At 42.1% G+C, this 144,179-nt stretch overlaps 2 protein-coding genes across 2 annotated transcripts; both read right to left on the bottom strand.

The window, feature by feature from the left end:
- Nucleotides 1-76,040: 76,040 nt before the first annotated feature.
- Nucleotides 76,041-109,930, bottom strand: RPAP3 (RNA polymerase II associated protein 3). The gene is made up of 17 exons (XM_052640458.1): nt 109,860-109,930; nt 106,969-107,152; nt 106,068-106,208; nt 102,548-102,670; nt 101,676-101,803; nt 98,588-98,709; nt 97,370-97,440; nt 96,262-96,387; nt 94,603-94,730; nt 89,010-89,131; nt 87,607-87,677; nt 87,386-87,487; nt 81,996-82,234; nt 80,463-80,649; nt 79,285-79,382; nt 78,752-78,852; nt 76,041-76,238 (listed from the first exon to the last, which is right to left on the bottom strand). Exons 2-17 carry the CDS (start codon nt 107,119-107,121, stop codon nt 76,153-76,155), a joined length of 1,998 nt encoding a protein of 665 aa, XP_052496418.1. The 5' UTR covers nt 107,122-107,152; nt 109,860-109,930; the 3' UTR covers nt 76,041-76,152.
- A 10,258-nt stretch (nt 109,931-120,188) lies between these two features.
- On the bottom strand, nt 120,189-136,413 carry ENDOU (endonuclease, poly(U) specific). The gene is made up of 10 exons (XM_052641162.1): nt 136,359-136,413; nt 131,493-131,615; nt 128,655-128,726; nt 127,985-128,119; nt 127,178-127,349; nt 126,382-126,581; nt 122,762-122,875; nt 122,037-122,143; nt 121,161-121,303; nt 120,189-120,309 (listed from the first exon to the last, which is right to left on the bottom strand). Exons 1-10 carry the CDS (start codon nt 136,411-136,413, stop codon nt 120,189-120,191), a joined length of 1,242 nt encoding a protein of 413 aa, XP_052497122.1.
- Between the last annotated feature and the right edge of the window lie 7,766 nt (nt 136,414-144,179).

Below are 144,179 nucleotides of genomic sequence, written 5' to 3'. Positions count from 1 at the left end.
TTCTCCACATTCTCATGAACACTTGTTACTTGTTGTCTTTTTGACAGTAGCTGTCCTGACAGGTTTGAGGAGACATCTCATTATGGTTTTGACTTACATTTCCCTGATGGCTAGAGATGTTCACCATCTTTTCATGGCTCTGTGACCACCTGTATCTCTTCTATAGAAAACTGTGTATTTATATCCTCTATTTTTTAATCATGTTGTTTGCTCATTTTTTCATGTTGACTTGAATGAATTCTTCGACTATTTTGAATATTAGTCAGTTCAGTTCAGTTCAGTCGCTCAGTCGTGTCTGACTCTCTGCGACCCCATGAATCGCAGCACGCCAGGCCTCCCTGTCCATCACCAACTCCCGGAGTTCACTCAGACTCACGTCCATCGAGTCAGTGATGCCATCCAGCCATCTCATCCTCTATCGTCCCCTTCTCCTCCTGCCCTCAATCCCTTCCAGCATCAGAGTCTTTTCCATTGAGTCAACTCTTCGCATGAGGTGGCCAAAGTACTGGAGTTTCAGCTTTAGCATCATTCCTTCCAAAGAAATCCCAGGGCTGATCTCCTTTAGAATGGACTGGTCAGATCTCCTTGCAGTCCAAGGGACTCTCAGGAGTCTTCTCCAACACCACAGTTCAAAAGCATCAATTCTTCGGCACTCAGCCTTCTTCACAGTCCAACTCTCACATCCATACATGATCACTGGAAAAACCATAGCCTTGACTAGACGGACCTTTGTTGGCAAAGTAATGTCTCTGCTTTTCAACATGCTCTCTAGGTTGGTCATAACCTTTCTTTCAAGCAGTAAGCGTCTTTTAATTTCATGGCTGCAGTCACCATCTGCAGTGATTTGGGAGCCCAAAAAAATAAACTCTGGCACTGTTTCCACTGTTTCCCATCTATTTCCCATGAAGTGATGGGACCAGATGCCATGATCTTCGTTTTCTGAATGTTGAGCTTTAAGCCAACTTTTTCGCTCTCCTCTTTCACTTTTATCAAGAGGCTTTTTAGTTCCTCTTCACTTTCTGCCATAAGGGTGGTGTCATCTGCATATCTGAGGTTATTGATATTTCTCCCAGCAATCTTGATTCCAGCTTGTGTTTCTTCCAGTCCAGCGTTTCTCATGATGTACTCTGCATATAAGTTAAATAAGCAGGGTGACAATATACAGCCCTGACATACTCCTTTTCCTATTTGGAACCAGTCTGTTCTTCCATGTCCAGTTCTAACTGATGCTTCCTGACCTGCATATAGGTTTCTCAAGAGGCAGGTCAGGTGGTCTGGTATTCCCATCTCTTTCAGAATTTTCCACAGTTTCTTGTGATCCACACAGTCAAAGGCTTTGGCATAGTCAATAAAGCAGAAATAGATGTTTTTCTGGAACTCTCTTGCTTTTTCCATGATACAGCAGATGTTGGGAATTTGATCTCTGGTTCCTCTGCCTTTTCTAAAACCAGCTGGAACATCTGGAAGTTCATGGTTCACGTATTGCTGAAGCCTGGCTTGGAGAATTTTGAGCATTACTTTACTAGCATGTGAGATCAGAGCAATTGTGTGGTAGTTTGAACATTCTTTGGCATTGCCTTTCTTTGGAACTGGAATGAAAACTGACCTTTTCCAGTCCTGTGGCCACTGCTGAGTTTTCCAAATTTGCTGGCATATTGAGTGCAACACTTTCACAGCATCATCTTTCAGGATTTGAAATAGCTCCACTGGAACTCCATCACCTCCACTAGCTTTGTTCATGGTGATGATTTCTAAGGCCCACTTGACTTCACATTCCAGGATGTCTGGCTCTAGATGAGTGATCATACCATCGTGGTCTTGAAGATCTTTTTTGTACAGTTCTTCTGTGTATTCTTGCCACCTCTTCTTAATATCTTCTGCTTCTGTTAGGGCCATACCATTTCTGTCCTTTATTGAGCCCATCTTTGCATGAAATGTTCCCTTGGTATCTCTAATTTTCTTAAAGATTTCTCTAGTCTTTCCCATTCTGTTGTTTTCCTCTATTTCTTTGCATTGGTCACTGAGGAAGGCTTTCTTATCTCTTCTTGCTATTCTTTGGAACTCTGCATTCAGATGCTTATGTCTTTCCTCCTTTGCTTTTCACCTCTCTTCTTTTCACAGCTATTTGTAAGGCCTCCCCAGACAGCCAATTTGCTTTTTTGCATTTCTTTTCCATGGAGATGATCTTGATTCCTGTCTCCTGTACAATGTCACCAACCTCAGTCCATAGTTCATCAGGCTCTCTATCTATCAGATCTAGGCCCTTAAATCTATTTCTCACTTTCACGTATAATCATAAGGGATTTGATTTAGGTCATACCTGAATGTTCTAGTGGTTTTCCCTACTTTCTTCAATTTAAGTCTGAATTTGGCAATAAGGAGTTCATGATCTGAGCCACAGTCAGCTCCTGGTCATGTTTTTGTTGACTGTATAGAGCTTCTCCATCTTTGGCTGCAAAGAATATAATCAGTCTGATTTCATTGTTGACCATCTGGTGATGTCCATGTGTAGAGTCTTCTCTTGTGTTCTTGGAAGAGGGTATTTGCTATGACCAGTGCATTTTCTTGCCAAAACTTTATTAGTCTTTTCCCTGCTTCGTTCCATATTCCAAGGCCAAATTTGCCTGTTACTCCAGGTGTTTCTTGACGTCCTACTTTTGCATTCCAGTCCCCTATAATGAAAAGGACATCTTTTTTGAGTGTTAGTTCTAAAAGGTCTTGTAGGTCTTCATAGAACCGTTCAACTTCAGCTTCTTCAGTGTTACTGGTTGGGGCATAGACTTGGATTACCGTGATATTGAATGGTTTGCCTTGGAAACGAACAGAGATCGTTCTGTTGTTTTTGAGATTGCATCCAAGTACTGCATTTCAGGCTCTTTAGTTGACCATGATGGCTACTCCATTTCTTCTGAGGGATTCCTGCCCGCAGTAGTAGATATAATGGTCATCTGAGTTAAATTCACCCATTCCAGTCCATTTTAGTTCGCTGATTCCTAGAATGTTGACGTTCACTCTTGCCGTCTCTTGTGTGACCGCTTCCAATTTGCCTTGATTCATGGACCTGACATTCCAGGTTCCTAGGCAACACTGCTCTTTACAGCATTGGACCTTGCTTCTATCACCAGTCACATCCACAACTGGGTATTGTTTTTGCTTTGGTTCCATCCCTTCATTCTTTCTGGAGTTATTTCTCCACTGATCTCCAGTAGCATATTGGGCACCTACTGACCTGGGGAGTTCCTCTTTCAGTATCCTATCATTTTGCCTTTTTACACTGTTCATGGGGTTCTCAAGGCAAGAATACTGAAGTGGTTTGCCATTCCCTTCTCCAGTGGGCCACCTTCTGTCAGACCTTTCCACCATGACCCACCCATCTTGGGTGGCCCCACGGGCATGGCTTAATTTCATTGAGTTAGACAAGGCTGTGGTCCTAGTGTGATTAGTTTGACTAGTTTTCTGTGATTATGGTTGCAGTGTGTCTGCCCTCTGGTGCCCTCTTGCAACACTTCCCGTCTTACTTGGGTTTCTCTTATCTTGGACTTTGCGTATCTCTTCACAGCTGCTGCAGCAAAGCACAGCTGCTGCTCCTTACCTTGGGCAAGGAGTATCTCCTCACTGCCTCCCCTCCTGACCTTGAACGTGGAATAGCTCCTCTAGGCCCTCCTGCACCCACACAGCCACCGCTCCTTGGAGGTGGGGTTGCTCCTCCTGGCTCCCAACCATGGCCTCGGGCATGGGGTAGCTCCTTCTGGCCACTGCCCCTGACCTCGGACATGGGGTAGCCTCTCTCAGCCGTTCCTGCATCGTCGCAGCCTGGCACTCTCAGCTGCTGCCCCTGAGCTCAGACGTGGGGTACCTCCTCTTGGCCGCCGCCCATCAGGCATGGGGTCCTCCCGGCTTCTGCCTGGACCTCAAACGTGGGGTAGCTCCTCTCGGCCACGGTATGTGCACCGGTCACGCTATTTTGAATATTAACCCCTTATGAAATATATCATTCGCAAAAACCTTCTCCCACTCAGGAGAGTGGCCATTTTGTTTTGTTGACAGTTTCATTGTGCAAAATGTTTTGATTAGGTCCCATTTATTTATTTTTGCTTTTGTGTCCCTTGCCTGAGGTAACAAATCCAAAAAAGTATTGCTAAGACTAATGTCATACAGCTTACTGCCTGTTTTCTTCTGTGAAATTTTATGGTTTCAGGTGTACATTTATATCTTTAGTCCATTTCAAATTTATTTTGTGCATAGTGTGCGAGATTTGTCTAGTTTGATTCTTTTGCATGCAGCTGTCCAGTTTTCTCAACACCATTTATTAAAAATGCTGTCTTTTCCCCATTATACATTCTTGTCTCTTTTGTCATAGATTAATTGCTCATATACCTGTAGATTTATTTCTGGGCTTTATTCTGTCCCATTGATTTATGTGTCTGTTTTTATGCCAGTACCACACTGTTTTGATTACTGTAGCCTTATAGTTTAGTTTGAAATCAGAGAGTGGGTTTTAAGATTGTTTGGCTATTTGGGATCTTGTGTTTTCATACAATTTTTAAAATAATTTGTTCTACAAAACTCTGTAAAGCAATTATCCTTCAATTAATAAATAAAAAAATTTTTTTAATGATTTGTTCTAGTTCTGTGGAAAATGCCAATCATATTTTGATAGAGATTGAATTGAATCTGTATATTGTCTTGGGTAGTATGGTTATTTTAACAATATTAATTTCTTTAGTACATGAAAGAGTATATATTTCCATGTATTCATGTTGTCTTCAATTTTTTTCATCAGTGTCTTATAGTTTTCTGAGTACAGGTCTTTTCCTTCTTAGTTAGATTTATTCTTAGGTATTTTATTCTTTTGATGTTGCTGTAAACAAGGTTTTTAAAATTTATTTCTCTTTCTGACAGTTTGTTGTTAGTGTATAGAAATACAACAGACTTCTACGTATTAATTTTGTATCCTGCGACCTTACCAAATTCATAATGAGCTCTAGTAGTTTCCTTCTTTTCAAGTAGCTCAGTGGTAAAGAACCTGCCTGCCAATCAGGAGACATGGGTTTGATTCTTGGGTTGGGAAGATACCCTGGAGAAGGAAATAGCAACCCACTCCAGTAGTCTTGCCTGGGAAATCCCATGCACAGAGACGCCTGGTGGGCTACAGTCCATGGGATCACAGAAGAGTCAGACACAACTTGATGGCTAAACAATAACAACAACAAAAGTTTTCTGGTAGCATCTTCAGGATTTTTAATGTATGATATCATGTCATCAGCAAATAATGACAGTGTCACCTCTTCCTTTCCAACTTGGTTTCTTTTCTTTTTCTTGTTTGATTGCAGTGGCTAGGACTTCCACAACTATGCTGAAAACAGTGTCAAGAATGGGCATCCTTGTCTTGTTCCTGATATTAGAGGAATGTTTTTAGTTTTTCATCATTGAGTATGATGTTAGCTATGAACTTGTCACAGATGACCTTTATTATGCTGAGATATGTTCCTTATATACCCACTTTGTTGAAAAAATTTTAATTATAAATGGATGTTGAATTTTGTCAAAACTTTGCCTGCATCAGTTGAGATGATCATATGGTTTTTATTCTTCAGTTTATCAAGGCAATTTATCACATAGATTAATTTGTGGAAATCAAACATCTTTGTATCCATGGGATAAATTTCACTTAATCATGATGTATGCTTCTCGACTGGAATGCATGATTGAATTCCATTTACTAATATTTTGTTGAGGATTTTTATATCTATTTTTATAAGTGATATTGGCCTTTAATTTTCCCAGGGGCATGGAAAGAAAGATCTTGACTTCCATGGATGGGGCAATCTCTGCCATGTTCTGTGTAGAGAAATGGTATTGCCTCTTCAAAAAATGACTTTTTATATGTGGAGTGTATCTCTATTAGTTAATTATTTAATCATGATAAGTCACTCTAAAATGTAGTGACTCAAAACAGCCATGTTTATTATCCTACAGCTTCTATGAGTCAGGAGTCTAAGAAAAGATTAGCTGGGTCCTTTGCTTCAATATCTCCTATGTGCCTGCAATTAAAATCAGCCTGGGCTACAGTCATCTCAAGGTTTGACTGGGAAAGGATATGGTTCCCAACTCACTCATGTGGCTGTTGGCAGAATTTAGTTCTTTATCAGTTGTTGAACTGAAAACTTCACTTCCTTGCTGCTTGCTGCTGGTTGGAGCTGCTCATAAATTCTTTGTCATGTAGGTCTCTTCATAGGGCAGCTCACAACATAGCAGTTGGCTTTATCAATATAAGAGTGCTAGCCAAACAGAAGTCACAGTCTTGAATGACAGTCTCAGAAGTGACATCCCATTACTTTTGCCATATGCATTAGAAGCAAGTCCCTAGGTCCAGCTCACATGCAAGAGGAAGACATTCCACAAGGGCAAGAGTATCAGGAGACAGTAATCTTTGGGGGCATCTGCTTACCATTGCATTTGAATATTACTCCATCAATACAGGGGTCAGAGAAGCATAGCCCTTCCTCATTTTCCTGTAACAAGTCCTATTCTGAGCTTCTTAAAAGATGAAAAGTTTAATTCTTAAAAGATGAAAGTTTGATCTTTGTGAAGTCAGAACTCTCTGACCCATTTCTCAAGGTTGAAATTTCAGGGAGATTGTAAAGGGGAGTTATAGTCATGCATGGGGAGGGAGGGCTGATGAGTCCTCAGTGTCAACTGTCCTCATGGGTCACTGCTGCCACTCATGCTTTCCCGGTCCTTCTAGGCCCAGCTGACCTCCTGAAACTTCTGTACCCAGCTTTAGAGCATCTTTCTGCTTCTTCCTGGCCAATCAGGAACAAAAGGACTCTATAGGCCTCATTGAACCTATTGCATAGCCATTCAATGAGGCATTCCCTCTTGGAGTTCTGGAACTGTCTTACAATGACTATTATAGAAGGTAACTGCAGAAACTCAGCCCTCTGAATTTCATATCCCTCTCTGTCTTGCCTTCTCTGCTAGATGCTTCCTGGAATCAGCAGCCCGTGTCCTTCTCTCTAAAGTAATACAAGTTTAGCTAGGTTCAGCCTTCTGATGGAAGGAGTGACATTTTAATCCATCACACTCACTAAAGTTCCTTTATTCCCTCCTCCTGAGAATCTAAGTGACATCTTCACATAGCCTTCTTTCCTCACTCTTCTTTACTTGAAACTTCAGGCACTGCATTTTCTTGGGAAGAACCTATCAAGATCATCTGTTCTGGATTTATAAACTTCTACCCAAGGAAAAGAAAGAGGCTAAATACATTTTACTCTTGGAAGATAAGTAGAAATGTCAGATCGGGGCAATGATAAAGTACAACTTATCGTTTGGTATCAGCTCCCATAAACACAATCGCAAAGATTGTAAATAGAATTCCGTTTCTTTTGTTTTTTGTTTGAAGTCTGGTATTTCTCCTAACTAACTGCATTTACATGATCTATTTGTTAATTGTTTAGAAGCAGCTGGTCCAAAATAAATGCAGACAATGATAGTGATTTGCATATGGTTTTTTAAAAATTATAATTAAGGTTCCAGAAACAAGTTTGAACCTTTACAATGTAGAAGAGTTATACAAGACTATGTTTTGCAGAACATGCCCATGGAAAGTAAAGAATGTGAACACACTGGATTTGACCAATTGCCTATCCGAGTTGGGAAAATCCCCTGGAGAAGGGAATGGCAACCCACTCTGGTATTCTTGCCTGAAAAATCCCATGACAGAGGAGTCTGGCAGTAGCAGTCCATGGGGTCATAACGAGTTGGACACAACTAAGCAACCAATATTTTCACTTTCTTTTTTCACTAAAACATTAAACTTAACTGGAGTTTTTGGCACTTCATTGTGGGAAAAAAAGAAGTAAATCATTAGAAAACATTAACAACTGATTCACTGAAGTGAAACAAAAGTTTGTTCTAGAAGCAGTACACATTCAATTTTAATCTCTTGCAATTAGAGAGATGCACTCAGGCCTGTAAAAAAATTAAAAAGTTTCAAATTTAATCAACATAAGGACAGATGAGGCATATTTAAAAGATGTCAGCATCAGAATGGAAACAAAGTGTCCTTTGGTGCTCAATTAACCAGAGATATCAATTGATAGCCTGAACAATCCAATAATGCAAGTGAGCTGGCATCTGTTTTTATTTAGAGTCAATTTTATTGTTATTAATAATAATAACTATGATATATCAAATATTATCACATGCTTTAGTGTATTAAGTAAATTATTTAATTCTCACAATAACTCTATGGATTCCTTGGGCTGCCTTAACAAAATACCACATTTTGAGTGGCTTAAACCAGTGGTCCCCAACAGTTTTTGCACCAGGGACCAGTTTCATGAAAGACAATTTTTCCACAGACTGTGGGGTGTGGGGATGGTTTCCAGATGATTCAAGCACATTACATTTACTAGGCCACCCCACCGCTGATCTGAAGGAAGCAGAGCTCGGGAGGTAATGCAAGCAATGGGGAGCAGCTATAAATACAGCTGAAACTTCTCTCACCTGCCTGCCATTCATCTTCTGCTGTGCAGCCTGGTTCCAGCAGGCCAGGGCCCAGTAGCCGTCTGTGGCCCAGTGGTGGGGGACTGCAGGCTTAAACAACAGAGATTTATTTTCTCACAGTTCTGGAGTCTAGAATTCCAAGATCAAGTATCTGCAGGGTTGCTTTCTTCTGAGGACTGTGAGGGAAGGAGCTGTCCCAGGCCTCTCAGCTTGTAGACAGCCACCTTCTCCCTGTATCTTCATGTCATCTTCTCTCTGTACGTATCTGCGTCCAAATTTCCTCCTCTTCTAATTGCACTAGGGCCCATCCTAATAGTCTTATTTTAACTTAATCATCTCTTTTAAGATCCTGTCTCTAAACATGACCATATTCTGGAGACCCTATTTCCAAATTCAGTACTAGGGGTTAGGATTCAACAGATAGATTTTGGAGGAAGATACGATTCAACCAATAACAGATTTACATTCCCCATTTTATAGCTAAGGAAATAGGCCCAGAATGATTGCTACTTGTTCAAATCTCCAGGTAGTAGCAGCGGAGCCAAAACAAACCCAGATCTGTTGAAGTCCAAAGCCCAGCTCTTAACCATGATACTACAGATGCTTTTAATAATAACCATAGGAATTTGGTGGAAAATAACAAAATTCTGTAAAGCAATTATCCTTCCATTAAAATAAATAAATAAGAGTAAAAATAATAGCCATAGGGATCTTTTCCCATCTTCCACGGGGGTCCCTAAGTGGTTCCTTCCCCCATTCCCAACTTTCACCACCCCTGCTTCCATCACTCCACGTTCCTTCCAAGTGCTCACAAGGGAACACCCCTGGATTTCTTTGAATTATATTCATGCTAAATCTTACAAGGCTCCCTGGGCTTCTCAACCCACATGCCAATAAATCAAGCCAAGACAACGAGCTCAGGTGAGCACATAAAAGGCCTCCAAAGTAATATATATGCTCATTGCACAGCTGTCTCTCTCACAGCTCACCTCCTTCGTGAGTGTCTCCTAATCCCTTACGTACCTTCCCAGTAGAACAACTTGCCCCTCTCTTATGCCCCAGAGAGGCTTTACTCCAACAACTATACTTTATTATGAGTATTAATTTCATATCTGCTTCTCCACCAGATTGCAAGGTAGAAGCTGTGTCTTATTCATCTCTGAGTCTCTGGTATTTAGCATCTTTCAGTACTTATTGGCGAGTACTTACTAAGTTCTTGATCACTGAATGAATGAATGAATTCTCTACCCTACACTTTAAGATACTTCCCCTACTCAGCCAAATGATGCATAAAATTGTAATACCAGGTGTTATAATATGAGCTTTTGGCTTAAGAACTTTTGCCTTACTAGAGGATTAAAGCTCTTTGGTTGCTTAAGCCTCAGTGAGAATGATATCCTTAGGGGGAGGTATATAGGGATGTTAGGAGAGATGATTGCATGGGGTGCCTAATAAGGAGCAAAGGAAGGGAAAGATACAGATAGATCAAAAGACCAGAGGAGCCTTTTGTCTTTAACAGCTTTTCTGAGGAGCAGCACTGGTTGCCATAGCAACAGCAGCAATTTGTGGCAGTTCCTTCCAGTGTCCTACCTGCCTGTGAGGAGGACCTAAAGCTACAACCTCTTAACCCAGCAGGACATTCTCCTGGCATCTCTTGAGAACGGGAGCCAGCATAAGACTCAGGGAGATGGCAGCCTGGGGTGAACTAGCTTGAAGAAAAGAAGCTGAGGGGGGCGGGGCAGGACCATACCGCTGCCAGGAGGTGATGGCTAACGCGTGGGCGCAAGTGACACAGGAATAAAGGAGTAAGCTGCCACAGTCGGCAAATAACCGCAGCTGGGGCAACAGTTTTCAGAGTTGATTACCTAGCGATCCTCTTCCTTAATTGATTTTATACAACCTCCTGACTGAGAAATTAGGACCCTCAAACAATAAAGACAATTTTCAAAGGACAGCTGCTTGCTCAAATGGACACCCCACACGGAGTTGTTTACTGGAATTCTGATGACATTCTTCTCAACTAAGCCAGAAAATATTTTTATAAACAAGAAATGGGAAGAATGCCGATCTATGAAGACAAGATTGTGCATGAGGGTGTTGCTACAGTATGTAATTAGTAGTCTTCCTAATCAAATCAGCAGCTTTGTTGTAAGATCTGCCCATTTCTGCAGCAGAAATATGATTTGGAAATACTAACAAAACAGAATAGTCTTTCTAGGTTCTTTCTTCTCAGTCTAAGCCTTGAGCATAACTCAGATCAACGGTATTTTTTTGCAAATTATGAGGAAAGGGGAGACTTAGAAGTAAACATAAATTCTATTTGGTACATTTATTAAAACAATTTCATTTATTTGTTACTATGTAATAGCCAAAAATGAAGACATAAGAATTGCGAATTCACAAAAAATATTGGGGCTTCTAAAGGTTTTCTTTTACAGAGAATTATCTTTTCTATCAACACCAAGGGGAAATTTTATGCAAACAATTCCTAGAGTTGATCATGGTTCATTGAGGAACAAAAGAGCAGAAACATGCAATTTCATGGCAACTCCCACCAAGCGCAGCCTCTCATTACCAACAACAAGCCGAATAATTTACTTAGCAACCATGCTGGTGGCATTTAGCCTTTGTCTTTCTCACATCTGGTGCTCCAAGTATGATGCACTTAATAAACATGTTTATAAGGGGTAATTTATTTCTGGCACTATTTTTGCTTCTTTTTACACCAAACTTCATTCATGGGGAAGAACATGTTAATTGTCTCATTGTTAAGTGACCTTCCTTACTATATTGTTATGAGATTTTACAAAGCTCGTGAGCAAGAACAGTCTTAGAAATCAAGCCTAGTATAAGCTGCAAGTTGACATTTTGTACAACAGTCAGAAGTGAAGCATCAAGTCAAAGAGTTGGGGGGTGAGGAGAGAAGATCCTTCTCAAAATATTCCCTGGCGGATTCCCAGAGTCAAAACAATGTCAGGAAATCACTCTGATGTGTCTCATGACCTCTAGACAACCGTGCATAGTGTTTCATTTTACTGCCACGTATTAAGAAGGAAAATCAGATAGAACTAATTTGATTTGGTTTATGAAAATTTTAGATAAAAAAGCAGGCATATGGAGATGTTGGATATTTACACAACAACCAAAGCTTATTTAGTATGTCTTCGAAAACAGAGGCTCATTTTACGAAGTCTAAATCAATCTCCTTTGCAGAAGAACATTATCCATGTACCCTTGTGGCCACTGTTGACTCCCTGAAGGTGTAGACTGCGCCAGAGGTTACTTCGCAGAGGACAGAGGATCACCTCATCAAGTCAGGGGCAGGTAGATGGATTCAGTAGTCCTGTATGGTAGAAAATTCCTAGACTGGGAATAAGAAGCAGCTTGATTCCACTCCTAGGTCTGCCACCAATAGCCTCTGTCATATAACCTGAATCTATATGTCTCTATCTCAGTTAGCTAATTGCCACGTGGCAACAAACCACACCTCAAAACTTAGCGCTAAGGAAAGAAGCCACTTCTGAGTTCTTGCAAATCAATGCTGATCTTGGACAGGCTCCACTGAGCTCAGGTGGGCTGTGCTCCTCTCTCTGGGGTCAACTGGTGGATCTCCTGGGGACTTCTGGTTCCAGGATGGCATCTGCTGTGACAGATTGGTGCGCTGTCATGTAGTCTATCTGGCCCTTCAGCAGGCTAGCTCAGACTGTTATGATGGGGGAGTCGGGGGTGGGCAAGGGAGAAATGGAGGAGGAGAGGAGGGGAGGAGCAGGCAAGCGGGACGAGCAGAATAAGAGAAAGAGTGAAGAAGGGAGGGGCTGGGGCAAGGAGAGAGAAAGAAAGAACATGGCATCTTGAGTCTTGAGATCCAGGGTTGGAACTGGCCCTCTGGCTCATCTCCAAAATTCTCTTGGTCTGCACTTTCCACACTTGTCTTGAGAACTACATGAGATGATCTTGTGTGGACTTTATAAGTCATCAAGTGTCGTAAAGCAGATGTAATGTAATGAGACATCACTGACACATCGTGTCTGAGTGCTGTCCTTCATAAGATACACAAACTTATACCCTCATTAGGTATTTCCCTGGTGGCTCAGACGGTAAAGCATCTGCCTACAATGCAGGAGACCCGGGTTTAATCCCTAGGTTGGGAAGATCTCCTGGAGAAGAAAATGGCAACCTACTCCAGTACTCTTGTCTGGAAAATCCCATGGACTGAGGAGCCTGGTGGGCTACAGGCCATGGGGTCACAAAGAGTCGGACACAACTGAGTGACTTCACTTTCACTATACCCTCATTAGAGATAAAGCCAGAGATGATACTGGGGGCAGGGAATGTCATGTGAGATATTTTATGTATTTATGTCCTAGATCCACAAGCTTTGAGGTAGCTTGCTACAGAAATGCATATGCAAAAATATCAGCATACCATAAATAAGAACAAAGAATCAAGACTGTTCTGTTTCTGTTAGTAGAAACTCAATATGCCAGCAAACTTGGAAAACTCAGCAGTGGCCACAGGACTGGAAAAGGTCAGTTTTCGTTCCAATCCCAAAGAAAGGCAATGCCAAAGAATGTTCAAACTACCACACAATTGCACTCATCTCACATGCTAGTAAAGTAATGCTCAAAATCCTCCAAGCCAGGCTTCAGCAATACGTGAACCGTGAACTCTCTGATGTTCAACCTGGTTTTAGAAAAGGCAGAGGAACCAGAGATCAAATTGCCAACATCCGCTGGATCATGGAAAAAGCAAGAGAGTTCCAGAAAAACATCTATTTCTGCTTTATTGACTATGCCAAAGCCTTTGACTGTGTGGATCACAAGAAACTGGGGAACATTCTGAAAGAGATGGGAATACCAGACCACCCAACCTGCCTTTGAGAAATCTGTATGCAGGTCAGGAAGCAACAGTTAGAACTGGACATGGAACAACAGACTGGTTCCAAATAGGAAAAGGAGTACATCAAGGCTGTCACCCTGCTTATTTAACTTATATGCAGAGTACATCATGAGAAATGCTGGGCTGGAAGAAACACAAGCTGGAATCAAGATTGCCAGGAGAAATATCAATCACCTCAGATATGCAGATGACACCACCCTTATGGCAGAAAGTGAAGAGGAACTAAAAAGCCTCTTGATGAAAGTGAAAGAGGAGAGTGAAAAAGTTGGCTTAAAGCTCAACATTCAGAAAACGAAGATCATGGCATCTGGTCCCATCACTTCATGGGAAATAGATGGGGAAACAGTACAAACAGTGTCAGACTTTATTTTGGGGGGCTCCAGAATCACTGCAGATGGTGACTGCAGCCATGAAATTAAAAGCCACTTACTCCTCAGAAGAAACGTTATGACCAACCTAGATAGCATATTCAAAAGCAGAGACATTACTTTGCCAACAAAGGTCCGTCTAGTCAAGGCTATGGTTTTTCCTGTGGTCATGTATGGATGTGAGAGTTGGACTGTGAAGAAGGCTGAGCACCGAAGAATTGATGCTTCTGAACTGTGGTGTTGGAGAAGACTCTTGAGAGTCCCTTGGACTGCAAGGAGATCCAACCAGTCCATTCTGAAGGAGATCAACCCCGGGATTTCTTTGGAACGAATGATGCTAAAGTTGAAGCTCCAGTACTTTGGCCACCTCATGCGAAGAGTTGACTCATTGGAAAAGACTCTGATGCTGGGAGGGATTGGGGGCAGGAGGAGAAGGGGACGACAGAGGATGAGATGGCTGGATGGCATCATGGACTCTATGGACGTGAGTCTGAGTGAACTCCGGGAGATGGTGATGGACAGGGAGGCCTGGCGTGCTGCGATTCATGGGGTCGCAAAGAGTTGGACACGACTGAGTGACTAAACTGAACTGAACTGTACACACAAGGACCCAGGAGAAAGAAGCAGTGACCAACCCCACAAGAGACTGACTCAGACTGGCCCAGGAGTGTCCAGTGGAGGGATGGGTCGGTGGTGGCCTGTTGCAGGGTTGGGGGCACTGAGTGTAGTAGTACATGCATGGGACCTATAGAGGGAGGCTGCCGTTGTCTCATTACCTCCACCATAGTTTGAAGTAAAGTCGCTCAGTCGTGTCCAACTCCTTGCGACCCCACGGACTGTAGCCTACCAGGCTCCTCTGTCCATGGGATTTTCCAGGCAAGAGTACTGGAGTGGATTGCCATTTCCTTTTCCAGGGGATCTTCCCAACCCAGGAATTGAACCTGGGTCTCCCACATTGTAGACAGACGCTTTACCGTCTGAGCCACCAGGGAAGTAGGTTTGGTTCACCACCGTAGTTTGGTCCCAGGTAAATAACAGGCAGGAAACACAGCTCCACCCATCAAAGAAAACTGGATTAAAGATTTACTGAGCATGGCCTCACCCATCAGAACAAGACCCAGTTTCCCCTCAGTCAGTCCCTCCCATCAGGGAGCTTCCATAAGCCTCTAATCGTTCTCCATCACAGGGTAAACAGACTGAAACCTCAATCACAGGAAATTAACCAATCTGATCACATGGACCACAGCCTTGTCTAAATCAATGAAACTATGGGCCAGGCTGTGTGGGGCCACCCAAGACAGACGGGTCATGGTGGAGAGTTTTGACAAAATGCAGTCCACTGAAGAAGGGAATGGCAAAACACTTCAGTATTACCTTGAGAACCCCATGAACAGTATGAAAAGGCAAAAAAACAGGACACTGAAAGAGGAACTCCCCAGGTTGGTAGGTGCCCAATATGCTACTGGACATCAGTGGAGAAATAACTCCAAAAAGAATGAAGAGATGGAACCAAAGCAAAAACAACACCCAGTTGCAGATGAACCTGGTCATGGAAGCAAGGTCTGATGCTGTAAAGAGCAATACTGCATAGGAACCTGGAATATTTGGTCCATGAATCAAGGCAAATTGGACGTGGTGAAACAGGAGATGGCAAGAAAGAACGTCGACATTTTAGGAATCAGTGAACTTAAAAGGACTGGAATGGGTGAATTTAACTCAGATGACCATTATATCTACTACTGTGGGCAAGAATCCCTTAGAAGAAATGGAGTAGCCATCATAGTCAACAAAAGAGTCCGAAATGCAGTACTTGGATGCAATCTCAAAAACTACAGAATGACCTCTGTTCATTTCAAAGGCAAACCATTCAATATCACAGTTATCCAAGTCTATGCCCCAACCAGTAACACTGAAGAAGCTGAAGTTGAACGGTTTTATGAAGACCTACAAGACCCTTTAGAACTAACACCCAAAAAAGATGTCCTTTTCATTATAGGGGACTGGAATGCAAAAGTAGGAAGTCAAGAAACACCTGGAGTAACAGCAAATTTGGCCTTGGAATGCGGAATGAGGCAGGGCAAAGACCAATAGAGTTTTGTGAAGAAAATGCACTGGTCATAGCAAACACCCTCTTCCAACAACGCAAGAGAAGACTCTACACATGAACATCATCAGATGGTCAACAATGAAATCAGATTGATTATATTCTTTGCAGCCAAAGATGGAGAAGCTCTATACAGTCAACAAAAACAAGACAGGGAGCTGACTGTGGCTCAGATCATGAACTTCTTATTGCCAAATTCAGACTTAAATTGAAGAAAGGGAAAACCGCTAGACCATTCAGGTATGACCTAAATCAAATTCCTTATGATTATACAGTGGAAGTGAGAAATAGATTTAATGGCCTAGATCTGATAGATAGAGAGCCTGATGAACTATGGAATGAAGTTCGTGACATTGTACAGGAGACAGGGATCAAGAACATCCCCATGGAAAAGAAATGCAAAAAAGCAAAATGGCTGTCTGGGGAGGCCTTTCAAATAGCTGTGAAGAGAAGAAAGGTGAAAAGCAAAGGAGAAAAGGAAAGATATAGGCATCTAAATGCAGAGTTCCAAAGAATAGCAAGAAGAGATAAGAAAGCCTTCTTCAGCGCTCAATAAAACAACAGATTGGGAAAGACTAGAGATCTCTTCAAGAAAATTAGAGATACCAAGGGAACATTTCATGCAAAGATGGGCTCAATAAAGGACAGAAATGGTATGGCCCTAACAGAAGCAGAAGATATTAAGAAGAGGTGGCAAGAGTACACGGGAGAACTGTACAAAAAAGATCTTCACGACCCAGATAATCATGATGATGTGATCACTAATCTAGAACCAGACATCTTGGAATGTGAAGTCAAGTGGGCCTTAGAAAGCATCACTACGAACAAAGCTAGTGGAGGTGATGGAATTCCAGTTGAGCTATTTCAAATCCTGAAAGATGATGCTGTGAAAGTGTTGCACTCAATATGCCAGCAAATTTGGAACACTCAGCAGTGGCCGCAGGACTGGAAAAGGTCAGTTTTCATTCCAATTCCAAAGAAAGGCAATGCCAAAGAATGTTCAAACTACCACACAATTGCTCTGATCTCACACGCTAGTAAAGTAATGCTCAAAATTCTCCAAGCCAGGCTTCAGCGTGAACCGTGAACTCCCTGACGTTCAAGCTAATTTTAGAAAAGGCAGAGAAACCAGAGATCAAATTGCAAACATCCGCTGGATCATGGAAAAAGCAAGAGAGTTCCAGAAAAACATCTATTTCTGCTTTATTGACTATGCCAAAGCCTTTGACTGTGTGGATCACAAGAAACTGGGGAACATTCTGAAAGAGATGGGAATACCAGACCACCTGACCTGCCTCTTGAGAAATCTGTATGCAGGTCAGGAAGCAACAGTTAGAACTGGACATGGAACAAGAGACTGGTTCCAAATAGGAAAAGGAGTACATCAAGGCTGTCACCCTGCTTATTTAACTTATATGCAGAGTACATCATGAGAAATGCTGGACTGGAAGAAACACAAGCTGGAATCAAGATTGCCAGGAGAAATATCAATAACCTCAGATATGCAGATGACACCACCCTTATGGCAGAAAGTGAAGAGGAACTAAAAAGCCTCTTGATGAAAGTGAAAGAGGAGAGTGAAAAAGTTGGCTTAAAACTCAACATTCAGAAAACGAAGATCATGGCATCTGGTCCCATCACTTCATGGGAAATAGATGGGGAAACAGTACAAACAGTGTCAGACTTTATTTTGGGGGGCTCCAGAATCACTGCAGATGGTGACTGCAGCCATGAAATTAAAAGCCACTTACTCCTCAGAAGAAACGTTATGACCAACCTAGAGAGTATATTCAAAAGCAGAGACATTACTTTGCCAACAAAGGTCCGTCTAGTCAAGGCTATGGTTTTTCCTGTGGTCATGTATGGATGTGAGAGTTGGACTGTGAAGAAGGCTGAGCACCGAAGAATTGATGCTTCTGAACTGTGGTGTTGGAGAAGACTCTTGAGAGTCCCTTGGACTGCAAGGAGATCCAACCAGTCCATTCTGAAGGAGATCAACCCTGGGATTTCTTTGGAACGAATGATGCTAAAGTTGAAGCTCCAGTACTTTGGCCACCTCATGCGAAGAGTTGACTCATTGGAAAAGACTCTGATGCTGGGAGGGATTGGGGACAGGAGGAGAAGGGGATGACCAAGGATGAGATGCCTGGATGGCATCACAGACTCGATGGACGTGAGTCTGAGTGAATTCCGGGAGATGGTGATGGACAGGGAGGCCTGGCGTGCTGCGATTCATGGGGTCGCAAAGAGTCGGACACAACTTAGCAACTGAACTGAACTGAACTGTGGAGTATCCGGGCCTCCCAGGTGGCGCTAGTGGTAAAGAACCTGCCTGCTAATGCAAGAGACATAAGAGATACTGGCTTGATCCCTGGGCCCGGAAGATCCTGTAGAGGAGGGCATAGCAACCCACTCCAGTATTCTTGCCTGGAGAATCCCATGGACAGAGGAGGCTGGCGGGCTATAGTTCCTGAAATCCCAGAGTCGGACGCAACTGAAGTGACTTAGCACACACGTGCACTTGGAGGATCCAGAGCCACGGCGCCATTTGTTGTTGTTGTTTCTCAGTCACTCAGTCATGTCCGACTGTTTGTGACCCCATAGACTGCATCATGCCAGGCTCCTCTGTCCTTCACTATCTCTCGGAGTTTGCTCAAATTCATATCCATTGAGTCAGTGATGCTGTCTAACCATTCTCATCCTCTTTCGCCCTCTTCTCCTTTTGTCTTCAATCTTTCCCAGCCTCAGAGTCTTTTCCAATGAGTCAGCTCTTTGCATCAGGTGGTCAAAATATTGGTGCTTCAGCTTCAGCACCCATTAGGAAAAGGCTAATCTGGTTCCTGTGGGAAAGATGATGATGACTTGGACCAGAGTGAGATCAGTGGTAGAGATGAGAGGTGGTCAGATTCTGCATTTTTTTTTTTTTAAGGAACAAATAATCAGGTTCGTGATGAAAGAATAGTCAAGCATGACCCTAAAGTTTTTAGCCTGACCTGGAAGGATAGAGTTGCCCTTACCTAACAGGGAAGATGGTGGGGAGAGCAGGCTGGAGGCTGGGGCAGGATCAGGAGTTCAGTTCTGGACAGGTTAAGTTTATGATGCCTGCTGGAATCCAAGGGGAGGTGCCAGGTGGGCAGATAATATATGAATCTGCGGGCTGGAGATGTAAATTTAGGAGTGTTGGCAGGTCAGTGATCTCAAAGCCACAAGACAAATGAGATCACAAGTCAGTGTAGATGGAAACGGCAACTGAAGGGCCAAGGCTAAGTCTCAGGGCATCCCACTGCCTAGGGGGCCAGAGATGAAGAAGCCGGCAAAGGAGACTGAAATGAGGAAAGAGCAAAATCGGGAGAGTGTGGTGCCCAGAATCCAAGCTAGAAAGTGGTTCACAGAGGAGGGGAGAGCTGTGTGTGTCACAGCCAGGCGACACTTCTCAGTGGCTACTGCATTGACAGTACAGAGGTCATGGTGGTCTTGGCAGCAAAAGCAGGTTCAGTGAAGCAGGGAGAGCAAAAGCCAGATCCAAGCGAGTTCAGGAAAGAAGTAAAGGTGGAGAATTGAACCGGGACTACAGAGAACACCTTGGGGAGCGCTGCTGCAAATGGGAGAAGGAGGTGGCACCTTTTAATTTATTTCATTTGTATTTTAAGAAGGGAGTAGCAACAACGTGTTTACAAGAGGAAGTGATCATATAGATCTCACACAGGGGAGCTTGCAGCATTTGGAGCAAGAACAGCCCCGTCAGAGAGTCAAGAGCCCCTGTCTTATTCCTCCCGCACCCCAGCCGCCTGGGTTCCCTTAAGCAAGTTAACTTCATCTTTTGGACCAAGAGGATGGAATCAAATTTTCTCGCAACTTCTTCCTAAGCTCAACATTTCTAAAGAGGAAGTAGAGTCCATCTAAGTGTCCATTTGAAAGCCTGATTCAGCTGCAACTTCCCAAATATGATATTTCTTTGGTGAATCAAACAGTTCAAAATTTTGAAGTAAAAGAATTTAGTGAGTATTGAAAAAAAAAATCTATTGGACTGTTACATTCAATATTGATTTTTCAATAAACAACTGTGCTTATTGCCCATGAGACTGCACTTTTCTCAGTTCTCTGATGCTGTTTGTGGTTTGCCCAAAGTTACAAAGAACTGTAAACTGCTTTTCCCCTCAGCCTCCTGCTCCATGCATAACTATAACTTTGGGGAAAAGCATGGAGTTACCAAAGGATTCGCTGTTGGGGAAACCTAAGCAGCCAGTAAGCCAAACAAACTTAATGACAAAGTAAGACTTAGGAAGGAGGACAAAATGATTTATTTTGAACATAATGAAACATTTACATTGGAGAAGGCAATGGCAACCCACTCCAGTACTCTTGCCTGGAAAATCCCATAGATGGAGGAGCCTGGAAGGCTGCAGTCCGTGGGGTCGCTAAGGGTCGGACACAACTGAGCGACTTCCCTTTCACTTTTCACTTTCATTCATTGGAGAAGGAAATGGCAACCCACTCCAGTGTTCTTGCCTGGAGAATCTCAGGGACAGGGGAGCCTGGTGGGCTGCCGTCTATGGGGTCGCACAGAGTGGACACGACTGAAGTGACTTAGCAGCAGCAGCAAACATTTAAATATTTAAGTGGATAATACATCAACACCATGAGACTTCATGTAAACCCAAGAAACCAGAAAATTAAATTTCAGTACTATTTCTGTAATAAATAAATTTTAGACCAAGCCAGCCTGACAGGTTGTTTATCAGTCAGACTGAGCATAAATAATAAACAAACCCCCTTAACCACCTTTAATCAAATGACTTGACTACCACTTTAAGAAATATAGCCTGGAGAAGAGATGTTAAATCTTCAACAGTAGCATTATCACAGGGTCTCCTTGAATCTGCATAAAGACAGTCCATGAAGGAAGCTTGCTGGATCCTGGGACAATCAGGCTGGAACAGCACAACCACTCCAGTCAAGACCACCCTTGCTTCAGGGAAGCCGTTTTGTTGGCCCCACTGGAAAAGTCTAGTTGAGGGTTGTACTCCATGCTCTCTGCCAATTCTATGCTTTGGAGTAAGAGAAAACAAAGATTAAATCGATCTCCATTTCTTACTAGGGCAAGCCACATAAGTAAACCTCAATTCTCTCATCTGTAAAATGGGATAATACATAACAACACAGAAACATAGTCACACACAATGGAAGAATACAGGTAAAGCAACCTACCACTGATGCTTCAGAGAAAACACTCAATAAATATTTATCTCCTTCCTTCCAAGTAAAAATTGTATCTCTAAAACCACTGGATATCAGCATGAACTCAGGAGCTATTTGACATTCCTGGTCTGGTGATTTTACTGAGGCAAAATTGACCATCTTTGTGAGTTTCTTAAGATGCTCTCTAAACCTACTTTATTATTTTTAAAACTGGAATAACATCTCCTTGCCAACCTACTGCATAAGGATGTCATGAAGACAGATTTTTCTATTTCTGCAAGTAATGAAATATTCATACAAGTGTAAACAGTAACATCATTATTACTATACCCTCCAATAAAATGGTAGGTACTACTTAAAACTCTGAGGAGGGCATGGCAAGCCATTCCAGTATTTTTGCCTGCAGAATTCCACGGACAGTGGAGCCTGGAGGGCTCCAGTCCATAGGATCCCAAAGAGTTGGACATGACTGAAGCGACTTAGCACACACACGCACTTAAAATTGTAAAATGAGAAAGAAGCTTATAGAATGTATAACCTCTCTCTTAGGTTTTGCTATTGGAAAATTAAATCCAGAGAGTTGAAGCAACCTATTCAAGATCACACAGCTTGTTAGGGGCAGAGCTAATCTTAGAATTCAGTCTCCTAAAGCTCAGAAAAGTGCAGGAACCTCTGGAGCTCAGCCAGGAAGGTGAATCTGTACCGTAAAATCTCTATATACACCAAACTACAGAGTCTACTTCTAGACAACTCACACTGTAATACTCAGCTACTCAGATGGCTAAAAAATGTAGTATTTTAGCCTATGGCCATACGTATTCCATACTGTCCCCATAGAAGGCTTTGCATATGTCTAATATAAAGGAGGCATTCAAAATGCTTATTGAATGAATGAATGAGAGAGTGGTTGAGTGGATGAATGAATAACAGGAATCCTCAGAGAAAGGACAAAGGGACAAATTAAATGTATTAGTTATACACATATTGGGTCTTATGGGTATATACATAAACTCCTTAGATATCAATAATCGGAAAAGTACAAATATATTTTAAGACACTTATTCTAATTTTACCTGAAGAAAGAGAAGAGAACAATAGTTTCAAAGGGACCTTATCATATTTGCAAGAAAAGGGAAGAAATTTTTGGGTCTCATGTTCAGTGAGAATTGCTAATACATCACACAAGTAGTTGAGAAGAGTTCTTTTTATGTTTATTTGTTTGCTCGCTTGTTTTTGCCAAAGCAAAGAGAGCTTGGGAAAGAAGCCTGCAATATTGTGGAACCTTAATTCCCTGGGAGAGAAGGAGATCAAAAATCTTGTACTTTTCAACAAATTCCATGTGCCACGGGATTTTACAAGGCAAGTGGAAGAAATTAAGAGAAAAACATATGTATTTTTCTCAGAGGACTATAAGGTCAGCAGACTCGACAGTAAAGATCTGTGGAGGAAATATACCTGAGCAGGGAGTGAGGGGGAGGGAGGAGAAATAGGGGTATGTGGTCAAAGGAGAGCACTAAGGCCACAGGGGCGGAGCCTGGGAGCTTGGTAGGGAGGAGCCTGAGGAGCCTGCAGCCAGGGCCACTCTCTCCAAGGAAGGGCACTAAGTCCCTGGAACACAATCAGTTCAGTTCAGTTCAGTTGTTCAGTCATGTCTGACTCTTTGCGACCCCATGAATCGCAGCACGCCAGGCCTCCCTGTCCATCACCATCTCCCGGAGTTCACTCAGGCTCACGTCCATCGAGTCGGTGATGCCATCCAGCCATCTCATCCTCTGTCGTCCCCTTCTCCTCCTGCCCCCAATCCCTCCCAGCATCAGAGTCTTTTCCAATGAGTCAACTCTTCGCATGAGGTGGCCAAAGTACTGGAGTTTCAGCTTTAGCATCATTCCTTCCAAAGAAATCCCAGGGCTGATCTCCTTCAGAATGGACTGGTTGGATCTCCTTGCAGTCCAAAGAACTCTCAAGAGTCTTCTCCAACACCACAGTTCAAAAGCATCAATTCTTCGGCACTCAGCTTTCTTCACAGTCCAACTCTCGCATCCATACATGACCACAGGAAAAACCACAGCCTTGACTAAACAGACCTTTGTTGGCAAAGTAATGTCTCTGCTTTTCAACATGCTCTCTAGGTTGGTCATAACTTTTCTTCCAAGGTGTAAGCGTCTTTTAATTTCACGGCTGCAATCACCATCTGCAGTGATTTGGGAGCCCCCCAAAATAAAGTCTGACACTGTTTCCACTGTTTCCCCATCTATTTCCCATGAAGTGATGGGACCAGATGCCATGATCTTCGTTTTCTGAATGTTGAGCTTTAGGCCAACTTTTTCGCTCTCCTCTTTCACTTTCATCAAGAGGCTTTTTAGTTCCTCTTCACTTTCTGCCATAAGGGTGGTGTCATCTGCATATCTGAGGTTATTGATATTTCTCCTGGCAATCTTGATTCCAGTTTGTGCTTCATCCAGCCCAGCATTTCTTATGATATACTCTGCATATAAGTTAAATAAGCAGGGTGACAATATACAGACTTGAAGTACACCTTTTCCTATTTGGAACCAGTCTGTTGTTCCATGTCCAGTTCTAACTGTTGCTTCCTGACCTGCATACAGATTTCTCAAGAGGCAGGTCAGGTGGTCTGGTATTCCCATCTGTTTCAGAATTTTCCCCAGTTTCTTGTGATCCACACAGTCAAAGGCTTTGGCATAGTCAATAAAGCAGAAATAGATGTTTTTCTGGAACTCTCTTGCTTTTTTGATGATCCAGCAGATGTTGGCAATTTGATCTCAGGTTCCTCTGCCTTTCTAAAACCAGCTTGAACATCTGGAAGTTCACAGTTCACATATTGCTGAAGCCTGGCTTGGAGAATTTTGAGCATTACTTTTCTAGCATGTGAGATCAGAGCAATTGTGTGGTAGTTTGAGCATTCTTTGGTATTGCCTTTCTTTGGAATTGGAATGAAAACTGACCTTTTCCAGTCCTGCGGCCACTGCTGAGTTTTCCAAATTTGCTGGCATATTGAGTGCAGCACTTTCACAGCATCATCTTTCAGGATTTGAAATAGCTCAACTGGAATTCCATCACCTCCACTAGCTTTGTTCGTAGTGATGCTTTCTAAGGCCCACTTGACTTCACATTCCAAGATGTTTGGCTCTAGATGAGTGATCACACCATCGTGATTATCTGGGTCGTAAAGATCTTTTTTGTACAGTTCTTCTGTGTATTCTTGCCACCTCTTCTTAATATCTTCTGCTTCTGTTAGGTCCATACCATTTCTGTCCTTTATTGAGCCCATCTTTGCGTGAAATGTTTCCTTGGTATCTCTAATTTTCTTGAAGAGATCTCTAGTCTTTCCCATTCTGTTCTTTTCCTCTATTTCTTTGCATTGATCGCTGAGGAAGGCTTTCTTATCTCTTACCACCCATGTAATATTACACCAGTGCCCTTCTGGGGATCATGGCTGGTGACAGAACTTCAAGTCAGTGGACAAAGAAGACATGTGGGCTAGAGGAGCATCCTCAGAGCAGCCTGAGCCCCTCTAGTCTTTGGGCACACATCCTGCATTCAAATGAGGGCCTAGAAGAGAAACTAATGAAGGTAGCATTCAACTTGAGGGCAGAGCCAAATAGCTGTTTGATACAACAGGCTGTCAGTGAAAATAATCAGTAAACAGTCTATAGCAGAAATAGAAAAGGGTTTTATCTGGGTCAAACTGAGGACTACAGCCCGGAAGACAGCCTCTCAGATAATGCTGAGGAATTGCTCCAGAGAAGAACAGTTCTCAGCACAGTTTCATATCTTGTCAGATCAAGGAATGTCAAACAAATCAGGGATACTTTCCTTCAAGGTTTCAAAAACTCAGACCAGCACACAAGCTGGATCAATGTGGCCATGGCACCTGGGAAGGGAGTCCCTTCATCGAAGGAGGACCAGCATGGCATCCCAGGAAGATGGGCACTTAGTCTTTATTTTTATTTTTTCTTTTTTTAACTGAAATCTAGTTGATTTACAATGTTGTATTAGTTTCAGGTATACGGCAAAGTGATTCAGTTTTATGTATACATACACATACATACTCTTTTTCAGAGTCTTTTCCCTGCCAGGTTATTACAAAACATTGAATACAGTTCCCTAAGCTGTACAGTAGGTCCTTGCTGGTTATCTATTGTATTCATAGTAGTGTGTGTATATTAATCCCAATGTCCTAATGCATCCCTACCCCCACTCTTCCCTTGATAACCACGTTTGTTTTCTATGTGCATGTTGTCTATGTCTATGGGTCTATTTCCATTTTATATATAACTTCATTTATATCATTCTTTCTTTTTATATTCCACATATAGGTGATACCATACATTTGCCTTGGGGGCTTCTCTGGTGGCTCAGAAGGTAAAGAATCTACCTGCAATGCAGCAGACCCAGGTTTAATCCCCGAGTTGGGAAGATCCCTTGGAGAAGGGAATGGCAATCCACTCCAGTATTCTTGCCTAGAGAATTCCAGGTACAAAGGAGCCTGGCAGGCTATAATGTTCATGGGGTTGCAAAGAGTCAGACACGACTAATTGACTAACACTTTCACTTTCCAATAGAGCTGTCTTTCTCTCTCTGGCTTGTTTCATTTAGCATGATAATCTCTAGATCCATCCATGTTGCTCAAATGCTGCTGCCGCTGCTAAGTCACTTCAGTCGTGTCCAACTCTGTGCGACCCCATAGACGGCAGCCCACCAGGCTCCCCCATCCTTGGGATTCCCCAGGCAAGAACACTGTTGCTCAAATGGATGTCTTTATTTTCAACATGGACATTCTTTACTTCTGGTCAATGTGCCCTTTTCATTAATAATTAAAGCAGATGTACACTATCACAAACAGGCTGGTCTAGTTAGCATCAAATTCAAATTAACTCACATATAAGCCAGAATGACTTCCCCATACCTCAGTATGTGAACATTTCTTTTATCAAGACCCTTGAAAAGACTTCCATAAAGAAACAGCCTATGCCTCTACTGTGAAGAGTTGCACTTCCCAGGGCCTCAGGGACCAGGAAGATCACATCTGAAACCCCACAGCCAAAGCAAAACCCTTTTGCTGACATTCAGTTTCAATTTGACTGTTTTTATTTAATGTCCAGCCCAAGATGGACAAGATAATATACTTTTATTTCTCTTCCAGAGAGTATACAAATATAAGGTTTGACACAAGGAAAAGAAATAAAGCTAAATGTGGCTATTATTTCTCATTAAAAGTTGAAGTGTCAAGCTTTAAACCCTGAGGAAGCTGCTGAGAGGCCATAGCTGGGAGACATTTATGGACTAGAGAAAGGAGATGATAGATAGAAAAATCATACAAATTGTGCTTTCCTCATCTCTCTGCTATTTTCCTATTTTTCAGGCTGAGGGGCACCTGGGCTGTATCAAGAGTTTCCATTGTCAACTAAAACAATGCACAATGTGAGAGGTGTGAGTTAAGTTTTATTTGGGGCAAAATGAGGACTGGGGTCTGGTAGCTCTGAGAGACTGCTCCAAAGAAGCAGTGGGGGAAAGTCAAAAGATAAGATTTTGGTGAAGGAGGAGTTCAGGGCAAACAAGCCTTTTTCCAAAAAGCTTTCTGCTAGTCACAAGGAGTTGATGTCACCATGAAAGGAGTTAGTGCTCTTGTAGATATGAGTAGATGCAGGAGTTGGGATCATGAAATCAGTTCCTAAAAATAACTATCTCAAGACCTGTTCCACCAGTTTCGCTGGGGCACAGGTGCCTCACTCTCCACTTTGAGCTCCCTTCCAGGAGTGCGGGAGGTCAGCAGCTGCAGCAGCGGAGGCAGATGGCAAATGCCCATGTTGCTGCTGTTCAATCACCGGCAAACGCTCTCGGCAGGTGCCAATTTGTAGCTGACACCGTCACAGGCCAAAGGCCACATCTGTCTTCCTCTAGCCCCAGCTGTTCCCCTCAAGAGAAAACCGAGAAGACGTCTTCCCTTTGCTCACATCAGGAGGGCTGTGGTGGGGAGACACTGGGTACCGCAGTGGCCTCCCCGTGGGCAGCTGAGCCTCAGACAAGACCTTCCACAACAGACTTGTCACCTCTAATAAAAACTAAAATGCATCATCTCATTTATCCTCACTACAACCCACTAGAAAGGTACTATTTTAATCCCCAGTTTATATGTGAGAAAATTAAAGTTTAGAGAGATCAAGTAACTCATAAGAGGTTTCAAACTATCAAAGGAGGACCGAGCACGCCTCCCATGGGGGGTGGTGGGATGGAGCTGGTGTGGAAATGGCAAAGTGCCCCCAGTTAAAAAAAAAAAAACAAAAAACTTACGTCTCCTACATTTTCTAGTTGCTCATGAGTAACTGAGGAGGGCAGTATGTTGAGAGGAACACATGAGATAGCAGATGTCAGGACACAGCGGTCCACAGTGAGCACTAGGCCAATGGTGAGCATCACCATTAATCCTCCCAGCATCCCTGGAAGAAAGTGGTATCTCCCCCCATTTACCCATGAAGAGACTAAGGCTTCACCACATGGAGAGAGGCCCAAGGCCATCCAGATAAGAAACAGAGCTGCAGGAAGAAGAGCCTAATTCCCACCCAGTCTGGAATCCTTCCCACCCAACTCAGCTCCTCCCTAACCCTTCCTGCACTCCTGGGGTGTGCCCCAAGCTGCTGCGCATGCTTATTAGGTTATCTAATTCACATAATGTCCTGGTGAAGGTGATACATTCAGTTCAGTTCAGTTCAGTTCAGTCTCTCAGTCATGTCTGACTCTTTGCGACCCCATGAATCGCAGCACACCAGGCCTCCCTGTCCATCACCAACTCCCGGAGTTCACTCAGACTCACGTCCATTGAGTCAGTGATGCCATCCAGCCATCTCATCCTCTGTCGTCCCCTTCTCCTCCTGCCCCCAATCCCTCCCAGCATCAGAGTCTTTTCCATGCATTAAAAACCACCTAGCATTAGAGCTTTGAGACTTCCAAATGAGACACATGTATCTTTACTTTTCAACACCTGCATTGTTACCAAGATTTGAGCCTTCTGAGAACAAGCAAGGAACACATCATCCATTTCAGCTCAGGGTCTGGAAAACCTAAATTAAAAGAGAAAAGAAATCACAGAAAGAGAAGATTAAAGTTCTCTGAGTGTTAAGGGGGAAAAAAAAAAAGGTGAAAACTTATTTCTTATTCTGATTCAACCATCCCAGGTAACAAGCAATGCCTCTGGCCACCTTTTAACATCACTACAACATAATGACTCTGCAGACAGTCCCTGGAGACCTTAACTTTACTCATTCAAAGTTAACTCTGAGGTTATTTTAAGTAATGTTTTAATTTCTTCATCCCACCATGATAGAATTATGTGTTTGCATCTGAAGATCCTTTATGACATTATGTTCTCAGAATTCGCTGTGAATAAGGAATGGGTCTGCCCCAGAGCAGCTCTATTTCCTTGATAATATAAAGTGAAAATTGCATATCTAATAATGCATAACTGAGTTGTACTCTTCTGTAAAACTTTGAGACAAAAAACCTTTAGAACCAAAGGAAAAATGTAAAATCTCACTTTGCCGGGGGCTGGGGGGGGGGGGTGGGGGGGGGTGGGAAGACGGGATTGAGTAATAGAAGAATATCAAGGGCAGGATTCTGAACTTTGTCTTTGATCCTTAATGGCATCCTAAATATACTGGGGGTAGATGCAGAGAGCCGCTTTGTGACCGGGCGGTGGAGGCCAGGGGGAATGGAAGACTCCTGACTCCTGTGGGGGTGGGGGCATGCTGTCTAACAGTTCTTTAAACTGTTCACCTGTTTTATGGGGCTTTCCACGTTTGTGTTATAGTTAATGATTCAACCAGGAGACTCTGGTTGAATCCCTAGGTGGGGAAGGTCCTCTGGAGAAGGAAATGGCAACCCATTCCTGTATTCTTGCCTGGGAAATCCCATGGACAGAAGAGCCTGGTGGTCTACAGTTCATATGGTCACAAAAGAGTCGGACACGACTGAGTGACTAACTAATGATTTTTTAAAAGCTTGCTTGTTTTAAAGAGGCCTATTCTGCACATGAAAAGATGTTCAACATCACTAATTATTAGAAAAATACAAATCAAGACCACAATGAGGTACCACTTCACACAGGTCAGAATGGCCATCATTGAAAAAGTCTACAAATAGGGATTTCTCTGCTTGGTCCAGTGGCTAGGACTCTCCACTCCCAACACAAGGGGCCAGGATTCAATCCCTGATCAGGGAAGTAGATCCCACATGCCACAGTTGAGACCCAGAGCAGTCAAATACATAAACAATTTTTTTTAAGTCTACATATAACAAATATTGGAGAGGGTATGGAGAAAAGGGAGCCCTTCTACTCTGTTGGTAAACTGGTGAAGTCACTGCAGAGGGCATATGGAGGTTCCTCAGAAAACTGAAAATAGAAGTACCATGTGATCCAACAGTCCCACTCCTGGGCACATACTCAGGCCAAGCTACAGTTCAAAAATGTACATGTACCCTTATGGTCATAGCAGCACCATTTACAATAGTCCAAATGTGGAAACAACCTAAATGTCCATGTATGGGCATGAACAGGTAAAGAAGATGTTTGATATATAATGGAATACAACTCAGTCATCAAAAAAGAACAAAACAATGCCATTTGCAGCAACATGGATACAACGAGAGATGATCATACTAAGGGAAGTAAGTTAGAAAGAGAAGGACAAATACCATATGATATCACTTACATGTGGAACCTAAAATAGGGCAAATGAACCTATCTCTAAAACAGAAACAGACTCACAGACATAGAGAACAGACTTGTGCTTGCCAAGGGAAAGGGATAATCTGGGAGTTTGGGATTGGTAGATGCAAACTAATACATCTAGAATGGATAAACAATGTCCTAATGTATAAGATTTGATACCCCATGATAAACCATATGGAAAAAAATATAAAAAAAGAAGGCAGGGATGTCTATAATTGAGTCACTATGCTATACAGCAGAGATTGGCACAACATTGTAAATCAATTATACTTCAATAAAAAAAAAGAAAAAGAAGCCTACTATGGACAGGGTAGGGTGCCAGGCTCAATGGGTTTAAGATCCGTTGTATCCGTTTTGTTCACTGTTGAATCTCAGCACCTAGAAAAGTGCTTGGCTCGCAGTAAGGACCTGATAAATATTTGTTTTTTTAAAAAAAAGATTACACATAGGAAGAAGACATTCATTCATCCATTCCTTCATTGAGATAGGATACTTGAAAAAAATGCAGACACTAACTAGGGTTTAGGCTCATTTAGGGCAAGATTGCCGGGAGAAATATCAATAACCTCAGATATGCAGATGACACCACCCTATGGCAGAAGGTGAAGAGGAACTAAAAAGCCTCTTGATGAAAGTGAAAGAGGAGCATGAAAAAGTTGGCTTAAAGCCCAACATTCAGAAAACTAAGATCATGGCATCTGGTCCCACTACTTCATGGGAAATAGATGGGGAAACAGTGGAAACAGTGTCAGACTTTATTTTGGGGGGCTCCAAAATCACTGCAGATGGTGATTGCAGCCATGAAATTAAAAGACGCTTATTCCTTGGAAGGAAAGTTATGATCAACCTAAGCAGCATATTAAAAAGCAGAGATATTACTTTGCCAACAAAGGTCCATCTAGTCAAGGCTATGGTTTTTCCAGTGGTCATGTATGGATGCGAGGGTTAGACTGTGAAGAAAGCTGAGTGCCGAAGAAATGATGCTTTTGAACTGTGGTGTTGGAGAAGTCTCTTGAGAGTCCCTGGGACTGCAAGGAGATCCAACCAGTCCATCCTAAGGGAGATCAGTTCTGGGTGTTCATTGGAGGGATTGATGCTGAAGCTGAAACTCCAATACTTTGGCCACCTCATGTGAAGAATTAACTCATTGGAAAAGACTCTGATGCTGGGAGGGATTGGGGGCAGGAGGAGAAGGGGACAACAGAGGATGAGATGGCTGGATGGCATCACCGACTCAATGGACGTGAGTTTGAGTGAATTCCGGGAGTTGGTGGTGGACAGGGAGTCCTGGCATGCTGCAATTCATGGGGTCACAAAGAGTCGGACATGACTGAGGGACTGAACTGAACTGAACTGAGGGTTGATTTGGGACCTAGGAATCAACATTGTTTTTAGCTATTTTCTTATAAATATTTTCAAGCATAAAGAAAAAAGAGAATGGTATACATACCACCTATATACCCATTTCCTAGACTAATAGTTGTTAATATTTTTACCATGTTTGCCTCATCAATCTTTTTGTCAAAATATTCTAGATAAGTTGTACTGACACCATGAAAATAAGAACATCTTTCTTCTTAAAGTCAGTATCATTATGTAGCTAACAAAATTAATTAAAATTCTTTGTCATCCTCTAATGCCTGATCCATATTCAAATTTTGTCAAATGTTCCAAAAATATATGTTACTCTCACTTTATCCTACCAGGATCCAGTCCACATTATATTGATATTTGGTTGTTATATCTCATAAGTCACTTGTAACCCAGAACAATGCCCCTCTTCCATTTCTTTGGCCAGGCCAGTTATTCCTCAGAATGGTCTACTGTCTAAATTTGTCCAGCTGTTAAATTTGCAGTGTCATTAATTTATTTCAGTTACCCACACATTTCGTGCAAACTACAGTTTGGAGCTAGAGGCCAGATTACATTCAGGTTAAACATTTTAGGCAAGATATCATTATTGATGCTGTGTAATGTTGCAACACATTGCAAAATACATCATATCTAATTGACTCATAATCAGTAAGCCAGAGACAGCTTCAAGCCTCCATCATAAAGTTCCATTTTTCTTTTCAAATCATCGAATAATCTGCGGAGTAATATTTCAGCAGCATTGGAGCATCCAATTCTAGATTAGTATATATATAATGGCTTTATCATTCACTGATCCTTCTTGCCTCAATCAGTTACTTCATTATAGGTTGCAATATGATGAGTTTTCTATCATTCATTCTACATTTATCACCTGACAATAGGAGAGAGAAAGAAAGAGAGAGAGAAAGGGAGATTTATGCTATCACCTGTTCCTTTTGGAAGGGCAAGGTAAATAATCATTTATTTAAATTATCAGTTTCAGAGTAAGGGGTAGGTGACAAATGGTGTTTTGTTTTGTCTTTAGTTTTCTTTTTTTCTGAGTATCATTTTATAGACTTGCAGATTTGTGTCTATTCAGTATTTTATTCCACTGCAGTCTTTCTTTTTGAAGCTCAAATTGTCCCATCTCTGGTCAGTGAGAGCCCCTTATTGACACAGCAATGTATCTCAGGCTCACTTTTTACTCTGACCCAAAGTCAGCCATTTCTTGAAAGAGCCCTGATTTCTTTCAGTGGGAATAATAGAGTTCAAAATCTGGGGGTTAGGGATACATACTGCTACTGAGCTGCTTCTAGGTCCTTCCAGTGGATAGAGGTAGGGGAAAATATACATGCATATTTCAATGGCACCCCACTCCAGTACTTTTGCCTGGAAAATCCCATGGAGGAGCCTGGTGGGCTGCAGTCCATAGGGTCGCAAAGAGTTGGACATGACTGAGCAACTTCACTTTCACTTTTCACTTTCATGCATTGGAGAAGGAAATGGCAACCCACTCCAGTGTTCTTGCCTGGAGAATCCCAGAGACGGGGGAGCCTGGTGGGCTGCCGTCTCTGGGGTCACACAGAGTCGGACACGACTGAAGTGACTTAGCAGCAGCAGCAGCATATTTTTTAATCACATGTTCATACTGAAATTTCCAATTCACACTTAACAATACAAAAGTCTTTAACTTTTTTGATTTTTATACTCAACATTGCTTTTCTCTTACAATAAAAATTAAGTTGCTAACAATATTAACATATCACTTTTTTGCTTTATCCTACAATATAAATTAGTTTCAAAATTAAAATAGCAGTATTATAACTTGTTTTAAAATCCTGAATTAAATTTGAGATTTTTTTGTTCTGAGAGTATATTCTGCTAAACATGTTAAAATATTGTCTTCCAGACATAAACAGACATTTCTCCAAAGAAGACTGACAAATGACCAACAGGCACAAGTAAGATGTTCAACGTTATTAATTATTAGAGAAATGCAAATTAAGACTACAGGGAGGTGCCACCTCGTACCAGTCAGAATGGCCATCACTAAAATGTCTACAAACAACAAATGCTGAAGAGGGCGTGGAGAAAGGGAATCCTCCTACACTGTTGGTGGAAACGTAAGTTGGTACAGCCAATGTGAAAACTAGTGTGGAGGTTCCTCAAAAAATTAAAAGTAGAGTTGCCATATGATCCTACAGTCCCACTCCTGGGTATATATCTGGAGAAAACTATAATTCTTAAAGATATATGCACCCCAATATTCACTGCAGCACTATTTACAATAGCCAAGACATCGAACAACATTTAGGTTGATCTAAATGTTGATTTACACTCACCAACGGATGAATGGATAAAGAAGATGTGGTTCGGTTCAGTTCAGTTCAGTTCAGTCACTCAGTCGTGTCCGACTCTTTGCGACCCCATGAATCGCAGCACGCCAGGCCTCATACAAAGGAATACTGCTCAGCCACAGAAAAGAATGAAATAATGTCATTTGTAGCAACATAGATGGTCCTTGAGATTATTATACAAAGTGAAGCAGGTCAGAAAGAGAAAGACAAATACCATATGATATCACTTACATGTGGAATCTAAAATATGGCACAAATGAACTTACCCATGAAACAGAAGCAGAGTCACAGACATAGAGAACAGACTTATGGTTGCCAAGGGAGGGTGGAGATGGGAGAAGGATGTGCTGGGAGTTTGGGATTAGCAGACACTAACTAGTACATACAGAATGAATAAACAATGTTTTAATGTATAGCACATGGAACTATATTCATAACTTTTCCATAATGGAAAAGGACATGAAAAAGAATACATATATATGCATAACTGAATCATTTGGCTGTATAGTAGAGATTAACACAACATTGTAAATCAACTATACTTCAATAACATAAATTTTAAAATATTATCTTCAAAAGCATTTAAAATAATTTTATTTTCTTGGTATGTTACCTATTTGATATACAATTATATTTATTTTCTATTTTAAGAATTCTTTTTGTCTATTAAAAGATTTACTTGATCAAAACACCAGAACTAAATTGAAATGTACATGAGACAATTCCATCTCTGTCTCTTCCTTCTTGTCATTTTTTTAAAAAATCGTTTACATTCTTGCTCTTTCTTTCTTCCTCCACTTCTTCCTCCCAAGCTTGCCTTTCTGAACTATTCAGGCCTAAAACTATTAAACAGGTCAGAGTAAAGCAGGTGGCTATGAAGGAAGGAAGGCGCAGCTGTGATGGCCCGTAAGAGGGGCCCACAGCTCACGTTGGATAAGAAGGGCATCTGCAAACGGCAGGGCCTGGGCAGGGGTCCTCAGAGCCTGAGCAGGCAAGGAAGGAGTTCACCTGGGAGGGCTGCTTGGTTCAGGGTGCCAGAACCCCAGCAAGGTGAGGGCTTCTGTGCAGTGGTTCCAACTGACACAAATATCAGAGCACAGGCCAAGTGAGAGGAACATCTTCACAGAGACGAGGGCAGAGATGGGCTACACCAGGTGGAATGATCAAATACATGACTGTATTAAGGAAAATGAGAGGTAAGTTTCTCAGTGTCAGAGAAGGGAGTCATAAATAATTAAACTAGAATAAAAAATAGAAAACTAGAATGAATCCTGTGATATTAGACAGAAATTGGAGATATCAAGGTGAACTCAGTTTTGAAATTTAGGCATAGACATATGCCGGGAGCCACCACGGGAGATCCCACCCATGACAAGGTCATGTGGAAGAGAACTGTTAAGCAAGGCTTCAGGACTCAACGGGCTCCCTAGGCTTTCTCGAGCATCTGCCCCCCAAACCAGAATCTGTCCGTTTTACTACTTCATGACTTTCACTAACTCCTCTGACATTAACAGGGGGCTAACCCTGATCACCTTTCTCTGGAGAAAATCAACTTAGGACTATAACTAATAAGTCTCCTGGACATGAGAAAAATATTTGCAATCAAAACCCCTCTGGTAGCATTTTAGTTTGCTTGGCAGATATATCCAGACTCCTGCAGCTACGCATATGATTATTTACATCCTCCCAACTGTGAGAGGCATGGAAAGCTTAAAACAGAGCCTTTCAAAGAGTTAAAAGTTATTAGAGTAGTGTTAATGTGGGATTTCATTATTTGGCCAATGCTTGTTGCTAAGTTCCCATATCTCTTATCCACTGTGCACCTGGGAGTGCATTAGTTAACATAGTTGGAAAGTAAAAAAAACAAGTGTAGCCTTGAAATTAACCATATCAGACTTTTGAGCTAATTGGTTCTTTCTTGTAACTTACTGCACCTTTACTCCGTGAGAAATGTAACTTGTTTAATACTTTCTGAGGCTGACACAGATTAGAAATATAAGAAAAAAAAATTTCAAGGAAAAATAAGTTTTCTGGTTGAGAAGCCTTTATCAAAAGAGGGTCATAAAATGTTCACAGGCCTCCAAGGCCAGAAGATAATGTACACAATATTGTTTGTGGGAAAGGTTTGCAGAAAAATCCTGGTTTCGATAAAGACAAAACAGATGTAATGTTTGGGCTGACTCTGTATAACTTTGCATCTTTCATTTCCCTCTATGTACAAGTAAAGGTATAAAAGACCCTTTTGAAAATAAAAACAATGGGCCTCGCTTGAAGAAGCTTGGTCACCCCGTGTTTTTCTTTTTTCTCTTTTTTCTCTCTTACTTTCTTTTTTCAGGCTGATCTCTTGGAGCATAGAGGCTCCCTGCGTTCACTTATCTGCCCGGGTTTCTAAGACCTGAACGGGAAGACGTTCTGCGTCTTCACTCCCTTGGGAGACCGGGAAGGCACCTGTGGCCTCCGTGAACAGGGCAAACTTCTTGTCTCGAAGTTTTATTGGCTTTCTATGTAAACCAAGGAATATCAGCCTCTTTCTCTTCTCTATTTTCTCATCTATAATATTCTTTCCTTATCTCTCTCTCTAAATCATCCGCCGACGCCGTTTTTCCTTCAGGTTCCCCTGGATCCTGCGGGGGCTGGACCCTGGCAGACATAGAAATAAATATACATGTAAACATATAAACACAAACACACACATATATATATCCATTCTTTCACCGAGAGAGCCTGAGACCAGGGCCGCCGCAACAGGAATGGGCACAACTAGCACATAAATCTGTTTCTAAATGCCATTCACCACAAAAAAGAACCAGAGATCCTTGGAGAAGTGATCAATTCCAGGGCTGGGGCAGGGCAAGTCCAGCATTAGAATATCTTGTGCCAGAAAGCATGGAAGTACTCCAAGAGCAATGACACCATCTCAAAAGGACAAAGAAGCCAGCTTAAAGAGGACCCTACTGACTCTGAAGCCCACATCTAAACCATTACATTTCCTTCCTAAATTTTCATAGATACTATGCTATTTAATATCTAATCTTACCCTAATATGTGATAAATAGTAAGCATCTAGGAATATGTTAGATACTGTATAGTAGTGCCAGCATTAGTAAGCAGTAAATAAAAGTTAATATTATTTTGCAATATGTTCATTGCCTTTGAAGACCATCTTGTGGAAGAGACAGGCTCAATATGGATAAAAGCTTTCCATAAGGGTAGAATTAAATGATAAAATTAACTGTTCAACTACAAGTTTTATATGAATAGAGAAAGGAACCATAATTAAAATAAAACATAATTTATTGTTGTAAAGAAAGAGTCTCCTACTAGTCCAATCTGGGACAATTTGGGCCTCCAAGTAAGTAATGATAGAAAAAGTATAATCCATGAATAAAATAGAAAATTATGATATTAATTACTTAATCGAAAGTTTGTTGAGAAACAGAATATTCACACAGTTTCAAAGAATATTCCCACAGATACTCAAAAATTGCAAAAGAAGGGATGGAGGAAAGGAGAAAGAAAAGAAAATCAAAAAGAACTGTGCATGTCACTCTGCATTTATGCATGTCAATGCACAGAATACATTTCTAGGAGTAGAATTGCTGAGTCAAAGAATAAGTGCTTCCTGAATTTACTATCCCCTAATGTATTGCTACCTTCCCCTCCATAGTGTCAGTGCATTCCCACCACCAGTATACAAAAGGACCTGCTTCTCTGACAGCCTCACAAAGAGAATGGGTCTTGGATTTTCAACAATGTGACAAGTAATCCTCATTTTTTGTGGGTGTGAGTGTGGTTGAGAGTCTTTTCATACGTTTCAAGGTCACAGAAATTCTGTTAAGCCCCACAAGCAAATCTGATGAGTACCAGGTTTGGAAATGGCTCCATTGTCCTCTGTGGTTTGTGTAGTTAATAAGAAGCACTGAACTGGTAAATATTGTTTATGTTTATTGGTTTTCATTGGAGTTTAGACAGACAAGAGAAGATAAGTTTAATCTATTCAATTATCATCTCTGCTATGAAGCATCACTTGCCCAACTTCACTGAGCTGATCTTAGCACAGTTCCTTCCGGCGTTTTGTACATATTAATACATCTATTAGCACTTATCTTACTGGATTAAATTTATCTGTTTAAATGACTGTTTCCACTGGGGTTTTGAGTTTGGAAGATAAAACCTTATGCCTTATTCATCTTCAGATCCTTAGAATTAAGCCTAGTTGGTGGCACATGGATAGATACTCAAGAAGTATGAGCGTGAATAAATTAATACACAAAATGAAGAAGATAAATAAACACTAGGGATGTAACGTACAACATGATTAATATAATCAACACTGCTGTATGTTTCACATGAAAGTTATTAAGAGAGTAAACGCTGAGTTCTCATTGCAAGGAAAAACCCTTTTTTCCTTTTATTTTGCTTAATGGTGGATGTTCACTAAACTTATTGTGGTAATAACTACAACATGCATGTAAGTCAAGCCATTACACTGTATACCTTAACTTTACACAATGTTGTGTGTCAATTACATGTTTCCCTGGTGGCTCAGTTGTAAAGAATCCACTTGCAATGCAAGAGACATGCGTTCAATACCTGGGTGGGGAAGATCCCCTGAAGAAGAGCACGGCAACCCACTCCAGTGTTCTTGCCTGGAGAATACTATGGACAGAGGAGCCTGGCGGGCTATTCCTGGTGTCACAAAGAGTCAGACATGACTGAAGCACTGGAGCACACACCCACGCGTGTATGTCAGTTACCTCAATAAAACTGGAAAAAAGAATACAACAAAAATCGACTGAAAACATAAGCAATTGATTAATAACATGCATTAAATTCACACTCATATCTAGCATGGCACTTCTGTATAAACACACACAGCATAAATGGAAAAGATCTTTCTTTCTTGGACACTTTGAACTTTAAAAGAATGTTTATTTCTGGCTTCTGATCTCTGCCTCCTTTTGCTCAGCTTCATTAAGTAAACAAGTAAGTCTCCAGAGTACCTGATCACTTCACTTCCCCAGGGCTAGGGTGGGAGCTCAGCTCCTTCCACAGGAACATCTGGGGCTGCTCAGGGGGAGGGGAGGGCCCCGGGGAGGGGAGGGCCCCACCCTCTGCACCCTGTCTCAGCAGCACATCTGTCTCATTTCCAGGATATCCGGAGTGAGTAGAGTGGTCATGGATTCTCTCTGATGCCTCTCCTTCCTCCTTCGACATCTAAGGAGATGCGCTTCTGGCAACTCACGTCTTTGAAATTTTCATTACATTCAGGTTAGAGCCCAATCATTTGAATCCAGAAGGTGATAAGCATGATGTTCTGCCTTGACTACTGTCATTCCATTTTTCTCCCTAAGGGAGTTCCTACGCATTAAACAGTTGCCACTAATGATACGCCTTAGGAAACTAAACTCTCCTTTTAACAATCCCCTTCCCTGTTGATGATCATATTTATTCTGAGAAATATTTTAAGCCTTAGAAGACAGCCATGTTTCTACTGCAAAGAGTTGCTATAAAATTGTATGCCAAAAACGCCAGGAGCCACAGCCACAAAGTAGATATGTTTGGTCACATCCTTTGCAAGTTAACTTAAAAATATTTGAAGATTGCAGCTCTGGTCTTCAGGAAAGCTGTTCTGTGTAAAAATTGCATATGTCACCTCAATATTCTTTCCTTTCCTATTCCCCCCAATATATTTATTCACTTCTAACGGAATAGTGAATCAGTTCTAAAATACCCATTTTTTTTTTTTAAGTTTAGTTCCAAATCAAAGATGCTAGCTAGAATTCTAAGTGATATTTTCAAACTGTGGTGCTGGAGAAGATTCTTGAGAGTCCCTTGTACAGCAAAGAGATCAAACCAGTCAATCCCAAAGGAAATCAACCCTGAATATCCATTGGAAAGACTGACGCTGAAACTGAAGCTCCAATACTTTGGCCATCTGATGTCAAAAGCAGACTCATTGGAAAAGATTCTGATGCTGAAAAATATTGAAGGCAAAAGGAGAAGGGATGGCAGAGGATAAGATGTTAGATAGCATCACTGACTCAATGTACATGTATCTGAGCAAACTCTGAGAGATAGTAGAGGAAAGAGGAGCCTGGCATGCTGCAGTCCATGGGGTGGCAAAGAGTTGGACACGACTTAGGGACTGAACAACAACAACTTGAATGTTTTGTCATCTTGAGAGATGAAAGAAAATGAAATGTGATGACTTGGAAAGAAAAGGGTGGGTGGTATGGTTCTGGCTCCAGCCTGACTCAGACAGGTGAGTCCACAAAAGGCTGTCAGGCATTTTCCTGTGCTGTCCTGGGCCAGTGTCCTGGGCCAGTATCCTGGTCAGGCAACTTAAAGAGCCACTAGCAACCAGCACAGATGCAGGATGGCAATCTGCACTTTCAGCAAAGGGCATGAGCTCTGCTATCTGGCAGCTTTTAGTTCTATCAGTTTCTAGGTTTACAGTCTCAGGCAAGTAACTTGATCTCTTTGACCTCAGTTTTGCCACTTTAATACAGAGATAATAACACCTACTGTGCAAGCAAATCAGTCTATGTGCTCAGAATATGTGGGTACTGTTATCTAACAGCATGCAACAACAGCTATAAGAATAAGCATGGTTTGAGCTCTTAATATGGAATCGACATTATACAAAGTGCTTTCCATCCATCATTTCATTTAGCACTCTCGATATGGCTACAGGTAAATAGCATTGAACTGAATCACCATTTTACAGGTGAGAAAATGAAGCTGGGAAATGTTACATTTTTCCCCCCAAAGTCATGTAGCTAGTAAGTAGCAGCTGACTTCCAGGGGCATGCTGGGAAACCAGCTCAGTGGGCAAAAATAAACAATCAAATTCATAGAGTCAGAAAGTACACTGATGGATGCTAGGGGCTGGGGAGTAGGAAGGTAGGGAGGGGGAATGGGCAGCTGGTGTTTAATGGGGACAAAGTCTCAGTTTGGAAGGGCAAGAAATTCGGGAAATGGACGATGGTGAGAGTTGTGCAAGAATGTGAATGCACTTGGTGCCACTCAACTGTACAGTTGTGCACGGTTAAAATACTATGTTTAATGTTATGTGGCTTTAACCGCAATAAAAAATATTTTTAACTTAATAAACAAATGAACAAATAAGTAGAAGCCTGATTTGTAACACTTGTTGAGTTCCAAGGTGTAAATACTCCCACACTGTGGCTGATTTCAAGCTACCAGTGGTTTAACATGCACCTTGCAAAATTCATGAATATTCAACTGTTAGTTCTGGGGAGGCTTTCCAAGCTGAAACCCAAGTCTGATCCAAACTTTGCTCTGCTGAACCTTAATCTACTGCCTTTCCAGTCACACAACACTGTGACATATTAGAGTGTAGTAAGTATCTGTCAGGCTGTAAGATGCGGGAGGTTTCTATTATAAAGAGCTCATACAAGCCAGCCTTTTCTCAGTGATTTCTCTTCTCTCTCTGTATCACTGTGGACCAGCCTGCATGGTGCGCAACTGACCTCTACCAACCTGTGAGAGCCCACAAATACAATATGTGACTATAAAATTCTGTGACCTAGTGCAGGGGTCCCCAACTCCTGGGCCACAGACCGGCACCAGTCCATAACCTGTTAGGAACCCAAGCACACAGCAGGAGGTGAGCAGTGGGTGAGTGAAGCTGCATCTGAATTTATAGCCACTCCCCATCACTCACATTACTGCCTGAGCTCTGCCTCCTGTCAGATCAGCGGTAGCATTAAATTCTCATAGGAGCAGGAACCCTACTGTGAACTGCACATGCGAGGGATCTAGGTTGTGGACTCCTTGAAAGTGAAAGTGAAAGTCGCTTAGTCATGTCCGACTCTTTGTGACCCCATGGATTTAGTCCATGGAATTCTCAAGGCCAAAATACTGCAGTGGGTAGCCTATCCCTTTTCCAGTGGATCTTCCTGACCCAGGAATCGAACTGGGGTCTCCTGCATCGCAGACAGATTCTTTACCAACTGAGTGCACTCCTTATGAGAAGCTAATGCCTGATGATATGAGGTGGAGCTGAGGTGGTGATGCTAGCTAGCGCTGGGGAGCAGCTGCAAATGCAAATTATCATTAGCAGAGAGGTTTGACCGCACAGAGACCATAATAAATCAATTACTTGCAGACTCATATCAAAACCCTATCAGTGAGTGGCAAGTGACAATTAAGCTGCATCTGCTGGCAGGCTTTAGGCATCTGGTGGCAGGCTTTAAGTCAGATTCTGACAATTATTCTACTCCATGAGTGGCCCGCCCATTATTTTATCTACCGCTTCCATCCATGTCTCTTTCCTACAGTGCACACTTGTCTCTGTCACAGTTTAGGTAAGCCCACGGTTCAGTTTAGTTCAGTTCATCTCAGTTGCTCAGTCGTGTCTGACTCTTTGTGACCCCATGAATTGCAGCACGCAAGGCCTCCCTGTCCATCACCAACTCCCGGAGTTCACTCAGACTCATGTCCATCGAGTCGGTGATGCCATCCAGCCATCTCATCCTCTGTCGTCCCCTTCTCCTCCTGCCCCCAATCCCTCCCAGCATCAGAGTCTTTTCCAATGAGTCAACTCTTCGCATGAGGTGGCCAAAGTACTGGAGTTTCAGCTTTAGCATCAGTCCTTCCAAAGAACACCCAGGACTGATCTCCTTTAGAATGGACTAAGCTCACAAGTTAACCTAGCCAAAATGATAAAAAAACAAACATCACTGGAGAGCTTCTTTGAAAAGGGGGATGACCCAATGATGAGATAGATAGCAGAAGACTCTAAGACTGCTAACAAAGTTCTACTTAAATTACAGGTTAACTGCAACAGGTGATTCACATTCTCCAAGTATGCTTTGTATAATATGTGGCAGCTAGCTATCCAATGAAACCTTCAAAACTACTTTACCACATGGAGACCTAGCACCCTGCATTAAAAGATAAGCCTTTAGAGATTTTTGAAAGAAAAAAAAAAATGAAGAAAAGAAGCAATTATTGAAGGCCACCACTTCATCAAACATGTCTGCACTGAGAGCATCATTCTTAGTGGCTGACCACATTGCCAAAATGAAGAAGTCCTTTACTATTGGTGAAGAGTTGACCCTGCCTGCTGCTAAGAACATTTGTTGTGGAATTTTAGGAAAGGGTGCAGTTCAAAAGGACGCCTGTGCTCCTCTTTTGGATGGCATCATAATTAGCTGAATTGAAGGGCTAGCAGAAGCTCCTGAGGGACAATTGTTAGAGAGGATTAATGAGTCATCATGGTACGCAACCCAGGTTGACAAGTCTACCAATGTCGACAACAAGGCAATAATACTTGTTTTATGCAATATATTTTTCAGGAGAATGTGCACGAGTATATGTTATGTGCACTTTTGATGTCAGCCAACACCATGGCTGCAGAACTATTCATCTCTGAATGACTGTTGTTGCTGTTCCAACAGTCAGTCATGTCCGACTCTTTGTGACCCCATGGACTGCTGCAGGTCAGGCTTTCCTATCCTTCATCATCTCCCAGAGTCTGCTCAAACTCATGTCCACTGAGTCTGTGATGCCATCCAACCATTTCATCCTCTGTTGCCCCCTTCACCTCCTGCCCTCAATCTCTCCCAGCATCAGGCTCTTTTCCAATGAGTCGGCTCTTTGAATCAGGTGGCCAAAGCTTCAGCTTCAGCTTCAGAGCTTGGAGCTGAAGCTTGGAGCTTCAGCTTCAGCATCTGTCCTTCCAACAAATATTCAGGGTTTATTTCCTTCAGGATTGACTGGTTTGATCTCCTCGCGGTCCAAAGGACTCTCAAGAGTCTTCTCTGGCACCACAGTTTGAAAGTATCAATTCTTCAGCACTCTGCCTTCTTTATGGTTCAACTCTCACATCCGTACATGACTATGGAAAAACCATAGCTTTAACTATACAAACCTTACATATCAGGAAAACTGAATTGATCGTTTTGTGTCAGAGCAGACCAAGTGTCTGCTTGACTAGACAGACTTCTGGTTTCACTACTCAGGTCAAAGAGATTGCTTTTGAATCTGAGTCTATGCACTGTGTCATCCATTGAGACATTCCTGAACTTAACAATTTGCAAGATGTAATTAAAATTATCAACTACATTGAAGTGCATACCCTTAACTCAACCTATTCCTGCAGCTCTGTGAGGAGATGGACGCAGAGCACACAAATCTTCTCTTATACACAGAAGTGAGATGATTTCTAAAGGTATACCACTGGCCAGGGTTTTTGAGTTATGAGAGCTGCTCCAGAGATTTCTTTTAGAAAATGGAAAAACAGTCACCTTTGGCAGCACATTTCAGTGACACAGAATGGGTCACAAAACCTCCCTACTTGTGTGACATATGCAACCTACTCAGTGAATTCAAGCTGTCACTTTAGGGGAGAAGGACAGCTATGTTCAAATTGGCAGATTAAGTGGCTGCATTCGAAGCCAAACTGGAATTATGGAGGGGATGCATGAACACTGGGATTTTGACATGTTTCAAATATTAGCAGAGATTTTGAAAGAGACTGAGCCAGGGCTTTCTTTCTCGTAACTGGCACATGATCACCTATCTTAGCTTTCAAAAGAGTTTAAGCATCACTTCCCAACCACAGAAGACCACTGAACTGCAAAGGAATGGATCCACAACCCATTTGTGAATAAGCCAGGCAAATCAACTTTGTCCATGCTAGAAGAGGATCAACTGCTTGAGATCGAAAATGACAATGGCGTTAAAAGTATGTTTGAGACAACTTGAAACCTCCAAATGTTCTGAATTCAAGTCAAAACGGAATATCCTGAGATTGCCACAAAAGCACTGAAAAGCCTGCTTCCCTTTCCAACATCCTACCTTTGTGAAGCAGGGTTGTCTACAATGACAGCCTCCATCCCCACCTTCACCCTCCACCCTTTGCCCCAACCCTACTTAAATAGCTGCGGCTCCCTGACACGACATGCTGATGTTTTGAGTTGTGTACTTACTGGCTTGTTTATTTATGGTTTGTTGCTCTTCATTAAAATATAGGGTCATGAGAGTAGGAAACTTGTCTGTCTTTTGTATAGTGCCATTTCCAGCGTTTGGAATAATCCTTGGCACCTTAAGACAATTTCACAGAGATTTGTTGCATAGATGGATAAATGTATGCCACAGTGATTTTGTACATGCTGTTTCTTCTACTTAAACTGTTTCTCCCCACTATTCTTTATCATATAGATCCTAATGATCTTCCAAAACTTGGTTTAAATATTAATCTTCTGAGAGGCTTTTACTATCATTTCCCTTCCCTCCTTCCACACCCCCTACCACACACACACTTGCATTTCTCTTGCTTCTAAGCCCCCACTACACTCCTCCTCACTGTGTAAGTCCAGAAACACTTGGCTGTTGACCAAAGGCTAATGTTCCTCTTCCATAGTGTAGAATTATTGCCAGAAAGTGGCTGCCTGGCCACAGCGTCACATGAGCCAGTGAGACTAAGCTATGACAAACAGCTTGTGGACACCATTTCCAACCTTGGCTCAAAAAACCTTCCTGCACAACATTTCAGCGTCCTCTTTCTTCCGTCTGATGAAGGGAGGCAGAGGATCCAGAAGAGAACCTGAAGGTCGTGGAGATCACTGGAGCCATGAGGACTGCTTTCCCAACACCTCACTACTCTGAAACAAGAAGGAAACATACGTGTATGTGGTGAGTTGCTGGAGGGTTTCAGGCTGTTTGCTGCAGCAGGGCATCCATCCTAACCACCCAGCACACTTGTACCACAGGACAGAGGACTGCCATTGTTCATGTCTCTCCTCTGTGGTCTGTGCTCTTTGAGGCAGGGGTCAGGAGTCACATCCCCACTTTACTGGGTTTGCATTTAACGGTGTGTAGTTAACATGCTTGACAGCTGGTTCATGACTCTAGGAAAGACAGATAGGGCCAACCCTTGGTTTTCTCCCTAGCAAATTTTTCCATAAATTCCCCTGTCATTTTCTGCCGGGGTCCAGCCCCAGTGGATCCAGAGTGATTCGAAGGTGGGGGGACGGCGTCGGCGTCTCTGGAAAAATACATATTTAATCACAGATATAGAGAGAGATTAGAAACAGATAGTGTAGTAGGAGATAGTGTAGCAGAGAAAAAGAGGCTGAATAACTTGGTCTACGTGGAATAGCATCCATGCTCCAGATGGGAATTCAGCCAGAAAAACAGGGAGCAAGAAAGAAACGACATGGGGGTATCAGTCTTTCCGGAAACTGATCCGATTTCTTTATTTTTGTGTTTGCTTATATACCTTTTGTTACATATAGGGATGAATACAGAGTCACGCCGGGGTCAGCAGTCCTGACCTTTATCAAAATCAGGTGCTTCACATAAAAAGGTCTTAGGGATTTTATGATCCTTTCTTTCTGATAACCAAAAACTTATTTTTTCCAAGGGTGTTTTTTCTTAAACCAGGCACCACCCTCCAAATAAAGTTATATTCCTATAGGGTGAGGGTGTAGTGAGTTACAGTCAAGAAAGGAATTTATTTAACCCAAGGTTAACATGATTAATCTTAAAGGTTAATACTTAGTTCTCCTATATGCTTAAAGGTTAATACTTCTTTCTCCTATGTGTTATATTCATTATAAGGGCAGGGAACATGGAGATTTAGCAGCAAACATCAGCCCAACAAATAAAAATCCTTTCACCAATGCTCCCCTTAAGATCTATTTAGTCTTAAGATAGTGATAAAGTTACATTTTTACATAGCAAGGACACAGTGATTTATAACAAAGTACAGTGATCTATTACAAAAGAGAAAATCCATTAACTCAAAAGGCTAGTATTGCTAACCTTAAAACTATTATATTTCCTTTTCTGTATTCCAAATACATTGATTAATATATTCCCAGGTGCCTAAGGATATGGAGGCCTGGCAGCAATCATTGACTCAACAAGAAGAAAAAACTCTGTGCTGTTAATGGTTGAGAGGTAGTACACAATCATGTGGCAGGAGTATGGATAATCCTGTTACATAAGCTAGTCTGTCAGCAGAGAGGTTTGACCTGAGACATCCTTGTCCCACCCAGAGCAGGGAATTAGCAGCAATTATTGGCACAACAAATGAAAAACCCTTAACCAATATAATTCCTAACCAATCCACTATACTAATAATTTCCAACTCCCCAAAAGAATTTGCCTTTAGTAAGTCTAAAACATCTCGTGCCTCTCAGGTTGGGAGACTGTAAACAATCACATGTGGCCGGATGAACCTATACAGGTGGGCTAGATAACCTTCAGAGGAGTCCGTAAGCTGAAACACTCTTGTCACGCCCAGGAATTTCTATTGCCTTGGAGCTGCACGTTTACTCCTTCTCCGAGAGAAACAGTTATGGGGGAGAGCATAAAACAGACTCTGGTTTTGGGGCTAGATGCTCGGGAACAGGGGGTTTCCTGAGGCTTGATCACACCTTTGCGTATGCCAAGCCTCCTTCCTCATGACCTTTGCCATGGGCGGAGTTCCTCACGCTGGCCCCCGGCAATTTTCACTGTAGAGAACTTCTCAAATGTTGTTTTACCTTGAGTATCACTTGGACACCCTCTCCCTGCTAAGATCCCCACCCATCTTTCCAAGGACATCTGCCCTCTGGATTTTGTTACCAGAGGCTGTTCATCCTTCAGCCTCTACGCATAGAGCTCATTACTTTTGAAAAAGCAATCTATTCCTATGATTAATTCCACCCTTCCCTGAAATGTTTTTTTTGTTTTGTTTTGTTCTTTGTTTTAAAAAGCGCGCTTTTTTTGTATATATTGTGCCTCATTTCTCCTCTTTTTCAACTTTTCCAACTCATCGTTACTGCTTCTGAAACTGGTAAGTTTATTTGGTGAGCCCTACCTTTAATTGAGAGCCTAAAAACCCTATGTGGGAGTTAATTCCATTTCTAAAATAAAGCATAAAACCCAATGATTCAAGAATATAAAATGGAAACGAACTTTTCAGTTCTAAGCTCCTGTCCAGACTCACCACACCAAGTAAACCGCTGAGGTCAGGTGGAGCACACTTTCAAACAATTACTACTAATAATGAAAAGTACCATCTCAAGGACCTATGTGCCAGACACTACAGAAGACACTTGAAATGTCATTCTCAATACAACAATGGGAGATAACAGTTATCTTCATTTTTAGGGTCATCATATAATCTCTCAGGGCACTTGAGACAGTGAAAGGAGGTATTATTAATAAGGATGACAAGACACAAAGCATAAACCAAAATTCGCCAGGCAAGGTGGGGCAGATGGTCATCCAGCTCATGTCCCAGCTAACAAAACCCTGACTGACAGAACCAAGCACCTGACCAGCCACACAGCTTAAGAAGCAGCAGAACTCAAAGACAGGACTGGACTCCCTGATGCCAGACTCCCTCATGCTTGCTCTACTGCCTCGGTTTAAAGTATCGGGAGTAGTCGGAGGAGGTGTGGGGACAGAGCGAGAAAGCAGAGAGAGAGGGTGATACAAGTGATTGACGTGGTTACATCAGCCTGCTAGACCAGGTCAGCCTCATTCATTCCACAGGCTGCCTCTCCCACCGCTTATTTCACATCTCTCCAATTTCCAAACCACAAAGAGCCTATAATGGCAAGAAGTCAACACATATTGACTAACGATAACTTTTCTAAATGATTTTTTCCAGGAGAAGAAAGAGAAAATGAGACAAGAACAAACTGGAAGAGGCTTGAGAACAAGTTAATCTAAAGAGTGTCACAAGAGAAATCAATCCAGTGTAGGCAGGAGACTTCGCACACAACCCTGGAGTTTGAACTACAGGAACCATCAGCAAGAAAGGAGAAAATTATATATTTTTACAGAAAGCATAATTTCTTTTTCAACCTGTAATTCTATTTCATAACCAGACTGATGGTATTAAGGAACTATTTACTGCTGCATATGCAGATGGGCTTACATAATAAGGCCACTACATTAGCAAATGTTTCTCATAGGGTAAGAAAAATGCATCTCACTTCTACAGGCTATATTATGTCAAAACAGTTGCTTTTTAAAGAAATGTTTGACTTGTGCATTTTATATTCACTAACATGCCTTGATTGCCTCCGAAGAAATATGAAATGAAAAGAAATGACAAGTACTTCAAGTAAAAAAAAAAAAAGAAAGCAAAAAATCAGTCACTCCCCAGGGGCATCTTATGTGTCCGTTCAGACTATGCAGCTTGATTGATGTAAATCTGTTTATCACCCTTCAAGTGTCATAAACAGACATTCACTTCTTCATTCCACTCCACACCGCAGCACATCAGTTCAGGGAACAGCATCATTATCTTAGCAATTAAGCCTACCAAATTCTGAAAATGACTTTACAAGGGAGCAACATAGACATTGGGTTGTGAAAGCTTTAGGATAGAAAAACCTGGTAAAGAAAACACCAGAGAGAAAGACTGAAAGAAGAAAAGAGACAAAGAACATCATAAAGAAATCTGCGCCTCAAGTCAAGGTGGGCGTGGGGGCCATAGCGAACGGGCTGAGGGGAAAGCTGGGTTTTCCATTTATCTGATGGCTACAGGGTCTGACGGTTTAATCACGTGCTTATCAGTTCACTTTTCCATTAAATCTCTGAGGTCCCTGACAAGTTCAAAAAATTATTTGAAATGGATGCCGCTGTCATTAATATCTAGCTTTTATTTCTACCTTTCTGTGTGGTTACATCTTAATGTTTTCCTATATTAAAAGGGACCAGAGCCCCTCCTGAAACTCCCCTGACAAGTTCTGTTTGCTTAATTCTTTTTTTCTCTCCCTCTGTGCTCAGGAATCTGAAGAAATCGGGCAGGGCCAGCTCACTGTTCACTGATGCTATGACCCAAATTGGGTCTGTTTCTTTCAAGCAGGAAGAGTTTTCACCTCAGGCTACCGATACATCTAAGGCTACAGTAAATCCACAGTTTGTGTAGGAGGGATGTTTTTACCTGGGGTAAAATGTAGGCATCAGCTGTTGATTTCTTCTGAGCTAATAAAATGGGCTGAGATTCAGGAAAACTTTTTAATCATCAAAAATGATCACAGAGATATTATCTCTGTCTCTTAACACACTCAGAAAGTTTTGTAAATTTCTTCTCCTTCTAAACTTGGCAATTTCTGTCCCGCTTCCAATAACTGACAGCAAGCAAAAGAAACTGCCCCTCAGCCCTGAGAACAGAGAAAGCACTAAGTCATCCTTGGTTCAGTGACTCACTAACAAGTCTCCTTGACTCCCTTTGATGATCTTACATCATATTTGCACAACTGCAGTGGGAACTAAGTATCATTACTGTGCACTTATCATGTAGCAGGCTCAGGGCTAAGCACCTTCCACCCATTAGTTCGATGAAGCCTCATAAGTACACTATGGGGTAATGTTGCCGAAACTCAGCCCCTCTTCACTGGTACCAAATAGAAACACAGAGTTTTGGCTGAAGCAGAAAAGAGTAGCTTTTATTGCTTTGCCAGGTTAAAGGGGCTGCAGCAGGCTAATGTCCTGAAGGCCATGTGACCCACCCAGGAGGGGGTAGTGAGTAGTTTTATAGTGTCCAAGGAGAAGGGCATGATCAACTCATGGACAATTCTGGGATTGGTTGGCATCAAGGTGAAGTTTCAAGCATCATCAAATTTCTAGTTTCAACCAGTCTAGTGTCTATGCTCTATCTGGAGGGGGGTCTGCTTCCTGTAAAACTTTAGGAATGTGTGTTGAGCCTTTATATCTTTCAGGGAACTGGGGGGTTCAGTGATTCTATTATATGACAGAATTATAGTCTAAATTGTTACCAGTTCCTTAGTCCAACAGCTATTCTTTGGAATATTTCTGTATCTTCACATTTCCCAGTCATTAACTCTTGAGTCAACATTTTACTTCAAAAGACAAGGACACAGGGGCATGTACACAGTTTCAATAGGTACCATAAATATCCCATTTTATGGATATCTAAGAATACATGTTTATTAAGTAGAAGAATTAAAACTTGGGTTCCTCTGACTCCACACAGACTTAACTATTATAGAACTATCTAGCAGTGCTTAGACTACAGATTCTAAATCATCTCAACCATTTGTAATGATGGGGTTCAGGACACACTACCCCCAAAATGGCACCCTTGTATACTGAGTGTTTTAAGCTGGAGAAATATGTAAAAACCAAAGAAGCAAGAAGGCCATTTTGGCCTTCTCCCCATCTTTTCCCGTTGAAACAGGTCATGCTGCTGCTGCTAAGTCGCTTCAGTCATGTCTGACTCTGTGTGACCCCATAGACGGCAGCCCACCAGGCTCCCCCGTCCCTGGGATTCTCCAGGCAAGAACACTGGAGTGGGTTGCCATTTCCTTCTCCAATGCATGAAAGTGAAAAGTGAAAGTGAATTCCCTCAGTCGTGTCCGACTCTTAGCGACCCCATGGACTGCAGCCCACCAGGCCCTCCGTCCATGGGATTGTCCAGGCAAGAGTGCTGGAGTGGGGTGCCATTGCCTTCTCCGAAACAGGTCATAAAACCCTTTATATAATGGAATTTAGAAAGATGGCAATGACGACCCTGTATGCAAGACAGCAAAAAAGACACAGATGTGTATAACGGACTTTTGGACTCAGAGGGAGAGGGAGAGGGTGGGATGATTTGGGAGAATGGCATTGTAACTGTAAGAAACGCCACGGGAAGAAAGAGCCACCCCTATGGACCGTTGATTAGGCCCTTTATTGGGCGGTCGCTCTCGGGCAGAACTCCCGGGGGCGGGTAAGCAAGGAAGCGAAGGAGGTCTGCGAAGCAAAGGGAGTCTGCCCGAGAGCGACCGCCCAATAAAGGCCCTGATCAACGGTCCATAGGGGTGGCTCTTTCTTCCCGCGGCGTTTCTTACATCTGGTGCCCAACGATGAAAGGTTGGGCAAGGTCGGGCGTGTTGAGGCATGCCTGGGCATGCCCAGGCATGTCGGGACATGTCCCGGCAGAGTGCCGCAGACAAGCCCCAGAGGCGGGCCGACAACCAAAGCCGTCCAATCAGGTGCCGACACGGAGCCCTTGGACACCAATCACCGCTGAGCCCGCGCTTTCTTCCTTATATGGGAGCCCGGCCAGGGCTATAAAACCCTTCCCCACCCCTCATACCTCGCAGACTCCCTTTGCTTCGCAGACTCCCCTCGCTTCCTCGCTTACCCGCCCCCGGGAGTTCTGCCCGAGAGCGACCGCCCAATAAAGGCCCTGATCAACAGTCCACAGGGGTGGCTCTTTCTTCCTGCGGCATTTCTTACAGTAACATGTATACTATCATGTAAGAATCGAATCGCCAGTCTATATCCGACGCAGGATACAGCATGCTTGGGGCTGGTGCACGGTGATGACCCAGAGAGATGTTATGGGGAGGGAGGTGGGAGGGGGGTTCATGTTTGGGAACGCATGTACACCCGTGGTGGATTCATGTCAATGTATGGCAAAACTAATATAGTATTGTAAAGTAAAATAAAGTAAAAATAAAAATTTAAAAAAAAAAAAAAAACCCTTTATATAAAGGAAAGAAGCATCCTGGTCTCTGAAGACAAAGGAATCCTAAGAAGAATCCTAAGAGTAGGTCTTACCAAGTTGCCCCTGTTTACTGTGCCTGCCTCATGCTCTTTAACTTATCCTGTTTCTCCATGGCTATCCACTCTTTATCAAACCCAGTACTAAAATATTCAGTCTAACAGTTTCATTATGTAGCATTCTTCGTTTCCTTATAAAGCCTCCTGTGCCAGGAAAAATTTACATTAAATAAATTTATATAATTTTTTCTTGCTGATCTGTATTTTCCAGTTTTCAGACCTAAGACAGACTGGGCCCTGGGACCCTTTTCCTGCAATGCTTGCAGCTGGACAAATGTCTCCTTGAGCAACAAAATTCAAAGAAACTCTAAGGGACTAAAAATAACTGCCTGCATGCACAGTTGGAGCCAAGTATGGAAAGCAAGATACAAAAAGACCAAAACAAACCCAACTGCAACTTCTAAAGAATCGGGACAGGGTGTTGGGAACAAAAGCAGAGGGCTGCACAGGCCCCCCTGCACTCACCACCACCAAAGGGGTGGGTAAACCCCCTAAACCACTGACCCCTGGACCCACCCCTGTGCACAACCCTTGGAACTCCCAAAGTGATAGTAGTATCTTCTGTTCTAATGAAGCAACTCTGGGTGGGCTCCTGGAAGGGGAGAAAGACCAAGCCATGATTAGAAGCTTGGAATTTTCAGTCCCACCTCTTCATTCTCCAGAGAGGAGAGAGGGACTGGCAATGGAGTGAAGAATTGATCGCGCCTGTTTCCCAAAGCATGGAATTTGAAGCACTTCCAGACTGTGAATACACTCACGTCACATACTGGAAGTGTTGTAGGAAAGAAGGTGGGGCGTGAAAGAAAGGTCGCACCCAGATCTCAGGGGAGTCCCTGGGACAGCCGCCAAGCGTGAGTTCTTAGCTTCACACAGGAAAGAATTCAAGAGCGAGCCATAGTGAAGTGAAAGAAGATTCATTCAGGGAGATACACACTCCACAGACAGCATGTGGGCATCTCAGAAGGTGAGGGGCCCCCAAATAGGGGGTGTTTAGCTTTTATGGGCTGGGTAATTTAATAGGCTAATCTGTGGGAGAATTATTCCCTCAGGGAAGGGGTGGAGGTTTCCAGGTGGGCCTCTTCTGGTCTCTTGTGGTCGGCCTCAGAACTGTTGTGGTGCCTGTGGGTGTGTCATTTAGCTTGCTGATGAGTCACAATGAGCTTATAATAAGGCTCCAGGTCTAGGGAAAGTCAGTCGTCCTCCATCATAGACCTACTTGGTTCTTACCAGTTCATCTCATATCCTCAATGGATGTCATTCTTTTAAATGTTGTGCCCTGTCCCCTCCCTGTCTCGTATTACCCTCTCACTTCAGCTTCACAGAGAAGGAAAATCCTGTGCTTTGGACCATCCAAGACCTCATTCTGTGGATCCTTCCATCTGGCTGTTCATCTATATACTTTATCTTATCCTAAGTGTTAGTCATTCAGTTGTGCCCAACTCTTTGCGACCCCATGGACTGTAGCCCGCCAGGCTACTCTGTTCATGGGAATTCTCCAGGCAAGAATACTGGAATAGGTAACCATTCCCTTCTCCAGTGGATCTTCCCAACCCAGGGATTGAATCTGGGTCTCCTGTATTGCAGGCAGATTCTTTCCTGGGGCCTGGGCCACCAGGCAAGCCCAGCAAGTAAGTAAATGAAATCAGCACTGAATGTTCATGGGAAGGACTGCTGCTGAAACTGAAGCTCCAATACTCTGGCCACCTGATGGGAAGAGTCAACTCACTGGGAAAGACCTTGATACCGGGAGGCACTTCCCTGGTGACTTAGATGGTAAAGATTCTGCCTGCAATGCAGGAGACCCAAGTTCAATCCCCGGGTCGGGAAGATCCCCTGGAAAAGGAAATAGCAATCCACTCCAGTATTCTTGTCTGGAGAATTCCATGGACTGAGAAGCCTGGTGGGCTGTTGTCCATGGACTCACAAAAAGTCAGATACAACTGAGCAATTAACACTTTCACACTTTGATGCTGGAAAAGACTAAAGGCAAAAGGAGACAGAAGCAGCAGAGGAGATGGTTAGTTAGCGCCACTGACTTAATGGACATGAATTTGAGCAAACTCCTGGAGAGAGCGGAGGACAGAGGGGCCTGGCGTGCTGCAGTCCATGGGCTCTCAAAGAGTTAGACGTGACTTATCAATTGAACAACAACAAAGTGAGTAAGTGTTTCCCTGAATTCTATGAGCCACTCCAGCAAATATCATATCCAAGGAGGAAGAGGTCATGGAAACCCCTGACATGTAGCAAGTCAGACAGAAGTTGTGGGTAACCTGGGGACCACCCACTTGGATTGGCATCTGAAGTGGATGGAGGGCAATCTTATGGGAAAAGGGAAAGTGTTAGTTGCTCAGTTGTGTCTAACACTTTGCCACCCCATGGACTGTAGCCCCTCAGGCTCCTCTGCCCATGGGAGCAAACCCTTAATCTGCAGGATCTGAATTCAGTTAACTTGTAGGACACCCTGCTGGTATCAGAAAATTGCTTGGTGTGGGGAACAACACACCCACCTCTGGCGTCAGCAGTTTGTGAGGGAGGCCATAGTGTGAGAGTAAAGTAGACACAAGGGCAAGCGTCAGCTCCCTATCAGCCCTCTCCCAGAATGTGACCCAGCATGAAGTTGCTGCATGGGCAGAGCTCCCTCTGGCGACCCGGTCATCTGTTCACATTGAGTGTTGCTGAGGTCCCAGGCCCTGGTGCTGCAGTGACACTAAGTCCCAGGCCTTTGAGGAGCTGCCGGAGGCCACATCCTCCTTTTGCTGAGCCTGGAAGCCTGGTGCCTCTGCACGCTCTGACTGTGTGCTCTCACTGGGAAGCAGGGTGCAGCTTCTCTATGCTCTCACCACCTCTCACCCTCTCTGCCCACCCTGGGGACAAGGCAGAAATTTATTTTTTTCTAATCTTTGAGAAATCACACCTCCCTTCAGTGTCTGGCCAGGAACTTTCATCTGCTCTTCAGAATCACTTCCCTGTTCCTTAGGGTTTAGACTTTAGAAAACACAAATTAAGAAGATTCCACACTTGTATATCTCTATTTTATTCTCATCCTTGTGCAAGAAGCACAGGACCAACTAATTTTTTAAATGCAAAAAAAAGACAGAAGGAAATTCAGGAGGGAAAAAAATCTGTTGTTACCGTAAAATATTCTTCTGTCACAACATAATGTAAGAGTTATGGTTTTGTAGTAAAATGTTTATATGTCATGATTTTTCATTCAATACACTGCTGTCTACAACTCTGCAACTAGAATTAATATAATCATCTCATACACTGCAGCCAGACCAATTTCCTAAAGGCAGATTCATCAGATTACTTCTGAACTCAAATCCCTCCAAAGGCTCCCCTTTGTCTCCAGAATATAATCCATGCTCAATCTTCTCAGCAGCAACAATGGATGCTGGAAGACAATAGAGTAGTATCTCCAAAGCACTAAAAGAAACCGTAATAAAAATTATGAAGAGAAGTGGAGTGTTAGTCACTCACTCATGCCCGACTCTGTGACCCCATGGACTGCAGCCCATCAGGCTCCTCTGTCCATGGAATTTTCCAGGCAAGTGTACTGGAGTGGGTTGCGATTTCCTTCTCCAAGGGATCTTCCTGACCCAGGGATCAAACCCGGGTCTCCTGAACTGCAGGCAGAATCTTTACCAACTGAGCCACGAGCAAAGCCTGTAAACACTGAAGAGCAACCACCCAACGTGGGGCTCAAACCCACAACCCTGGGATTAAGAGTCCCGTGCTCTACCGACTGAACTCTGCTAAATGATCATTAAAGCGCAAAACAGATTTTAAATATACGAAAATGAATCATTTTTTGCTTTTTGTTTTTACCACCCACTCTCTGTCTCTGTATAAACTACTAGAGGGTGTTCCTCAGCAGAAAGAAAATTCAACTAGGGGCCATTGTGGAAGCGGGTTACCACAATGATCTAGACCAGAAAAACAAATCTTTATCAGGTCCTGGGTTAACTATTAATAGCTTGCCTATTCATTCATTCAGCCAACATTTATGGAAACCCAAAATCTCCAGGCACTGTTCTTGGTGTGAGGATCTACTGGAGGAAAAAAGCTGTTCCTGCCACCAAGGACACTAGAATAAATTAGATGAAGGTGGAAAATGCTATGATAGGCAACTACAAAAAGAAAAGTCAAACTAAAGGTACAATGTTGGCAACCCAGTGAACCTAGAAATTGTAAAACACATTGACAATTTCCATTAGCCAGTAACTATAGTCAGAGCCTCTTGATGAGGGTGAAAGTTGGACACTGAAAAAGCTGGCTTAAAACTCAACATTCGAAAAACTAAGATTGTGGCATCCAGTGGCACCACTTCTTGGCAAATAGAAGGAGAAAACATGGAAGCTGTGACAGATTTTCTTTTCTTGGGCTGCAAAAGCACTGTGGAGAGTGACTGCAGCCATGAAATTAAAAGACGCTTGCTCCTTGGAAGGAAAGCTATGAAAAACCTAGACAGCGTCTGAGCCACCATATTAAACACGCAGCATATTAAACAGCAGAATTTTCACTTTGCCAACAAAGGTCCAGTAGTCATGTACGGATGTGAGAATTGGACTGTAAAGAAAACTGAGTGCCAAAGAATTGGTGCTTTTGAACTATGGTGTTGGAGAAGACTCTTGAGAGTCCCTTGGACAGAAAGGAGATCAAACCAGTTAATCATAAAGGAAATCAACCCTGAATATTCATTGGAAGAACTGATACTGAAACTGAAGCTCCAATACTTGGCCACCTGATGTGAAGAACTGATTCATTGGAAAAGACCCTGATGCTGGGAAAGATTGAGGGCAGGAGCAGAAGGGGGAAACAGAGGATGAGATGGTTGGATGGCATCACCGACTCAGTGGGTATGAATTTAAGCAAACTCCAGGAGAGAGTGGAGGACAGAGGAGCCTGGAGTGCAACAATCCATGGGGACACAAAGAGTCGGACATGACTTAGCAACTGGACAACAACAGTCAGTCATAAAGCACCATCAGTTACCCCTATCTCCACCCCAGCTCTACCCACGTGTTACTGAAAATAGCAACAGGGTCTAGGACTGTTCATAGCTGACCTTTGGCAATATTCTCAATCCAGCATATTAATCTGAGCTTCCATATCCATTACTGCCCCTGCAGATCTCTAGCTTGCTGTTTCTTATCATTCTTTGTGGGAGTCTATTTACCCATCCAAAAAAATCCAGACAAGCACGAAAGGCAAAATGCTGTCCTTGCACCCCTGGCTTCAGAGCCCGGCGGGGGGAGGTCCTAGAACTGCTGGTGGATGAAGGCTTAACTTTGAGACACCACTGGTGGCACTCATTGAACAATTTCCCGGTGGCAGAAAAAGAAAAACAAACTCAGAGCCACTGTGGCCTGGCTGAGCACGCAGAGCAGGCAGAGCCTGGGGAAGTCCAGGCCACAGCAGGAGCCAGGGGGCCCCTTTTTGGGAGATCCAAGTCTCCACTACTATTCCAAAAATAGGATCTAAAAAGCCAGCGGGCTCCCCAGTGGAGTGAGATTTAATTTAGATAGAGTGCAAAAGGAAGCCTGAAATCTGAACTGACAGCAGATAAAGTGCTAGTATGCTTCCTCCAGGATGTGACCCAGACTCCAAATGAGAGAAAGTGATCTCAACATCACCACATTTTTAAAGTCACTCACCACATTCCTAGCCAAAGCGCACTAGCTGCTTTGGGGCTGCTGCCTCGCTGTAGGGCTTCCCTGGTGGTGCAGACGCTTTAATGAAGAGCCTGACTCGGGCTGTAGGTAAGTGGACGGGAGCTCGGGTATGATCCGTCTGGTACTGTGATGCCAGCGAGGATCCTCGTCTCTGTGGTCTCTCCCTCAGAGTGGTTTGTTGATTTCAGTCATGGGCATAACTAGATGGATGAGGCTCATTAGCAATATCTGTTTGAACAGGTCTCACCTTAGATGTCCTTGAGGCAGCCTGCCCTCTACCTCCTCTTTCATCTCACTTATTAATTGTATTGCAGTCTTTACATTTATAGATTTGTTCCCCGTAATAATAGAACCTGACTGGCCACCTGGTGTGAAAAGCCAACTCATTGGAAAAAAGGCTGATACTGAGAAAGACTGAGGGCAGGAGTAGAAGAGGGCAACAGAGAATAAGATGGTTGGATAGCATCACCAAGTCAATGGACATGAGTTTGAGCAAATTCCAGGAGATGGTGAAGGACAGGGAAGCCTAGTGTGCTATGGTCCGCAAAGAGTCAGACACAACTTAGCAACTGAACAACAACAACAGAACACAACATTTATTATCACTTTGTTGCAAACCCAATGCCAAGCACTTTAGAGGAATTATCTCATTTAAGCCTCACTTCAACTCCACAAAGTAAGGGCTAACATTATCTCCCTTTTAAAGATGAAAAACCTAAAGTTCTGAGACTTCAGGTCATTGGTGCCAGAGCTGGAATTCAAACTCCTGGCTGTCTGACTCTTGAGCCCAAGTTCTGATGCTACACCACCTCTCCAGTCTGTAAGCATGAAGGTGGCGACCACATCATTCATTCATTCACAAATATTTATTGAACAACTACCACAGAGTATTCTAAGCTATGTGCTGGGAGTAAAACTGGCAAAGTCCCATTTGCAAGAAGCTAACATTCAAGAGGTTAGAAAATAGACAAGAAACAAATAACTAACAAATGGGAAAGAGAAACCGAAAAGTGATAAAAGCTAAGATTGCAATAAACAAAGTGAATATGCTAGCTGTGTTGAGTCACGTCCGACTCGTGACCCTATGGATTTCTCTGCAAGAATACTGGAGTGAGTTGCCATTTCCCCTCCAGGGGACCTTCCCAACCCAGAGGTGGAACCCCTGTCTCCTGCATCTCCTGCATTGCAGGCAGATTATTTAGCCCAAGCCACCGAGGAAGCCCTGTATGCTGGCTACAGATTGACTAAAGCAGGTGTGCTGCCAGGAGGGAGAGAGGGACTTCAGTCTCAGTGGGGAAGACCTCACTGGAAGCTAACCTTTGGGCTGAGACCTGCAAGATGAGGGGTGAGGACAGCACCAGGCAAAGGCTTAAGGTGTGTTCAAACAACAGAAAGGAGGCTCGTGTGGCTAAAGTGAAATGAACAAGCAGATTACACCTGATGTGGGAAGTGAGGTGTTATTGCCAGTGTAATAAAGAGCCAACTTCTCCTTTACCACTGGTTCTACAGCACTTAGTGATGTGTTCAAGGTACACATAACAGTCACTGAAGGAGAAAATAATACCCACCCCTGGGCTCTGAGGAAGGAGGGACAGGATGGTGGCTCCTGTATCCACTCAGGATGCAGCGCAGTGCTCTCCCTCCCACCTCCGCCGCCTGCCTGTGGCTGGAAATCCCAGAAACACAGAGGAAGGGAGACCTACAAATCAAAGGTCTTTCGCATTTTGTTGTGCACCTGTAATACAAGGAGTAGGAGATGGGTGTGTCATTGCTGGGTGTGTGTGTGTGCAATGCCCCTATCCACAGCCAGCACAACAGCTTCCTTTGTAGGCTACATTCCCGATCCTCTTCGATCTCTGGAGGATAAAAAGCATGGAACATATGGGAGGATGCCACTTCCCTGTGGAGGGCAGGTCTCATTTCTGGGTGGCCAATTCTACAGAGCCATGCTTGCTGCTTCCAGGAACCCCAAGTATGTGCAGCAAGGGAAGCTGGCAAAGCATGGCATCAGCCTTCCCAATGATGGGGACCATGGGCTTCAGGCAGTCCACACCTGACACTGTTTGCCTGACTTGCTTCCTTCACACTGCTTCTCTCATCTGTGATATGCTGTCTGATGAAAAAGGTTTTCTGATTATCTCCAAGGCACAGATTCACCGTGGGAAGCAAGCATGCGGGCCACTTGAAACAGTCACCTGGCACATTCTTACTTTGCTGAGAATTTTATCAGCCTATCCAGACAATGCTTCTCGTCTTCCAAGTGCTACGGGCAGATCACACATAGATACGGTCAAAGAGACACCTGACCGAGAGAGGCAGTACTCTTCTCAGGGTCAACCCAAAGTGTGACTGTGACCTAAGCAAACTTTGAGATCCACGCTCTACATCTTTGCCATTTTTTCCTACCTTTCTCACCCCCACCCCACCCCTTTGTGTTGCCATGCTGTGTGGAAAGACAGCGTATCTGTAGGAGCAGCACTGATTTCGAAATCCAGCCTTACTAACAGAGTGACCTCAGGCAAGTACCTAACCTCTGTGCGCCCCAGTGCGCCAGTCTCTAAAATTAAGAGAACAGTGTTGAAAAAAATTGAAATGCAAAAAGGCCCAGAACCCCTAGCTCTGTATCTGGCACATACCCAGTACTAAACCTTTCCCTAAAACCAAACACCCATCCCCTTGGCTCCCTAAGGACACTGGCTATCCCAGATGGAAGATGCTCACAAGTACATTCTCATGAAGATGCTAATATGCAATAAATTTTTTAAAGTTTTTTTAATATTTAGTTTGGCTGCACTGGGTCTTAGTTGCAGCACTGAGGACCTTTGATCTTTAGTTGCAGGGCATGTGGGATCCAGTTCCCTGACCAGGGACCGAACCTAGCCCCCTAGTGCAGAGTCTTAGCCACTGGACCACCAGGGAAGTCCCCAGTAACAATCTTATGTGTTTCTTTTCCCCAGGATTTCTGTGTTCCAGCCAGCAAATCTGAATCCAAAGCAAAGAATTTCTAGGTCAGAGCTTTCAGGCCATGTGATCGTATTGGCAGAGGGTAAGAGAGCCTTCTCCGTACTATAGCGTATCACCCAATACCAAGCCTGCAGGACAAGCTAACCAGGGCTGTAGTTTGTGAGTTTACCATCCCCCCTCCCCATGCCCTCTTCTTCATGGTGCTGCTGTAGTTCATCCAAACAGAAGGGGCTGATGGAGGAAAACCACATAAATCTTCGCCAGTCAAATTTTAGACAAAGCAAACTTTACTGACTCTTGAAGAGAGACCAAAAATAGATTAACTCAGAAAAAAAAAAAAAAGAAAGTCTGCTCGTGCAGTTCTACGGCTGGATGCACGTCAACATCGACTCTCGTAAGCGCTGTGAAAGTCTAGCCTGCTCTCACACAGCTAACCAGCCAGGATGTGCCCTCTTTCAAGTCCCTCTCCCTTCACATCGCCTCTTCTCTCTCTCTCTGGAAAGCTCTTATCACCCTTTCTGCACCTGGCAAAAGCCTATTCATCTTTGCAGGGCTTGCTCAAAAGCCATCTACTCTGTAAAGCTTTTCAAAAAAGAAAGACCTTCATCCAACCATCCAGCAAAATTAGTCACACAGTTCTTTATCTCCTAATGTTTTGTTCCTGCCTTTGGCGTAAGGCTTGCCCCAGTTTATTCGCACGCCATGTTGCAGTGGAGTTAGTGGTTTGTGCTTTGTCTCCCCACCAGGCTGTGAGCAATTAGATGGCGAGAGCCCTGCCTTATTCGTGCTTGTATTCCTGGTATCAGGCACTGTGCCTGGCATGTAAATGTGCCCTCAGTAAACTTTGGTGGAATCAAATTTATTAACTTTGGGGAAGGACTGGATCTCCTCAAGGTTCCGTCTCCTCCTTTATAGGAGATGACAAAGATGTCTATAGCAAAATGTCAGTATTCAGATTCAGTGATATGTCTGATGTGAAATATTGTCTTGCACAGAACACAAACCCTTGTACATAATTAGCTCACCAGGAGCTGACTAAATTCATCCATTCAATAAAAATTATTTAGATAATGTCTCCCCAGTGAATCTCAGTAAATACAAGAAGCAATGACCCTGATCTCATGGAGTTTATATCTCAGAGGGAGAAGACAGCTGATGACCAGTACAAAAATAAATATACAAGAAAATACCACTGATAAAACACTTTGAAGAAAATTAAACAGAGTGTTAATACAGAAAGTGATTTGGACAAGGGAGGTGGTGGAAAAGGCTTCCTCTAGGAGGTGATGTTTAAGCTGGACTCCACATGACAAAAAAAAAAAAAAACTGGAATAAGAGCGCTCTGGGCTCTCCAATGGCAAGTTCATACCCTGAAACAGATATGAGATACAAGTACAGAAGGAGGAAAATGAGCTAAGTATGATGAGAGAATTTTCACTTACAAGAGGAGCAGAGGCATGAGGTTGAAGAGTGAGGTTGGAGAGACAGGTACAGGGTAGATTATTTGAGGACTTAACACACTAGGAAAAGGAATTCATATTTTATCCAAAGTGCAATGAAAAATGTTTTAGAATTTCTTTTTTTCAAATTTTAAACTTTTTATTTTGTGTTGGGGTATAGATGATTAACGATGCTGTGGTTGTTTCAGGTGAATGGTGAAGGGACTCAGCCATACATATATACATATCCTTCTCCTCCCAAACCCCTTTCCCATCCAGGCTGGCACATAACATTGAGTAGAGTTTCACGTGCTATACAATAGGTCTTTGTTGGTTATCATTCTGAATATAGCAGCGTGTATATGACCATCCCAAACTCCCTAACTGTCCCGTGCCCCTCTGGCAACCATAAGTTATTTTCTAAGTCTGTGTGTCTCTTTCCGTTTTGTAAGTAAGTTCATGTGTATCATTTCTTTAATCAGAGTAGTGATGTGCAGTGATTGATGTTTTGAAAAGTTCACTCTAACAAATGCTTGCTCCTGACTGTAGTAGTCTAGGAAAGAGATGCTGGCTTGACCTTGGCTGATGGAAGTGAAGACGGAGAGGAAAGGATTTGAATCTGTTTCAGAGGTACAGCTGAGGATGACTGAAGAAGATTAGGGACGGTAAGGAACCAAGCCTGATGTGGAGATTTTGACTTGCTTCTGAGGTTAAGCTTGAAAATGCAGAAAATGTTTTAAAACAATTAGCAGTAAATATACTTTCCCCTAGTCCTCCTGGGAAGTACAATTAAAAATCCTGGGCATTACTTATAAACCAAACATAAGAAGACTCTAAAAAGCAGAGAGAAGGCAAATCAACTTGGGACTTTAGGACCCAAAAAAATAAAGTGGTAAATACCCTGGCCTTGAGGATAGCAATACAGGGGTTGCAGACTGAAAAAAAGCCCCCCAAAAGTCTGCTCTTTCTAACCAAATGACTAGGAAAGGAACAGCCAAGCAAGACAGAAACTTTTAGATAATAACTGTTCTACTCCAGGCAAATGCTGCAGAAAAATTTGTGGCTCCACTCGTCCACACCAGCAAAACCCAAGCAGGCAGTCTAGGCTCCCACCCTCTTAAGGCTCTCATGAGGAGCTCCAATACCCAAGGAGCTGGCATAAGAAAAGTCCAAGTAAGAAGCCAGGAATTTTACCCCCACTGGCCAGTAACAAACACCCCAACCCTCATGGTATTAATAGAGATCCCATGGAATAAACAGAAATCTACACTTAGCTAATGATAAGAGGTACGCATCCCCCTCCCCACTAGAATGGTGTCAGAGGAGGAGGAGGAGGCCTGATGGAAAATCAGAACTTTCATCAACACCCAGCAATAAAAATTCTGCCCTCACCACAGCGTCAGTGTACCTCACCACAGCGTCAGTGTAGACCATAAGGGGAAACAACACTGTCATCTCCACCCATCAGTAAGGAGAAACCCTCACCCTCACCCCGCCAGTTAGGAGATTGAGTGGAGAACACAGATTCCTACCTCCACCTGACAGCAGCCAGGTGGTGACGTCCCTCCCCATCCCCACCCCCACCCCCACCCACTCCTGCTGCCAGAGAAGGGTCAGATTAAATCAGTTTTTAAAATAAGGATTAAATAAGGTCTAGAATCTCACACTTCATATGAAAATATCCAGGTTTCAATAAAATAATTCACCATACAAAAAAATTGGAAGCACTCAAATTGAATGAAAGAAAAAAAATAGATGCTAAACCCAAAATGACAAAGATATTAATATGACCTGACAAAGATTTTAAAGCAGCTACAAATATACTTCAAACAAATAAAAATGGGAAATAAAAGATACAAAGAAAAACCAAATGGAAATTTTGGAGCTGAAAAATACAATAACTGATATAAAAATCTCAGTGGATGAGCTTAACAACAAAAAGAGAAAACATAGGACAGAAAGAGTGAAGTGAAAGACAGAACATTAGAAATTACCCAACTTGAAAAACAGACAATAGAGACCAAAAAAAGTATCAAAGTTCTATAGGATTTTTTTTTAATATCTAACATTTATGTAATTTGAGTCTCACAAGGCAAGTAGGAAAATCGCAGGGCTGAAAATGTACTCAAGAGAAATCATGGATAAAAACTTCCTAAACTTTCCAGGAGAAAAAGACCTACAGGTTTAAGAATAAAGTCCAAACAGTATAAACCTGAAGAAATCCATACCAAGACACATCATAATTAAACTTCCGAAAACTAAAAAACAGAGAAACTCGTGAAAACAGCCAGGAAAAAATGACATCTCACCTACAGGAAAACGACAATGACAGCAGGTTTCTTATCATAAATCATGGAGGCTAGAGGACATGGCATTACATTTTCCAGTGACAAAAGAACTGTCAACCAAGAATCACGCATCCAGTTAAAATATTCTTCATCAATGACATAGATATCTAAAGTTTCTGAGATGAAGGAAAGCTAAAGTCTCACCAGGGACCTACACAAAAAGAATAGCTAAAGAAATTTTCTCTAAACAGAAAGAAAACAATACAAGGAAGACTCTTGGAATTTTAGGGAACTAAGTAAATATAACAGGCTTTCCTCCACTTGAGTTTTCTAAATAATGTTTGAAGGTTGAAGCAGAATTTATAACATTGTCTGAGGACAACGTATATAGAGAGGAAATACTATATGTAAAGGAAATACGAATAGGGAAAGATACAGGGACAAAAAGAGAGGTAAGTTTTCTATACTTCACTTGAACTGGTAAAATGACAACACCAGTAGACTGCAATAAGTTAGGTGTATACATAATATAATACTTAGAGCAACCAATAAAAAGCTATATTTAAAGATATATTTTTAAAAGATAAAATAGAATTTAAAAATATTTTCCAGAAGCACACAGGAAGGTGAGGGGGAAAAAGAAATGAGAAACAATATAACAAAAAGAAAACAAACAAAAATAAAATAAAATGCTAGACTTATGTCCTAACATATTGATAATTACATTAAATATAAATGGCCTACATATACAAATTAAAAACAGAGGTTAGCAGGTTCGATTATAAACCATGACCTAGCTATATGCTGTCTACAAGAAACTCACTTCAAGTATAACGATATAAGGTTGAAAGTAAAAAGATGAAAAAATACACATCATGCAAACATGAATCAAAGAAATGCAGGAGTGGCTACATTATTATCAAGCAAAGTGAATCTCAGCACAAAGAAAATTACTAGAAACAAGAAGGGACATTACATAATGACAAAGGGATCAATCCACCAAGAAGACATACCAATCCTGAATGGATACACACCAACAGCAGAGCTACAAACTGCATGAAGCAAAAGCTGATAGAACTGAAATGAGAAATTCACACATCCACAATTATAGTTAAGAGACTTCAACATTCCTCTCAAAAACTGAGAAAACATCTAGGCAAAAAAGCAGCAAAGACATAGAAACACTCAATGCCATCAAACAACAGACTGACATCTGTAAAATCCACCACCACCCAACAACAGCAGAATTCATAGTTTTTTCTCAAGTTCTCACAAATCATTTACCATTTTCTGGGCCATAAAACAAACCTCAACACATTTAAAATAATAAGGATAATAAAAGAATACTACAAACAACTCTATGCACACAAATTTGATAACTTAGAAACTGATCAATACCGCAAAAAACAATACTTAGTCAGACACGACTGAAGTGACTTAGCAGCAACAGCAGCAGCAATATTATCATCACTAAGTACATCACTAAATATTAAATAGATCATTCGAATAGCTCTATAATATTAAGGAAATTTAAACTCCCCAAAAATACATCTCCAGGCCTAGATTGTTTCACTGGAGAATTTGATCCAAAATTTGAAGAACTAGTACCACTTGTACACAATCTCTTCCAGAAAATAGAAGAAAGAACATTTTCCAATTCATTTTCTGTTTAGTATTACCCTAGTACAAAACCAAAGACGGAGAATGAAAAAGAAAGAAAGAAAAGGAAGGAAGGAAAGAAAGGAGAGAGGGAGGGAGAAAAGGAAACTACAGGTCAACATTCCTTATGAATATAGATGTAAAAAAATTAACAAAATATTAGGGAGTAGAATTCAGCATTATCTAAAAAGAATTCTATACTATGACCTCTATACTATGACCCAGTGGGATTTATCCCAGGGATGGAAGTCTAGTTTAGCATTTGAAAGTGAATCAATATGATCCACCATATTAAAAAGCTAATAGAAAAAAAAATTACATGATCTTATCAATAGTGCACCAAAAAAAGTACTTGAAAAAATTTAACTATCCTTGATTAAAAATTTAAAAAAACAGAAAAATAGAAATAAAATGCACTTTCTTTAACTTGATAAAGACCTTACTTAGTAAGGTATTTCCATGCTCCTTCATGGAAATCCTTTTTATAATTCTCTCCATCTTCATCTTTCAAAAATTTGCTGATATCTTATTTCCTAATGTTGCCTTTCTTTTTTTTGCTGTTCTGATTTATCTATTTATAATCCTATACTATCATTTTAGTAGGATTTGAAGAGAGAGGGAAAAATTATGGTGCTTAATCCATCCTCTTTATCCAAAAGTTCCTACTCATCCTTTTAATTACCACCTCCCTCTGAGCAGTCCTCTTGCTGACCACAGTAATCTCTTACTCCTAATTAACATATAACTGTCTTCAGTTTCATTCTTACTAACTTTGTGGGTCCATATCTAGGTTTTAAGCTTTTTAAAGCAAATAATGGCTTTTAACATTTCTATTTCCCCATAGAACATCTGGTACAGTATTAAGTGTTCACTATTTGATTAATAAAAATAAGTAGATTCATTTTATGAACTTATAACCCAGTTTCTATAATTCAGATTTTATTTTTTATTAATGTTTCAGTATGGTGGATCAATGAACATATTACATCATGGACTTCACAATGTACCACCCTATTACACATGACAACTTACAGAAGAAGGTGTAAGAGGTCACATTCAAGTCCCAAAATGAAAAGCACACTGCCATCTCCTGGATCAAATCTAATAAGGCAGCCCTTGAAAAAACGAATACAGCTCGGAGTAAAAACCAGATCTACGGGAAGTAACTACACATGAAAATGAGACTCTGCTTTCCTTGTAACAAATGTTAAGGATAATTAAAATCAATATTGGTCCCTATAATAATGAAAATCTTAGTCCTGAATTCAGGTAGTGTACAGCTAGTTAAGGTGACCTGTTAAAACTGCCTTCCAAGTTCCTCTAAGGAGCCTCACTCCCTTGTATGATTTTCTCTTTTCAAAAATGTCCTGGATTCAAAATTCTTCGGTGGCCACTGTTGTCACGTGGTCGGTCAGAGAAAAGTTTGTTCTTCTTTTCTCTGTCAGAAGCAATGGCAGATTAAACGTAATGAAAAATGAGATGGTAAACATGCAGTGCAACCTGACTGTAGCATTTCAGACTGCAGGCTGGAGATTTTTCCAGACACTATACAGCCACATTTTGACTGACGGACTCTGATTACCCAACAGGCTTCCTTGGACGAGAGAAGCGATAGGGTGAGTCAAAGCGCAAAGTCCAGTCCCAGGTACGCAGTGTAACAGACAAAATCAAAGTAAAAATAAAGCCAAAATTTGAGGACACGCAAGCATTTCTGCATTCTTGTGTGTTTCCTGGATTTTCTTTTCCCTTCGGGAAGATTCTCCCATTTTTCTGGGAAACACAACTGGGGTTTTGGCCAAGCAGATGTAAGGTAAGTTCTTACCCACTCTTTCGGGGAAGTCCAGAAAGTAGGAATGCTACAAGTGCAAGGGCAGAGGCTGCCGGCTGAGACACTGAGCCTTTAACTGTGAAGCTCATCTTCACAGAAAACTGTAACCTCTGCAGAGACTGTGAGGTTTGCTCACAAACTGTGAGGTTTACAAATCTCTTTCACCTGACTCAGAAGGGGCCCCCGTGCAAAGCAGCAGTGGACTTCACAGGCAGGGTTACCTGTTCCCTTTTCTGTCCCCTGATGCCCCGATGACATCCTCAAGTGTGGCAACATTTCGTTAAACTCTACATTCCAGTGTCACCTGAGTTTGGGAAACTAACGGAGAAGCGCGTGCCCACACACTGGGTAAGCTGGCCTGGGGAGGAGCAGAAGCTGGAGGGAGACTGGGAGATGGCCAGAGAAACCTGCTGCAGTCATACAGAAACGAGCTGACCAGCAGTCAGGGGGCACTTGTGCATGTGTGAGCACTCCCTGGGTTGGGTGTTACTGGAACCCAACAAAAGGCTTCCACTGACATAGGGAGGCAGCTCAGGCTATGTTTGGGAGCATCAGAGTGATGAATGACCCCCTAGAGCTGGATCCCTGGTGATAACACATAAGTCAATTTGAGCGTGGTACCCTCTCTGGATTCTGCATCTTGGGGGGCTTCAGATGGCCCTGCTGTTTGATCTGCACAAGGGCTAAAAGCATATGGAGGCTACTTTATAGCATCCTCACCCTCCACTAACCTCAGCCTAATCGTTACTGAGGTTACAATAACCAGAGCTGTCAGGAGTGCCTTGCACTGAACCAACTCAGGAGACTGCTCACCCTGGAGACCCATGGATACTCTTATCAAGTTGTGATCCCGGGACCTCAGCTTCTCCAGGCCCCACTCAAAGCTCTGAGCCTGTGGGAGGTGGCAGGCTCCTTACCTTCCTCTTCTCCTCCATTTCCCCAGTTAGATCACCTTTTTCACTTCCAGATAACTAAACTCCACATTGACTTTGGTCTCCCAAGGCCTGCCTTTGGATTTTTTTCAGAATCCTCTTCTCCAAGGCATGAGGATGGCATGAGTTTTAATCACATAAAATTATCCCTGCTAATGGACCAATTAGCTCAAATTCAAATTATTATCATGCCTGGGCCAAGTAAAACTGTCTCCAAGACGTCTAGAAAAGATTATCCAGGCATTACAGGGAGGCAGTGGGGAGATGTAACCAGCAAGGGGCCCTCTGTCACCAATACAGGGCCAGAGCCAAGGACATGATCAAGTTTATAACCAAGCAGAGCTTCCACTCCTGCCAGACTCTCTAGATAACAGTGTTTGGTCTTGAATTGTAGGTTCCTGGCACTAAAATCAGACCAGTAGCTGGAGAAACAGATTGGCACATCAGTGGTCTCTATTTATTGCTGGCTAATAAATGGATCTGAGTACTTTCCTTTGGTTTTCCTGCCATCCTAATAAAGTACCACCTGCCCCATGAGCAGTAACTAATCACAAAGAATTCCAGGATGTTTAGCACTCACAGAAGGCTTGGTTCAAAGAGTAGAAAAGAGGATGAAACATGCTATAACCTTTGGGGTATTAGACCAACGACCACAGAACAATGACAACTTCTTGGTCTCAGTCTGGCCTTTTGCCACTGCAAATGCACTCCTTTACCGTAATTCAGAATCTGCCTTGAATTCATCATTATTACGGTTTTTGCTCTGATGTTACAGAACATATATATTCAAGGATTCCAGTGAGACTAAACCGCAAAATCACTACATCTTATTACTTTAATGGACTCTGTAAATACCAAAAGGATTGGTGATGGAAACAGAGAGGCAGGGGAAAAAAAGAGAAACAGGTATCCCTGTATGCCACAACTTAAAGCAGACTTGAGTACCACATACAGTCACTGCCATTTCCCACCCATCACACGTGCGTGTAAACACACATACGAACATGCACCACCACCCAACCCTGTCCCAAGGAAAGAGACATTTCTGTACACTTCTTTCTGACCGCATTTTCACGACATCTCCTCTTCAAAGTCCAGTCTGATATTTATTTTAGATACAGGTCCCATGCACTAAAGTATTGAAGGAAGGATACCTTTCCACACACCCTACCAATTTTATGAAACTGGAAAAGGGGACTCGGCTTGGTGTAAGAAGGTGGGCTTTCCGATGTGGTCAGTATACGACACTGTGGTGTGTGAAAAATAGGTAAAGGGGGTCAACTGAATGATGACAGATGGAAACTAAAATTTTGGTGGTGAGCACACATTATAGTGTATATAGAAGTAGAAATATAACGTTATACACATAAAACATATAATGTTACATATAAACCAAAGTTACCTCAATAAAAAATAAACTTTCATTTTGATTCCATCAGAATGCTTTCTGCCACATACATGCTATTTTCTGAACATCCTGTGGGCAACAGTAATACCAAAGAAATCCGCCTGCCAGCCTGTCCCTTCCCTGGTCCTGCTTTTGCATTATCATGAAGATTGTTCGGCCGTGACTGCAGTGTAGAAGGAAGAGCATGAGTGTCTAAGTCAGTCTAACTTCTGCTGGATTCCCCGCTTCACAGGACCGCCTACCTCTGTGGGCATGCTTTTAGGGTGAAGTGAGATGATATATCCAAAGCCCTAGTACAGTACACAGCACATAATAGACTGCATACAAACAGCAGCTTAATATTATCACTAAACTTTTTTGAACTGTTAGGACCAAAAAGAGAGTTCCACGTGAGACAAAATTCCTATTCTCTTTCCACACTTGTTAAGTATTCAAAAAATGTTTGCAGGTAGATTTTTAAACACAATTCTATAAAAGAGAATTGAAATAATCCCCATCGATGATAAAAAGGTCTTTAACATTCAACAAATGCTTTGAGCCAAACTTAAAAGGCTCTTCATCTGGATTCTTCAGCTCAATTCTATAGTGTTTGAATTCATTCATTCACTTATTTGACAAATATTTATTAACTTCCTGTTATGAGACAAGTAATGTGCTGTGCAAACCATCTCTTGAAAATACATTGCAGGTTTATACCCCACTGGTATGGATACCTTCTAGTTCCCACTGAGCCCATGCTCAAAGGTTTGTGATGTAAAAGTTTACTCAGTGAAGTCCCTGTCATTACTGGATCCCACGTGAAGAGACCTACTAGAGGTTTCCGGAACCAGCATTGAGTTCTGAGTTCTATCATTACTCACAGGACTTTGAGCAAATAATTTAACCTAAGTGCTGCCCTAAATATCTCAAAGGACAGTTTCAAGGGTCACATAGGACCAACCAAGTGTCAAGAAAACTATACATCACACTGTCGTGATAAATTCTTTATTATCTTCTCTCTTGCCCTGGTTCTTTAAGACAAAATTTCAGATGTATTCTAAACAGTGCTACAAATTCCATTCTGCTACATGATTAATGAAAAGATTGAGTCATTACCCCTGTGTGTTTTCACCATTCTGGCTATAGAATGGTTGTTTCTTTTTTAAACTCTTTTGTATATCAAATTAATTCAGAATCACTTTTGCGTGGTGTTTGTGAACAATACACAGCGACTCTCGCCAGCTCTGCTGGCCTTTCAGTCAGTGAGCTGTTTATCCAGCACTGTGCTCTGCTCTGTGCAAACAGGCCTCCACATGGAGACAGCAAGCAACTCAGGAGACTCGTTAGTGAAAGACAACAAGACAACCAGACAGGGCTTGGAAGAGTGATGTATTTCAGTAGTGTATTAGCAGCTGAGAATCTTTTATTACTGATGACATTTTTACATACTTTTCAGTATTTGTTATTTCTAAACTCAACCTTTATTAAGCTGCTCATTTTATCCTGATTTCATCTGCCCCACACTACCCAAGGGATGTCCTTGGTTTCATGAAACATTTTCTTCCCATTATCAGCCTCAAGGTCATCATCAATTATGTTCATTTTGATGGTCTTAAATGTCATCAGTAAAGCAAGTGGTAAGTAAATTAAACTAGACAGCAAGAACTCAGACTTTTATCTTCCTCATTTACACTATTCCCCAAAGAGATAATAAACAAAAGAAGGATTATAATGAGGCCTAAATTTAGTTTTATCCATGTTGACTGCATGACCACCTATCTGTTCCCTTTGATTTTTTTCCTCTGATCCCTCAAGCTGATTATTTCAAAACATCTAGTTTAAATGCTGCAAGGTCATTACATAAAATGATCTACTAGAGTGTTCTCCCTGCAACCTCACCTGTGTGAGCGGGTCTGGGTTTGCTGTGCCATTAGAAAACTGCTGGCCATTAGAAAATTGCTGAATCACAGCCATTTCTGTTCTGTCATTTCACTATCCATCACCTACTCAAGGCAGGTAGTGTGTCGTCACCCCTCCCCTACCTAGCCAGAGCCCACCAGTTCCTCAAGACCCACTCAGACCCCACCTCCTCCCTGCAGCTTTCCCTGCTGCCGACATCTGCAGCTCCAGAACCATCCGTCATATTCCTCTACTGGCTTTTCATCACCCTCGGTCCTACTGTTTTTGCAGCTGTCAGCACGGTGCCAGTCACCAACTGCCAAAGCAGTCGATCCCATGAGCCACGAGGGGACTGCCTATCTCCCAGAAAAGTCAACCCAAACTGAAGGGGCCTCATCTTCTTAAATAAGCTGCCCCCAACTCTGGATCCTGGGATAGGAAGAGCCAGGGCGAACAAGGAGGCCAAACCCTATGCAGGCCCTCTGCACTGTTAACCACAGACCCCACAAGAGTCACATCTAGTGGGGCATACATAGATTATTAATATTTAGGAAATACAATTACCCAGGGTAATAGTTACCCAGAGGCCTTTTTTGCTTCAACTCCACAATAAGCATCAGTTACTGAAGGTTTCCAGAGTACCGAAGTGCTCAAGCAGGAACAGCCATTTTCAAAAGAGAGATTAAGGAGTTCTGCCTCCTCACCACTGCCAGGTTGGGATTAGAAGGTCACAAAGACTGCTATGAAAAATAAAAGATGTCACTCATCATGTTAAATGTCTTATGGCAAGATGGGCTGATGCTGGGGCTGAGTTAAAGTGAAGCTATCCATCTTCACATTTCAAGGGCAAATAATTGAATTGTTAAACCTATATAAGCGCAATAAAACAATTAAATTAACACGGATTTTTTAATCAAGTGCTTCTGTTGGTCCAAATTATTATTGATTTTGATCCATCTAATTTGGGGTTAACCTGTATCTGTATAGCTCATTTTTCTTCTACTTTCCAAGTGATTTCTGTGAAAGAGATGTGAATAGTGTGCTTCTCCAGTGAATTAGAAGTTTTTCTTTCTTTTTTAATGCCATCTGCTTTATAACTCACTGCAGGAAAACAACTGACTCTCTCATCTCTTTTTCAAAAGCAAAAGCTCCTGAAAGTCTATCTCCCACCTTTTCAGATTTGTAAAAGCATGAAAACATGATTTCTTTAAGAACATCTGTGAAGATTAGTGGTAGCAAATTGTCTGCTATCATAATCAGTCAGTAGCAAACCCCCCCTCAAAAAAAAACAGGAGATAGTATGTAGTAAACTAAATGGACAGCTTCTTTGTGGAGTTTGTGTCAACATCACGGAAGCTTACTAAGGAAAAACCCAGTATTTAGCAGATATGATATATCTGTAGCTTCGAAGAGCCAGGACTAAATGACAGTCTTGCATTAAATAACCACAGTGAGAAAAGAAATGCACTAACTCAAACCTAATCTGGCAGAAAGGTGGTAATAATCTAGGCTGATCCATCCATAAATGTTAACCGAGCATCTGCCATGGACAAAGCCAATGTTAGCACTAAGGACGTACAAGACAGTGTCATGACCTTCAAAGCAGCTTCAAAATCTAGTATGGGGTCAGGATGTACATACATGAAAAATTAACAAATAAGAAACAAGTAAAAGAAGGATGTACCCAATCAAATTCTAACTCTATGCCATACATCAGCCCTGATGGTATATAGAATTGCTTATGATCCCCAGGGCAAGTCAAGGGGCTCTAATATGTTACATGACCTTCACCTCTGTTGATCCCTCTGCCAGGACCCTCTCCCTCCCATCATGCACCTGGACCATCGTTCCCATAGCTCAAGTCTCATATAAAACGCTGCCTCCTCCTACCCTGTTTCACCCAATCTGATTCAGAGCTGCACCCTCCATGCTCCCCAGTGCCCTCTCCAAACTGTATCAGAGCACTCATGACACTATACCATAAATGCTAATTTATCTAACTCCCCAGCTACACTGAGTTACCGGAGGGCAGAAATTGTGCCTGTGTTTCACCCAGCACTTAGTCACCTTCCAGCGCAATGGATTCTCAAGGAATGTTTGAATGGAAGTGAATGAATACCACCAATCCCTGTGGATCCCCCCTCCTTAATAAACCTTAAACTCATCCTGTCTTCCATTCCTGTGCACCAGCCAGTATAGAATGACAGCTGAGCAAGAAACCTCTGGGTAAAGACCACCTATTACCAAGTAACCATGGGCAAGTCACACAACCTATATATGCCTCAATTTACTCAATCTGTAAATTAGAGATAACAGAACCTATCTCCTAAGGTTGCTGAGGATTTAAATGAAAAAAAAAAAAAAAAAAGACATAAACCCCTAATGTCAGGCAAATAAGTACTTCATGTTATCCACTATTATTAGTTCAAACGTTATTCATCTCCTATATTCCTCTAATTGGTCTGTTTCCAGCCACACCATCACTGCAATCCACCCCTCATCACTGCTACCAGAATGATCTTAAAAATCAAAACACATGTCACTCCCTTGCTTAAAACCCTTCACTAGTTCCTCATCACTTTCAGAAAACTGGCTTATTTTGTCACTTCATGAAAGGCCCTTCATAATCTGACTCCCACTCCCTCAACCATCTCCCCACAGCCAAGCCTCGCAAGCACCCTCCTGCATGCAAATCTCAGCAAAATCATTTTCTTACTAATGACTTAAGAAAAACTCAAGTCATTTAAAATTCATTACATAGCTTATGTATAAACTTATGTATAAGCAATACTTTATGGCTAAACTTCATTACCTATTTATATATCACAGCAAGACTATACATTTAGCAACATATATAAACTCCAAGTATGTTGTAAAACATTGAGCTATATAAACTATGATCATCTTAGTAAGTTATACCATGAACTGGGGAAATTATCTCTTTTAAACAGATTGATTATTCCTCAAGTAATTACAAGCATAATAATATGTATGCTACAACAAAAATAAAGTCTTAAATTTGACTGTCTTGTTGATGCTAACAGCAGCTATAGGATGGTGCCCAGAGGTCTCTAATTTGATTTTAGCAATATTTACAGGATGCCCAAAATTTGCTAGGTTGCTAGTTTGAATATTTACTAAAATTGATTCTTGCCATCAGTTCCATTAAATTTTATAAATATCAAGTGAGCACCTAGCTTTATGCAAAGGACTGGGCCAGGTACCATGCAGAACAAGGATAAGTAGAACATTAGCCCAGATTTCAAAAGTTCACAGTCACCACACTCGCATGAACCATTTACACACAAGCTATACGCTAACTACTACCTGAAAATTCCAAGTGTTCAAACGTTTCCACCTTGCTTTAGACTATCTGTCTTATATTTGACATATAACATGGATATCATGTGGGAAAAAAACTGTAGCATTAAAATTTAAGGATGCTGTGACTCTCCAAGTAATCTTTTATTAAAAAGTCTAAATAATAAAGTCATCCTTCAAAATAAACACTAAAAATACACATCCTGCAACTAAGCAATTTTATGTTAGTGAACTGGCACAATGATATGAAACCATTTTATAATGAAACAACATGATTATCTACCTAATTCTCTATATATAAACATAATTTTATTATATGCTTATGAAGCAACCTTAACATGTGGTTACAAAAACTCATAAAAATATAAAAATAATGTAACATGAGGCACTGAAGAATACATCTAAACATTTCAAGTGACTTACAAAATAGAATACTGATCTTTACAAGTATACCTCATTATTTATATTTTTATTTTCAGAAAAAACTTATAAATAGTTCACTTAAGTATATTTATCACTAGTTAAGCACAATTCACTTTACAGTTAATTAGCTTATGTCCAAAAACAGTTCTTTTTCTGTATGATTTAATTTTCTTAAAAAGCAAAACACTTAATTTCAGTAGAAAATTTACATATGAAATTTAAAGAGGCAATAATTTCAGCAAAAATGGAAATCAACCACCATATCTTTTCTTGAGTTCTTCAACAGAGTTATCATTCAATCCTGATTTGTCTATGTGATTGAATAATACACGTGTAACTGAAAAAGAAAAAAATTTCATTTGAATCTCCATTTTCTCCAAAGTAAAGCAAAAATTAAAAGGAATAATCAAGTCTGTTAAATACTTTTTACATTTTAAAGCAATCATTAGGGTTATTTGTAAATTCTAATTCAGATATTTAAAGAGCCAACCTGAGAACAGAAAATTATACAGCAACCCAATGATGCTTCCTGCCACCATATTTTGCTTTAGCAATAAACAATTTTCCCTATATCCTTAATGACATGAACTTTGCAGATTAAACATAATTCATTCTGTAGTACCTTAAAGACTTTTGCCCTGTATAACAAGTATACTTTTATTTACTTAATATTCCAATTAACTGTTTTTCAAACCTGAAATCATTTTATTTTAAAATAAAATTTTTTATCACTACTATAAATAGAAAATTAGCAGCAATATCCACAAAAATCATGTTTGATGGGCAAGCTATGTATTTTTAAAATATATAATAAAATATATAACAATTAAAAGTTAAAAATAAGATTTCCTTATGAGTCATATAAAATCTTTATTTTTCATACCAGTGAACTGTCCACAGTTAACATTTTGGAAAACACTGCTAGGAGTTCATACTATATCCCTCAACATTAAAACTAGCTAACAGTTGTTACTAATAACAATGATAATAAAAGACAATAGCTACTATTTATTGAATATTTAGTTACATGCTAGGAACTATTCTAAATGCTTCCATGTTTAACCTAGCAGAGAGTGGTGATCCAACCAAGACAGTAGTATTGGTAGGCCAGTTTGGAGAACCAACTCACATTCTTTGACTACACTTCAAGTAACCACATCATAGTGACAAGAAATCCATTCAGTCAAGCACTCATACTAAGGCTTTCATGTACTAAGCACTATTCTAATACCCTGAGACCTAGAGAACAAGGTAGATAAAGTTCCTGCTGTCATGGAGCTTCTATTAGGGATAGAGAAATACATACTTAAAATACTGTCCTCTATTGCAGTTCTGTCTTATGAAGAAAATAAACCCAGGTAAGATGACAGACAGTGATGAGGAAGGGGAGGCGGGCAGTTATTTTGAGTAGGCCTGTGAGGAAAGGTGACTCTGAGGTAGTGACTATTAGGTGGAAACTGAATGAAATGAAGAAGAGGCAGGGAAGGACAGTCTCAGCTGAAGGAAACAGTCAAACAGAAAGACCCTGAGGCTACAAGAAGCCTGGCAATTTGGTACATTAAAAAACACAGTCAGTGAGGTAGGCAGAATGACTTTAAACAGTGATAGAAGAGAAGTCAGAATAGTAATAACAAACTAATACCTTCAGGGAATTTCAGGGACTGTTTCTGATTAACTAAAGATTAAGCTGAGAATTCTTTTGGTTTAAGTTTATTAAGAATCTCTCTAAACTAGATCCACTTCCTTAAATACAACATAAAGAGTATTTTCTTTAGTGATTAAGACTCAACGTCACTGCTACAAACATAAAGAAGAGACAGAAAAGGAGCTCAAAGTGTGTTTCCAGGAGGTGCATTCTAATGATTTTCCTTTCTAAAACTAGACTGTAGCTTAAAACTCTTGAGTACCACTGACTCTTGAACAACATGAGTTTGAACTGCACAGATCCACTAACAGACGGATATTTTTCAGTAGTAAATACTATAGTACTACATGATCCAGAGTTGACTGAATCTGGATGAAGAACCTCAGATGCTGTGGAATGACTGTAAAATTGTATGTGGATTTTCAACTGTGTAGAGGGCTCGTTCCCCTAACTCCCACACTGTTCAAGGGACAACTGTAATTGAAGTGCCTCCATAGTTTGATTTTACTTATATTAGCGTTCCCCAAAACTGATACTTTATGCCAAAGACTGAAATGTAGAAATAAATAAGGGATATAATTCTTCAAGTTCCTCACCTGCCTCTCTTTACCCTCTAACTCTACAATTCAGCCACACTGCACTCCTTTTAATTTTCTGAGTTCAGTTTGCCCTCTCCTGCCTCAAAACCTCTACACATCCTCACTCCCTTCATCTGACTCCTGTAGTTTTTTGAGAATTCAGCTTAAATCAAACAAACTCAAAGATATTAGCCGAAAAAAATGAATGTGACCACCTATGCACCCACACCCCGCTACATGCTCCTGTGGCAGGGACCCTGTACATGTTCCACCATGCCAGTAGCTCAACCATTACACTGATACTATATTTTCAAGTAGAAGAGTTCAGACCACCTTGGTTTAAATCCTGGGTCTGGCTTCCTAGCTGTGGAACCTCAGGCAAGTTCCTTACCTGTGTATGCCTCAGTTTCCCCTTTTGTAAGAGAAAAATGATAATCATACCTACACCTCACAATGTTGTTTTCAGACTGAAAATTTTTACTTAATTCAACTGTAACTCAATTTAATTAAACTGCAATTAAATTGCATGCACCTTGTACATAACTGACATTCAATAAATATTTTCTATCATTTGTTGAATAAAGGAACACATAAGAATAAAGGAAAAGCTTTTTTTATAGAACTCACCTTTCTTCTCAGATTCTGACATAAACATCACTGCCATATCAAACCTTCTTAGTTCAGAAAGTCTTTGTAAGATTTCAAAGATGAGTGATGGCTTTTCTTTCCTGAAGTCCAAATAAAAAGCAAATGATCAATTAAAAGCAGCTCATTTAGTTCTGCTTACTAAAATAATATTTCTAATTATACATAAAGTCTTCTTTATCTTTTGTTCCTGCACACTGTCTATATTTTAAGTGCCCAAATCAAGTCAACTGAAGAAACTAATATTCTTAAATGTGAGGCATAGAAGAGACATTATTAATCTGTTATAATACTTGTTACTTCTATACTCCACCTTTCTCTAAAAAAATCTGTAAGTCCTTTTTTCTCCTAATCATTTTCCTTTTCATTGTTTATACTTGTATTTCTTTATACTACTGCAACAGTAAAATTTACAATATAGCTAATTCTGCAATATAAAAGGTAGCAGTATGATACCAAAAAGGATGAATTTTCCAAATAACTAAAAGTAGGAAAGTATAACTAAATTTACTTACTCAATGTAAAAGTCATGCAGAATTTTAATGATTTGGTTGAATACATCTGGATCTAGATTTTTCTGAAACAACTTGGGATACAAGGATGGTTCAATTTGCTTGGGAAAAATATAAGGAGTTAGAAAATTATGGCAATATTCCCAATCACAAATTATTTATATAATAATTGCTTAGATCAACATAGTTAAGAATAACTACTATGCATAAGTATTTAATGAATAATAATGGGGAATCACACTGAAATGTAACTACAACAGAAAGTTAGAGGGACTGTAAGATAATCACTCTGCTCAATTCACAGAAAAATCTCATGGAGAGACGTATATCACCCAAGAGAAATAGAAAACAACAGAGCTCAAAGAGCAATAAAAAGAGAGTTTAAAAAATAGAACTACATGAGATAATATATTTTGAAATGTTATATACTGCACAATTATAAGAAATTATTACAGTAATTACACTTGAAAAAGTGCTAAAAAATCCATTATTTGGTGAATTTCATATGATTTGACTCTTTTCCTTGAGCAAATAAAAGTTAATTTTCAGGAGAATGATTACCTAAATATTGTAAGCATAGTTTGGCACACAGAAGGCACTCACTGTATTTTAACTTCTTTCCTCATCTTAAAGAATGGAGAATTAAGTTTAAGTCATGATGTATGAAATTAGATTGTTTCTGTTACAGAACAGAATTTAACACAGAACCTATTTCCAAAGGTTCCCTGGTTGCAAATACTTAAAATAGCTTAATCAGGATGATATATGTATTAGGCAAGGGATAAGAGCATTTTCTACATTCACACTGTGAAAGAAACGTGAAAGTGAAAGTCACTCAGAGTACTGGAGTGGGTAGCCTCTCCCTTCTCCAGGGGATCTTCCCAACCCAGGGATCGAACCCAGGTCTCCTGCATTGCAGGAAGATTCTTTACCAGCGCTGCCACCAGGGAAGCCCAAGAATACTGGAGTGGGTAGCCTATCCCTTCTCCAATGCATCTTCCCGACCCAGGAATCAAACCGGGATTTCCTGCATTGCAGGCAGATTCCTTACCAACTGAGCTATCAGGGAAGCACAGAATCATACTGTTCACAAAGCAAATACAACCCTATTATTATATAGTGACAAAAGAAGTTCTTTGACTTCTAACTTACAAGAGAACTACTAGCTTCCTACCTCTTACCTTCAAGTACTGATACAACATATCCGGAGAACTTTTCAGTTGTCTGAAATCAGATTCAAGCTGAAATGAGTTTGCAGGAACTGGAGGAAGAACAGTCCTGATAAACTGAGCAGGTGTTTTGTCTACCTCTATAGGAATCTTCTCACTGAAAGACTGACATGCATCCTTTTTCAAACTGACATGAGAGCTGAAATATTTCAGAGGCATCAAATAAGCAGAAAAGAAACAACAAATACTCAAAGTTTATATACAGAAACATCAATAGAGAGTCTAAAGTTTCTGACTTTACTGATAGTGTGTTATCTATTTATAGTCTGCCAGTAGTAAATTCTTTCAGCTGATAATATATGTATAATTTTGGCAAGACATTATACTTCTACAAATCTTTGTGTGCTGACTATGTACAGCCTATTCTCATTAGCTGGGCTAACAGCCTTGCCACCTTTTGACAAACTATTTCCATACACTGCATTTGTAGTAACAGTGTCAGTGCTCGGTCGTGTCTGACTCTTTGCAAACCCACGGACTGTATCCCACCAGGCTCCTCTGTCCACGGAATTCTCCAGACCAGAAGACTGGAGTGGGTTGCCATTCCCTTCTCCAGGGGATCTTCCCAACCCAGGGATTGTCCACGGAATTCTCCAGACAAGACTGGAGTGGGTTGCCATTCCCTTCTCCAGGGGATCTTCCCAACCCAGGGATTGAACCTGGGTCTCCCGCATTGCAGGCAGATTCTTTTCCGTCTGAGCCACCAGGGAAACCCATACTGCATTATTATATCACATATACTCACAACTCAACCTTTCACTCTGTACTATCTGAATTATCACAGTTTCAAGAAAGATTTCAAAAAGAAAGAAATGCTTCCTCCTTTAAAAAAAAGTCTGCCTACTTAAAAGTTTTCCCACAATCTATACTATCTCTCTAAATAGAACTACTAGAATTCAAAGTTTAAAAAAAAAAGTTTTTAATAGGACTGTTGAGTAGCAATGCAAGAATATATAATAAAATTTCAATACCCCAAAGTAAACTATTAGTCTATGTCTTTCATATTCTCATGATTAAGAAAATGCATGACTTTTTAAAAAATTCTGAACAAAATTTAAAGAGCCTACAAATAATCATAAATACCAATGGCTAGAATAATGACAATTCCTAAATTCTACACTGTTTATGAAGCTTCCCTTCAAAAAATTAAAAATTCTTGCTGAATTACAAAGTGAAACATATTTACTTCAGTTCTAGAAAAGAAAATAGATGAAATCAATTTGTTCAAGGTACTGTTATCATTTCTAAATTCCTCACTATGGTAAAGGAATAATGATAATTCGTTCAGCAAAACCTCTCTTACATTTAAGTAAAAAGAATAAAAAGAACAGAATCTAAAGTTGGATAGTTCAAAAGGTTATGGGGAAGAATACAACCAGAAGTCTTATCAGTACTATCAATTTTCAGTACTTATCAGTCTTATCAGTAATATCAATGGAATTATTACCACTCAGATGATTATCAAATAAGAGTATTTCTACTCACTGAAGAGCTGAAGTATCACTGATTTCTTCTATTTTCAATACTTTGGCTTTCGGGACATCACTTGTGGGCAAAAGGTCATCTTGGCTCGAGTTCTTATTTGTCATGCCTGTGGTTGCTGTTACACTTGCCAGGGTAACAGGATTACACTCTGGAGTAGCCACAGCAGCAGTGCTATCCAGCACATCAACAGTCTGTATCAAATTACCAGTTTCTTCAATAATAAGCTTCTTGAGTGGCTTCTAAAACAATAAAATCAATTCTTTACATCAATATACAAAAGTCTCTTATTTTAAAGTCACAAATTAAAAGGTTACAATGTTCTTTCAGCCAATATTCCAGCTGCAAGTAAATTCAATCTGAAGTCATACCTTCTGAGAATGCAAAGAACAAAAAGAATCATGGCACCTACCATATGCATGTCTAAATGGGGGAAAGACGGTGCATGTAGAAATAATTAGAAGGCACTATACAAGGTGAAGGTACAGGGTGCCCAAAGAAAAGAGGAAGGAAGATTAAAATTGACATCAGGGAGCTTCGCAGAAAAAGCACACAGGAATGGCAGTGTGATACGGTACAGCCTGGCCAGTGGGAAGGTGAGACGTCCACCACGGCTGGTGCAAGAGGAGGAGAGGTGAGACAAAGCCGGAAAGGCTGCTTAAAGAGAGCTTACAAAGGGATTTGTGTACCATCTCAAGGAGTCTTGAGTTTATCCCAGAGGCAACAAAATCAAGAAAAAATATGGCCAAATGACATCAGTACTGTAGGCTAGCTAAGCAGAACAGGTCAGGCAATAAACAGCATTCTGTATGAGAGAGACTAATATTTAAACCTAACTGCATCTTCTTCCAGAGAAGGCAATGGCACCCACTCCAGTACTCTTGCCTGGAAAATCCCATGGATGGAGGAGCCTGGAAGGCTGCAGTCCATGGGGTCGCTGAGGGTCGGACACGACTGAGCAACTTCACTTTCACTTTTCACTTTCATGCATTGGAGAAGGCAATGGAAACCCACTCCAGTGTTCTTGCCTGGAGAATCCCAGGGACGGGGGAGCCTGGTGGGCTGCTGTCTATGGGGTTGCATAGAGTCGGACATGACTGAAGCAACTCAGCAGCAGCAGCAGCATCTTCTTCATATGTAGCAGCTGGGTAAAACCAGCCCAGGATTAAAGATTTGTCAAATAATATTCACAAAGCTGCTAAGTACTTGACCATAATAATGGTTTTTAATTTATTAAAATAAATAGCATTCACTATTTATTTTAATCATAACAGATGTTAAACATTTTCAATTTCTTCCTCAGCTTACATGTAATACTTTAATTAAAAAAAAAAGACTTTCTTCAGTATATTGTTTTCATTCCAACTATATGACTGAATTTTAAATTAAAAAGTTGAAATATAAAAACCTTTTATACTAAACTCAGTGTTAAAACCAGACATTACACTAGCATAACTAAGAAAAGACCTAATGGTAACAACTGAGTGTTACTGGATGAACACACATACATAAAGAAGCTATTATAAATTTGTTAACAGAATCCTGTTAGCAGTTCTAGCAGTTCTAAAGGATAGTCATGTTAATCTAAGGCCTCTGCTTTGCTGAGAACTATCAAAACCAGTAAGCTTTCTATCAAAATATTGACCAAGAATGGACATGTTAATGTTAAAAAACAGTGTTAAAGAACAGACTATAAAAAAAATAGACTACAACTACTAAATTATATTGACGCAGTCCCATTTAAAACCAAATCCTGGGGCCTTCCCTGGCAGTCCAGTGGTTAAGACTGTGCACTTCCACTGCAGGGGACACAGGTTCAGTCCCTGGTCAGGGAACGAGCATCCTGCATGGCACACCATGAGGCAAAAAACGAAAACAAAACCTAAATCTCGTCAATGACAACATGTAAACTGATCCAGGCTAATGAATCTCCTAGCAGATGATCTCTTCAAGGGTAGACCACTGGCTCCTGAGAGCGGCTCAATGTTACTGATGATGGCTGGGAGGGATGAGGGGATGACAGTACACTGGTAAAAGGAGAAAAACATAAAAGACGACACTATAGCCGAAAGACATAAGAAAACATAAGAACATGAATTCATTTTTTTTTCTGGCCACACCTCACAGCTTGTGGGATCTCAGTGCCCCAACCAGGGACTGAACCCCAGTGGCTGACAGTGAAAACAGTGTCCTAACCACTGGACCACCAGGGAATTCCCGAATTCATCCCTTTTTAAATTAAGATTTAGAAACATAAAATTTTCTTTAGCTTTATGACCATTCTTTAGCTTTATGACCATTTCAAGAAAAAAACAGAAATGAAAATAAACAGAAAGAGACCAAGTAGAAAGGTGAAATTTTCATATGGGAAAACAGGAAAATGAAAATAAAATAACAGAAAATAAATTAGTGGAAACTAACTCATTTCCTATCTAGGAACTCCAGGTCCAGCAGGTCTAGATTACTGCTCATCTACAGTCTCTCGAGAGAAGACATGCCAAAAGTATGTAGTCAGACCTGCAGCCCTTAAGCACAGAACTCCGTGGTTGAGCCTCTCGCTTGAATAAAGTAACCCCTTTCCTGACCACCTTCCTCAGTGTTCAGGTGGCCTCACACAAAGACCATACAAAGGACCGAAAAGGAAATTAACATCTGTTTCACCTGAAACTGCCTTAGCATTCCTGGACATCATTTTCTTTGATTTCAACTAACCTATGAGTAATTTTCAGCTTAAGCAGAAAAAGTCACATAGGGATCATACCTGCCTATGATTTTAAAGCTTATGAAATGGTCTGCCTACCTGCTAAGTTGCTTCAGTCTTATTCGACTCTTTGCAACCCTATAAACTATAGCCTGCCAGGCTCCTCTGTCCATAGGATTCTCCAGGCAAGAATACTGGAGCGGGTTGCCATTTCCTTCTCCAAGGGATCTTCCTGATCCAGGAATCGAACCTGTGTCTCCTGAACTGGCAAGAGGGTTTTTGTGTGTGTGTGTGTTTTTTTACCACTAGTGCCACCTGGGAAGCCTTTATCAGGTGGGACTCAAATCAAACCTAAAGCATCATTCCAAACTGCCATACTATTTTTCAAATAATGCCCAGATTTTAAAACGGAGACCTATTACAAAAATAAAGAGCAAATTTTCCCCTTCCTACTAAGATAATGATTTTGCTTGTGTTGGATCAGTTACAAATTGATTACCCCAGATCTCTCAGTTCATGGAGGTGTTCTGTTTTGAGATCCAGCCACAAAAGATTAAAATTCATGTTGCATTTTCACAATTACTAACATAATTGATTTATAACCTGAGGGAGGACAGAACTCAACAGATTTATAAAAGCTGTTTAGGATACACTGGCCACAGAACATTCTTCCATACAGATACTTGACTTACCATGTGGCAGTGTTTTTATAATTATGGACAAGCAAAGTGTGACAAAGACTTATTTTTTTAAAACTTTGGAATTAATTTTTGTGACAAAATTTTACAGAGATGTAAAAGTATAAATCACATTGAATTAAACATTTAATCACCTTTACTGTAAAAAATAGAATAGGTAATAAATATGATGTGTGACAATGAACATAACGTATAAAAGCAACTAGATTTATGCCTGGCATATGAAATAATATCTCAGAAAATGCAAGAATAAAGTCAAAATAAGAACCCAGGAAATGTATTAAAGAATTCCTCTGTTCGTTACTTGAAATAAGAACTTGGCAAAACACTTTCTTCTCCTCCCCTTCTTCCTTAGTAAAAGGAGGATGAAAATATCTGCTGTGACTTCACTGTAAAACCAGCATTTCTTTCAAAGCATCATCCATGCATTAACAGTTACTTCCAAGGGGCACGGAGGGAATCATGATCAGTGAAGAGCACACAGGGAGGTTTCTGGAGGCTGATACGTTTCAACTTTTTGACACAGTTGGTGGTTTCATAGGTGTTCACTTTATCCTTTAAATTTTAATTTGTCCTGGGTACTTTTTTATATGTATTTTATCTTTCATAATTTCCATATATGATACTAAGAAAATATCAGAAATTATCAGATAGTCAAATTTATATGTATATATATAAATTCATATACACATATATATGAATTCCCAGGTGGCGCTAGTGGCAAAGAACCTGCCTGCCAATGCAGGAGACATAAGAGATGCATGTTCAATCCCTGGGTCAGGAAGATCCCCTGGAGAAGGAAATGGCAACCCACTCCAGTATTCTTGCCTGGAAAATCCCATGGACAGAGAAGCCTGGTGGGCTACAGTCCATAGGGTCACAAAGAGTTAGACACAACTGAGAGACTAACACATACATATATAATAATACATGCCTTAAATGATTCAATTTTGAAAGTCCAACACAAGACAAATCGCTGAATTTTACCATCTACTCTTTCCGTTCCAATACTGCAGGAAAAACTGGCTTTGTCAGACTTAATAAAAAACAGTATAGTATACTAAAAACAATATGCAGCATATATTCTTAAGAATAATTTTGCCTGCAGGTATACCTTAGAGATACTGCAGGTTCAGTTACAAACTATCACATAAAGTGAATATTGCAATAAAGCAAGTCACCTAAAGCTTTTGGTTTCTCAATGCATAATTAAAGTTATGTTTACACTATACCATACTCTTTTAAGTGTGAAATAGCAGCATGTCTTTAAAAAAACAATGTATATAACTTAAAATTCTTTTATTGCAAAAAAATGCTAACCATCATCTTAGCCTTCATCCTCATAATCTTTTCATAATAGTAACAAAGATCACTGATCACAGAGCACCATAACAAATATGATATTAACAAAAAAGTTTGAAATATTGAGAGAATTACCAAAATGTGACACAAAGACAGAAAGTAAAGAAAATACTATTGGGAAAATTGTGCCAACAGACTTGCACAGCAGAGGGTTGCCACAAATCTTCAATCTGTAAAAAATGCAGTATCTGCAAAGTGCAATAAAATGAGGTATGCCTGTACTAGATTTTTGCCAAAGTGTTCATTTTAGATCTAACCCCACAGAAGTTGCCAGACTATACTGTAATAAAATCCCCATCTCAAATAAGAACAGTAAAAGAAATAAAAGACGTTTAATTACAAAATGCACAACTGCTTCAAATTCCTTTTTAATCAGAAAATATGAAGAAATATTTAGTGTTAAAGTTAAGGACACTTTAAAAAGTTATGCCAGAACTTAAAACAGTTCCATTTTCTCCAATTTTCTTATGCCAATATTCCTAAGAAGTATTTTTTTAAGATTCTAAAACTGGTTCTAGGAAGAGATCTCAACATATCTCTTAAGAGACCTACTAATTCAACAGCTTGTTTCAACTCAATTTATCATACCAGTGATATTTAAATAGCAAGGAGAAAACTTCAGGTTTACTTACAGTTGATCCAAGATGAGGCGGATTATCAATGGGTTTTATCACATTTTGCCTTTGAGTAGAATCAAGAAAGACATCATCCCAGTGTCCTTTCTCAATTAATTCCTTAAAAATAAATTTGTAATTATAACTATCAAAATATTCCCAAGTTAATCACACAGCAAATAAAGGTATTTATGCTTCAGAAGATAGGACCATATTTTGGTGGAAAGAAGAACGCTTACCTTTTTAATTTTAGAAAGTTCAGTTACTGCCTGTTTATTTCCAGGCTCCAAAAGTAAAACAGTTTCAAAATCTAAAACGAATTTTTAAGAAACATAATAAATTAATGCAAATACCTTATGGAGTTCAAGAAATCATATATTTAGTTAATAACCCCATACCTATATCTCAAGAAGCTTTATTCGGGATGCTAGGAAACTGGTGAGCAATAATAAGAACTAATGCTTATTCAGTGCTTTTCTCTTTGCTTTATATCAATTCTCAGATAACCTTCACTACAATTTAACTTCACAGTGACACAACTGAGGACTGAGGGCTAGAGGTCATCTACTTATCAAAGCTCACACTGATAACAAATGACGGGGTAACTCACCAAATGTAAGAGAGAATCTAAGAGAATTCCAGATCATGGAATATTATTCAGCCTTAAAAAGGAATCCAATTCTGATATATGCTACAATATGGATGAGTCTTGGAGACACACTAAGTGAAGTAAGCCAGAAAATAAAAGGATAACTATTGTATGATTCTTTACTCATATGAGGTACCTAGAATAGTCAAATTCAGAGACAGAAAATAGAATGCTGGTTACCAGGAGCTAGAGGGAAGGGGCAAACGACAGAGTATTCAAAATGGAATGGTGAAAAAGGTCTGGAGATGTAGATGTACGATGGTGATGGTTGCACAAAAGGTCAATGTACTCAGTGCACTGAATTGTACACTTAAAAATGGTTTAAACAGTAAATTCTACGTTATGCATATTTTACCATAATTTAAAAAATGCACGGGCTACAGCTGAAGCCAGACTTTAAACTGCCAGATTTAAATGAACATGTCACAAAACAAAGGCTGAAAATCAACTAGTTAACTACTGATGCATCAAGAAGTTAGAAAACTGCCAAATTAAGCCAAAAGACAGCTGAAGGAAGGAAATAAAGAGCAGAAACAAATAAAACAGAAAATATACACAAGAGAAATAAGCTTGTTCTTCAAAATGACCAAGAATAAATACTAAAAAGACAGATTGTGAAAAAAAATAATAATCAGCAATCAAGGGAAAAAGGAAGACATCATTACAGATCTCACATTATCCTGTATCTCCTGACTGTTGATTCCCTTTCTTTTCATTCTTGCTTTTTTCCTGCTTTTTTCCTTCTCACCTATAATTCAAATTTTTCATTAATTTTGAATGACAATTGGCCAGACTGTACTGCTATTAGAAGATAACCAGGCCCACTATGGAAACTGAATTTCTCCAAATTTGCAAACCTAAACTGTGAAAGAAAATGTACTTCTCTAAGTTCTGTATCCTCAAACCGTGGAAAGGCTACGAAAATGTCTGCTACTATAACTTGGGAGTGTCAACAGGGAGAGTGAGTACCAGTTGTTACAAAAATAGTCTTACCTTGTTTGGCCTCACTTAACTTTCCCAAAAATGTTCTTGCAGTGCCTCTTCTGGCAAAAGCTTTAGAATATGAGCCATCTAACAAGACAGCTTGTGTGCAGTCTTTTTCAGCCTCTTCATACCTATTAAACATGATATAAATACTAAGGAGGAAAATGTAGCTTATAGAAAATTTCATGTCAACTGAGTTTCTAATATAAAATATATATATCTCCCAAATCTCTCTTTAAGGGAAAAGACTAACTTCTAAATTTTTTCTTCTCACCAAATTTTGGAATCCTCTGGTTGAGGAGGGAGAAGGTAACAGATTAAGTGAAGTCAGAAATTAGTCTGGTGAAAGGATGGAATTAATGATGGTAAAATATGAATAAAGCAGACAAAATACAGCATACCTCCCCTCCAACTCTCAACATGTACAGTTACTACATTAACAATAACTGGCATCAATTCTCCAAACTTAATTAAGACTTACCCATACTACATATCACCTAAGGAAAACAACACACTCATACTTCGAATTCATTGTGTATGTGAAAGAATATCATCTAATACTTTTCATGAATTCTACTCAGTCATGCAATCAGCAATCGATTCAGTTTGACTGGGTACTGCTTCATAACAAAAAAGAAAAGTTAAAAAAAATAAAATAAAAATCTTGATATCCTCATATATTAAAATGACATTTAATGAATTGTTATGGATTTACTTGGCATAATAATGGTATTGTGATTATGTGTGAAGCATCCTTAAAGGATGAAATATCACGTCCATGATTTGTTTTATAATAACTCAGGTGGGAAAAAAGTGGAACTAAATACGACAAAAAAGGTATGGCTTGTGAAAACTAGATGATTTGGTACACAGAGTTTACTATGAAAAGTTTCATAATAAAATTTTTTTAAAAAAAAGAATCTTCTGTGATCACATTCTTCCCAAGACCTAAATGAATGCCATCTTACCTTCAAAATAAGACCTAATATGAACAAGATTAAACACCCCTGAATTCTTTTCTTTTTTTCTGAATTCTTTAATTCACTTCTGAGCAAAAGAAAGATTATGTTTGTGTGTGTTCATGTCCATGCCCCAACCAGTTTATTCTCTACATGACTGATTACATCATTTTCCCATTCAAGATACTGCATGGTCTCCACACTTCTTAGGATGAAGTTGAGTTCCTCTGCAGAGCACGAAGTTGGGGGCTTGCTTGACTCTCCAGCCTTATCTCTGCCAGTGCCCCTGCGTATCAGTCATCATATGATCCTCCTGCCCTTTCCAGAAGGCACCATGGAATTTTTGCTTCTTGTGTCTTTGAACCTGCACTGGGACACTAGAGCTGTCTATTCACCTCACTAATCATACCATCCCTTGACATCTTGGTTCCATTCAAACTCCTGTTTGAAAAGTTGCTCTTTTCCCTCTTCCTCATCTAGTCTATGACAGACAGTGCCTGACAGCACTCACTATTTAGTAGAGAAAACTTCAGACGTCAACTGTACATCCAGAAGACACATTAAAGGCAATTTCCTGGCGGTCCAATGGCTAGGACTCAGCGTTTTCATTGCTGAGGGTACAGGTTTGAACCCTGGTCAGGGAACTAAGACTCTGCAATCTGGGCAATGCGGCCAAAAAAAATTAAGACATACTAGAAAGACATGCAAGTAAGACTCACATAGGTCTTTTAAATTAAAAATAAAAACTTGCTATGATATACTTCTGTGGTTATCAACTAAACCAACAGAACACAATAAATTAGAGGCCTCATAAATATAGATATAATCTCTCATCTATTAGACGGTATTATTCTTGGCATTAATCAAACCTAAAAATGTAGGCCTTACAATTTTTTAATCATGTGCAATTCCTGAATAGCGAAATTCAAAATTTTCCCAAGTTAGTAAGAAATGCAATGACTTTTACTCAGTCTAATCAAAACAATACATCTCTAGTGAGTCTGTTAGTTTCAATGAAGTTAAATACAAATTAAAATTTTCTTCTATGATAGCCTGTGATCCTTTGAGAGATCTAAAAATCTGGATGGGAAAAATACTACATCCTTACTACCATAAACTTTTAAATGACATGTAGCTTCCCTTTCAATTACAACTGCAGATAATAAACAACATTAGTAAAAGCAGTACCTATGACTTTGTCACCAATAAAAATCACAGATATTTTCATACCACACCACATCTGTCACAGATATCTTTGAGGTATCACTATTTCAGAAATAATGAGGCAATTTAATCTCATGTTTGTTTGCATGTGATCATAGTAACTGTTTGTAAATGCTCCTATGACACAGCTGGCCAACCAGCAGGCAACTCTGTCCCTAGCAGTCACTTAGACGCCAAAGAGTGAAGCTATATGTTATGGAGTGTGTTGCCATTTCTTCCTCCAGGGGATCTTGCTGACCCAGGGATCAAAGCCACGTCTTCTGCGTCTCCTCAAACTGGCAAATTCTTTACCATGAGCCACTGTTATTACACTGGTAATGTAATCATCTGTGCTGCTTTCTGGGCATTCCCTAGACACACTTACTGGTTGATCAATATGTAGAAGACGTGTCGGTGAACATCCCCAAATTCTAGTGGCATTTTGTACTGCTGCTACTGCTGCTGCTAAGTCGCTTCAGTCGTGTCCGACTCTGTGTGACCCCATAGACGGCAGCCCACCAGGCTCCCCCATCCCTGGGATTCTCCAGGCAAGAACACTGGAGTGGGTTGCCATTTCCTTCTCCAATGCAGCAAAGTGAAAAGTGAAAGTGAAGTTCGCTCAGTCATGTCCGACTCTTAGCGACCCCATGGACTGCGGCCCACCAAGCTCCTCCGTCCATGGGATTTTCCAGGCAAGAGTGCTGGAGTGGGGTGCCATTGCCTTCTCCGATTTTGTACTGGGGTATAGCCAATTAACAATGTTATAGTAGTTTCAGGTGAACAGCAAAGGGACTCAGTCATACATACACATGTATCCGTTCTCCCCCAAACACCCCTCCCATCCAGGCTGGCACATACCACTGAGGAGAGTTCCATGTGATGTACAGTAGGTCTTCGTTGGTTACCCATTTTAAATATGGTAGTGTGTACATGACCTTCCCCAAATCCCTAACTATCCCCTCCCCCTGGCAACAATAGATTTGTTTTCTAAATCTGTAAGTCTCTTTCTGTTTTGTAAGTAAGTACATTTGTATCATTTCTTTTTAGATTCCACGTATAAGGGATGTTATTATTATATTTTTCCTTCTCTGACTTACTTCACTCAGTATGACACTCTCTATAACTTGCCTATATTTTAAATGCAGTTTCTCATTTTGTAGTGTGTTTAATTTCTTTTTAATATTTTTATTTTTTTATTTATATCTGTGCTGAGTCTCCATTGCTATGTGGCTTTTCTCTAGTTGCAGTGAAAGGGGGTTACTCTTTAGTTGCAGTGAGCTGGCTTCTCATTGTGGTGGCTTCTCTTGTTGTGGAGCACAGGTTCTAGCAAGCAAATGGGCTTCAGTAGTTGTGGCTCCCAGGTTCGAGAGCACAGGCTCAATAGTTGTGGCACACAGGCTTAGTTGCTCTGCAGCATGCGGCATCTTTTCAGATCAAGGAGTAAACCTGTGTCTCCTGCATTGGCAGGCGGATTCTTTACTACTGAGCCACCAGGGAAGCCTCTGCAGCGTGTTAATCTTTAAAACCATTATATCACAAATTTTGATGAAGCACAAGCTGGAATCAAGATTGCAGGGAGAAGTATCAGTAACCTCAGATATGCAGATGACACTACTCTTACTTACGGCAGAAAGCGATGAGGAACTAAAGAGCCTCTTGATGAAGGTGAAATAGGAGAGTGAAAAGTTGGCTTAAAACTCAACATTCAAAAAACAAAGATCATGGCATCCAGTCCCATCACTTCATGGCAAACAGATGGGAAAACAATGGAAACAGTGACAGACTTATTTTCTTGGGCTCCAAAATCACTACAGATGGTGACTGCAGCCATGAAATCAAAAGACGCCTGCTCCTTGGAAGAATAGCTATGACCAACCTAGACAGCATAATAAAAACCTGAGACATTACTTTGCCAACAAAGGTCCTTCTAGTCAAAGCTATCTTTTTTCCCATAGTCATGTATGGATGTAAGAGTTGGACCATAAACTGGGCTGAACCGTGAAGAATTGACATTTTTGAACTGTGGTATTGGAGAAGACTCTTGAGAGTCCCTTGGACTGCAAGGAGATCAAACCAGTCAATCTTAAAAGAAATTGGTGGTGGTTTAGTCGCTAAGTTGTGTCCAACTCTTGCGACCCCAGGGACTGTTGCCTGCCAGGCTCCTCTATCCATGGGATTCTCCAGGCCAAGAATTCTGGAGTGGATTGCCATTTCCTTTTCCAGGGAATCCTCTCGACCCAGGAATCGAACCCAGCTCTCCTGCATTGCAGGTAGATTCTTTACTGACTGAGCTATGAGGGAAGCTCTTAAAGGAAATTAGTCCTGAATATTCATTGGAAAGACTGATGCTGAAGCTGAAGCTCTAATACTCTGGCCACCTGATGCAAAAAACTGACTCACTGGAAAAGACCCTGTTGCTGGGAAAGACTGAAGGCAGGAAAAGGGGACGACAGAGGATAAGATGGTTAAATGGCATCACCAACTCAATTGACATGAGCTCCGGGAGTTGATGATCAGGGAAGCCTGGCGTGCTGCAGTCCATGGGGTGGCAAAGAGTAGGACACGACTGAGTGACTGAAGTGAACTGTCACAAATCTTAATATTTTTAAAACTCTATTTCAATATAATTGGTTTCCTTTGTAATCCTAAATGTATAACTACACACTTAAATATTATCTTGAGAAAGGTGCACCATGCAACCAAAACGGTCTGTGGCACCAAAAAGTTTAGAGTCTCTACTTATAATATTTATAGGAATCTTTAATTCTATAACTAGTGTGTAGTATTACAACAAAGACATAGTTTCTATCATCAGATATATTACTCTGCTGATTGTCCAACATGGAGCCCTTGAGTGCATCCAGAAATATGTGGTTAGTATCACAGGACCAAGTTTTAGTTCTGTATGTAATCAGTCAGCAGTTTCAACGACAGCACTTCTCTTTTGTCATATATGCATATGCTTCCAGATAAGATTCTGCCCAAAGGGTTCTGAGATTAAAAATAATTTTAAATCACTAATTCAGAATAGCATAAAGCAATTAAAGAAGTGTTAAACTGTGTAATGCCAGACCAAAACTGAGTAAGTACTTTTGAGCTAGTGGCACAGTGGTAAAGAATCTATCTGCTAAATACAAGAGAATGCAGGTTCAATCCCTGGGTCAGAAAGTTCCCTGGAGAAGAAATGGCAACTCACTCTAAGATTCTTGCCTAGAAAATCCTGTGGACAGAGGAGCCTGACGAGCTACAGTCCACGGTGTCACAAAGAGTCAGATATGACCAAGCAACTAAACAACATTTACTGAATATGCACTATGACACACACACCCTCTCTCATTTAATGCTTAAGAGTGAGTTAAATTTAACTATTTAGATAACATACCATTTTACGGTAAATTTCATTTTCATCCTGCAAAGAATTAAAGGTAACCAATACTTACTTCTGAATCTTCAGATAGGCCATTGCTCTGTTAGCTGGAAGAAGGGCATTAGCGCCATCTGCTGCTATCCCTCGAGTATAGCATTCGATTGCTCTTTCATATTTCCCCTCTTTGAAAAATGCATTTCCCTATCATTTCAGAAAGAAGTATGGAGAAGACTTTTTAAAAAAAAGTAGTTGAATTCAAATTTTTAGCAACACTGCTAGTATACCAATCATTATTATATCAGTAATTAAACTATTTTTTAATTGCTAAAAATCCATGAGATGTTTTAGAATCTTGTTTGGGTTGTTTTTTAAAATGGTGTTCTTCTCTTTTCGGTACCAAAAAAAAGTGTGCTACTATATTATCTTGCAGTACTAACCATTATTTTACCAATTAAAGATTAGATGAAGTTTAAATGAAAAACACATTTTAATAAATACAGGCCCAAATACTCTACTCTTTAATTATATCAGAATCTGTGCAGGGAATTCCTTGTGGTCCAGTTGTTAGGACTCCACACTCTCACTGCTGAGGGCACTGGTTGATCCCTGGTTGGGGAATTAAGATCCCCCAAGTTGCGAGGCACAATCAAAAAAAAATAGAATCTGTACAAAAGAATTTCATAATCCAAATAATTTGTGTGAAAGAACAGAGTATCAGACTGTACAGCTCACTATTCAGTAACATTAATATGCCTAAACAGAGAATAAATCAAATTGTATTGGAAGGTATACTAGATTTCATTTTAACATTTATTTATAATCAGAGTCAGACATATCACAATCAATAATCATTCCATAAATTTTTATTAGGAATCCTCTGTAGGTCCATGAAAGCCTATAGTATGTTAAATTAAGTCTAAAGAAATTTTTATCAGAAATACTTCATTGTGTGACATCCCTGGCAGTCCAGCGGTTAAGACGCCATACTTTCATTGTTGGGAGCGTGGGTTCAATCCCTGGTCAGGGAATTAAAATTTTATGTGCCCCGTGGTGAGGCCAAAAAGGGGGAAAAAAAAATAGTTCAGTGTGATTTAATGAAAAATAAATAAGAATCAGTTTTATTTCTTTTTTTTTTTCTTTTTTTAATACATTTATTTATTTCTGGCTGTGCTGGGTCTTCATTGCTGCTCGTGGACTTTCTCTAGTTGCAGTGAGTGGTGGCTACTCTTCATTGCAATGGTTGGGCTTCTCTTCTTGAGGAGCATGGGCTCTAGAACACACAGACTTCAGTAGTTGAGGTTCCCGGGCTCTAGACCACAGGCTCAGTCGCTGTGGTACTGGGCTCAGTTGCCCCACGGCATGTGGGCTCTTCCCAGACTAGGGACCAAATGCGTGTCTTCTATACTGGCAGGTGGATTCTTTACCACTGAGCCACCAAGGAAGCACTGTAATTTATTTCTATGTTAATTTTATAACCATTTATATGTAAACAGATGTCAAAATGCTCAAAATTTGTTTCCTAAACTTATATATAACATTTTTTATAATTATGTATTAAGTCATCAATTACTCAGTTTTAATTGGTAGGCTCCAGAAGTTTTAGTATATTTAATTTTCAGTTTCTATTGAAGGAGAATTTTAATATAATATTAAGAAAGACAAAAACTTGACTGATACACAAAATCTAAGAGTAAACTCAGCAAAACATATACATGTTAGAATCCTGGATTACCCGATCTTTCTCCGAAATAGCCTGTTGTTTATTCTGTTGCTCTTCAATCTGTTTTTTCTCTCCTTCATCTGACTTAACCATTGTATCAGTTTCCTCTGGATATGAGTCTTCTTTGGAAGTTAAAGCCTAGAAGACATAGCAGTCAGCTAAATAAAACAAGTAATGGAAGATGCATACATGTTTGACTTTAAAATAACAAACTATTCATATTAGAATTCCTGCCACATTTCAAATAATTAAAATATTTACTCCAATTCAAAATCTACTAACAAAATTAAAAAGCAAATTTAATGTATATCTTATTCCAATTACAGTAATATTCACTAAAGAGCTATTCATTTATTTATTCAACGAAGATTCTTTTGAATTTCTACACTGTTCTAGGAACAATTTTTAAAAATAAAGAAGGTAATTGAGACCACATCACCAAATCTCTCAAATTTACTATTCATAGTCATTATCTGACCATCCAGGATAAAACACAAAAATACACAACACAGTTCACAATTAGAGTCAAGTTGATGGTATTTACCAAGAGATTTTATATGCATTATGTAATGGTGATATTTAAAGGCAGACTTTCCTCAATCACTGCTACTTTCAACAGATGGCAAAATAATTATAAGTGATGCAAAAGGAAAGTAAAAGGAATACACACTATTAAGTATAATTTGACAGCAAATTTTACAGTTAATATCTATTTTCTTACTTTTAAAAATTTAGTATTATTTTCCCTGTATAAACCATAAAGATGGAGCAACTTTAAAACTACAAAAATCAAAGAAATATGTGATAGTACAAAAACAAAGCACAAGACAATTTAGAAAAATTAGTGGGATAAAGAAAAATAATTCTGTCATCTGGATAAAATAAAGCAGCAGTAGTTCTAAATATCTTAGACAACTTTTTAAGGTAACAATTAAGAATCTTTAAATACCATTATACCACCTCTAGCTTACAATGTGTTTAGTTTAAAAAAAACTCTCTAGTGCAAAGAATTAAAATTAGAAATATGTCTACATTACATAGTACAAGTCTATACAGAAACATTTACTTTGTCAAATAAAGGTAGTAAGTAACACACTTAATTTAAATAACTACAGTTTACCTGATTAATTTTCCTGAGTTCATTTGAAGCTTCAAAGTTATTTGGTTCCAGTTCTAATACTTTTTCATAATCTGAGTAAAACAGAAGATAACAGAATATTTAAAAGATATATGGTACCTATAGCTGCTTCACGTTGAGGTTTGACAGAAAACAACAGAATTCTGTAAAGCAATTATCCTTCAATTAAAAATATAATTTAAAAAAAGATATATGGGACTTTCCTGGTGGTACAGTGGATAAGAATCTGCCTGCAATGCAGGGGACACGCGTTCAATCCCTGGTCCGGGAAGATTCCACATGTCTCAGAGCAACTAAGCCTGTGCACCACAACTATTGTACTTGAGCTCTAGAGCCCACAAGTTGCAAGGACGGAGCCCGTGAGCCACAGCGACTGAAACCCACACACCCTAGAGCCTGGGCTCCACAACAAGAAAAGTCACAATAAGAAGCGCATGTGCCACAGCGACGAGTCGCCCCTACTAGCCACAACTACAGAAAGCCTGCACACAGCAACAAAGACTCAGGGTAACCAACAACAAATAAATAATCAAAAAAAGATATATGGTATTCAAAAACCTGTATAAAACAGCAGTCATCTGCTTACAGGGGACAGTTTAAATTAAGAGGACTAAGAAATACTGACATTATTCCACTGGATTTCCTCCATTCTCCCAGGACAGATAAAACCCTTAATCCTTGTGTCAGATCACCTCCTTCTTCGAGGGAAGAACACTTGCTATCATAAGTTATATCTCATAAAACCAAGAAGGAGCACAATCTTTCAGACATAAACTTCATTCCGATTTTCTGATTTATACTACACAAGCCTATTTTATGAAATAATAAAAGGATTAAAATTTAAAAATAAATAAAAATGTGTTAGGTTCATGCATTACCTCTAGCCTCACAAAAGCCAACAAGATGTTTTAATCTGTCTCACATATAAGAAACTGAAAATTAGAGAAGATACATAACTTTCCCCTGGTAACAGAGTGAACACATGGTTGAATGAGAATATGAACCAAAGTTTAATCAGTGGCAAATAACAAGGTCTTTTCCCAAAATATCAAAATACATTTTAAATTGCAAAAATCAGTTTTATTCAATATAGAAAGATCTCTAAAGATAGCAACTGTGATTATCTAGTATTCTCTGTAAAGAATCAGTTAAACTATTAAATAACTTTTTGGATAATGATGACCTGGAAAACATTAATACCTTTTTTGGCATCCTCTAATTTTTGCAAAGCAAATCGAGCAGCACCTCGTCTTGCATAAGCCTTTGTATAACTTCTATTCAAGGCAATTGCTAAATTACAATCAGACTCAGCAACAGCAAATCTGCAATTTAAAAAAAAATAACAAAGTGAAGTTAATAAAAATCAGCTGTTAAAAACTTCAAAAAATTTGTTTCTGAAACCCCTGAAAAGGGGATTTACTTCCCATTTGAAGGCATGTTTCTCTTTTTTTTTTTTCTATTTTCTTTTTAATTTTTATTGTAGTAGATTTATAGTATTGTGTTAGTTGTCGGCATACAACAAAGTGAATCAGCTATAAATATATGTATACGTGTGTGTGTGTGTGTGTGTGTGTGTGTATACGTATTTATCTCCACTCTTTTTTAGATTCTTTCCCCAGAGGCCATTACAGAGTACTATGCAGAGTTCCCTGTGCTACCATCTCCTTTTAGTTAAGCCCATTAAAATCAGTAATTTCTGATGTAAGCAGTTTTCTTTAAAGCAAAGAAGAGAATGCCCACTATCACTGCTTTTCCTCAGTACTCTACTAGAGGCCCTAACCCAGGAAGCTCCATAAGAAAGAAAGAGAACTAAAAAGACTGGAAAGGAAGGAACAAAACTGACATTCTCAGATGATGTAATGGTCTACCAAGAAAATTCAAAACAATCTAGACAGACTGTTAAAAATAAAGTTAGTTAAGCAAAGTGGCTACTCTACTAGATATCAACAACAACAAAAATAAAATAAATCTAACAAAAGATGTACAAGATCCAGATGCAGAAAATTACGAGGCTGTCTTCAAAGACCTGAAAGAAAACTACAGCAATTTCACATTCATCTATAAGACACAAAAAATAGAGCAATATAATTCTCTCCAAACTGATCTGTAAGTCCAATGCAATTGTAATCAAAATTTTTCAAGGAATTGGACAGGATGATTCTAAAATTTATACCGATTGGTAAAAGTCCAAGAATACCCAACATTCCTAAAGAATAATAAGGCCCTATACCAAATACCAAGATTTACTATAATGCTATAAAAATTAAAGATAGTATGCAATGGCTATAGTAAAGGGCAACAGATCAATGAAGAGAAGAAAGAAATGAGAAACAGATCGATGCAAACTTGACATATGACAACGGTAGAATTTCAGATCCACGGGGAAAGCAAGGATATTCAATAAATAGGCTGAAACAATTGGGATATGGAACTGGAATTATGCCTTCAGCACACATAAGGAGACAAGCATGAAAAGCAAAACATAACTTTCAGGAGAAAATAGAGGAGATTGTTACGAACTCAAAGAAGGGGGCTATTTTCACAAATCACACTTTTCAAAGTGCCAACATTTTATGAAAATTAATCAATGAAACTCGTTAAAATAAAAATTTCTGTTCACTAAGACACCATTTAAAAAAAGATCAGCTACAAACTGAGAGAAGATAAATATTATAAACACTAATTAGTATCCCCCAGAAAAGAATGCTTAAAAATCAACAGAAAAACAGCCTAACAGAAAAAAGGACTAAAGATAAAACAAACATAACACAGGAAAATAAAACAGATAAGTGGTGAATAAACACATATGAAGATTTTCAACCACATGAGAAATTGGGGAAATGCAAATTTAAGCCACAATGAATTACCACTTTACACCCCCTAGACTGAAAACAATTCAGAAGCCCCATTGTACCAGCGTTGGTAAGGATATGTAACATGTATTCTTACACACTGCTAATGGGAATGTAAGCATGTACAACTATCATTGTAACAACTGGTCACCATCATTAAAAGTTGAACATGTGCACATCCTAAGATCTAGCACCAAGAAACACGTACAGAAGTGCTCACAGTATCACTGTTGTTAAATAATTAAGGGAAGGAGGGTGGGAGGCAGGAAAAGAGAAGACAAGGAAGGTGAAGAATAAAGGAACCAACCAGCAATCCAGCAATTAGAGAATGGATACACGATGGTGTATTTCTAAAAAGGAACTGCATATGCATTCAACAGTGAACATGAGAGATCTACAGCTATTGATATACACAAAGCATGAACAAATCTTATGAGATGAACTGAAATATGAAATATAGTATTCAAATAAATAGGCAAGCCACAGAAAACTATATCCAATGATATATTTTTTATATACTTTTAAAGCTCAAAAATAAAGCAATGTTATACAATGTATTAGAGATATACACATATACAATAAATTTTTTTAATCAAAAGAATGATACACAACTCAACATAGTGGTTAACTGGGAGGGACAAGAGTCAGGATATGGAAGAGAATATCAAAAGTAGCTTTAAAAAATAATGTCCTGATTCTTAAGCTGGGAAGCATGTTCATGCAGATTTATTTTAAATTATTCATCATTTATACATACTGTAGATATCAAATATTTTAAAAGGTAAATATCCCCTAATTTGTCAGGATATTAACAACATAAGCTTCAAAAGATTTTAAAATATGCTATTAAAAGTAGTAGAAACTCAGACACCAATATAATTCATATTTCCAAATAGTAATTAAAACAGTAAGAACATCCGCCTTGACTGTATTTGGTTTTTAAAAAATTTTTATGCTAGGTCATTTCTCTGCTTAGGATTAAGATCGTATACATTTATGTTCTTCAACACTAAGTATGTATTTTAAGGATCAGTATGACTTAAATGTTGGAACATATTTTAAGCTTACCATAATAAAAGTTCTCTGTATTAAACAGTAAACACATAATTTTTCAAAATAATGAAGGGAAAATTAATTTATAAAGAATTTTTACCCACCTAACTTTTTTTCTTCTGTAAATTAGGAAAAGGGCATCTTATTCAATTTTTATAGGAGGAACACCTCAATAAAGTGAGCTACAAGGAGCACAGTTTGAGCACCTGAATGTTTAAAATGGCTTAAGTTAAAGAATTCAGTAAAAGGGAGCGAATAAGAATTTATAGTTGAAAAGAACTGGAAAATGTTCTCAAGCATTCCCACACATTTCATTAAGAAAGATTAAAAAACAGTCTCCATATGCACATAAAATATTCACACACATTATGGAAACGCCTTACTTTTTCAGTCTGAAGTAAGCCGATGCTCTGTTTGTTGGCAACACTGGATTATATGGATCAGCATCCATGCCTTTGGTGTAGCACTCAATTGCTTCATCATATTTTCCTTGTTTAAAGTATTTATTGCCCTGTAAAAGCATACAAGTCAGATGCACACTGACATAGAATTCCAGAGCTACTTTCTTTCATTATTCATCTCTTCCTATCTCATTAGCCATGTCATCAAGGCTAATGGTCATAGTTTGGATCCAATCCAAGAACCCTGGCAGAAAAATGAGTAAAATACCTAGCATTTAATACTTTTTATTCACAATAACCCATAGAAATGCAACAAAAGAAAGGCATCAAGACAAATTTTAATCTGAAGAGTGCCACCTCTTTAAAAAGCAATATAGCAATATATAACAATAAAGAGACATTTCTCAGGGAGATGTCATATGTTCCAAAATGCAACCAAAGATGGTCTGTGATATGGAGTAGTGGGATACAATATCCATGTCAAGAATCACACGCTGATCTGCTACTTAAAGCCCTGGAACAACTCTCTGTACACTCCAAGTACTTTACATATAATAATTCATTTAGTAACACAACCACTCATTGAGGTACAGTAATAATACTAATCTTAATTTACAGCTAAGAAGACTGAATACATACAGGCAATTTAAAAGACCTTGTCACAGGACTTGAACCTAGATAATCTGGTTTCAGAGCATACACCCCTAACCACTATGCTATACTGCCTCCTGATAGGGATATGGCCAAAAACAACTTGAACACCCACTAAATTACACTGTAGAAATCTTGGGGGCCACATGATTTTCTACAAATCCTGCCTACCTGAAGGAACCAACAGCTAACCCAAAGAATACCTTTTCTTTAAGAGCAAGAGCCTTTTGTGAATCTACATGAATCCCATCTTCTTCTGACTCGGATTCTTGAGACACAGAATCATGGGTACTCTCTTCTTTGTCAAGTTCATCAAGAATACTATCCTGAAATCAAAAGTAGGGGAACAGTGTCATAATTAAATGACCATTAAAAAAAAGATATACTGCCCCCCCAAAAAAAAGAACATTCAATAGAACTTAAGTTTTACAACCTAAGGACTTAAAGGCCTATAAAAATAATCCAAATAACCTCTCATTATTAGGAGTTAATTCAGAGAAAAGAATATTCTTATTTAGAAAACCAAGATCCAAACCACTTACATAATCTGACTTTGAACTCATATAAAGTAAACTAAGTCTACAAACCAACCCTAAATCACAAACTATTAGCAGTGAACTATTATTGTTTTACATAAGAGAAGTTTGCAATTAACCCAAATCTATGCAACTGCATCCAAAAGCAGGGAAAGGGTTTCATCTAAAAACCTTTTTTTCTTTCTGATTTTTAAAACAACAAAAACTGCTTGCAGAGTACAATTAACTCCAGATTCTCATAGCAACCTATGAAGGCAGATATAATTATCCATGTTTTTCACTTGAAGAAATTGAGCAATAAAAGTTAGCAAACTCACTCAAGGTCACTCAGCTAGAACTGGCCAAATGAGGATCTGAACCCAAGCCTCCTCCAAGGAGCTCTCAATAACTATGTTATACCGTTTATCAATGTATTCTGAAATATAGCTGACTATCAAAGAAAATACACAACATGCTCGTCCAGCAATTTCCAATCTCTTTTGACTGAGACATTCCTTTCATGGTAATAAATCATTTCATGGATTACATCAGTATTTTTTTAACTATTTTTTAGTATACATGCATGCAGGCTCAGTTGCTTCAGCCGTGTCCAACTCTTTGCAACCTCATAGATTGTAGCCCACCTGGCCTCTCTGTTGATGGAGATTCTCCAGGCAAGAATACTGGAGTGTGTTGCCATGCCCTCCTCCAGGGGATCTTCCCGACCCAGAGATAGAACCCATGTCTCATGTTTCCTGCACTGGCAGACAGGTTCTTTACCACTAGCATCACCATATATAATAAAAGAATGATTTTTAGTAAGATTTTTTTTTTTTTTTTTGCCATGCCATGTGGCTTGGAGAAACTCAGTTCCCCACCCAGGAATTGAACCTGGGCCACAGCAGTGGAAGCTCAGAATCCCAGGCCACTAAGGAATGCCTGAGTAAGAAATTTTAAACCAGTGAGAATTAAAGAGTTCATTAAAGCTCATAAAAACAAAAACTTTATTATATAAATAAAATCCTTTCTGTCTTTTACAAGTTATTACTATTCTAAGTAATTTATGTAAGAAAAAAATTGTTGGCAAATTTTAAAATGAAATAAGATCTATGCTTAGTTTCACTAAATAAATGAATATTAAAAGATGGGACTGAGTGACTTTCCTGGCAGTCCAGTGACTCCATGCTTCCACTGCTGGGCTCAGGGAACTGAGATCCTGCCTGTTGCACAGCACAGCCAAAAGAATTTAAAAAACAACAAAACAACCAAAACAAAACAAAAAGATAGACTGAAATGCAGCTATGGGTTTTAGCATAAAGATTCCAGAAATAGCACCAAAAAAATAAAAAAATTAGAATAGAAATACCACCAGCCTATCAATATGAAAGCCAAGACTGTCCAACCTTCCTACAACTGACACGTGTAGAAAACTAACGGCAGCAGAACGCCAAGGCCACTGCTCACATCTGAACTAGCATGGAGTGGTAAGTAAACAGCTGTATCTTTTACAGATACAATAAAATGACAATGTCAAACAGTGCAGTTCAATCATGAGTGCACTGGCCACACAGAGCATGAGTTCAATCAATAACTGTTGAATGAGTAAATGACTAGAAAACCACCTCTCTAAGAAATCATCTGACACTGTGCCTTTCAGGAAAGGGCACTATAAGCACATACCAATTTATGAAAAGGATAAGGCTACATAAGAAGGGGTAAAGTTACAAAAAATGAATGGTTCCATATTTGGAAACCCTTTGGCAGTATCTTCTGATGCTAATGCATATATAAACTATGACAGAGGCATAGTACTGATGGTAAACACTTCTCCAACTACACTGTGCCTCATGTGCACGAGACCTGAAGCATGCAGAACGCCAGTCTAGCAAGGTGAAGCCTACCTCCTTGAGATTAAGATGGCCCTGCGTTTATCGTCACACAGCCCTAACCTAAGACCACACACAAAGGCACTCTCTTAACCATTATTCAACAGATCCTTCAGCCTATTAAAAAAAAAAAAAAGATACTGGTAGTCTTTCTTTTGTTATATTGTTACTGTCTCAGAATGCTAGCTGTTTAGGGGTTAGACAAGGTGAGGAGGAAGGTGGGTGCAACTATGAATGGACAGCCCTAGCCTAAGACCACACACAAAGGCATTCTCTTAACCATTATTCAACAGGTCCTTCAGCCTATTAAAAAAAAAAAAAAAAAGATACTGGTAGAGTCTTTCTTTTGTTATATTGTTACTGTCTCAGAATTCTAGCTGTTTAGGGGTTAGACAAGGTGAGGAGGAAGGTGGGTGCAACTATGAATGGACAGCACAAAAGAGATCTTTCTGGTGATGCAATGGTGGTTACCCAAATCCACTGGTCATAAAATGCCACAGAACTATACACACATTGTACCAATGTCAATTTCCTGGTTTTGATACTGGACTATAGGTAAACAAACCTTTCCTGGTGGCTCAGACGGTAAAGAATCTGCCAGCAATGCAGGAGACCCAGGTTCAATCCCTAGGATGGGAAGATCCCCTAGAGAAGGAAATGGCAACCCATTCTAGTATTCTTGCGTGGAGAATTCCATGGACAGAGGAGCTCGATGGGCTATAATCCATGGGGGTGGCAAAGAGTTGGACAAAACTGAGCCACTAAAATACATAGTTAAATAAGATGTAACCATTAGAGGAAACTGGGTGAAAAGTTCACTAGACCTCTATGTACTATTGTTGTTTTTTAGTTGCTAAATTGTATCCAACTCTTTTGAAACCCCATGAATGGTAGCCCACCAGGCTCCTCTGTCCATGGAATTTCCCAGGCAAGAATAATGGAGTGGGCTGCATTTCCTTCTCCAGGGGCTCTTCCTGACCCAGGGATCAAACTCAGCATCCCCTGAACTGTAGGCAGACTCTTTACCACTAAGCCACCAGGGAAGCCCTTTCCATGTACTATCCATGCAAAAAAAAAAAAAAACAAAACATAGGAAGAAAAGAATCCAGCTGTTTCAGCCATTATTCACTGAAAGAGGGCCATAGGAGAAAAGTTAATTGAAGAGCTATGTATTTAAGTTTTTATTCCACACAAAATAGTTTATATGAGAAAGACACAAGTCCTAAGGACTTTACATTGTTTTTCATTTAATCCATGACTCTCAACTAACTCCAAGAAAATTTTACTCAAAGACTAAGAAGCATATAATCAGATTAACTTACCACATCAAGTTTTGCCCATGCCTCATAATCATAAGATTTTATCCTGTTTTTTGTGTTTTCATCTTTGGTTTTCTTAGATGACTCTTTAACTTTGCCTTTCTTCTTTTTCCTAAAATTCCCATTTCGAATAGGAGGTAAACTCTAGGAAGGGAAAACAACACGTTTTGAGACAGCTCTGTTACTTTCCTGTGTAACTAGTGATATTTAAAACTCTCACTGAAGGATATTTTCAAATAAAAGTAATTTTAGTTTAGTTTTCAAGTGGTTAGAAATACCAATTCATTTCTAATGATAAGCTCATGCCTGAAAATTTTAAATCATCCTTTGACAAATACTGAACATTGTTCAGCCATAAGAAAAATATTACCCAGAAATTTTAATTATACACTTAATTTGCAAACCTAAATTCAAAATTCAAAAACTGCTTGACCTTCAGCCTTAATACAATGATTTAGCAACGGTACAATGGCAAACTAAACTGCCTCCACATTACCAACAGTATGAAAAAGCTGTCCATATCTGAATGCACTGTCTTAAGAAAACTGTTTGGTTGAGTCTAGGCACTCTCTGCATTTAGGGCAATACTGTATGTTAATATATCATTAAGTATATAATTATATATGCTATATATACAAGCCTATTTTATGATGCTATTCATTTACCTTAAGAATTATCACATGGTCTTCCTATGGATTAAGCCTTTAAAATGTCCTAATATATTGATAGTTAATACAATTATTACAAAGACTTTTAAAAGTAGAATTTTTCAAAATGTTGGCAGAAAGTAAATCTCTTTAATTAGCATTTCCACAAAACATTTTAAAGGTTGTGCTTTACTTTAAAATAAATAGATGAAGAGTTTCCCTGGATGCTAAAGTAGGAATTTAATTAAGAAATTTACCTCTTCAGGAACACCATTCTGTCTTCTAAGTTCCATATCCTTTTGTTTAATATCTTTCTCCCAGTTTTCTAAATCCCTCATAAAGTCTTGTAACTCTTCTGCATTTTGTTTCACTTGCAGTTGTAATTCAATTGATTTACTTGTTGAAGCCATTATGGCCTGCAGAGTTTTGACCGACCAATCCCTGATAAGAATTAAATAGAATCATTTAGTTTATTTTTTTTGAAACCTAGCTCATTAATGATTTTTACCTCATCATAAATGGCCAAGATACCTGTAAAGAAAGGAACTTAAAATGATGCAGAAGAAAATATCAATATATTATATTTTAAATGAGTCAATCAATGTTTGCTGAATAATCAAATGTAAAACAGAAAACTTTGGGCATCCATGCGATGTGAATGAAAGGCAATATGGAGGAAATTACTGAAATTAGCAAACAGCCTATGGTAGCAGAATGGCTGCACATCTCTACAGTTTATAAATTTGGCCAATTACCTCCTTTACTCCTTTTCCTTTCAACATTTACTGAACTTTGGCTATGTAATAAGCCCTATATTAAGATTTAGGGATGCAAAAACAAGACAAGGTCCCTTCTCTAGTGGAGAAGAAAATAATCAAAGTACTGAGTAACAAAATATTATGCTTGGCAGGACTTCTCAACCTTGGGACCACTGATGTTTTGGGCCAGATAATTCTTTGTTGTAGGTCAACTGTCCTGTGCAATTGTAGGATGACTGGCAGCATCCCCAGCCTCTACTAGCTAGATGCCAGTATTACTCCTTTCCCTCTGGACTATGACAACCAAAAATGTCTTCAGACATTGTCAAATGTCCCCTGGGAAGCATAAAAACCACTGGCTGAGAACCGCTGTGCTAGAGGCATGTACAGATGCTACAGAACTGACCACAGAGGACAGATACAAATCAGATGGTAGGTTTAAGAAGAGAGTCACCAGAGCTGCTGCAATTTAGCCATGTTTCAAAAGGGGCCAGTCAAGTGCTTAATGTGGAGGAGTGGGCAGGCAGAATGAGGGACTAGGCGGGAGAAGGATGGAAGAGAAGGCTAAGAAGGAGGATGGGACAGATCGTGAAATGCCAGGCCATGAGATGTGACCAATGATCCGAAAGCCATGGGACACATTAAGGTGGTAAAATAAAAGGGACATGATAATTCATTAGACTGAGAAGTTGGGGAGCAGCTGCCGCTGCTGCTAAGTCACTTCAGTCGTGTCCGACTCTGTGTGACCCCACAGACGGCAGCTCATCAGGCTCCTCTGTCCCTGGGATTCTCCAGGCAAGAACACTGGAGTGGGTTGCCATTTCCTTCTTCAATGCATGCATGCATGCTAAGTCGCTTCAGTCCTGTTCGACTCTGAGCGACCCTATGGACAGCAGCCCCCAGGCTCCTCTGTCCACAGGATTCTCTAGGCAAGAATACTGAAGTGGGTTGCCATTTCCTTCTCCAGCTGGAGAGCAGAGAAGGACGCAAAGTCTTAGATTTCTGGTTTGGGAGCCTGGTAAGATTAGTAGTACCATTTTGAGTCAGGAATCATAATTTTAAAAGGAAAAGAGGTTTCAGGATGGCAGAACAAGTGTAAAAATAGATTTTTTCAGTTTGGCATAAATTGATTTTGAGTTCTTATGAGATGTCAGGACACAGTAAGTAGTTACAGAGGCCTAGAAATGTAAATTCGGGTGTCACTAGCATAACGGCAGAAGCTACAATCATGAGATCTGGACATGTTTAATTACTGTGACAGTGGAAGGGGAGAGAAGAGAAGAGATCTGCAGAACATTAACATCTAGGGAACAAATAGAGGAAGAAATGCCAACACTAAAAATCAGGCAGTGGCATCCAGAGAGCTGGAAGGAAAACCTGGAGTTACTGTCACAGAAGAGAATTTCCATGAGTTCAAGAAGGCCAAGGAGGTCATATGTGGGAAATAAAGTACATTGTATTTAGTCATTTAAAGATTGTTTAGAGTTCAAATAGGCCATTTTTTCAAGGACAGAAGTAAAATGAGCTGAATAAATGAGATTATATGGCGATTAGTATTTCATCTTTGATAACCTAAAATTGTTCACGAGTATGGAGGGCAGAGGAACTGAAAAACAAAGTTAAAAAGGATACAGGAAAGTAGATGAGTGATGGGGCAAGGTCCCCAGATATGGGGAGGTGAGGGAGAGTTAGGCTGGGAGAGATAGAAGAGATTAGAAAAGGGATTCTCCTAAAAGATGTTTGCAACCGCAAATAGGTCTACTGACCCCTTAGCCTTGCCTCAGGAACTAAATTTAAGCTTTTTTCAGGCAGTGCACACGTTTGATCACATATGTATATCTCATTAAAAAGCAAAGCTAGTACAATGCTTTGCCGAGGGGCTCAAAGACGTAAATAAAACCGCAGCAAGCCACTGAGATAACGTGGGAGGTAGAAACCTGTTCCATTTTACCCATCATCTTTCCGCTCCCACGGAACCTGCGTCCAGGCTGGCAATCAGAAACTTCCAGCGCCTGAGGGTAGCACTTTCATACCCAATATGCGGCCGAGCACTGCATACCCACGACTAAGTGGGGCGGACTCCACACAGGTCTTCTCGGGAGAATGGATCCGCGATCCTGGACGACCGCAAATCGCCGAACGCCCAGAGCAGCAGGGATCGAGGGACCGACAGTAAAGCTGACCGTCCAGGCCCAGATTGCTCCGGGCCAGCCTCTCCCGAAACGCGCTCCCCGGTGCGCCGCTACCTGGACACCGCCGCGCCGCGCCCCCGCGCACGCCCTCGCCCTCACCACCTCACGCGGGATCATGGCAGCACCCCCTCCTCCCGCCGGGCGACCCCAAAAGCCTCCTCGCTACTGCAGCCCGGGATAACCGCAGGGCCGGCTCACCTCACCAGGCCGTTACCAACCCCGCTTCCACGGCGTCCTACCCGCAGCACCTCACGCCCGGCCCCGCCTTCCTAGACTTTCCCACAAGTCCTCGCGCGCTCTCGCCCCGCCCCCTGGAGCCGGGACAGAGCATGCGCAGAAGGTCACATGCGCTGACCTAGTCTAAAGCATCGACAGCTGTGTTAAGGCAGGGTCTGTGGCTTTGCCTGCTTCCAGTGTGACCGTATTTCACAGTAGGTAATACAAAAAATGCAGGATCATCCTGACTTGCTTTGATTCCCCAAATAATAACGCCTTGAAATATTTCCTTGGATTTTCCTCAATTTTTTCTCTAATATTTGCCTTGCTGTATGTAATGGTATTTTACAATCTTTGTGAGTATGATAATCATATGAGAAAGTTACCCCTTGTCTACCATGAACAGGCTATGGAAACTGGAAACTCTAGCAATTTTTTTTTTAAGTTCTTATATGTGGCAAACGAGTTTTTCACTCTGTCTACCTTGCACCTTTCAAGTAAACTCTTTCTAAACGAGTCTGGGTCTTAGATGTGTGTCAGTATTAAGATCAGTCATTAGATTTGCCCTAGCCACAAAGAAAAAAAGAATACGAAACTTTTAATATTTCATGCTCCTATTTCCTGAATGAGTGAGCTTTCACTTTTCATAGCAACTCAAATTATAAAACAAAAATAATTTTAAAAGATGCGAAACAACCTTTCTGTTGAAAGAAGCAAAACTTTCCATTTGAAATAGCCCTCACCAAGGGATGGAACCCATGCCCCCTTCAGTGGAAGCTTGCAGTCCTAACCACTAGACCACCAGGGAAGTCCCAAAGCAACTATGTTTTTAAAAATTAATTCTGGCAGAGTCAATTGAGAGAGAAGGGGGACAGCTGGCTGCTCTAGTAAAACATCATAGATTCTCTCACATCTCTCTCTCTCTCTCTCAAGTAACATGATAATCAGTTGCTGGGCAAGTATAGAATCAAAGCAAGAGGACTTAGTCAAATAGTCTTGATGGCCCCCACCATCACCTAACCCTGAGGCTTCCACTGTCCTGCAAGAAGCTATGCCTAAATGGCAGCCTTCCTTCTGCAAGGGAGATTGAAGGATTTTCTTAGCAGTCATGTGCTCATCTAAAAACTAAGAATTCGATAAATAAGGAAGAAGAAACAGAGCATTACTGAGAGCAAGCAGTACCCTTTATTAAAGGCCTTATTAAGTATTCATCGAAAGAATAGTGAATAAATAAATTAGTCCATACTGAGAGAAATCCAGGCTCACTGTAACCTTAGGAAAAGGGCTGAATTCTGAAATACTGATTCTGCCACTTACTGAAAATGTGATCTGAATGTATCTGTACATTGAGGCTTAATCTAAATTGAAATGAAGATAAAAATACTACTAGAGTGAGAAAGGGTATGTAATCAGCCTACTTGGCACAATTTGGGACATGGTAAGAGCTTAACAAATGTTTCCTGTCCCTCCCTCCTACAAAGGTAAAATCCAGACCCTGGGATTGAATAACTTTCCCCTGCATCTCTCCCTGTCTCCCACTTGACTATCTGGAAGACCTCTGAAGAGGTCTCTAAGGAGCACAAGTTCTAGGTATCAGGAGATAAAGGTTAAGGTTGATAGCAAGGAAGGTAAACTGCTTATCCAAGAGCAAAATGATATCTGTATAATAAGGGTTTATTCATTGGAAGGACTGATGCTGAAGGTGAAGCTCCGATACTTTGGCCACCTAATGCAAAGAGCCAACTCATTAGAAAAGACTCTGATGCTGGGAAAGATTGAAGGTAGCAGGAGAAGGGGATGACAGAGGATGAGATGGTTCGATGGTATCACCAACTCAATGGACATGAGTTTGGGCAAGTTCCAGGAGATGGTGAAAGACAGGGAGGCCTAGAGTGCTGCAGTTCATGGGATCACACAGAGTCAGACACAACTGAGCGACCGAACAGCAACAATGATAAGGGAGACAAGAATTATTAGAAGGAATAAGCATGCTGTTTTATTTTGCTTGTCTCACAACAATGGTCATATTATCCCCATTCTGATAAGGACACTGACCTGAATAATTAAGGAATTTTCCCAAATAATTAGCAAATGATGGAGGCTGGTGAGTCAGATCTGGGCAGTCTGACATCAGAGCTGGCCTCTGTGACCCCCTGTTCTGCTGTTCCTAGTCTTGCTCATTTGACTGTGAGCGCCCCTGAGGAAGGGTAAGAGGAGGCTGTGTTACCCACCTGTACTCTGTAACTTACCTGAGGCACTCAATTGAGGAGTCTCAATACCTGGCATTTTCCTAGCATCTGTGGCCTAAATAACATGTTCACAGGTGAGAAGTCTCCTTGTGTCTCTCTGGCACTTCCTCCTCCCTCAGCTTGGTCAGCCTCTGCAACCACAAAAGCTGCATCCAGAGGCACCCTTATGTTCATGGTCAAGGGGCTGGCTGTCAGGGCCAGGAACCACCAGTCTCCATTTACCCCCTCATAGGCTATGTGCAATGCTCCTTACACTTTTTTTCTTAAGATTTTATTTTCTGAGAGCAGTTTTGGGCTTACAATAAAATTGAGATAAATATACAAAAAGTCTCATGTCTACTCGAAGAAGGTGGTCTTTGCCCCTTCCCCTTTCCTTGGCTATAAAATTGTAGTCTACTTAGTCCTTGGAGCAGAGCTCCCTTGCCTTCATGCTTGCATCTCCTACAAGAATACTATATTAATAAATCTACTTCTTGCCAAAAAAAAGATAAATGTACAGAGATTTGCATATACTCCTTGTCCCCCAAATATGTGTAGCCCTCCCTTTTATCAACATCACTTGCCAGAATGGAAAAAAAAATCTTTTTTTTTACCAAGTATGAACCTACACTGACCCATCATAGTCACCCAGAATCCATAATTTAGCTAAGGGTTCACTCTTGGTGTTTGTTACACAGTGGGTTTGCACAAATGACTAATAACTATATATCTATGGTTATAATACCATACAGAGTGTTTTCACTGTCCTAAAAATCCTCTGGGCTGCACATATTCATCTCTCCCCCTCAGCTGCCACCCGCAATGACTATTGATCATTTTTACTGTCTCCACAGTTTTGTCCTTTTCAGAATGTCAAAGAATTGAAATCATATAATATGGAGTCTTCTCAGTTTGGCTTCTTTCCCTCAGTAATATGAGTTTCAGATTCCTTACAGAGCTTCGTAGCTCATTTCTTTCTAGCTCTGAGTTATATTCTTTTGTTGGATGCACCACAATTTATTCACCTGCTGAAGGACATCTTGTTTGCTTCCAACTTTGGGCCATGATGAATGGAGCTGTTAAAAACTTCCATGTGCAGGGTTTTGTGTGGGTGAAAGTTTTCAGTTCCTTTCATAATACAATTGCCAAGGAGTGCAATTGCTGGATCATATGGTAAGAATATGCTTAGTTTTGTTACAGAATCATTAAGCTATCTTCTAAAATGGCTATACCATTTGGCGTTTCCACCAACAATGTCTGAGAGTTCCTGTTCCTCCACATCTTCACCAGCATTTGATGTTGTTAGTGTTCTAAATTTTGACCATTATAACAGATGTGTAGTGGAAAATGGTGTGTTTTAATTTCCACTTCCAAAGAATAGCAAGGAGATAAGAAAGCCTTCCTCAGCAATCAATGCAAAGAAATAGAGGAAAACAACAGAATGGGAAAGACTGGAGATCTCTTCAAGAAAATTAGAGATACCAAGGGAACATTTCATGCAAAGATGGGCTCGATAAAGGACAGAAATGGTATGGACCTAACAGAAGCAGAAGATGATAAGAACAGGTGGCAAGAATACACAGAAGAACTGTACAAAAAAGATCTTCATGACACAGATAATCACAATGGTGTGATCACTCACCTAGAGCCAGACATCCTTGAATGTGAAGTCAAGTTGGCTTTAGGAAGCATCACTACAAACAAAGCTAGTGGAGGTGATGGAATTCCAGTTGAGCTATTTCAAATCCTGGAAGATGATGCTGTGAAAGTGCTGCACTCAATATGTCAGCAAATTTGGAAAACTCAGCAGTGGCCACATGACTGGAAAAGGTCAGTTTTCATTCCAATCCCAAAGAAAGGCAATGCCAAAGAATGTTCAAACTACCACACTCAATTGTACTCATCTCACACCCTAGTAAACTAATGCTCAAAATTCTCCAAGCCAGGCTTCAGCAATACTTGAACCATGAACTTCCAGATGTGCAAGCTAGTTTTAGAAGAGGCAGAGGAACCTGAGATCAAATTGCCAACATCCGCTGGATCATGGAAAAAGCAAGAGAGTTCCAGAAAAAACATCTATTTCTGCTTTATTGACTATCCCAAAGCCTTTGACTGTGTGGATCACAAGAAACTGTGGAAAATTCTGAAAGAGACGGGAGTACCAGACCACCTGACCTGCCTCTTGAGAAACCTATATGCAGGTCAGGAAGAAACAGTTAGAACAGGACATGGAACAACAGACTGGTTCCAAATAGGAAAAGAAGTACATCAAGGCTGTTTATTGTCACCCTGCTGATTTAACTTATATGCAGAGTACATCATGAGAAACGCTGGGCTGGAAGAAGCACAAGCTGGAATCAAGATTGCTGGGAGAAATATCAATAACCTCAGATATGCAGATGACACCACCCTTATGGTAGAAAGTGAAGAGAAGCTAAAGAGCCTCTTGATGAAAGTGAAAGAAGAGAGTGAAAAAGTTGGCTTAAAGCTCAACATTCAGAAAACTAAGATCATGGCATCTGGTCCCATCACTTCATGGGAAGTAGATGGGGAAACAGTGGAAACAGTGTCAGACTTTATTTTTGATGGCTCCAAAATCACTGCAGATGGTGATTGCAGCCATGAAATTAAAAGATGCTTATTCCTTGGAAGGAAAGTTATGACCAACCTGGATAACATATTAAAAAGCAGAGACATTACTTTGCCAACAAAGGTCCGTCTAGTCAAAGCTGTGGTTTTTCCAGTGATCATGTATGAATGTGAGAGTTGGACTGTGAAGAAAGCTGGGTGCCAAAGAATTGATGCTTTTGAACTGTGGTGTTGGAGAAGACTCTTGAGAGTCCCTTGGACTGCAAGGAGATCCAACCAGTCCATTCTAAATGAGATCAGTCCTGGGTGTTCATTGGAAGGACTGATGTTGAAGCTGAAACTCCAGTACTTTGGCCACCTCATGCAAAGAGTTGACAAATTGGAAAAGACCCTGATGCTGGGAGGGATTGGGGGCAGGAGAAGAAGTGGGTGACAGAGAATGAGATGGCTGGATGGCAACACTGACTTGATGGACATGAGTTTGAGTAAACTCCGGGAGTTGGTGATGGACAGGGAGGCCTGGTGTTCTGCAATTCATGGGGTGGCAAAGAGTTGGACACGACTGAGCGACTGAACTGAACTGACTAACATTTGAGGTGGAGTATCTTCTTATATGCTTATTTGCCATCTATATATCTTTTTTAGCCTGTTGATGGTTGATGTCTGTTAATGTCCCATTCTTTAATTGGTTGTTGACTTTTTGTGGAGTTTCAAGAGTTCTTTTCATGTTTTAGATAACAGTCTTTATCAAATGTGTCTTTTGCAAATATTTTCTCCCCATCTGTGACTTGTCTGCTGATTCCCTTGATATTGTCTTTCCCAAAGCAGAAGTTTTTATTTTTAATGGAAGTATAGTTGATTTACAATGTTTCAAATGTACAGCAAAGTGATTCAGTTTATATATATACATAGACACACATATATGTTCTTTTTCAGATTCTTTTCCTTTATAGGTTAATACAAGATACTGAATACAGGCCTCTGTGCTACATAATAGAGTCTAAATTCTCAATTTATCCCTCCTCCCTCACTTCCCCCCTTGGTAACCATGTTTGTTTTCTATGTCAGACTAGAAACAGACAAAAAGACTGTGAGTCTGCTTCTGTTTTGTAAGTTAGTTCATTTGCATCTGTTTTTAGATTCCAGACATAAGTGATAATATGATTTTTGTCACTGACTTACTTTACTTAGATTGATAGTTTTTAGGTCCCTCTATGTTGCTATAAATGTCATTATTTCATTCTTCTTTATGAGTGAGTAATATTCCTGTGTGTGTGTGTGTGTGTATCACACCTTCTTTATCCATTTATCTGTTGATGGACATATAGGTTGATTCCATGTCTTGGCTATTGTAAATAGTGCTAACATTGAGGTTCATCTTTTCAAATTAGAATGTTTATCTTTTCCAGGTATATGCCCAGAAGTAGGATTGCTGGATCATATGGTAGCTCTATTTTTAGTTTCTTAACAAACCTCCATACTCTTCTCCATAGTGGCTGCACCAGTTAACATTTCTACCATCAGTGTAAAGGGTTTCCTTTTCTCCACACCCTTTCCAGCATTTATTATTTATTGACTTTTTGACAATGGTCTGACTGGTGTGAAGTGATACCTCATTGTGGCTTTAATTTGCATTTGTCTAATAATCAGTGATGTTGAGCATCTTTTCATGTGCCTCCTGGCCATCCAGTATGTCTTCTTTGAAGAAATGTTTATTTAGGTCTTCTACCCATCTTCTGGATTGGATTGGGGTTTGGGGTTGGTTTTTTTTATGTTGAGCTGGTTTTGGTTTTGGTTTTTGGTTTTTCTATTGGGCTACTTATATGTTCTGGAAATTAATCTCATGTCAGTAGCATCATCTGCAAGTATTTTTCGCCCATTCTGTGGGTTGTCTTTTTGTTTTGTTTATGGTTTACTTTGCTGTGCAAAAGCATTTAAGTTTAATTAGGTCCCATTTGTTTATTGTTGCTTTTGTTTCCATTACTCTAGGAAGTGGATCTGAAAAAATATTTCTGCAGTTTATGTCAAAGAGTATTCTTCCTATGTTTTCCTTTAAGCATTTTATAGTAGCAAGTCTTCCATTTAATCCATGTTGAGTTTATCTTTTATATGGCATTAAAAAATGTTTAATTCCATTCTTTTATGTGTAGCTATCCAGTTTTTCCCCAACAACACTTATTGAAGAGATTGTCTTTTCTCCATTTTATATTCTTGCCTCCTTTATCATAGATTAATTGCACATAAGTGCGTGGGTTGTTTCTGGGCTTTCTATCCTGTCCCATTGATCTATGTTTTTGTAATCTATTTTTGTGCCAGTACCATACTGTTCTGACTACTGTACCCTTAGAGTATCATCTGAAGTCAAGAAGCATGTTTCCTCCAGTTCAATTCTTTTTTCTCAAGATTTTTTTTTTGCTATTTGGGGTCTTTTGTATTTCCATACAAATTTTAAAACATTTTATTCCAGTTCTGTGAAAAAATACCATTGGTAATTTGATAGGGATTGCCATGAATCTGTACATTGTCTTGAGTAGTATGGTCATTTTAACAATACTAATTCTTCCGATCTAAGAACATGATATATGTTTCCACTCACGTTGTCTTAAATTTCTTTCATCTTACAGTTTTCAGAGTACAGGTCTTTTGTCTCCTTGTTGCTGCTGCTGCTGCTAAGTCACTTCAGTTGTGTCCGACTCGGTGCGACCCCATAGACGGCAGCCCACCAGGCTCCCCCGTCCCTGGGATTCTCCAGGCAAGAACACTGGAGTGGGTTGCCATTTCCTCTCCAATGCATGAAAGTGAGAAGTGAAAGTGAAGTCGCTCAGCCATGTTCGACTCTTAGCGACCCCATGGACTGCAGCCCACCAGGCTCCTCCATCCATGGGATTTTCCAGACATGAGTACTGGAGTGGGTTGCCGTTGCCTTCTCCGTTTGTCTCCTTAGGTTGGTTTATTACTAGGTATTTTATTCTTTTTGATGTGATAGTAAATGGGATTGTTTCCCTGATTTCTCTTTCTAATTGTTTGTTGTTAGTTTATAGAAATGCAACAGATTTCTGCGTATTAAATTCTAACCTGAAGCTTTACCAAGTTCATTGATGAGCTCTAATAGTTTTCTAGTGGCATCTGTAGGATTTTCTATGTTATCATATCATCTCATCTGCAAATGGTGAACAGTTTTACTTCTTGCTTCCAATTTCAATTCCTTTTATTTCCTTTTCTTCTCTGACTGCTATAACTAGGACTTCCAAAACTATGTTAAATAAAAGTGGCAAGAATGGACATCCTTGTATTATTCCTGATCTTAGAGGGAATGTTTTCAGCTGTTTACCACTGAGTATGATATTAGCTATGGGTTTGTAATAGATGGACTTTTTTATGCTGAGGTATGTTCACTGAGTGCCCACTTTCTGGAGAGTTTTTGTCATAAATGGATATTGAATTTTATCAAAAGATTTTTCTGCATCTATAGAGATGATCATACCATTTTGTTTTTTATTTATTTAACTGTGCCAGATCTTAGTTGCAGCACACGGGATCTTTAGTTGTGGTATCCACACTCTTAGTTGCAGCATGTGGGATCTGGTTGCCAGGCCAGGGATTAAACCCAGGGCCCTGCACTGGGAGCGAGGAGTCTTAGCCAGTGGACCACTAGAGAAGTCCTGATCATGCAGGTTTTATTTTAAGTGTTTATTGTTAATGAAGTATAGGTTATCAGTTTTTCCTTTCATGGATTGTGCCTTTGCTGTTATATCTAAAAAAGCATTACAGTGACTTCCCTGGCAGTCCAGTGGTTAAATTGGTGCACTTCCAATTGAGGGTGTACAGGTTTGATCTTTCTTTTGATTAGTATTATCATGGTATATTTTTCTTTATCCATTTTAAACTGGATTTCCTGTAGATGACATAGTTAGGTCTCAGTTTTTGATTCACCCAGACAATCTCTGTTTTTTAATTAGTACATGTAGAACATTGACATTCAAAGTGATTACTGACATAGCTGCGTTAATATCTACCATATTCATTACAGTCTTCTGTTTGTTGCCCTTGCTCTTCCAAGTTATGTCTTCTGCTCTTCCTGCCTTTTATGCTTTTGAGTATTTTATATGATTTTATTTTCTCTCCTTTCTTAGCATGTCAGTTATACATATTTTTAACTTCTATAGTGGTTGCCATAGTTTGCAATACACATTTACAACTAATCCATGCCCACTTTCAAATAACACTATGCCACTACATGGATAGTGTGAGTACTTTATAATGACAAAATAGTTCCTTCCTCTGTCCCTTTTACCCACATTGTAGACAGATACTTTACCGTCTGAGCTACCAGGGAAGTCCCCTTTTACCTGTCACAGATAAGTTTATATAATCGAATACATTGTTGCCATTATTATCTTGAATAAACTGTTATCTGTTAGATCATTTAAGAATCATAAAATAAAAGTTTTATATTCACTTATTTCTTCTTTGACACTCTTTCCCCAAGCAGTTCAAGGGGGCCATATACAAAGACGAGAAAGATTTCAAGTTTTCTTAAATGACTTTAATTGCAGACTCAAGACTCTAAAGCCTCACTCTGTGGGACAGCATTTGGTCCCCAGTGTGGGTAGGGAGAAATGCATGATTGAGGTTGAAATAGGGAGCCCCAGTCTCCCTGTCTTCCATTTTGGAGCTTATGCAAATTTTGGCTGCTGAATGAGACTTATAATTATGTTAGCGATACCAAACTATAGGTTCCTTTCTTCTTCTGATGTAGAATCTTCCTATGAGGGAAACTCTTCTAAAAACTCTTCGGGATCAAAGTTCAATTCTGTAACTGCACTTAATGTCTATAAATAGGAAGTTTCTTGATGTAGTTACCTAGCTGCAAAAAAAAAAAAAAAATCAGGCCTGGAGGAGTCTACTCCCTCTCCAGCCTGCTCACTGCATCAGCCCTTACCCTCTCGCAGACCCTGTTCTGCGAGTGTTACAACCCTCGAAAGACCGAACACCTGCCCTTGATCTCCATGACCTGATTTCTTTGAAAGCCCAGTACAGGGGGTGATTACAGTTTGCAGCGCTGTGTACACAGCCATTATGGTAATCTGGGATTTCTATCAGCCGTTCTTCCTAAGAACAATTGAAAACATCTTCACAGTAAAAATAGCATCAGGTTTGCCTTCTTACCAACCCGCAGAAGAGGAAGTGGAGCAAACCCCTTCACTTTGCACTGAAAGGAAACATGAGGCCTGGAGAGCCTTCTTCATGGTTCCATCTCCCTTCAGGGCAAAGAGCTATGGAGGGTCCCATCCTTCTATTTCTAAAGTGCTGGAGGACAAAGATTTGACTGTTTTTCTAACTTGTATAGTTTCCTTCTTTCCCATAGGAACGTTTCTGGATTGGGGAATTCCTTCCAGTCTCCTCTAATCCCATACCCTCCAGTGAGGAGAAAATAGCATCTCAGTCCTACAAGACCTCTCACTGCCCTCATATGCCTTTCTGGCTTGAAACTCTAATGGATGGAGGACACCACATAGGCTGTTGCGATGTACTTCTTGCCATTTCCATAGGTTGACTTGTTCCAGGTATAGGTCTGGATGGCCAAGGGATGTCCACCCAGGCTCAGCTGGCACCTGTGGGGAGAGATCACCAAATAATAGGGACTTGCTTCACTCCACCTCCATCTCCAGGCTGGAAGGACTGAGTTTAGCCCATGCAGAAGGGCTCTACCTTGTCTTACCCTTTAGGGGAGCTGCCACAGCTTGCTTCAGCCACTGCCTCCAGCTCCCCACATGTAGAGCGCCCTTTCAAAATCTGTCTTATTTTCTATCTTCTTAAAGAATACTGCTTCTCATCTTTCCTAGAGGAATATTTCAAATCCAACCCTAGAGCTGAAACCCCCAGAAATGAAATGTTTGCTTAGGGTTTCAGAAGTGGTTAGACCCAGAGTCTTCAGATGTTAGGGAAGACGAGACCCTTGGTTTCCAGCTGTGCTCTCTGGGGCTCCAGAGTCCCCCAGGCAGCCTCAGGAGCCAAGTAGGGAGGCTTCCCTGTGTGTTCCGTCACTTCAGTCATGTCTGACTCTTTGCAGTCCTATGGACGGTAGCCAACCAGGCTCCTCTGTCCATGGGATTCTCCAGGCAGGAATACTGGAATGGGCTGTCATGAGCTCCTCCAGGGGATCTTCCCAACCCAGACATCGAACCCAGGTCACCGACATTGGCAGGTGGGTTCTTTACCACTAGTGCTACCTGTGAAGAGTCTAGAGAGGCTTGCAGCCCCAGGGCAGTCCCATGTCTAGCTGTGTGACACATTAAGCTCCTGCATAAGATTGCGCTTGGTGAAGGAGGGGACATAGGTCTGTTGCTGGGATGAAGCTTGGCAGCCATGTGACTGATCTCATCAACAGCTTCACAATCCAAGAGAGAAAACTGAGCCCCAGAGCAGCGATTTGCCCACACCCTCCTGGGCCGCCAGGACTTACACTTTGCCTGGCCTGGCAATGAAGCACAGAGAGTAGAGCGCCATCTCAAACTCAGGGCTGCTGCCAATGAAAGCTGAGCCCACTTCCTTGTAGTACCCATCCCAGTTGAACTGCATGGCCAGCACGTCGGGGTAAGAATCCCACTGCAGAGAGAAGGATGGCAAAGAGGGTCTGGTGAGTGCCCCAACACAGTCAGAGACAGGGGTGGCCAGGATGTGTCGGGGGCCCGTGGGGGCCCATGTGAGCTTTCTGGGGAGAGTGAATTCTCTAAGTCAACAGAAGAAGCAGCCTGCCTGCTAAGGTGTCTGAGTTCCGCTCAGACCCTCTGTTTGGAACCACCATCTCACTTCCCCCAGGAAGGCCAGAGTCAGAATCCATGTGCCCAATGCCAGGGGAGCAGGGACATAACTGTTCTCAGTAACCTTCACACGTGGAAGAGGAAGACAGTTTAGTGTCCCCAAATTGTTTCCAGACTTAGGGCAGCAAAGGTTTATAAAAATATAAGAAATTTAACTCAGACTAGCCAGACTGAAACTTCAGCTGACTCCACATTCTAAGGAAATTCAGGCAGCTGGTATTTGCATATCTTTGATTTTCCTCTCTGAGAATCCTCCCCTCCTACACTTTTCCATCCACAGAGGATGCCCTCTGTCCCCTCCTGCCCCCTGCACCTCGGGAGCCCTCACTGTTTGGAAGCATGCTGGCTGGATAAACCTACTTTCCAGCAAATAGGAAAGTCATATACACAATCCCGGATGGGCTGCCAAGAGGGTCAGGGTGAGAGACAAGCCTGCCTGTTCAGAATGCAGAATGAGGACAAAAAGTCTGGGTGCTAACAAGGCTTTTCCAGCCTATGAGGTCAGCATCAGTACTCACAGGCCCATCATAGATGTGACTGTAATAGTCCACCAGGCCCTCCTTCTCTTGCATGTAGAAACGGATCCAGTTATGGAAGCCAGTGACCTTGCCTTTTTTGACTTCACCTATGATAAAGAGATCAGGGTGGGTGATCTGGGCCTCCCCTCCACCCTCTTTCCCTACTCCCATGCCAAGGCTGTCCCCCTTCTCTAGTCTCTGACTCCTAGGATGTCCACCCCAACTTCCTGGAGGCCCTCACATCCCTAATTCTCAGCTCTGGAAGCTTCCCCCACCCCAACCATCATTTCAGCTCAAGCCCTCGGGAGAGTTTCTTCCCCTGGCTGACCCTGGACCAATCTAAGATCCTCTAGCCATTTCCCTAGGAACAGGCCAGTTTTGGTGGGAGCTTGGCGGGGTGTGGCAGTGCAGGAAAAGAACGTGGTCTTCTTGGGAAGCAGCCGGCCAAGCGCTGGAAGCAAAGGACCACTGACAGGTAGACAACCATGGCCTCAAAGGCATCTCCCTTCCTATGTGTGCTCGTTGGGAGCCCCAGTATCTGGGCTTCTTTCTCCCTCAGATACTCCAGAGGAGACCGGTCCTCAAGAATGGCTCCTCAGTCCCCTCCCTCTTGGCCTGCGAGCTGGTATGGCTGCTGATTCATCAGTGTGGACGCTGCCCCATGCCTGAGGGAAGCGTCCCTCTTCATCCCTCCACCTCTTTCTTCCCAAGCAGAGTAATCCCACCTGAGAAGACGTGCTCAAAGCCACTTGAGTCCCTCTCTTCTTTGCTTCTGGAATACAGCCCAAACCACATGTTTTTTAGGTCGCTGACGAACTCCTGTTCCGAGCTGTAGCGGTCTGGGGAGAGGAGCACAGAAGACTTAGGAGAGGGGAAGGCAGGGCCAGGTCTTGGGAAGCAAGGAAGGGCCATCTTTCCCAACTCGACAAGAGGCAGGTGTTTGTTTAGCAGTTATCTTTGGGGCACCTGTCCTGTGCCAGGCCCAGACCTGAAGGCTGAGGATTCAGCAGGGAATCACAAGGACCAGATCCCTGACTTTATAGTTTACATTCCAGTGGAGGACACAAATGATAAACAAATAAACAGGATGATTTCAGATAAGTGCTATGAAGAAAATAAAGGAGATTATCCCATGATGACTGGAGGTGGGGATGGGGTGCTCTTCTAGAAAGCCAGAAACACCTCTCTGAGGAGGCGCTAGTCAGAGATCCGAAGGATAAGGAGTCAGCTGTACAAAGACCTGGGAGAGACATGCTTACATGTAGAAGAAACAGCAGGTGCCAAGGCTCCAGGATGCCTTGAACTTGGTGTTCAAAGAGCTAAGAGTCTACACGGGGAAGCACAGTAAGCAAGAGGGGAGAGTAGTGGAAGAGGGGGTCTGAGAGGCAGTCAGAAGTCAGCATACAAGGGTTGGAGCTTGATCAAACAGTAATAATAACGAAAGTATTTTAGAGTTACTATGTTCTATGTGCCTGGCACTGCTTTGCTGCTGCTGCTAAGTTGCTTCAATCGTGTCCGACTCTGTGCAACCCCAAAGACAGCAGCCCACCAGGCTCCTCCGTCCCTGGGATTCTCCGAGCAAGAACACTGGAGTGGGTTGCCATTTCTTTCTCCAGTGCATGAAAGTAAAAAATAAAAGTGAAGTCGCTCAGTCGTGTCCAACTCTTAGCGACCCCATGGACTGCAGCCCACCAGGCTCCTCTGTCCCCGGGATTCTCCAGGCAAGAGTACTGGAGTGGGGTGCCATTGCCTTCTCCTGGCACTGTTTTAACTGCTTTCAATTCTCACATTGATTCTTCATGTCAGAGTGGTATCAGGCTTGGACTCCAAAATCACTGCTGACAGTGACTGCAGCCATGAAATTAAAAGACGCTTACTCCTTGAAAGAAAAGTTATGAGACATCTAGACAACACATTAAAAAGCAGAGACATCACTTTGCCAACAAAGTCCGTATAGTCAAAGCTGTGGCTTTTCCAGTAGTCATGTACGGATGTGAGAGGTGGACCATAAAGAAGGTCAATTCTGAGCACCAGAGAATTGATGCCTTTGAATTGTGGTGCTGGAGAAGACTTTTGAGAGTCCCTTGGACTACAAGGAGATCAAACCAGTCAATCCTAAAGGAAGTCAATCCTAAAGGAAGTCAACCCTGAATATCCATTGGAAGGACTGATGCTGAAGCCCCAATAATTTGGCCACTTGATATGAAGAGCTGGCTCACTGGAAAAGATCCTGATGCTGGGAAAGGTTGAGGGCAGGAGGAGAAGGAGGCAGCAGAGGATGAGATGGTTGGATGGCATCACTGTCTCAGTGGGCATGAGCTGAGCAAACTCCAGGAGATGGTGAAGGATAGGGAAGCCTGGTGTACTGCAGTTCATAGGATCACACAGTCAGACAGGACTTAGCAACTGAACAACAACAACAACAATTCCTGGTGGAGGAAATGGGGGTGGAGAGTGGTGACATAAAGAGAAGAATCAAATATAACTCCTGGGCTTTGGGCACAGGCAGCTGGATGAATTATGGAACTATTAATGAGATGGGGAAGACTGAGAAAGGAGCGGGTCTGTCTGGAGGAAGAGGCAGGAACTGTGAGTTCTCTTTACACTAAGCTCTGAGTAGATGCCGGTTAGGCAGGTGGAGATGTCAGAAAGGCCAGTGAGACCCAAAGGAAAGGTCAGGGCTGGGGATCTGAATTAGGGAGCCATCAAATACCAACGGTTTACTGCCTAGAATTGTGAGAGGGGACATAGAAGATGTACCAGACATATTCCCTCCTTTCAAGGACTTAAAACATAGTTGGAAAACAAGACTAAAAATACATGACATACCATATAGCTGATTCACTTTGCTGTACAGTAGAAACTAACACTACATTAGAAAGCAACTATACTCCAATAAAAATTAGTTTAAAAAAATAAAAATATACGATGTAACAGAGAACAGCTTCACAGTCTGAATGACGACTGCTTTTCACTGAGTACTTTCCATGCATCAGTTTCCCAAGACCCCACTGCACAGACAAGGCTCAGACAGGGTCCAAGGGTCAAAGGGCCCGGGGTCACTTGCTTCATTAACAAGTGAAAGCAAGTCTCTCTGCTCCAAGGGTATTTTAAGACAGAGTCCAAACCCTTGCCGCAAGCTGCGGCCAGTGCAGCTTCGTAACGAGGTAGAATGTGAGCTGGAACTTGAAGAAGTGGGATTTGGATAGGGAGAGAAGGAAGACTGGGTGAGCGGTGGAAGAGCCTGCAGTAGGGCTGTCTCCACCTCCAAAATCCTCTCGTGTGTTTACCACAAAGAGGACACCAGGGGGCAGTGCAGGATCACGCCCTCTTCGTAGGGTTTGCTTGTGTGTCACTGGCTTTACCTAAACAAAGTTACTAACTTAACCAGGCCACCCAAGGATGGAATGCGGTGTCTGAGCAGAGGCCATCCTCCGCCCCGCCAGCAAGGGACGACCTGGCTGGAGCCGCCCCCAGGCCAGGCCCGGCTGCCTGGAGTTCAGGGAAGGAATTCAGAGGACACTAACAAACACACCCCGTGCCAAGAAGCCCTGAGGCCCAAGCCATTTTTGGTTTGATTCGAATGTATCTCTATTGGAACCGTTCCAGCCAGAACCCTTCCCGGTAAAACTTCCTACTCTGAACCTTTGTTGATTTTCTGTTGCTGCTTCCCCAGCAAAAAAAAAAAAAAAGTGAAGTGGGCTGGCCTCCTTCCTGGACTTATTGCCTGAGAAAGGAGCAGGGACAGGGACTCTTCCTGCCTGGAAAATGGTGCTGAGCCTGGGGTCCACTGAGGGGGCGGGGTGGGGGGGTGACTCACAGCCTGCAGCGAACCCTGAGACTGACACACGCATGGAGGATAAAGGAGGTGGCTGAAAGAAAGTGAAAGTGTTAGCTGCTCAGTCGTGTCCACTCTTTGCAGGCCCATGGACTGTAGCCCACCAGGTTCCTCTGTCCGTGGGATTATCCAGGCAAGAATACTGGAGTGGCTTGCCATTCCCTTCTCCAGGGGTTCTTCCCGACCTAGGGATAGAATCGTTTCCTGCATTGCAGGCAGATTCTTTACTGTCTGAGCCACCAGGGAAGCCCCCTGGTGCTGAGATTAGGTTAAAAGACATGATGACTCCCAAGCCAGGCAGGGGATTCTTCAGCTCCTGCTGGAGTCCATGGGCTCCTTTCTCTGGCCCCTTCCCTGCCCCCTCCCAGGTGTACACTGGCCTCCACCTAAATCCTCACCTGCTCTCCTAACCTGCCCATCATGGAGCCCCGTCCCCGGCAGGCACACCCCGAGTCCTCAGCATGACCTCCCTCGCGGGCCTGGGGGAGGCCTCACCGCCTCACTCACTCTGCTGGTGGAGGAAGCCGTAGAGTTCCTTCATGACAGCCGTCTTCATGATCTCTCTGAGGAAGGTGTCCTGCTCAGCCAGCTCCTGGGCTGTGAAGTGCTCCCCGCGGCCCGTGGCCCGCTGGTAGTTGTTGAGGAGGTTGATGAAGGCGGCGTAGGTTGGCTTAGAGAAGAGCTTCTCATTGACATATGTGAAGAGCCTTGGGGAGGTAGAGTGAGGCCCAGTGAGAGGCCTGGACATGGAGCAGGAACAATCTAGAATGTCCAGATGCAGGGCAAGCGTGTGAGGATTGGGTGCAGAGGCAGAATGGGGCCCTCAGATACTCCTGGGGACCATGCACGAGGTCACTCTTTTCTCCACTTCATCTCTTGGAAGGTCAGTTCTATTCTCAGCCAATCCATCTATCCTAAGTTGCTTCTATCATGTCTGACTCTTTGCAACCCCATGGACTGTAGCCTGCAAGGCTCCTCTGTCCATGGGATTCTCCAAGCAAGAATCCTGGAGTGGGTTGCCACTTCCTTCTCCAGGGGATCTTCCCAACCCAGGGACAGAACCCACACCTCTTAAGTCTTCTGCACTGGCAGACAGGCTCGTTAGCACTAGTGCCACCTGGGAAAGCTCAGAAACCCTTCCACATGGATGCCCACAGGCCCTCAGGGCGGCTTTATATGTCTGCAGAGAACCAGTTTCCCCTCTGCCTTAGATCCTACCTGCCTTAGAAGAAAAGAGCTGAGGCACCAAAGGAGGCAAAACTCGGGGAGAGACTTTGCTGGAAGAGGCGTTCAGGGAACTCACGGCTCTGGGCAGCGGTCTACTCGGTCTCTGGTCTCTGAGGGCAAGATGCAGTTTTGGCTGTTGAGAACGATGTCTTCCTTCCGGGCTTTGTTGGTGTCTGCCCTGTAGATCTTCTCAGAGACACTCTGCAGTTCTTCCTTGCTTATGGCATCGCTGCTGTGGGAGAAGCCCTCTGAGAGGAATTAGGGGAGGGGTATCTCAGAGCTCGATGGAGGCCAGGAGGCAGGTAGCTATCTGCGAACATCCCCGCTCAGGTATCTTCCAGAAGCCAGCATCAGGGGAGGGGGCTGCAGTCGGGCACCCTAGTGACTACAGGGCAGTGGCCTAGAGACTGTTAGTCCCGCAGTTGCGTCCAACTCTTTGCGACCCCATGGACTGTAGCTCACCAGGCTCCTCTGTCTGTGGAACTCTCCAGGCAAGAGTACTGGAGTGGGTAGCCATTTCTTCTCCAAGGGACCTTCCCAACCCAGGGATCGAACCCAGGGCTCCTGCATTGCAGGCAGATTCTTAACCGTCTGAGCCACCCAGGGAAGCCCTAAGAGCCTAAAGGATCCTTACACTTAGCACAAAATACCCACACGGTCCCCTGCCACTAGGAAGGTTTTTGCACTTTGGCAAGCATCAGGATCATTTGGAGGGTTTGTGAAAACATATCAGTGGGCCCCATCCCAGAGTTTCTGATTCTGTGGATCTGGGCTGAGCCCTAGAGCTTCCACGTCTAATAAATTCCCAGATTATGCTCATGCTACTGGTCCAGGGGCCACGCTTGGAGAACCAGGGCTATGCTGAAGGGAGCGGGAGACTGACCATGGCCACACAGGCTCTCAAAATCCTCGCAGCAGTTTCCAAACTCTGGGCAGCGGGCATTACAGTGGCATGGGTGGTGCTTGTCGAAGGCCTCCAGGCAGCGGCCCTGGCAGGAGTTGGGTGCCAAGTATAAGCCTGAGAAGACAGAGAGGAGGCGTGTCCTGACCAGACCGCTAGGGGTCGCTCTGTCGTGTCAGCGGCCAGGCCATGCCCCCTCCCCCAGCCCACTGCCAGCCCCTCAATCCCCACCCCCCTACCAGCCTCGCTCTCCTGCTTCCTATTAAAGAACTCCAGGGAAGGAAAACAAACGAGCTTAATTGGTGCACACCCTTCACAGTCAGGAAGTCCTTTCTGATGCTGAACTCTCCTTTCTGGCCTGTTGTTTTTATAATCTTCCCTCTCTAAAAATAAAATCTCTTAACCCTCCCTCTCCCTCTTGCAGGCTTCAGACTCTTTCCTGCCTACCCCCTCAGCTCACTGAGGCCCCCAGGGCTTCCTCCTGCCCAGGCCTCAAGAGTCCAGTGAGCCCCTCACCACCTCCAGGTGCTAGATTTGGGGTCCTGGCTGGCTTAGGCCCGGGCCTATTGCTCACCTTTGACATGGCTCACCTCTCCTTGCCCCATCCCGTGTCCCTTGTCCTTTCCCAAAGGCCCCCCAGAGGCAGACTCACTGCTAGCCGGGGCGCCCTCCGTCTCCTCTTCCAGCTCCAGGAATGGCTCTGGTTCTATGGGATTCTCTTCAGCTGTAGGTCAGAGAAGTAAAGTCACCAGTCATCCCCAAGGGGCCCCTCCTCTTTATCCCTCGTTCTCAGTCCTCCCAACCAAGCATGTGCAGTGGAAAGAAATACAAAACCGGGGCTCGGGTACAGTAAACAAGTACCAGGTGAAGGAGGAGAAAAATAGAAAATGTGAGACGGAGGGGGATTGAAAACCATTCTGAAACATGAAAGAACACCCCCAGGCATGACCTTCCTCACCATTTACCCTATGACCCTCCTCACCATTTACCCTTCTGGTACTCAGTGTTGTTGTTCGGTCACAAAGTCATTTCCGATTCTTTTGCAACCCCGTGGACTGTGGCCCACCAGGCTCCTCTGTCCATAGAATTCTCCAGGTGGGCTACCATTTCTTCTCCAGGGGATCTTCCCAACCCAGGGATCAAACCCGCATCTCCTGCTTTGGCAGGCAGATTCTTTACCACTGAGCCGCCAGGGAAGCCTGGTATTCTCTGTGCTCACCCGTAAAAACGGGAGTGGGGACAAAAAGTGGTCCCTTCTGAGATGAAAACTCTGAGGTTGGTATGACTTTTCTTTAATATAAATTGATAGATGGATAGGCTTGAATCCCCCAAATGACAAGGCCCTCACTTAGGAACGTCCCTTACCTATAATAACTCCCAGGGTCAAGGGTGAACTTCTCCCAGGCCTCAGGGAATAAGAACTGTTTCCTGAGTTACCAACTTCCCTTCTTTCTTCACAGTTGCACGTGGCAATGGCCACAAAGGCTGCATTTGGGGGAAGGGCGTTCAGAAAGGCACATTCCTACTGTGCCCCACCCCCCTGCCTGCAAGCAGATTGACTGCAGCCAGGGCTCTAGGCAGAGAAGGACGGAGTGGGGGTGGGGAGGAAGAGGAAGGCATGACCTGGGGACTCAGCTCCTCTCTCATCAGAGTGGAATAAATTCCACCCCCTGCCCACCGCTCAAAGCCAACACTATGACAAAGTGCTTCTTAATCTGTTATTGTGTTCACCACATGGTATGGGTTATTACCGTCAGACCCATGTTTGTGTGCTAAGTCGCTTCAGTCGTGTCCAACTCTGCGACCCCATGGACTGTAGCCTGCCAGGCTCCTCTGTCTGTGGGATTCTCCAGGCAAGAATCCTGGAGTGGGTTGCCATACCCTCCTCCAGGGGATCTTCCCCATTTAGGGATCGAACCCGTGTCTCCTAAGTCTCCTACATTGGCAGGTGGGTTCTTTAGCACTAGCACCACCTGGGAAGCCCATCAGAACCATGGGGCAGGTTATTCACTGGCAACAAACCTCTCCAATCACTTGCTTTCTGCCAGCCTGCATTAATGCTGACAATCCACAGGGTTCTTAACTCAGCCACACTTTATGCTGAATAGATTTCTGTGAGCTAATCTAGGGTCTCAACCATCATTTATAATATATTTTCTATAGGAAAAGGGCTCTGAGTTGCACACCAGGGACAGGGATGAAATGGTTGCTAAGCTGAGAATGTTGACACGGCAAGCTGATGGTCCACGGTGAACAAGCCACCCTGTGTCTGCTGAATGAGGGTCTGATTCTGGCACTGAGCTCTGGGCCTGGGTTTCCCTGCCTGGACCTGAACTGCTAGTCCACTGGCGTTTTTGTGCAAATCGAATTAGCGTTCCTTAGGCTGGAAGCACCTCTGATGGCACATGGCTGGGTCAGTGGAGACCACACTCGGGCAGATTAGGAAAAAGTACTCCTATCTCTCAGCAGACACAGCTCTTCACCAAGACACGTGGCTTAGCGAGAAGGATACAGATTCAACTTCGGTTCAGCTTGCCTTCTCAATCAGAGGCTCTTGTGCAGTACACAACACACACAACTGTATGCAGCTGGCCGTTAGGTACCAGGGCTCCAGTGACCATGTTTTCCAAGCTGGGAGTCAGGGCATACGATTGGACAGTAAACTTAGCAGAAGACCATTTACCTAGGTGTCTAAAACATGAGAAGCACCAAAATAAGGGAATTATTCTAAATGAGTTTTTCAAATTTAAAACTGGGTAGTCGGAACAGCAGAACAACTGGCTTTTGCGGGTGGTACTTGTCCCGCTTAACCCTTGGCCTAGGAATGATGTGCAGCCACCCAGTCCACTCGTGATAGGAAAAGCGAAAGTGTTAGCCGCTCAGTTGTGTCCGACTCTTTGCGACCCCATGGATTGTATTCTGCCAGGCTCCTCTGTCCATAGGATTCTCCAGGCAAGAATACTGGAATGGGTAGCCATTCCTTTCTCCAGGGGATCTTCCCGACCCAGGGATCAGACCTGAGGCTTCCATATTGCAAGCAGATTCTTTACCGTCTGAGCTACCAGGGAAGCCCTGTGATAGCAAGAGTGGTGTAAATTGTGATGGTCATTGACACTCTGTGTTCTTCCTGGCGGCGTCCAAGTTGGGAACGTTCACTACCATTTGTTTACTTTTGCAAATAATAATTGGTAATGTCATATATGCTAAAATCATATTTTCATCTTTTCACTTTTTTTCAATTCCTTAAACTTTCCAGATATTAATACTAATAGTTCAGACAAATGTTCCAGGTAAATGACTTCTATTTTAAGTTGGGGTCTTACGTTGGGGACATCCTAATCCTCTTCAGGTCCTTTGAGCACCGTGATCAGTCTGGAACCCTGCTCTGGATAGTTGGACATCCTGGCCAGCAGTCCCTCAAGCAGGCTAGATGTGGTCATGGCCTGGCCTGCTGTACCTCCCAGACCCTTCATCCCACAAGGAGGCTCACCTGTACACAGCTGCTCATAGTCTTCACAGCAGTCCCGGTGCCGGGAACACCGGCGGTCACACTGGCAGACCGCATCCCGGTCAAATCTCTCATTACAGCGAGATGCACATGACTTCCTGTTGCCTACGGTCAGTAAAGGTCACAGACTCAGCTCCTTGGGGATTCTACTCTGCTCATCACGGTACCCTCTGCAGGAGGGTTCACAGACAGGGACCAGGGACTTACCTAGCAGGAAAGGTCATTACTAGCTGCCAGGGAGAAGTACACACACAGCCTCCCATGCCTCTCCCGCACTGCCCACCAGCCATCACCCGCCACCCACTGACTACCGCAGGGTTCATAATATAGACCAAGACCACAAACTCAGATGCCTACTGGAACTAGACCTGTAACACAAACGAGTCAAGAGCAGGGAGGCAGTAGAAAGAGGTGGGGACTGTGAGAGACTCGGAGACAATGCCCCGCCTGCCTGAGACTGGCAACCACTAGCAGCTCCAGCCAATTGTCGCCATTTGGGATGCAGGCTGAGTGTTGCCAGAGCCTCCAGTTTTGTTTTCAAGAGAAGGCTTCATTTTTATGTAAATTTTCCAATTTTAAAAAATTCGGAGAGACCAAAGAAAGAGGTCTGTGGGCTGGGCCTGGCCCAGAGACCGTCATTCCCCTGTCACGCTGAGGACAGTGGATCACGGTTGTTCTAACGACCCCACCTGTCCTCTCCCCGTGTCTCATTCCCTGCCTCTCATCCTGTCCCTTTTACACCTTCTGCTTCTTTGTTCTTCCCTTCCCTTAGCCTGCTCTCTCTGCACCCCCTTCCCCACTTGGTACAGCTTTCTGTCTCTTCTAGTCTTGGGAATGTGTTCGGATTAGTTTCGTTCAGGGTGGGGACTGAGGTGGGTGTGGGTGAGAATTGGGCTTTGGAACAAGATCCGTTATGCAACCACAGACCACATCCCTTGCTCCAGCCAAATGACTTGCAGAAGCAAGCTTTTGGTCACAAGGGGCATAAAACAAGAAATTTTGAAAGAAATGGTACAAACCCACCACCACTGCTAAAAAAACAAGCCCACCACAGCAAAGACAGTGGAAGGAGGGTGAGCCAGGTCAAGCTGGCTGCGCTCTCTTTCCTTCCACTCTAGGCTTTAAGGGTGATAACACAGCCTTTGTTTCCACTTGAGGTCCCTGAGGTTTGGATTTAGCGGGTTCTGGGTTTAGGGTCAGGCTGTGGGTTACAGAGAATGTCAGATCAGAGTCAGAGTCACATTTAACACTGGAATTTGTATGAATGAAGAAACTTAAACCTAATTTGAGCCAGCGATGGGGCTTGTTAGGTTTAGATGGAGAGCTACAGATAGGATTTGGGCTTGAGTTAATTACTGGTGAAAATAACAATGTTGCATTGCTGTCTGGATAAGGAATGAGGAGTAGGTCTAAAACCACATTCAGGGTTGAGGAATGTGTCAAAACCAGGAGAGGACAAATAATCCCAATTTTGCCTTTGGTCCTGGCTGCTGTTTCACACAGGTATAGCATCGCTTAGGGTGGAGGTGGAGATAGGGCTATGGGCTGGGTTACTGGTTTGGGATTAGGGCTTACACTGTTTTAATGAGGATGACACAGCAGAGAAGCCAAGAACCCAGACTCTGGCACCAAACTGCTTGAGGCCGGAATTCTAGTTCTGCTGCTTTCTGGCTACGTGTTCTTGGGCAAGTTATTTTACCTGCTGTGCCCCAGGTTCCTTCTCTGTAAAAGTATGGCAGTAATGGAGCCCATCTCATAGAATATTCATAAGAATTCAATGAGTTACTTTTTGGAAAGCACTTAAGACACTGCAGGACACAGTAGCACCATGTAAGTGTTAGATAAATACGCGGTCAGCACTCCATGCCCATCTTCTTCAAGGCGGTAAGTGTCCAGACTGGCTGGAGCAGTCTTCCCTGTCTACACGCCTGATCTAGCTGACTGCCTCCCTGGGATTCAGCCAGGCCATCCCTTGGGCTGACAGTTTCTAGCTGACATCATCGCTATGGGTCTGTGTTCCTTACATCAAAGAGGTTCTTTACATCATGTCAAGGTTAACCCAGGTTCTGAGGCAACTTCACATAAAGGGCCTCCAAAGTGGCCAGAAAGGCAGAGCCAGTGAATCGTCCCCAGAGAAGACCGGGTCAAGGCCACTCGTCCCTCCAAGCCCAGGGGAACGCCCCTTGAATCTTAAGTGATGCTCCCTTGGAGCCCACATGCAAAGAACTTAAGGGGAAGTTTTCAGCCCAGGAGGAAGGCTGTGTCAGCTGCCTGCTCAGTTAGCCTGGCAGTACACCCAGAATCCAAAGGGAGAGAACTCAGACAAATCAAGACAACCTTCTTAAATGGGCCAGATCAGCAGAGTTCAAGGAAGGAATTCACTCCAGTCCAGCAGCTGGCGCCAGTTGAGAAGGGCTGCAAGTGAATGATCAGCCCTGTAGAGCTCAGGAGGACACCCCGCACTGGCCCTGGCTGAGTGAACTCTTTCATCTCTATTCAAGAGCTTTGTCATCCCTGGAAACCCCGAGCTAGAGATCCTTCACACTTCCTTGTAAACCTGACCATCTGCTTTAAGAGGACCTTGGGGTGTGAGGGGATGGGGAGGGGGTGGGAGAGACTTTTCCTCATAGGCCTCTCTGCTGTATCTGTTCTGGGGACCCTCTGGGGACTAGTCACCAGATTACTTACTCCAGTGCTCCCAGCCTGCAGCTCCGATCCACACAAACCCTCTGTGTACACCTCGCTCTTCAGCCAGGCACCTGAATCACTGCTCCAGTAACACTCTTGCTCATCTCTCTAACTCTTTTTTTTCGTACTCTATTTTGGCCTATCTTTACCTTCACAGAGCTTATCAACAAAGCTTCACAGAGCTTATCACCCACCCCACCCCCACCTCTGGCCAACAATCCCTACATGAAATGCTAAATTTCTCTAAACACTCCAAAACGCAAATGTACCAGAATGCCCACCCCCTATCCGTACTGCCCATCAAGAAACTTGGTCCCAAGCCTGGGTGTCCCCTGTATGACAGTGCTCCGCCCCTCTGATGTTTAGGGAATCCTACATCCATGCTTCTCCGGGGGCCCCAGGTGCTGTTTCCATGGAGATCTAGCCCACCAAGATGATTCACTCCCAGCCTCAATTCACCTGAAATAACTGAGGACCTAAGACTGGCTCCCATGCTATTCGTACTCGCATCTAAGTTCTGAGATGTTGGCAGAAGACAGACAAGAACTGAGCCCCTTTCTCCCACTTTAGGAAAGAAGCAGGCATCACCCACTGGACCCTGACTTCTCCATCAGTCCCGCAGCAGGATCAGACCACCAGCCCCAGGGGCAAGGGCTCCACCTTGCCTTTCTGAAGCCACTGTTGCGTCTGCCCTCAGGAATACCCCCCAGGGACGGAATGTCTCCAGTTGCTCTCATCTCCTGAGACTGGGATGCCCCAACCCCACGGCCGCTGCTTCGCACTAACCCTGAAGCTCTACACCCTCCCTCCCTCTCTACCACGAGCTCTGTACCACCCGGGCCCGGCTGCTCTGCCCCGTGTGCAGGAGTGGAGGTACAGCATCCCAGCAAGTGGGGAGGCCTGGAAATGACTTCCCCCTCTGAAGTCTTTTCATTTAGTTTCTTGGTGGTCTCCTTACCCAAAACCTCATGGGAAATGATTGCGAGACTAAATTCTGTATTTATATAAATTATTTTACATAAATAAATATTCATTATATCATATTAATATGATTAATATATTATAATACAGGTAAAATATACATGATCTTATATGTAATTACATTACGGGCTTCCCTGGTGGCTCAGGGGTAAAGAATCTGCCTGCCAGTGCAGGAGACTCAGGTCCAATCCCTGGGTCAGGAAGATCCCCTGGAGAAGGAAGTAGCACCCGGCTCCGGTATTCTTGCCTGAGAAATCCCATGGAGAGAGGAGCCTGGTGGCCTACAGTCCATGAGGTCACAAAGAGTCAGGCACGACTGAGTGACTAAATGACAATTTATAATCACAATCATAATCAAAGACCCATTCTTGGAGACATCATTCCATGTAGGGTGCTTCTGATATGTTGTCTTATTTAATCCTTATGACAGTGCTGTGTAGGAACACCCTGGTGGGGTGCAATGGGTATCAAGCTCGGATTCTTTCTCCTCTGGGCAGAGGAGGCTTCCCCAATACCCCTCAGCTCAGCCCCCTCCCTTGGCACTCTCCCTGCTCACCCAGTAACCACCAGTTAACACGGCAGCACCAGCGCCTGCCCCCTGCTGAACAGGAACGTGTTCCTGTCCTCAGCACTGGTCCCATCCCTGCACCACTAGTACCTGGGGGCCTGGACCTTTCTCCACTTTAGGTCCTCTACCAGGGACGAGACGGAGTCCTCTGACCACGTGGCCTGCCTCCTGGTCGGGGGCTCTACCCCTGGAGCCTGCCCACCGACTAGGGCTTCGTAGGGAAAAGTCCCACCCAGACAGCTCACCCCTCACCCAGGTAGCAGAGGAAGTGACCAAGGGCGGCCAGGCCACGCAAACCCAGCCAGTCACAGTCCAGCTTCACACCATATGGTGGCCTTGGAAAACAAAACCTTGGTGAAATCAAGTCAAGCTGGACTAAGTGTTGTTTGGGGCTCATCTTCCAAGGTGCCCCTGGCCCATCAGTCCTGCAGCTCCCCTCACACAGCCCATCTACTCCAGAGGCAACGCCTGCCTCAGACCAGGCCTGGTCTAGGGGGTCCAGGGCTTTTGGACAGAGCTGGCCCTCCCTTATCTCACGACCCTCACGCTCTCCCTCCCAGGTGCCCCAGCTCTCTGCAGGACCCCTGTCATCCACACCAGCAGTGACTTACCGGCCCAGGCCAAGCCGCAGAGCATGGCCACTGTCAGGGGTACACAGGCCCTCATGGCGTCCAGTCGGAGGCCAGAAGGAGATGGCTGGTGGGCTCTGACTAGCGTCCACGTGAACGTCACGGTTCCCAAATGAGCCTTCTGGCCCAGGCTGGTCCTTTTAAAGACATCAGACCTTGTGGATCTGGTGCCTCCAGATCCTTTCAGGAAGAAAAAAAGAGGAGGGAGGGACCCCAGATGGAAGGAGGTGGGGAGGAGGTAGGGCCTGACACCTGTTAGAAGCCAGAGGCAAGGTGACTAAGGAGGCAGGTAACTCCAGATGTTTAGAACAGGTAATGCTAGCTGTTCATAGCTTTGAAAATAGGCCACGCAAGCAGGCACAGCAACTCGGGCCTAGTTTGGCGGGGTTCTCTGTCCAGGTGAGAACTCATGGGCTTGTCTCTGGGTGATATCCTCTAAACATCCACCTACCTGAAAGCCAAGGGCCTGACCTTCCAAGGGGCTATGACTGGCTCCATCTTTGAACTCCAGGTGCTCAGCTTGAGGACTATAGTGAAAAGATCATTATGCGTTAGACAAATAGTAAGTGCTTAAGCAAGCTTTGGGCTTCCCTCGTAGCTCAGTGGATAAAGAATCTGCCTGCAATGCAGGAGACCTGGGTTGGGTTCCTGGGTTGGAAACATCCCCTGGAGAAGGAAATGGCAACCCACTCCAGTATTCTTGCCTAGAGAATCCCATAGACAGAGGAACCTGGCAGGCTGCAGTCCATGGGGTCGCAAGAGTCAGACACGACTTAGCGATTACGCCACTACCACCAAGCAAGGTTTGGGGCACCGGAAGGAGTGATCTAGGAGACACGGGTCAGAAACAAGTGCAGCTCTTACTACATCAAGCTGCGTGTAGCTACCTCATCCTTGAAATATGCAAATGGGCCTCTACTCTTACTGAGTCAGCATCTCAGGTTTTACCTGTTTTAGGTTCTCCCAAGCTCCAGGTTTATGAGGCTGGGGAGGGCAAGAGGCCTCTTAAAGGCTGCCGAAGGACCACCCTTCCCCTCCTCCTTCATCCTCAACCCTGTTACATTCCTCTCCCCCATGGACCGACCCCGCAAGACACAAGGCTCTCAGGACTCCCATCATCCCAGGCCCAAGGGCAGAGATGCAGCAACGAAGAGCTTCCAAGCTCTCCCCTCCAACAAAGGTTAACTCTTCTAAGTGAAATGCCCTCTCCAGAAAGAGCCCTGCATGGAGAGTCTCAGCTATCTCAAAAAAGGAAAGTCTCATAGGAAAAGCCAAAACTGATGCACAGTTGAGACCACACTGTAGTAATTTTTCTTGGAGTAGAGTCAAGGCAAGCACAGCCTCCTCAACAAGTACTTTTTAACAGTGGAAACTTCCTCTCTTTCAACTTCAATTTTCCTATCTTTGAAACAATGACGGGGTTATAGCTAATGATCCCTTCTAAGTTCTCAGATTCTAATTTTCAAGCTTCCTGTCCATGCCCTGTGGTGGGCAGCTGCAGTGAGTTAAGGAGAATCCCCCAAACCTCCCAGTGTGGAGATGAGACCAAACCGTGGACCCCTGGGAATGGAGCAGGCACTTTGTAAGGGACTTGCACCGGGAACACAGTAAGGAGTGAGCCTCGCCCTTCTCTCCAGGAAGCCCGGTTAAAGGGAGTAGGCGTCCTTTGTTTGCATAAATGTCGTTTGCACAATCAGAAAGCAGGAGCTAAGCCTTCGCCAGCCAAAGTACTCGCCCTCCCTGGACTGGCAACACAGGGACATAGACACGTTAGTTTAGGGATTAAAGGAGAGAGTCCCTGGCCGGGAGCAAGCAATGTAGCCTCAGAGTTTGGGACTGGAAGGTCTGTCCCTTCCAGGGGCCCAGCTGCGTGGACCTTGGGTAAGGTCAAAGCTCTCAGGGTGGGAGTGGGGTCTGGCCGGGGTTGCCGTGATGTCCAGCTGAACAGACTATGGGATGGAGCATCAAGTGTGGGAGCATTTCCCTCCTTCAGGGGAGTTTCAGGCCACGGGCAAGGCTGGGAGCTGGGGAGACCATTGAAACCAACCCCTCAGGGCCAGTGTGCTGATGGGGTCAACCTTAACAACAACTGCCAGCACTGACCGAGCACGTATTACGTGTCAGCCACAAAGAGCTGCCTACGTGCTGTTCCCTCCTCACTCACTGCAGTCCTTTAGAGGTACTATTGTTGTGTGTAGCCCAGCAGATTCCTCAGTCTATAGAATTCTCTAGGCAAGAATACTGGAGTGGCTTGCCATGCCCTCCTCCAGGGGACCTTTCAACCCAGGGATCAAACCCACGTCTCCTACATTGCAAGCAGATTCTTTACTATCTGAGCCACCAGGGAAGCCCCAGGTACCATTGTTACCCTCATTTTACAGGTGAGGAAACTGAGGCACAGAAAGGTTGGGAGATGTGCCTTAAACACCTGTTCCACCTCCCTTGTCCTCTCTGAAACTGAGGCCGAATCACTGCAGCCCAGGACCAGAGTCTGGATGGACCCTGCAGCTGGCTCAGCACAGGCGAGGCCTGGAGTCACTTACTGAGGGGCCCCTGGCACCAGAAGATGCTGGACCTCCAGCCTCCCCCCAGCTGTGACCTGGGAGTGCCCCCAGGATGGCAGGCCCCATCCCATTACTTGTGGGCCACATTAATCTGTAGTTTCCTCTTACTGAGTGTCTTAGAATGGCTCCATGTGTGGTTTTCTCCCACATTGGTTTGCCTGCTGTGTACCACAGTTGGGTTTCCAGGAATTTTTTTTTTTTTTTTTTTTCAAGTTCACGGGCATCCTTGACATTCAGTATCACATTCACCACCAGCCCTAGGCATATTCGTCAGACATGCCACCAGGCCCATTCGTACGTGATGTACCCAAGCTGTAAATCTGATTCTACTGGCCACACCATATCCTGGTACTCTGCCTGGAATGCCCTCCCCCCAACTCATCCGCTGTCCATCTCCTACTCATCCGCCAGCCCCAGAGCAAACCCACCCTTCCACAAAACCCGACTTCCTCCTCCACTCCTGCCTATGGACTGACTCAGTTCCTACTATTTGTCACATGTGCCTTTGAAACACATCACACCTGAGACAGTGCTGCCAATGGAGTGGGGTACTGCTGCCCTTCCATTTAACTCTTCATCTGTACTGGTGGTCTCTTCAGCTGGCCTCTGAAATTCCTTGATCTAAGAACTCTGCCTCCTGGGTCCCCTCTACTGCCTTGTATTGCCCACCCAGTGAGTATTAGATTACAGTCAACTTGTGCCTGGGACCATCAATGAATCAGTGAATGAGTGAGCAGGCTGAGCCTTCCAGCCTCACTGTGACAAAGGCCCAAGGGAAGATGGTGACGAAACAGAACAAATGGCTTCCTCCAGTAGGTCTGAAGGGTCCAGAATCAGTCCTGGGGGAGGACGTGGGAGAGCTCGTGGGCAGCGGATGGAAGTGGGTGTAGGGATTCACTTTGTAGTAGTGTTGTCATAGCAAACACTATTTTCATCTGGGACTAATGGAAACCTGGGGGGACCCAAAGCCCCAAACCATTCCTTGGAACCATCACTGCAAAGGAGCAGCCAGTGCAGGGACTGGCTAGAACTCAGGATTCCAGCAAATTCTGAATCCACCATGTAGGTCATTCAACTTTATCCCGCTTTTTAGAATCCCAAATAATCAGCTGCCTGCACTTTTTGCCAACCATGCTGTTTGTTTTATACTGCTTGCTAGTGACTGTAAAATAAAACTTTTTCACGTTCCCGAACCCCAGTGGCTTCGGAGAGGTCTGGGGGCACAGATGGGAACAAAGAGAAGTGGATGAGACAGCAGACAGGGATAAGGAGGCTTGGAGAGACAGCAGGGGAGTGAGCAAGGGCAAGATCAAGGCAGAGTGCTGGGCGGAGGCCGACCAGGAACCAGGTGCAGGCATAAGGCGCCCTGCCCACCTCTCGCCCCAGGTGTGTTGGCACCGCCAGCTGCTCTGTCCTCACAAAGACGATGACAGGACTGGCAGGAGCAGCTCCCAACCCATGGCGTGGAGATCTGCAGTCTGGCAAAACTTTCATAATTACTTGCTGAAGTAGTTGAATGATGGGCGGTTTGCCTCTTCCTCGTTCATCTGAGCATGTGCTCTGTTATGCCAAGCCAAGCGGACCATGGGTGAGTTCTCAGCATCATACAGGATGACGGACAGAGCGCACCAAAAGCTCGGACTGAAGCCAGCAGGGCACCATGCTGAGGCCACTGGTTCTAAGCCAGGCCTCCTGGGTCTGAATCCCAGCTCTGCCCGTCACCTGCTGTACAACCTTGGGCAAGTTCCCTGACCTCTCTGGGCCTTGGTTTCTCCTAGTAAGAATACCTTACAGGATAGGTTGTGGGACCGAATGGTTCAGTATTTGCCGAGTCTTAAAACAGTATCAGGCATGTAGCAAGACCAGGGAGGTGTGTGCTTTAAAAAATAAAAATAAAAAAGGTCTGGCCTCAAAACACAGCCATGGATGTTCCCCTGGAGGAAAGATCAACAGGCTGTGAATGGAGCTGAAGAAGAAGCTATTCAAGCGGGCACTGGTGTTGAACCTGGAGTGGAGACTGAGGCATCGGGTGGCTGTGATAGACGAAGGGCTGATCACGCGGAACCACCTCAAGAAGCAGATGTCCAGTGTGCGTGCCAACATTACTATGTGGGAAGAGGCACAGAAGACTCTCCCAGCAGAGCCAGCTTGCCCAGAAAGAGAAAGCAGCTATGAAAGTGGAATCCCCTCCCAAGCCAGCCAGGACTAGTGCGTGCGGACTAGGTTGCCTCACTCTTAGCGACGCTATGGACGGCAGCCCGCCAGGCTCGTCTGTCCATGGGATTCTCCAAGCAAGAATACTGGAGTGGGTTGTCATGCCCTCCCTCCAGGGGATCTTCCCAACCCAGTGATGGAACCCACATCTCTTACACCTCCTGCTTTGACAGGCAAGTTCTTTACTACCTGGGAAGCCCACAGCCCAAATCAAAAAAGAAGACAAAAGCCCCCCAGACATAGAGGACCTTGAACATAAGAGCTAGATCTCACAGCTCTTCCACCAGAAGATTTCAAGGGGAACCAGGAGGACTCGAAGCTTGTTTCAGCAGACTTTGGAGAAACTGTTGCTCCTTTTCACTCCCTACAGATTCCTCTTCCCTAACAGCCTACTGACCTGCCCTGTAGGGATGTACTGAGAAAAGGAGGGTAGAGAAAAAAGATTGGAGAGCGGGTCCAAGCAGACAGCTCTATTTGTAACAGAGCCCAAGTGTTCTCTCTGAAATGTGTGTGGTTAAGCATGGGAATGGGCCATGAAAAGGGGTTGTGAGTGTGGAAACAAGACAATTGGGAAACAGGACACACAGCGCTTACTTGAGCAAAGGCAACAAGAAGCCAACCTATGTGATGGCCCTGTTTCCCCAAAGAGTGACACTCCAACTTTGGATTTCTGACCAAAATGACTATTGTAGAGATGGCAGAGGCGGTAAGGGTCCTGATATGAGCCCTGCCACCTGCCCTGTGTAACCGGGGCGGACTAGCGACCGTGGTTGTCTCTGCTTCCTTTGCTGGATTATGTTTTTAATAAAGTAAACATTATTTTTTCCTTATAAAAATAGGTTCATATAGAATCTAATTTACATGGATGCTTAGGGAAGGTCTCCCTGAAAAAATGACCTTTAAAGTGGCAATTTTTCTTTTTGTTTGCGGTAATTTCTCTAAGCTTCCCATTAGGTGATTATTTTTTTCTTTTTTGGCCCTGCCACATAGCTTGTGGGACCTTAATTCCCTGCATGCATGCTCAGTTGCTTCAATCGTGTCTAAGTCTTCGCCACCCTATAGACTGTAGCCCTCCAGGCTCCTCTGTCCATAGGGTTCTCCAGGCAAGAATACTGGAGTGGGTTGCTATTCCCTCCTCCAGGGGATCTTCCGAACCCAGGGATGGAACCTGCGTTTCTTATGTCCCCTGCACTGACAGGCAGGCTCTCCACCGCTTGTGCCACCTGAGAAGCCCCGATCACGGATCAAATCTGTGCCCCTGCAGGGGAAGCCAGGAGTCCCGACTACTGGACCACCAGAAAATTCTCTATAAGGTGATTTAAAAAAATAATTCCCAAAATAAATTTACATTCTCAAACTGTACATTTGAGTACTTTCAAGTCTTGGGGACGACACTTTAATGAGTCACACCATCTAGCTCACCTGGTTTGTTTGCCAAAGGTGACCACCTCTTTTCTGGGGGTCCAGCTGCAGCCTGGGGAACTGAGCTTTCTGCTGTGGGAACAATGCACAGCTCTGGCCTCCTGGGCCTTGGCTGTTGATGAGATTGCCAACAGTTATCTGGCCCAGAAGACAAAAACCAAGAAGAGGGACAAGGAAGGCTGGCCTCTTCAGTGGGCCTCCAGAGTCCAGTAGGCTCTACCTCCAGCACATAGGTTGCCCTCCAGGGCCTGGTCCCAGTGAAGCTGAGTAGGTGGAGCTTGCCACCCACTTCTCTGTCCAACTATCACCCTGGAGGATTCTGCCATATTCCCTAAGTCATACTCTGGACCTTGCCCTTGGCCCTCTGTCATGAACATTCCCTTTATGCCATTGCTTTAGGCTCTTCCTTTCCTGTTCTCCCCCTTAAAGTGACCATTAGAAGTATTCGCTACAATCTTGACCATCAGAATCCTCCCAAGTTTGTTGTTCAGTTGTTAAGTCTTTCCAACTCTTTGTGACCTCATGGACTGCAGCACTCCAGGACCTCCTATCTGGGAGTCACTATCTCCCAGAGTTTCCTCAAACTCATGTCCATTGAGTGGGTGGTGCTATCTAACCATCTCATTCTCTGCGACCCCCTTTTCCTTTTGCCTTCAATCTTTCCCAGCATCAGGGTATTTTCCAATGAGTTGCTCTTTACATCAGGTGGCCAAAGTATTGGAGCTTCAGCTTCACCATCAGTTCTTCCAATGAATATTCAGGATTGATTTCCTTTAGGATGGACTAGTTTGATCTCCTTGCAGTCCAAGGGACTTTCAAGAGTCTTCTTCAATACCACAACGCAAAAGCATCAATTCTTCAGCACTCAGCCTTCTTTATGGTCCAACTGTCACAACCCTACATGACTACTGGAAAAACCAGAGTTTTCACTACATGGACCTTTGACGGAAAAGTGATCTCTGCTTTTTAATATGCTGTCTAGGTTTGTCAAAGCTTTCCTTCCGAGGAACAAGAATCTTTTAATTTCCACATCCAGTTCTAACTGTTGCTTCTTGCCTTGCATACAGGTGTCTCAGGAGACAGGTAAGGTGGTCTGGTAATCTCATCTAAGAATTATCCAGTTTGCTGTGATCCACACAGTCGAAGTCTTTAGCATAGTCAATGAAGCAGAATAGATGTTTTTCTGGAATTCCCTTGCTTTCTCTATGATGCAACAAATGTTGGCAATTTGATCTCTGGTTTCTCTGCCTTTTCTAAACCCAGTTTGTACATCTGGAAGTTCTCAGTTCATATATTGCTGAAGCCTAGCTAGAAAGGATTTCCTTACTAGCATGTGAAACGAGCACAATTGTAGAGTAGTCTGAACATCCTTTGGTATTGCCTTTCTTTGGGATTGGAATGAAAACTGACCTTTTCCAGTCCTGTGGCTACTGTTGAGTTTTCCAAATTTGCTGGCATATTGAGTGCAGCACTTTAACAGCATCAGCTGGAATTTCATCACCTCCACTAACTTTGTTCGTAATACTGCTTCCTAAGGCCCACTTGACTTCACACACCAGGATGTCTGGCTCTAGGTGAGTGACTACACCATTGCGGTTATCCA

Source organism: Budorcas taxicolor, chromosome 5 (genome assembly GCF_023091745.1).
Source record: "Budorcas taxicolor isolate Tak-1 chromosome 5, Takin1.1, whole genome shotgun sequence".
NCBI classification, from domain to species: Eukaryota; Metazoa; Chordata; class Mammalia; order Artiodactyla; family Bovidae; genus Budorcas; species Budorcas taxicolor.
The sequence above is the reverse complement of the archived record's forward strand: the minus strand, read 5'-3'. Positions and strand labels throughout refer to the sequence as shown.

Coding starts and splice junctions, on each gene's coding strand:
- RPAP3 (XM_052640458.1), bottom strand. CDS start 107,121: ATGGCTTCAACAAGTAAATCAATTGAATTACAACTGCAAGTGAAACAA. Junction 96,388..97,369: donor AACTCAGGAAAATTAATCAG/GTAAACTGTAGT, acceptor TATGTCTTCTAG/GCTTTAACTTCCAAAGAAGA. Junction 80,650..81,995: donor AGTGATACTTCAGCTCTTCA/GTGAGTAGAAAT, acceptor GAAATATTTCAG/CTCTCATGTCAGTTTGAAAA.
- ENDOU (XM_052641162.1), bottom strand. CDS start 136,413: ATGAGGGCCTGTGTACCCCTGACAGTGGCCATGCTCTGCGGCTTGGCC. Junction 127,350..127,984: donor TGAGAGCCTGTGTGGCCATG/GTCAGTCTCCCG, acceptor AATTCCTCTCAG/AGGGCTTCTCCCACAGCAGC. Junction 122,876..126,381: donor CGGCTTCCTCCACCAGCAGA/GTGAGTGAGGCG, acceptor TCCTCTCCCCAG/ACCGCTACAGCTCGGAACAG.